Raw genomic sequence first — 106,623 nt, 5'->3', positions numbered from 1 at the left:
GCCAACGGATTAACGGACAACCTACATGACTGTTTTCTGTTACATGGTTTCAAGAGTTAGAACCAGCAGTGCAGAAAGGGCAGAACACACTGTTTTCATTGCAATTACTTTTTTCAAGAGGCAAAGTTAGAGTTAAGATCCCCTTTAAATGTGTACATTTTGAGGGGAATGATTGAGGGTATGCATAGTAAGTGGGATCTGTAATTAGCTGCCTATAATACCATACATAGAATACCACATGCTTGAATATGAATGCATTTAGAAGCGTTTGCCCCAGCTGTGAGTTAAAGAAGGATGGAACACTTACACAACCTCAGGATTTCAGCAATGTCAGACCTTATCAGCAGTGATAGAGAAGCAGATCTCCAGGTTCCCTGTTAATATCAGTCACAACAGCTATTTTTTAGTGCTCAGGAGTGGGGTCTGCGAGGAAGGCAAGGAGGTGTGTCTAAACCACACAGGCACCATTCACATACATACACACAAAGCTTGCTTTTCTTACCACAATGGACAATTTGGCACAGTAAAAAAAAAAAAAAGTTTGCTCTATGTGGGTGATAAAACACACACACAAATCTTGACAAATTGTTTAAGTATTCCATAAAGCAGGTATGGGTTTAACAAGGCACAGGGCTTTCAGGTGTCCATCATTCCTTTTAACTAATTCAGCAGTGTTCCCAAATGTCAAAACAATTTGATTTAATGCTGCTACTGTTAAATGAGAAGTACACTACACAGTAACAAACTTCACTACATTAATGTTTTTTATTGTAATATTCTGAAAAGCAAAATAACTTTTTTAAAGTGACAGTTTTATGTTAGAAAAACTAAGGAAAAAATATAAATACAGTATGCTTCTGCATACATATTCAAGCCCTGTGTTGTGAAACTTAGGGCAGAGAACAGACAGTACTGGTACTTTCCTAGCAGTCAGTGGGAGATGGAAGAGCAGTTTTGGAAGAATCTACAAAGTTTACCCTATTGCAAACGAATTGTCCTTAACAAGTAGGCAATTGCCTTACAATCGGCCTCCACCGGTGAATTATACCAATAACTGCCACATGTGCTGAATAAACTCTTCCTATTAAATTTGGGCATCTGAAGTAGAGCAGAGAGAAAATAAGTCAATGTTGTTTTCTATGTGTTTAAAAATGTATATACTAAGGGGCACATTTACTTAGTTCGAGCGAAGGCATAGAATAAAAAAAAAACTTCAAATTTCGAATGATTTTTTTTGGCTACTTCGACCTTCGACTTCGAATCGAACGATCCAAACTAAAAATTGTTCGACTATTCGATAGTCGAAGTACTGTCTCTTTAAAAAAAACTTCGACCCCCTACTTCAGCAAGTAAAACCTACTGAGGTGCAATGTTAGCCTATGGGGAAGGTCCCCATAGGCTTCCTGGCAATTATTTGGTCGAAGAAAAATCCTTCGATCGATAGATTAAAATCCTTCGAATCGTTCGATTCGAAGGATTTAATCGTTCGATCGATTTTTCGTTCCATCGTTCGAACGAATTGCGGTAAATCCTTGGACTTCAATATTCGAAGTCGAAGGATTTAACTTCGACAGTCGAATATCGAGGGTTAATTAACCCTCGATATTCGACCCTACGTAAATGTGCCTCCTTGTGTGTAAAGACTAATATATTGTGTTTATATGCATTTTTTAAACCCACCAAAGTGCATTTTTTGTAGGTTGTTCCAAATGTCACTCGCCACCTTAAACCTACCGAGGTGCAATGTTAGCCTATGGGGAAGGTCCCCATAGGCTTCCTGGCAATTATTTGTTCGAAGAAAAATAGTTCAATCGATGGATTAAAATCCTTTGAATCGAACGATTCGAAGGATTTAATCGTTCAATCAAACTATTTGCGGTAAATCCTTCGACTTCGATATTCGAAGGATTTACATTCGGCAGTCGAATATCGAGGGTTAATTAACCCTCGATATTCGACCATATGTAAATCTGCCCCTTAGCATTCATCATTTAGAGAGCGATCACCATCATAGAGAGCCCCACAGGAGGCAAACTGTAATCTCACATTTTGATAAATCTGACCCTATGAACTGACAGGTACAAGGAAAAATTCAATAATTTTATGAATAATACACTCAATAGTCAATATACAGTTTAATAGAAAGAGAGTTTATTGTAAAGAGAAATAAACTAGTAGAAAACTATGCATGTAAATAAACGCAACACAGTAGCTCTTGGAACAGTCACAACATTTGTAAAAACCATGACACAGTAGTAAACGTATTTGTAGATACAGATGTAAAAATATAAATGGTCCATTATGTCTTTTAATGCATTACTCTTTCTGATTTAACGATGGCTGTGCGTCTGAAGCTATTGTAAACAATCAGCATCCAAGATCTGTTGTAGTTCACAATAGCTGCAGATTATGGTTTCACAGCATTTAAACAACAACAAATAAAAAAAGCAAAGAGAAATCCCTACATGTTGGTATAAGGGAAAGCAAAAAAAACAACGCATTTACAAGTAAACAGAGCTCATTATATAATAATTTATAATTATATTTGGTATTTAGTTTGAAACTATGTTGTGTAAATTGCCAAGTTGCCTATTGAAATATTATATTATGAAATTGTCATACTTCTCTGTGGGAAGGGGCAGAGACAAAATGCCTTCAGATGCTAAAAGCATTATGAGCGGCACATACTGTATACTTAAGTAAGGTAGCCTCTACCATACAACTTCTCTTAGGCAGGGTATACACATTGTATGAGCTCAGTAGTGACCCCAACAAACCATACTATAGTAATCATAATCAGATGTTAGGTAATACCATGGATGATGTAAGTAATATAGTACTGCACACTCATATCTGATAATTATTTACTATTCTATGAATGCACTAAGTTATACCCTCTAAATTTTGCTGCCAGATTTAAGTAAATAATTTTTTTCCCTATACAAAATGATGCAAGCAATAGAGATGTCCCCAAATTAACTAATGGATGACTTCCCAGGGAGTAAAGGAAACATCACAGGCTACTTCCCTTTCAAATAGGAAATGCTGTAGGTTACCCTGCAGCTGCCATTAAATCTGCCTAGTGAGATGAAGCCATTCATTCAAAGACTTACTGGGAGGCACATTTATCAAGGGTCAATTTCGAATTCATGTGAGTTTTTAAACTCCCTTAAATTCGACTTGGGGAGATTTATTAAAAAAAAAAAAAATCTAATTTGTAAAAGTCAGACGAATTTAAACGACCCAAAAACACAAACTAATTTGATCAAACTCAATTTGAGTTTTTTCTCCAAAAAAAACCCTCAAAATTTCAGGAAGGCTACAAAAAATTCCAAATTGACCTCCGGACATCTCCCATTGACTTATACAGAAATTCGGCAAGTTTTAGGTGGCAAATAGTCTAATTCAAATTCTTAAAGGGCCAGAGTATGATAAATCTCAAAATATTTAATTACATTTTTTTAAAAAAAAAAACGTGTACAGAGTTTGGATAATTCCCTAGTCAAATTTAAAAGTTTTGCCCATAAAAAAAATTTGAATTAGAATTTTCAATTTGACCCTTAATAAATCTGCCCCTTAGTGTTATTCAGAGCAATTTGGAAATGTTCTCTTTCTTTAAAGCTATTAGCAGTATGCAGGGTCGGACTGGGCCGGTGGGACACCTGGAAAAAAACCCGATAGGCCTCCGGGTCTTGTGGGCCCTGCCGGGCCAGATCCAAGATCCGATGGCTTCTTTCCTGCCGCGACCACCTTTTTTGGCCGGTCACGGCAAAAACATAGTGCGAGCGTGCGCGCACGCACTAGGGATGCACCGAATCCACTATTTTGGATTCGGCCAAACCCCCCGAATCCTTCTCGAAAGATTCGGCCGAATACCGAACCGAATCCTAATTTGCATATGCAAATTAGTGGTGGGAAGGGGAAAATATTTTTTACTTCCTTGTTTTGTGAAAAAAAATCAAGTGATTTCCCTCCCTGCCCCTAATTTGCATATGCAAATTAGGATTCAGTTCGGCCTGGCAGAAGGATTTGGCCGAATCCGAATCCTGCTGAAAAAGGCCGAATCCTGTCCGAATCCCGGACTGAATCCTGGATTCGGTGCATTCCTAGCACGCACACACATGCTGCGGCAGATCGACGCCTGGCAGTATCTTCTGCTAAAATTTGGCTCAGCTGCTCTGTCCAAGAGATGATGCGCCAGTGAGGTAAATAAGAGCATCGGCCCCATATTAATTGTAAATATAAAAATACTACTGCAGAAAAAACAGGTACCGGTAATGCAAAGACAACCCATTCCCTCACCCCTGCACATTGTAGTGGAAAATATTTCCCAAAAGAAACAGGACAAGATATATTTATCCTTCCAAAATAGTGTGGAATGTTTCATTTCAATGCCAGTCTAATGGCAGACTTTGGTACTGTACTACACATATCTGAGGTAATGTGTTTGGGAGTCACGTTAATAAGTAGGTTATTATAATCTATTATATAAAAAAAATGACAAATGTAAACGTAATATGAAAGCAGAATGCCCAAAACTGCAAAGAGAAATCGGGTAAATATTCAATAAACTACAAATCAGAGTCACACGGAATGTGTACAGAAAGCTGCTTGCATAAAATGTTTAAAGGGGAAGTACACCTCCATTTTCACGGAGCTGAATGAATAAGACTTGTGATCAGCATACTTATTGCCTGTTATTTTTTAATACACAACATCTATGGTTTTCATTTCTTTCATGTAACAGGACAAGCTCTGAAACCAAAAGAAATATATTGTTCCTGTAACCTTCTTCTTGAGGACAGTTGTGGGAGGAGAATAAGTAGTAAGTTTATCAGTATTCTATAAATTTGTTTAACCCCCCTTTTATAATGAACTCTTCTTTATTTCTTATGCTGAGCTATAGCTGGGGGTGGGAGGATTCTTATAATATAAGGCTACTACCACAGACACACAAAGCCAATTTTGGCTCGTAAATTCACTTGTGTTTTCTGCTCCATGTGTCTGCACTTAGGTCAACACATTGTCTCTCCATGCAGAAACGGATCGTCTGTATAAACACACACCAAGAATCCGATTCATTCTAAGAATAGGCTGAATAAATGTTCAGCAGAAGATAAAGAAGCAGGGCTGACCGGCACTCAAACAGATCCACAAGACCAGAGATGCTCAGTTAAAAGATAAATTTATTGGTAGAAAAATTAAAATATAGCTTCATCTCCAGCCCATGACTAAGCACCCTGAAGGTGTTTTCTACCAATAAATTTACCTTTTAACGGAGCATCTCTGGTCTTGTAGATCCGTTTGATTGCCGGTCAGCCCTGCTTCTTTATCTTCTGCTGTACCACTCCCCGAAACTGGGGGTCTGGGGCTGGTGCACCCGGACCACTTTCACTCTTTGGTGAGTAACCTTACAACTAATTCTGGAGCACCTTGTCGTCCTCTAACCATTTGAATTGAATACATGTTCAACACAAGTATAATTCTTTTGCTAATGTTAAACAAAGGTCTGTCTAGCACAGGGGTCTCCAACCTTTTTCAGCCGTGAGCAACATTCAGATATAAAAAGACCTGGGGAACAACCCAAGCATGAAAATTTTTCCTGGGTGATGCCAAGTAAGATATGTGATTGGCTATTGGTAGCCCCTATATGGACTGGCAGCCTACATGAGGCTCTGCTTGGCAGTACACCTGGTTTTTATACAACCAAAACTTGCCTCCAAGCCAGTAATTGAAAAATAAGCACCTGCTTTGAGACCACTGAGAGCAACATCCAAGGGGAGCAACATGTTACTGAGGAGCTACTGATTGGGAATCACTGGTCTAGCTGGATACCATAAGGTAAGACCTCCTCCAATATGAGGATGCAGACTGCAGTGTTAATTAAGGTGCAGGGTTTGCTAATGCTCCAAAAGAGAATACCATTCCTAATTCATTAGCAGCAAAGGTTAAAGATTTTGAAGGTGAAGTAACTGCATAAGGGTACAAATATAGTAAAAATGAAAGTTAAAAAAACCCATAACACTCTCAAAGCAAAAATGCCAAGGAGTAATTTAGCCCAATAAAAGGTTAATGTTAGATATTATACACTAGTGTTTTTATAATTATTAAGGCTAAAAGCAATTTACAGTAAGTTTTTAAAGCTTTGTCCAATACATAGCCCTGCCATTCTGCACTAATACCTATGGACTTACTGGTTAATAATAAATGAAAACACACAAAAAGAACAGCCCTATAAGAAATGGGTTACTTCACAGCTCTCGAAGAAAATTGTGCATAAGAGCAATGAAGAGATAAAGGGTTATATTTAATAAAGAGTGACGTCAGAGATTGCCACAGTGAAATTCTGTCACTCTCCATTCATTTCTATGGGATTTTGAAAGGCACATTTATGAAAGTGTGAACTTTCACCCATTGATAAATACTCTTTTAGAGTGGCAGAATTTCACTCTAGAGGGCTGTGGTGATCTCTGACTTCAATCTTTGATAAATTTGCCCCGAAAAGGGCAGATTCTCTTGCACTTCTCATTTTAGACTGTTGAGTTTAGGAATATGAAGCACAATAACTATACACTTGGCCTGGGCCAAGGATGAATACCCGCTGTATATGTGAAACTACAACTTTGTCCATCAGTTTGGGAAGAGGTGAGGTTTATGAATGCTGCAGGGACCCACCGTTGGTTTAGACCAGAACCCTTCTATCAGTGCAGAGAGGTATTATGTTACTCAAATATTGCAAGCTATCAACAGTAACCAGCACTACTTGGGAACAATGAGTATAGTGCTTAGACAGTTGCGCGGTTTGGTCACTTAAGGCGGCTATAGACACAGAGAGCCGCTAGTTTTGGCGATATTGGCAAACGAGCGGATCTCTCCCCAATGTGCTCGCATTGAAGTGGGCGATATTGGGCTGATCTGACCGTGGGCCCAATGATCGGATCAGAATAAATCCAATACGGGCGGTCGGATTGCAGGACCGCATAGACGCACAAATGCGGCCGTGATCCAACGAGATTTTTTAATCCGCCCGATTGAGATCAGGCCGACTTCCGGCCACATATCGATTGGGGAAGCCCATTGGATGGCCCACACATGGGCCAATAAGCTGCCGACTCGGGTCTGTTGGCAGCTTTTATCGGCCCGTGTATGGGGGGCCTTTAGACACGAATGAAAATTTTAAAAAAAACAAACAATGTTTTTGGTACACTATTTGGCTTTCCCTGAAATGTACAAAATGGTTACTATACAATAAATGTAATAAGTACAGGCAGGGATACTTGTTCAAAAAGAGCTGCTGGTCTCGTTTCATATGGATTAACCAACTTTGTCACAATTCTACCAATAAAATAAAGAATTTTCATTAGACTCACTTAAAGGGCCAGGCCACATACAAATGCACCGTATACTTACATAACAGCACATATGTCAGTCACCCAGACATTCTTTCTCATTTAGCCAACTGCACCAGGGGCACAGGGTCAAATTTCCACCTCTGTTAACAAACAAAGGCCAAATCATCTGCAGAAAGTCTGAATTACTGTCCACAATTATGGGTTTAAATATAAAGTATTTCCAGAATATTCAGTTATCAAACTATATTTTGTATTAGTATGTATACTCATACTCTGTACAAGCATTACTTATCTTAGTAAGGTACTTTTCTCTATATAAAAGCATCATATACTGGACCAATTGGCACAACTCCATCACTACTGCAATAACCAGCATTACACAGTGAGGAGGTCTTGTCAGGCAGACAGCTCTGCCAAAAAGTCACATAGCAAAACAAATGAACCTGCAACTGGCTGCTACAGTCTCTTTCTAGGAGCTGTTTAGTAATACCAAACAATGATATATCTATTATATGGATATAATATGGTTGCCTTTTCTACACTTAAGAAATTATATTTCCCTAAAGTAAGTCACTTGTTACAAACTAACTAGTAAATCAAAGCATGGATTATATGAGTTTCTTTAGAAAAATATATGTAAATAGTACAAAAAAAGAAAATGGTATTCATCCTTATTTTTTCAGACAAAAATGAAAGTCATATTCCACAAGAGCAGTCTTACTTAAGTGGTAATATTATATTTCAGTACTTTAAGGCACTAGTATAACTTGCTCTAGTAAGGAGCAAGCTAAAATAAAGTGTTGTTGTGGTGGCTGAAAGAACGGAGGGGGGAATGATATAGAACCACAAGGGCAGAGCAGCGTGACATGTTGTCTATAACGTATACAGAAAGATCTGCAGTGCTGATCTAGGCCAGCAATGTAGAGCAGAAACAAAAAGAAGCTCACCCTGATCAAAGTATTTTTCTACTGCAAAAAATCAGTTTGAATATAATACTTCTTATTAAGACTTCTAAGGCAGTTTGCCAATTTAGTAGAAACAGCTCAGACAATGTATGAAATGTAAGATATGGCTATTTATGCACATAATAAAATAGAGTCTGAACATATATTTACAAATTGTTTAAAGATCAAGACATCTGGATATAAAACTAGCCAAATGATCTTTCTCTAGCTCCATAGAAAGTAATGTAGCCTGCTTCACGGCTTTAATGAAATGCATGGTTGGCACTGAATGTGCAAAAAAGTGCTGTTTCACTATCTGTGCCCTCCATATTTGGACAGCCAGTCTGTTCTTCCATGAATCGGTAGCACAGGAGGTGCTGGTTTGGATGTCAGCCTTGGTGTGCCTTTGGTAGGTGAACTGAAAGAAGATGGTCCTATGAACGATCCAACAGAGTTCAGGGATCCAAAATCTAAACAGGAAGATGACAGTATGCATACATTAGTGTACTGATAATACACACATCTGTGAGCACTCACATTCAACACTTAGGGACAGATTTAGCAAGGGTTGAGTGGTGTTTTCCCTAAAAATTTAAGTTTTTCGGGGTTGGTTTTCAGTCATGTAAATTTTCAGGTTAAAAACACTTACTTTTTCGAGATTTATTATACCCAGAAGCTAGAAATAGCCCAAATCCAAAAATACTCTAAAAATCTGGCGAGGTCACGTAGAAGTCAATGGCAGAGGTTTCTTGAAGCATATGAAGATAGTTTTTTTTTTACTAAAAATAAGGGTTATTGGTCAAAAAATCTCTCACATTTTATAACCTTCGTGATGTTCAGGTTTTTTTTCCGGTGAGTTTCGCTCAAAAACTCAATTAATTCGAGCAATTCGAGTTTTTTTTTTTCTGCAGAAAACCATTAATTGGAGTTTTGGGTTTTTAACCCCAAATTCACTGATTCGAGTTTTTTCTAAAATTAGGTATAAAAAAAACCTAATAACCAATAACCCCAGAAATAAAAATGATTGACATCAACATTGTAATTTATAGTATGTAGAGATATCTATGGTACACAGCTGGAAGGGACCCAGTAGGGGCCTAGAAAGATATTTGTGTGAGTCTGAAAATCTTCCCCAGGTTTTGGAAAGTGGGAGCATCAGGGAACATGTCTGAGCTTTTGCATACATCAGAGAAGACAAAGCTGAAGTTAACAGTGCAGCCACAGTGTAAATTGTCTTTAAATGAATATTTTTGTTTACTCACTGGGAGCTGGATCTGGAAGTGGAGCTAAATGCACCTTCTGCCCAATGCCCATATCTTTTTTCAAAAAGGCGGGCAGATAACTAGAAACTGGGTCGTTACCTTAAAGACAGAAAAGAAAATGCATGAGTTGTTAGACAGCAACCTATGACATGCTGGAGATGTACAGATTGCCTATGTTTATAATTGCTGTATTATAGCATTGGCATAACACAAAATGTATTTTGTAATGAAACTTTTTGATGTTGTATTAACAACTGAATAATCATGTGGTACATAGTATGTGTTGAACGCTTGGTAAATAAGAAGCTAAGTGTTAGAAGGCGAGAATAAAAAACAGTTTTATGAGTGTGTAAAACTTAAATTGGAATTTATAAAAGGTAATTGTGTGAGGACACACACAGGGCCGCAATCAGGGGGGGGGGACAGGGGGGAGAGTTGCAGGGGCCCCCGAGGGTAAGGTGGGCCCTGCCACACTTACTTGATTAGCCGGGTCCCCCATCTTTCTGAGAGCTGCTGACTTCGGGAAAGCATGTGGGAACCCGAGTCACCAATATTTTTTTTGTTTTTTTTACTGTGTGGTGGGGGCGGACCTGTGGGTGGGGCTTGCGGTGGGCACAGTCCAGGAAATTTTGTCGTATGGGGCCCTGCGATTTCTGATGGTGGACACACACACACACACACACACATATATATATATATATATCTAAATACACGTACATTATCTTTTCATTTAAATGAAGGCATACAAGTCATATTCTCTATTGAGTCCCTTTGGATGTAGTGGTTGTGTATATATAAATAAGAACTTTGGGGGAGCCGGCTCTCTCGTCACTAAATTCAACTTGCCTGGGTGCAGTGTCCAAAATTTTGAAATAATTATTCAGTAAAGAAGGTACACACTCTCAGGACTTAAAAATTAGATAATGTTTTATTAACAAGAGGCCTTTCTCAAAGTAACAACAGAAAATTAAAAATTCAATAAATACCCATGATGGCGGGAAAAGTTAATTGGCTGACATGTCATCCTTGTCACCTTGTCATCATCACAATGCATCCAATATCATAACTCAAAATACATCAATACTAAATATTAAGAAATACAGGTATTGGACCTATTATCCGGAATCATCGGGACCTGGGGCTTTCCGGATAATGGGTCTTTCCGTAATTTGGATCTTCATACCTTAAGTCTACTAGAAAATCATATAAACATTAAATAAACCCAATAGGCTGGTTTTACTTCCAATAAGGATTAATTATATCTTAGTTGGGATCAACTACAAGCAACTGTTTTCTTACTACAGAGAAAAAGGAAATCATTTTTAAAATTTTGGATTATTTGATTATAATGGAGTCTATGGGAGACGGCCTTTCCGTAATTCGGAACTTTCTGGATAACGGGTTTCCGGATAACGGATCCCATACCTGTACTAAGAAATACAGATAATCATATTCCTGTTAAAACACCCCTTGTTTACGAGAGGATCCTTAAAAACAAACTTTGTAACAGTTGTTAATCTCACTCGCAACTATTTAAATGTATCAAAATACTAGGTAATACTGGTAATTTTACAAAGTAACAAATATGAGTCTAGGTAGATGGTCTGGTTTCATGCTCTTTCCATAGCGGTAGATAAAATGCTGTCTATATTGTATTGCAGTGTGATCAGTGCACAGCTCTAAACAGGACCACATAATCAAATAGCTATTGTTGCCAAGTACCTCCCCCTTAGCAACCTAACCATTAATGTCATTATTGACCAAAAAATATTAATCGGTGCATCACCCCACACGGGGTTACAGAGACATCCCAAGATAAACATATAATATATGTGTGTAAATAAACATATTTCCCTCAAACTATTAACCCCAAATGTGTCAGTTGCTACCTGTTCCTATATCATGACATTAAGGTATAGCAGCATAATGTTACAGTCATGTGTATACAGTATAACGAATTTAGCATCAAAAAATGCCCAATTAAACACTATCAGTGTATGCAAAATTATCAAAAAGTTTTACAAAAAATTATTACAAAAAATTTCAAAAATTATAGTATAAAAAATGAAGAAAAAGAAAACAACATAAAAGACAAATAAAATTATTATTAAGTGCTTTGAAGAAAATCACCTAGTATTAGTAAGAAATGTCAATGTCGTCATCGGTTAAAGCCATCAAACAAAACAATTGGCTGGAAGCATCGGGCTCAGGGGTATGGGTTACTTAACCTCTAACACTCTGTAACACTTCATGAAGGGCTTACATAATCGCAATCCATCCTTCATCTTCCTATACTTTAGAGCAGTGATCCCCAACCAGTAGCTCGTGAGCAGCATGTTGCTCTCCAACCCCTTGTATGTTGCTCCCAGTGACCTCAAAGCAGGAGCTTATTTTTTAATTCCAGGCTTGGGGACAAGTTTTGGTTGTATAAAAAACAGGTGTACTGCCAAACAGAGCCTCAATGTAGGTGACAATCCACATAGGGGCTACTAAATGCCCAATCACAGCCCTTATTTGGCACCCAAGAACATTTTTCATGCTAGTGTTGCTCCCCAACTCCTTTTACTTCTGAATGTTGCTCACGGGTTCAAAAGGTTGGGGATCCCTGCTTTAGAGTGTACATCACCCGCAATGCAGGGACCACACTATCCCCCTCCCACCCGTCTAAGGAGTTTGGCATGTAATAATGTTTGGGTGTGAGAGTACGGTATGCAGTGTGGGAGCCCAACGATGCTAAAAGTGTGTTAGTAAAATCAGCACACCGAGACCAGCACGCCGACACCCGCGGTGCCCAAACCTCCCAAGCTCCAGAAGGATGGATTGCGATTATCACAGTCCAGTGAGTATCCGCACTACAAGGCAATTTTGAGTATATATAGCCAGGGTGCACGGTTAAAATATATATAATCATTTACTCAAGGAACCAGCACACCCATGTAAAAGGAGATTTTGTGTACTCACCGTTAAATCTTTTTCTCTTCAGTCGCTTGGGGGACACAGGGACCATGGGGTATAGCTGGTACATCCAGGAGGGCAGGACACAACAGTAGAACAAAAAACTAGCCCCTCCCCTACTGGCTATACCCCCAGCAGGCGGAGCTTAATCCAGTTTGTTCCAAAGTCAACAGGAAATTAATAACTTTAACTAAACCTAAAATCGGTTAACAATCACCGTAATATGTCAGACGGAAAAAATGAAGGCCTCAGTCCAGGGAGGGAAGCCCTGTGTCCCCCAAGCGACTGAAGAGAAAAAGATGAGTACACAAAATCTCCTTTTCTCTAAGTCTGCTTGGGGGACACAGGGACCATGGGGACATACCAAAGCAGTCCCCTAAAAACTCCGGGTGGGAGAGTGAGGCCTAAATGGAAGATGCCACTGCGGCCTGAAGCACCTTTCTGCCAAAGCGGGTGTCAGGGACCGCAAAAGTATCGAAATGGTAGAATTTTGAGAAAGAGTGGACAGAGGTCCACGTAGCTGCCTTGCACAGCTGTTCCGCTGATGCTTGGTTTCTGAACGCCCAGGACGTGCTCATCCCCCTAGTGGAATGAGCAGTGATTCTATCTGGAGGAGTTTTACCTCTTGCTATGTAGGCTCTCTGAATAGTCTGTTTGATCCAGCAGGAAATGTTTGACTTTTTGGCTGCTCCCCCTTGGTGGGGGCCAGAAGGAATGACTAGTAAGGAGTCCGCTTTGCGAATGTCTTGAACCCTGTGCAAGTAGAACTTTAGAGCTCTCACGGGGTCCAGAGAGTGTAGAGCTTTCTCCTTAGGATTAGACGGTGCCGGACAGAAGGTTGGTATGGTGATTTCTTGGTTCAAGTGAAAATCTGAGACCACTTTTGGTAAAAAGGATGGAATTGTGCGGAGAACCGCTCTATCATGGTGGAAAATGAGGAAAGGCGTTTACATGACAATGCACTGAGCTCTGAAACACGTCTTGCCGATGAGATAGCCAGCAGAAAAACTGTTTTCCAGGTAAGCCAGGATAGTGGTATCGAACCTAGGGGTTCGAAAGGAGGCTCCTGAAGAGCACGTAGAACTAACGTGAGGTCCCATTGGGGAGCCGGTGCTCGTACAGGGGGAGCTATATGTGCTACTCCTTGCATAAACGTCTTGACATCAGGCAAAAAAGCGAGTCGTTCTTGAAAAAGAATTGATAGAGCTGAGATCTGAGACTTCAGGGAACCTAAGGATAGGCCCATGGATAGCCCTTCTTGTAGGAACTCTAGGATATTTGGAATGGAGAAACGCTTGAACTGCGTCTTGTGTCGTATGCACCACTGTTGGTAAGTAGACCAAACTCTATGGCAGCGTACATGGTGTGTGCTACAGCCTTGGAGAACCCCTTCTGAGTTAAAATCTTGATCTCAAGAGCCACGCCGTCAAATTTAGATTCTTTGGATTTGGGTGTCGAATGGGGCCCTGAGTTAGCAGGTCCGGAAGTAGAGGTAGAGTCCAGGGGTCTGTCACGGACAGATTGAGAAGGTCTGTGAACGAGGATCGTCGGGGCCACCTTGGTGCGATTAGGATGAGAGTGGTCTGTTCTTGTTGAAGCTTCCTGAGGATCCTGGGAATGAGGGGGAAAGGTGGGAAGGCGTAAACCAGATGGAAGTGCTATCTTGCCGTTAGATTGGCTGGGCGTTAACGAAGACTTCTCCAAATTTAGGATCCAGCCCAGTCTCTGAAGTGTGTCCATGGATGTCTGAAGAGATCTCTGAGCTTCTATGAAGGAGGGTGCTTTGATAAGCAAATCGTCCAGATAGGGAGTGATGGAAACTCCCATATTGCGAATCACTGCTGTCGATGCTGCCATAATCTTGGTGAAGATCCTCGGAGCAGACATTAGCCCGAAGGGGAGACTTGTAAACTGGTAGTGGCAATTCTGGAAAGCAAATCTCAAGAATCTCTGATGTGGAGGGAAAATGGGAACATGAAGGTAGGCGTCCCTTATGTCTAGAGAGATCATGAACTGCCCTGGGGTCATTGCTGCAATGACTGATCTGAGCGACTCCATTTTGAACCTTCGTTTCCGAAGGAATTTGTTTAGATCCTTGAGATCCAGAATAGGTCGTACTGACCCGTCCTTCTTGGGAACTACAAACAGGTTTGAGTAATGTCCCTTGAACCGTTCTCCGGCTGGTACAGGTATGATTACCTCGGAAAGTAGAAGATTGGAGATGGCGCCTAGGAAAGCTGACCTCTTTGTTGAGTTCTGTGGCAGTCTGGACATAAAGAACCGATGAGGGGGGTTTGAGGCGAATTCTAGATGATATCCACGATTTACCACCTCTTGAATCCAGGAATCTTGAATGATTGTGGCCCAGACTTCGGCAAAACGACCGAGCCTGCCCCCTATTGCCCTTGAGACTGCCGGTGTGAGGTCGCCGTCATGCCGAGGGAGTTTTGTCTCCAGTCTTGGAAACCTGCTTTCTGTTCTGCCAAGAAGATCTCTGTTTTCCGCTGAAACGTCCTCGATTGGTGAAGGACTGTCTTGGTGGTGAAGATCTCGAGTGTTTTGTTTGGGAGCCACGAAAAAACTTACCCCTGCAAAAGGAGGGGCGTGCCTTAGGTTGAGGTAGTAATGTGCTCTTGCCCCCTGTTGCTTGACTAATAATCTTGTCCAGATCGGGCCCGAAGAGAAGTTTGCCCTTGAAGGGAATGGAGGTTAGAGATTTCTTGGAGGACAGGTCCGCGGACCATAGTTTCATCTACAGGGACCTGCGAGCTGCAACAGAAAGTGCCGATGATCTACTGATGACTTGAGTAGCATCAAGTGAAGCCTCACACATGTAGTCATTTGCTTCCTTGATCTGGGAAGCTAGTTGAGAAAGTTCATGACGAGGAGTCCCGTCACTAATTGCAGTCAAAAGGGATTCCGACCAGGACTGCACCGCTCTGCTCACCCATGCCATAGCTAGAACAGGACGTAAGGCGGTTCCAGAGGCTGAGAATGCGGATCTTAGAAGACTTTCTAGTTTTTTATCCATTGAATCCCTGAAAGAAGAGGAATCGGGAACAGGGAGAGCAGTGTTCCTGGAAAGCCGAGATACTGGTGGATCGACTGAAGGTGGCATTGACCACTTTTCTGTAAGATCTTTTGGGAATGGATAGAGTTTTTGGAACTTGCGATTGGTTTGAAAACGCTTCTCTGGAACATCCCACTCTTGTTGAATGATTTGGTCAAGCTGTGAGTGAGAAGGGAAAACAGGTGAAGATTTGTTGTTACGTTTGAACAAACTCTTAGTAGTGTCAGCTGAGACTTCCGGTTCTAGATGAAGAGTCTCGAGTACTGAGGCAATTAAGGTGTCCACCGATTCTGAAGAATGTCTGTGTGAGCCATCACCCTCTTTGTCTGAATCAGATGAAAGTTCGCCATCTGAGCGATCTAACTCATCACCGGAATCTGGTAGGAGTGGTGAAAGATGTCCAGGGGGAGAAATACTCTCCTCATCAGATGGAGAAGGAGCTCTACGTTTAGATGCCTTTGCCTTAGGATTGTCAAGGCGAGAGAGAAGCTTGTCTAAGGATTGTGCTAATCTTGGTATTCCGGATGCCAATTGTGATGCCCACTCTGGCGTGGAGGGTCTTTGAGGCTCCCTGCTTGTCGCTGGGGATTCCTCCTGACAGACCTGGTCCACCAGAGGGGGAGCAGGTTCTGGGGGTTCAGGTGCAACCTCAGTTGGCTTGCACTTGGCACATAATGGGTCTTTATGCCCAGAGGTTAAACGTTTGCGGCACCTGGCACAGGCTAGGTATCTCACTTGGGCAGTAGGTGCCCCCCTGGAAAAGAGCCCCTCACTAGGTCCCTCTGACATGGTAGCAGTGAGCAGAATACTGTCCTAAGCTGTGTCTGCTGAGGGTATATAATACAGGTATCTTGTGAGGCAAAAAATCTGGAGCTGAAACTTCCCAGCGTTTCTACTGCAAAGGTGAAAACGCAGGGCCACTATTACTTGCCCCCTGACTGAAGGAAAACAGACCGCTAAGCGTACGGCTCTGTTTCCGACTTAGGAGGTTCTTATATGCGCCCGTGATAAACTTCGGTGCAAAAAACAAAATGGCGGCCGTGACTTGGAGCGCGCCTAATAGCGCGAGATTTGAGGGAAATGGCGTCCAGCGACGCATCCAGCCTCTGCGTTAGGCTCCTTCCCTCAAGTCTGTGTCTACCGTGGCCGCAACACTTAATGCTGCCTAACTTTCCAGCGTAGCTGCAGGTAGAAGTACCTTGCACAGCTGTGACAAGCACGCTGTGTCAGAGTAGGACACGGGAAGGCAGCCTGCGCAGCACAATGCCTCAGTGAGCGCTCTCGTCAAAGAATAGGACAGAGAGGTGGATAATGGCGGAGAGAAGGGAAACACAGGTAATATACCTACCGTGTCCCTTGGCGCTCTCCTCTGTCTTCCGGCCAGTCCGTCTTCGCCTGTGGGAAGGGAGACTAGAATGAGACTGGGTGGTCTTGGATAACCAGGGACCCCGGAGACAGGTCCCACGTTGGGGGATGCCTATGGGATTACTCTAACACAGTGTAGAGGTCCTGGGCATCCCCTAGTGTCAATAACTGACAGAAATGGAAAAATAATAAACAGAGTAGATTTCAATGTCCTATCCTCCTGAGGACACAACAAAAACTGGATTAAGCTCCGCCTGCTGGGGGTATAGCCAGTAGGGGAGGGGCTAGTTTTTTGTTCTACTGTTGTGTCCTGCCCTCCTGGATGTACCAGCTATACCCCATGGTCCCTGTGTCCCCCAAGCAGACTTAGAGAAAACTTAAATTATTTATTGTGTTGTACCAATGTCTAACGTTTCGGTCCTTGTTAGGACCTCTCTCTTGAGATAATATATAAATAAATAAACATATATATATATATATATATATATAAATAAATAAACATATATATATATATATATATATATATATATATATATATATATATATATATATTTTGTTGCAGGACTACAGTACTCAGGATGGCACTTCCATAAGGAGTTTTAGTTTTGCACTAGTAGCAGTGTCAATGAGAACTGCCTATTCCTGTTGTAACCTTGATCTATAATGTCCCAATGTACCCTTACTGTAATTTCCTACTGTATTATACTCTTCCCAAAATGCCAATGAAATAGTCATGTTTACTTTCTCATTGTGTACAAAAAAGTTACCTGAAAGCCTGCTATTGGTCTCAGATGCCAAGACCAGTGGCTTAAGCGGCTGGAGAGGATTTGACCAGGGATTAGAAAAGTTGGTAGACTCTTTGCTTGAGGATTTTCCTGCACTGTTCTTGATAGCGAGTCCTGCAAATTAAAGAGACGCTGTTTGTTACCAGAAACCATTTTAATGACAGGAATTCAGCAGGGCCCTTGTAAATGAATTTTTCTTTTCTACAAAACACACACGCTGTCGGTATGATGTAGAAATGTGTATGGACAACACATTACTAGTAAACTGAAAAACTAGACAGTGTAACATAATAAGCAAAAAAAAAAAACCAAAACAAAACAGGGGTTAGCTTCCTGTGAAGACTGATAAGAACATTTGTTTGTAAGTCTGAGTTGTGCAATGGGGTTGGCAGCTCTGCCTTTGTCTAGTAGAAGCATGCAAATCAGAATCTGATTCTATGCGCATGCACAATAGCGGGGTTTAGGTGCCTGATGCACATAAACCCAATAATGTTATATAAAAAAGGGGAATACTCTGCTCCTTTAATGGGGCTGTTCACCATCCAACACTTTTTTTGGTTCTGTTGGTTTCAGACAGTTCAATAGAAATAAAGACTTTTTCCAATTACCTTCTTTTTTCTATGTGTTACCATTTTTTATAATATTGAAGTGTAGTGTGTAATTTTTGAACTTTCTAAAGCAGCTCTGGGATGGGGGGGGTCGCCGACTCTCTAAACGGTTTTAAATTAAAACCTTTAGTTGATAAATTTCTTATCTTTGTCCCCGCTGAGCAGAATCTCTGGGTTTCATGAAAAGCAGCTGTAAGAATTGATACAATAGTTGCTGATATTCCAGAGAAGCTCCTGAGAAATGTATCAACTAAATGTTGCAAAATTGTAACAGTTCAGAATCTGCGCCTGATTTACTGAGCTGCCAAACTGAAACACCAGAGGCAGGAAAATTCAACTTTAGGACAAGGCCAGACATGTCGGTTTTACGTTGTGTTTTTACGTTGCATAAATACGCCACTAAAACCAAATGCAACCATCAACATGTGTTTTTCAGCACATAGGTTTCTTTTCCCAACATGCACTTCTCATCGTTCTTGTTCCCCATAATTCTGCTGGCTGGAAATAGAAAAGCTATTTAGCAATAGATAAACTATTTACATGCCAAATGGAGCAGGAATGATCGTCAATACACAACGTAATTATGTCACCAGCCGTAAAAAAGTATATGCATCTTTTATCTTGCGAGAGTTTGGATGCCATATTTAAAATACGCTGCGTATTTCCGTAAAGTGTGGTTTCAAACTTGCAGATCCCATAGTCTACTGATTTGGTAGTTTGACGTATTGGCGTTTCTGCTAAAAAAACACCAATACTGGTGTCCTGTGGCGGATTTCAGCTTGCAAGCGCCCTGTGAGAATTGCCATTGTGCGTTTTCCATTAGTTTCAGTGGTAGTGCAATTTATGCATATTTACACCCGACTAAGCTTTTTTAAAAACGCAACATAAAAACACCACATTTGGCCTTGCAATTAAACTTAGATTTTGGAAAAACGGTAAATTAAAAATGGAAATGTAACTGAAAAAAGTCTATTTCTGGAGAACAGCCGGAAAACAACTCAACTAACCTTTCCTGTCAGCGTAGGAGCACCAACTTTAAAGCAGCCGGCTTGAAGGGATCTGCTACCAGCCGCATCCACACTGACATTGAATTACACACTAATCTTACAGCAATACCAGGTAAGCGCATTATCGGCAAAATCTCCAAAACGTACTGTGAGGTATTACACTATTCTGCACTCTTAACCTAACAGGCACACGAACGACGGCAACAGATCCGACGTACTTTTACTTTCTGCGATACGATCTCTTTCTAAATGTGAGTAGAACTGCCATTCAACAGCAGCCTTGCATACAAAGGATAATACACCATAGAGGCTTTGTCTATTCTTGTTCCTATAGGATTCCCCCGTGTATCTTCAGCGCACCTCCATCACCCCTATGAACTTGAAAAAGTGTTTGCAAGGTGACCAACCCCTTTAAAGGAGAATTCAAACCCCCATTTAATAAAACTGACTACCCCCCTACCATACATAGTCCCCCCTCCCAGGTGATAACTACAGTAATTGCCCCTAATCCTGTAATTACGCCTTGTTGCAGAGTAAGCACAGTGGAGCTCACGGGCGCCATCTTCTTCTCTTCTGTAATCTTCAGAAAGTAAGCATCATATCCACACATGTGCAGTTGGTTCCGGACAACTGCGCATGCGCCGAAAGTATCAGAAATAGCCGAAGGGAAGGAAGAAGACCCGAAGATTACCGAAGAGAAGAAGATGGCGCCCATGAACTCCGCTGCATTTACTCTTTAACGGGGGGCAATTACAAGATATGGGGCAATTACTGGAGTGATCACCTGTGTGGGCAGGAGCAGGGACTATGTAGAGTAAGGGGGTAGTTGGTGTTATATTATTTTTCTCCTTTAAAAAAAGGTTAAAATAAATTTCAGTAAACCCTATTCTAGCCTTTAGTATAGATGACCCAGAAGAATGAATAATGTGCAAATGACAAAAGTTGCGGATTTAAGATTGAATTGACCGCAAACCTCCCTAAAAGTGAGAGACCGTTGGGAGGCAGATCTCTCACCATTTACTGATGAGCAATGGGTACAGGTACTCCATACACCTCTTCGGATTTCTCCTATTTATAAGTATAGGATATTACAACTGTACTTTGTGCATAGGGCCTATTACTCCAGAACAGTACTACATAAAATTAATCCAGAGATCTCGCCAGCTTGCTTGAGATGTGGTGAGGCTGAAGTCACAATTTTACATACTTTCTGGGCCTGCTCGGAAATTGTTCCCTTTTGGGTAGCGTTACAGAGCCGCATCACTGGGATGCTAGGGTTTGAGATACCGTTGGATCCCAAGTGGTATTTACTAGGTATGGACCCACCAACTCCTCTAACGAGCCCAGCCCACACTATGGTTCACAAATTACTCTTCTTAGCACGTAAAATCATAGCCCAACACTGGAAAGCCCCAGACCCTCATTCCTATCAGATGTGGTTGAAGTCGGTTCAGGACTTACAAAAAGTGGAGGATCTGATTGCCAAGAGAAAGGGTTCTACTAAGGCTAACACCGCTATTTGGCAGCTATGGATCCTGGAGCATATTTGAATAAGCCTAGGGAGTCGGTAGTAATTACCTAACGCTTGATTAAGTTACAGCCCACTAATCCTACGCTACAAGGTAGCGCACAACTTTTTCAGATGCGAACAGCCTTAAGGTCAAATCATAGGATGCAGTTCGTTTCAGGGAACTGCTATTTGTTTATGTCATTGCTGTCAATAACGATGTGAGTTTACAGTGTTCAGAAGATCCATTTACTAGCGAAAACTCTTATTTTTTCTGTAAGTTGAGATACAACGCTTATGATTGTCATGTATTTATCTATTTGGTCAAAATTCTGTGCTTGCAGGATGTCTAAACCCAATCTGCGTATTGGGTCATGTTCCTTTTTATGTGCACTGAGCTGTGATATTGTTTGTACAATTATCCTGTTTTTTTTTTCTCAATAAATCTCACTTGAACCAAAAAAAAAAAAAAGATAAAACAGTAGCTTGTGCTTGATCCAAACTAAAATATAATTAACCCTTATTGAAAGCAAAAAAAAAAAAGATTGAATTGACCATTCCTTTCTGCACAAGGGACTGTACCATTTCATCCAGGTCTAAAAAAACCATACTGCTTTAATTTTAAGGGTCACTTTGTTTTTTATATTAACTTATCTATCTGGAATGTTCTATTACGATCCCTTTCCTGTTCAGTGTGACAGAAGTGACAGGGCCATTTCAACTTTGCTTCCGACTTCCTCGGTGAATATAAGCAACTGTTGGAAAGTCAAGAAATAAATAAATCTGTTTCCAGGAATAGGAAGGGGAGTAGTAAGAGTAAAAACCATTACTAAGAAAAAGAAAAGTCATTTAGATCATATCCATTTATTTGGATCTTGTTAAACATAAATGCATTTTGCATTTTTCAAGAGCACTGCTCTATGTTTTGCGTTGTGCCCCTGGTTCTCCTTCTTTCACAAAAAATGAAAAGATGGTTATACAGTGTCTCTACATATACATTTTAATTAGTGGTGCCACATTTAGAATAAGGCTGTTTTATTCTATAAATGTATTTAACTTAGAGCTATTGTATATAGCATGGTGAAGAAGATAATTCTTACCAGGCAAATAGCGGGAATGCTTCAAGTAATGCTGTTTTGCTGCTGAGGTTCTTCTGGAAGGTGCAGAGTCCTGCTGAGAGAACGAGTTGTGTACTGACCCAGCAGTATTACTGTCTGCATTCTTTAAATCCATTATACTCTCAAGGCTGTTAAAAAAAAAAAAAAAAAGTTTTTATTAAAGAAAAACTAAACCCCAAAATGAATAGTAAAGCAACAGTTTATATGAAACTAAGTGGCTTATTAAACACTCACCAAGCTGGTGTGTGTATATATATATATATATATATATATATATATTTATATATTTAAGTAAATATTGCCTACATCTCTTGCTTTTAACCACCATTTCATGATTATCTCTGTGCTGCCTCAGAGATAACCTGACCAGCTAACTGTAACAGGGAGAAGTGTGGAAGCAAAAGACAGAACTTAATTGGCTCATGTGACCTACCATGTACGGTTTGTTTGTGTGCACCATTAATCCTACGATACCAGGGGGAGGCCCTTATTTTTTTAAAATGGAAGTTTTCTATATATGATTACCCAATGGGACATACTACTAAAAAAGTATATTATTATGAAAATGGTTTATTTACATGAAGCAGTGATTTATTTATGAGCTGTTTTATGTGATATATTTTTAGAGACCTACATTTTTTGACCTATAGTTTTCCTTTAACACTTCTAGTAACTTAATTTTAACAAGTAAAATTAAAAATAAATGAAAAATAAAAACTGCTTACAAACAAGGCCCTTTTCAGAAGTTATTCTCAAAATATTACAGCTAGCGTTTACTACAAGCTAGCATAAAGACTATGCATATAGACTATGGTGGTCATACATTGCCCCTTATATAAAATATTAACAAAGCGATTGTAGTTTAAAGTTGCACTGTTTACACTTGCCTTGCAAAATTTCTCTGTGCTGTGTTTCAGAGTGGTGGTCAGTACAGGGCTGGCCTGCACCCTTTCATAACTCGGCTGGATTTTTATTTCATCTGGTGCAAGGTGCATGGCAATCTCCCCCCGGGGCAGAAGTACTGTATAAATGAGCCTTAAGGGTCACACTCTTGTGCCCCTTAGTGCTCTTGTACCCCTGCCCAGGGGATATGTAACCGACCCATACAGTGTTCACATATAAAAAGCAAGAGGACAGTAGCCCCGATGGTCCTATATGTACCAGAAGGCAAGCGATATGCAAAGAAAAGTGCATCCTGCACATGCCTGATCATTTACCATTGGCATATCTTCACTGTCTAATAGCTGCATCACTTTGAATTGGTACAAAAGCCCCGAGTGTAAGGTATACCCTTTCCAATTTAATTCTTAGTGGAGGAATTCATTGCACCAATAAATTACATTACCTGTGGATTGTATCCTCACTTTTTTTCTCATTCTGTTTAATCCCAGTTCTAGAATGTGGAAAATGGACATCATCATCAAAGTCATCCCATTCATCAGATCCCTTCATTGTTTTAGTGACATGTCCCCATCTCCTCCTGGTCTTCATATTCAGCTCCCCATTGGCACAATCTGTATCAGAAGCTTCTTTCTGGAATGACATAAAAGTTAACAATTTTTGTCGTGGGAGAATTGATGCTGCAGAATAGTGGTGCGTGGGCCAGTGGGTTGCAGGCCAATCATTTAAATTCTGGGTGCATTGTAAGTCAAGCACCATGTGTACCAGTTATGTAGTGATCCACTCCAGCCCCCTGCAGTGTGCAACCACCAGCTGCTAGATTAATTTATATACCCGCGTCCATAGATGCCCGGCCTCTTTGGTGAGGGTATATACTAGATATCAAGACAAGGGCATGTTAGGGTTTACACAGTTCAAAATGTTTACAATCTGCATATCACTACAGTAAAGGGAATCTCTGAATCTTGATAGAACATTCTGATTGACATTTGCAAATGTTTTTGCAACAGAAAATGAGGCCCTACAAAAATATTCAGACCTCTTAATGTTTTCATAGATTACTAGATTACAAACAGACAAATTTGCCAGCAGATATAGCATTGAAAACTGTTATTCTGTGCCCATAAGCGATGATTTAAATGTGTTACTGTAGCAAACAGTGAATCTTCTAGATAAAATGCGTGTGATTGTTTTTTCTGCATAGAGACACATTATCGTTTTATAAATTGATATATGTATTTAGGCATGATGTTACAAATTTGTAATAAATTCATAAAATATTAGAATAACACGAATATTTAGCAAACACTCTCAGAGAATAAATGATTGAAAACGGACAAAGAATGGTGTGATGTAAATATGCTTAAATAGAAAATGTCGCTATTATAAAAAAAATTCCAATAAACTGTGGTGAAAATTTGTTTCACAAATAGTCACATTTTTTCTTTCAGTTGATGTGTATACCAATTTATCTGCAAGTTCCTTAACCATACACTTACCCCAAATGCTAGTAGATTTAACCTGCTCTCACAGTTTCATTCCAGCATAAATGTGTTTGTCACTACTGACACAGAGCATCTTTAAAGTCCAGTAATAATCAGAGCTGTAGTTCAGGCAGTGCTGTGTACAGTATGTGTAGAAGGATCATTTCCCAAATAAATTGTAGAATACTTATATGGTCTCTGAACATTGTGGAAAGAAATGGTGGCATGTTATGCTAAATATTGCTCCCCTCTCTTAGGTAATATTAGGTTGATGGCAAACAGAGTGCTTTGTTGCCCAGAGGAAGTCTACAACACCCTCAGCTACAAATTACCTTTGCACCTTCCTATATTCCTTGAATATTTAAAAAAGGGGGGGGGGCAGGGATGGAAAATTTAGGTTCCTCTCAGTTCAGCCTCAGACCAGAATGTTAACTTTGTAAATTAAATGGATCTTCTGTTCGTCTATGTGCAGTTTGGTTTAGCCTGTTTTTAACTATTGTTGCCACAAAATTTGAGCTACCAGCGAGCAACACATCACTCGAATTATCATGCCACCTAGAACAATTTAAATCACTGTGGGTAAAACACATCAATCAGGCAAAATTACCTTGGAAGGAAAATGTTCATCTTACCCACAGTTATTTTCATGGCAAGATATTTCAGGTGACTGGCTGATGGTTATTATATCCCTTAGGCAATAAATCAGCCCATGTAGTTAAATGGCAGTGCAGCTCATGTAGCTGGACATTCTAGACATGTCCCTGAATTTCCAAGTCATCTGGTAATACAAACTGAATAGGTATGTGTTTAAGATCACATGTAGCCAATAGTGAGCGTTCCCCATATATAGATAGTTCTACAGTTCTTATCAAACACATACTTTAGACAACTATAAATTTTCATTTACATATAACAGGATTTAGTAGCAATCACCGCCATAAGATCAAAATCATTGTATTCTGACCTGTGGTGCTCGAGCACTTAATGCAGGCAGATGTGGTTGACCCACTTTGTCCTTCTCTTGAGAACGAGTGGATGGCTCAGTCCAGGATGGGCTTAGTTTAAAAGGATTGGCATATGGCTGGCTTGGCTGGAAAGCTCGTGATGGCAGTCGATGCTTTGGTGGTGGCTGCGAAGGAGGTACAGGTTTGATATGAAGAGAGATTTGTTTTTCATGAAGTTCTTTTTGCTGTTTGGACAACTCATGTATTCGTGGCGATGTTCCTAGCGGTTGTCCTACTTGAAAGTAAGAGTACCGGAGGGCCTGAAATCAATAAAGAAAAAAAGAAAAAACACCAAGCATTTTTCCTTTTAGTAGTGCAGAAAAACCATACAAATTCCAAACATTTAAAGGCATTCCATTCCATGGATTCCAGTTTGCAACTAGCGGTTTAGGTTAGACCAGGGATCCTGGGGGTGCCAAATAAAGGATATGATTGGATATTCAGTTGTCCTATGTGGATTGTTAGCCTACATGATACTTTGTTTGGCTATAAACCTGGTTGTTATGCAACCAAAACGTATTTCCAAGCCAGGAATTCAAAAATAAGCCCCTGCTTTAAGGCCACTTGGAGCAACACCCAAGGGATTAGTGAGCAACATGTTGCTCATGAGCCACTGGTTGGGGATCACTGGGTTAGACTCAAAGACAAGGCTATAAAAGTTTTAGAATAGTCTTTTTTTATGCCCATTAAACTCTACAGTTAGCTTTCAATTTATATAGTTACTCAATGCTGGTTTTTCTTAAAAATAACAGTCCATACAGGGAGATTTGAGGGGTTTCAATTTGATTAAAAGGGAAACAACTAGAAGCAGCCCCTTACTCCAACAGTAGTCTATGGGAGACGGTGTAAGGGGAACAATAATACAGAAACATTCTCCACACCCACATTCAACACTGATTAAAGGAATAATATGGGCTCTGAATTCAGTGACTAAAGAAGGGGCACTGTGAGGTAGGCATTAAGGCCTGGCAAACTTGGAGCTGGTGCATTCAATTCTAACAGCAGCACAACAGCTGTCTAGAGGAATACACAGTGATGCAAAAACATGTGCATCTTCTTTAAAATAAAACAGCACTCGAAGAGCAATTCTTAAATGCATACACAATCAAGGTTACAACGGACAAATGATCTCCAGTTTGTTGGTTCCACAATAAGAGCCAGTCTTCTGGGTAATATTTTTGGCAGTCAAAACATGATAAGAATATGCTGTTCCTGCATAAATAAGTTTAAGAATGTTACATCAAAGATCTGGCTTACAAGCTGCAGAAAAAGAGTCGAGGCTCCTAACAGTTCTGAAACAGAGCCAGAAGATCAGGAGACTTCACTACAGGCACCTATTGCTCACTTGGCTTGCATTTGGCCTCTTCTTGGGATCCCACTGGAGCATGTCTCGCATGACCTGGATCCCTTCTGCAGAAGCATTTGGCATCAAGGTTTTTAGGTTGCTGGGTACACACTGGGGCCATCGAAAATTCATTACAGAAGCAAGCTGGAAGCCGTCAACCCAGTCACTCTACAAAAGAATTTAATGAATTTATTTTAACAACATACCATGGAATATGTCATAATCCCATGTTATCCATGTCTCATGCATCAGTTTCCATAAAATTACACATTTTAAAAAACTAAATTTATGCCCCTGTGCCTATGCTTAGTATTATTTTTTATAGCCCCTTGTTTTTGTTTTAATATTAATAGGATAATAACATATTGAGTGTTCTAAATACGATCTACTACTGACAAACTTTTGTGGGTAGCATGGCAAGAAGTTCACAACAAAGGTAGAATTGGTAACACGTGAGATTGTGTTAAAGACTGCAGGGTACTAGCAGGTATAATTGAATCAAATTCAATTCGAGTTTTCGGGTCCTTCAATAAATCAGAGTTTTAAAATTAGATTGGTTGATTCGATTTATTAATGAATTTGGACTGGTTGAATTTCTAATTTATGGGAGTTTAGTTTTTAAAAACCTGCATGAATTAAAATTTTGAACTTTGATAAATGTTCCTCTTAATATACACATTTTGCCTTTGCAGGTGCTGTTGTACTGCAATTGTCAGAATTACTTGCAGTCAGCTCTTATACAAGCTGGATTAGCTATGCCAAGTTAAAGTTACCTCAAACTTAATTCAAAACAAAACTTCAAGGGTAGCAGTGAAACAATGTTCAAGCAGCTAGGACAGACCTGATACCATCTACAGACCAGTAGCAATCTAATCAAGTAATTGCTTCATTAGAAAATGGTGTGTAACATAAGATAAGAGCAAGAGAAATAGTTGATAGAGCAGCAGAATAGTAATTGTCATATGTACAGAAAATCCATACGTAACTTGTAGTTTTTAAGTAGGACTCAATGCTTTCTGTGTAAGGCTGGCCAGAGACGCAAAGATAAAATATCAGTTTATAAGTACACATCATACCTTCTTGGGAGTTCCTAGTACTTGACAGATTTTGAAAATGGTATCAACTTCACTGGAGCCTGGAAAAAGCGGCCTGAGTGTGTAAATTTCAGCCATAATACAGCCAACTGCCCACATATCTATAGGTGAGTTATAATTGGTGGATCTAAGGAGAACCTCGGGAGCTCTATACCTGTAGGGGCAGAAAGATTCATATGTTATTTAACTTGTTATACTAGAAAAAGTGCATGGACAGATGTGAATACACCATGGGGCAGATTTAAGTGTGAAATTCTAGCTCACCTCAGTAAAATTCCACCACTCTCTAGTCAATCCTATGTCATTTTTAAAGAAGTATTTATCAAATGGTGAAATCTAACTTTCACCTACTGATAAATATACATATAAAAAAACCCATAGGAATGACTATAGTGGTGGGATTTCACTGTGGCAAGCTCTAATTTCACACTTTGATTAATCCAATTAATATAATGTTGCTAAATAAAAGATAATTTCAAAGTAAGTACTAATAATTGTAATCCATTTTAATTTTCTTTCAATCTCTAATTTATATAAAATATATAAAAACACACATGGAAAACATCATATGCTTAACCTGTTATTTTAGCAATGGCTTGTTCAAGTGCCAGGAGGATAACTAATGCTTGTCAGATAGATTCTTTTACCTTTATGTTAATAAAAACTAGCTTTTTAACTTAATTACAGAGTTTTTGGTATATCCTTTTGTGTTTGAGACAAACTGGTCAGCCAAAATTGTAAACTGAAAAGCAGAGCCAAGCACACAAATTGGTTGATTTCAGGTAATCGGATGAGCAACTAAAAATTAATGGGCACCAAAGTGACAGGAAATTCCCAGTGTGTCATAGTTTAAATGAACACATATATAGCTGTCTAGTTTTCAGTTTAGATCAAAAGTAATTTTACCATCTGGTTGACACATAATCAGTGTACGGTGGCCTTGATCTAGTTTCTCGAGCTAATCCAAAATCTGCAATTTTCACAAGTTCTGGTCCCATGCAAAGGAGGTTTTCAGGTTTTAAGTCTCTGTGGAAAAACCCTGAAATAAAGAGAAAAAGGTTTTAGTACAGCACTGGAACAATAAGGAATTACCCCTCCCTCCAAAAAAAAATCAAAAGCACCTTGTTTGTTTTGTAGTGCAAATATGCAAGCAAAAAACAACATTGTCATCCTGCAATGCTAAGAGAGAGTTATAAGCCCAGTCAGTCTTCACTAAGAACCACTTATGCGTCACAAGTACCTTAAGTGTTTCTATATGTTATAGAACATATCATGTGCTCCAAAAGAATTGCGCATTATATGTCAAAACCGGCCCCCAATATGACATACATGTCCAGACAGCTGGGATTATAGTCAAAATTAGCCAAACTACCCAACCAATCTTGACATGCATAGCCAAATTTAGAGAACCTATCATTCTTTGTGTAAGACTTAGAGAACACCTTAAAATCATACTCTGGTGCTTTAAAGGATAGTATTGCCTTTAGACTGTATTTACCATATAGATCAAAGAGGTTTAGGCCTCAGATTGTTGTAAACAGTGTATATTTATAGATAAAGTGTTTTATAGTTCCAACACACTATGCTATTGTAATTATTTTAGAAGTTCCATAATTCAGGGTACAATTAGAAAGTGTGAGAAAATCATTTGGCTCGTTCTGTATTCTGGTATTGTGATGTTTATCAGTGCCATTCATGTTTTACAATGATTTCATACAAAGGTCTATGGAGATCTTGTGCATGTTGGGTGTCATAACAATCCACAATCCTTTCCTAGTATATATATCACATCATCTTGTACAGGACTAAATTATATGGGTGATGCCCAAAATCATAAATGATTGCCAAACATGCCGTATTTATTATTATTTGTGTTTTGAGTTATTTAGCCTTTTTTTCTCTATTTTTTTAAACCAACAGCAGTTTACAGTATCATATGATATTTGCGTACAGTGATTCTGACAACATTTCTGTTTACATGTATAGATATGTAACAATATTTAGTGTCAATATCAGAGCACGTTGTTGTTCACTCTAAACGTGATTTTAGAAAACCAGTTTCCTTTGCAAACATATGTAGTATTAACATAAAATAGAATTTAAAAAAAAAACTGAATTAAAAACATTTTACAAAACGAAAATAAAAAAAAAGAACCTAACCACAAGAAATAGATCTAGAAAGTCACTATTTTTTTTTTTCCTTACAGTTATAGTAATAATAGTTGAGGGGGCAAACATACCGTATTTGTGAATATATGCAAGCCCTTGAAGAATCTGGAACATGATATTCCTGATAGTGGATTCTGGAAATAATTTGTTCCTGTAGAGAAAAGAAAGAAGCTAAACCACTATCAATCTACAGGAGGCACCATGAAAACATCTGGAAGGTTTTAAGAAAAGGTAAGTGCAATCTTTTTAAAGAAATTAGAAAAAGAGGTAGCATTTAGAATGCAGCTTGGCGGCACACCCCATCTCATCAGCAAATGAAGCTTTTAACATGGAGAATTCTGAATAAAACAAAAGATTGGTCAATCAAAGCAGGCCTGAAAAGTCCCTCAAGCCTCTTACAAATGGATGAGTTGTTAGAGCATCCGTTCAGGTAAAAATCCCAAAAAGCAATACAACACAAACGCACACATAAATTATATATAAATACAGCAGTCTCTGTGATAATTTCTGATTGATGGCTTGGAAAGTTATCAAGGTAGATTGCTGGAAAATTATGTGGATGCAGCAATCGTCTAGTAAGTATGTACATTGCCAGACATCATCCGATATGCATGAAACTGGATAAAATTCCATTCATTTGACTACCCAAATGAGCAGATCTTAATGTTTTGTAAATACCAAAAGACTGGGTAGCATAGCAAACACCAATAAAAAAAAAAGTATTGTTAAGATATTAAGATACACCCTAAGGCTACCAATGGTTGTTTATGAAGACTGTAATATTCTATTTTCAGAAGCAGACATGATTTTATGCTAAAAGGGTGATAGATATACAAGAATAGGTGATACAGTAAAAGAAAAGTTAATTACCAAAAAATAAAATCCCAAAGGTTACATCCCTCTACCTTAAAACATTATTTAAATTAGAGAAATGAAAAGAGGGTACTAACACAAAGTGAAACGGATTATACATGATTACATATTATCTAGTTTCATATAGTTAAATTCTGCCTTGACTAATCGGCTCAAAATTAAGACTGCAGTGTATGATTAATGGCCTGTAGCACTAGAAAATACCACAACGCAGAAATCACACTTACCGATCTTTCATTAGCTGGTAGAGATTTTCCTTCATATACTCAAAAACAAAATAGAGGTGGTTATTTTCTCTTATGACTTCCTTTAGCTTTATGACATTTGCATGATTCAGTTTCTTCAGTGACTAAAAAATAAATAACAAATACAGATAGATAAAGCAAAAGAAAATAGGACAAATAGCTTGTTTACATTGTAGTAATTTTCAAGCTGGCACTAAGCTATTAACAAGTATAACTGTGTTTTTTTAAAAGAAGAAAAGTCAAATAACAATAGCAGCAACCACCAATACTGTAAGGGGTTTAGGAGTTGTATTTTACAGTAGCTGGAAACAAATAGGGTTCCATTTTATGGCTGAACAGTAAACACAAACGTATGAGAAAAACAAAAGTTTTAGTAAATAACCCCCCCCCTTAGCAAAGCCAATAATCACTGTTTTGGAACTGTGACAAGTAGCTGCTACTTGTAGCTCTGTGTGTCTTCACCCTTAAACAAAGCCAAAAAGGATTTTTTTGCTCAAATAAAGATTAATTATATCTTGTTTAGGATTGAGAACAGGGTTTGGTATTATTATTACAGAGAAAAAAAAAATGTTTTTAAACATTTCAATTATTTGATTAAAATGGAGCCTAAAGGAGAAGGCCATGCCAAAATTTTCTGAATAATGTGTTTCCGGATCTTATACCTGTATTTTATAAATTAAGCGCAGCATAGGATGTTTTCTTTACAGTATCAATAGTTTTTAAACTTGGAGTAAATTGCCTGAAAAGACTATACAATTATAATTTCAGATAGTTACTTCTTGGTTAAGAACTTCACAGACACTTTAGGATTTTCCTTGCTTAAATGATTTGTTGGACCAAGGATTCGGACTGGAGATATTACAATCAGGAATGTTATGAAAAGGTTTAAAATAGATCCAACTGCTTAGAATGCTTCTAGATTCCCATGTTTTTTGTGATGTCTGCCATCTAGTATTCCCATATTTAATATTTGAAAGGGAAAAAAAATGTAATTTTCAAGAACAAAATTTACCTTTACTTCACGAAGATTCATGCATTCATCCCAGGAGTAGAATTTTCTTTTCATTCTAATATAAGCAAAAACACATATTAACAACAAGATAGTATAAACTGAATAAATATCATATCAAAAGTAAATGCCAAATGCAATACTAAAGGCATAGTAGACCCCCTTCATGAGTGCAATGAATAGGGATTTTTCTGTCTATTGTATTTAGTCCTATTCATTTAATTCATGTTTAAGAAAAGGGTAATACATCCATATGCATAGTGTATCTGCCATTGAACCCCTTCATCAGGAATCAGGAGGGTGTTCCCCCTCCAAACGTTGAATGTTTGGTGGCTAAATAAAAGGGGATACTCCCCGACTGCATAAACTTGAGTGTGTGCGGATCCGTTTCTATACGTTTGTGTTGCTAGGGGACCCTGCCGGGTCAATGGAAGAACGCACCACCATTGCCGGACTGGTGAACTACAGGTGTGCGGTAGGAAAAATTACTTACTTTTTAATGGCCACCAGCTCTCCTGACTCCACACTTCTCCCAAGAATGACAGAGCCATACGTTCCATCCCCAAGTTGTTTGAGTGTTGTATAACGATTCATGTTGACTAAGCTGTAGATGGTGGACCATTTCAAGAAGGTGTGGCTGACCTTCTGTCAACCCATTTAACACCTGGGATATGGTGTATATGGTATGGTACACACTTCAATTGTTCAGGAAAGCTGAGGATGGTGTTGTAGACAGTCTCACCAAAATGGCTCAACCTGGAAACATGAATATTTCAGGCAATATTAAAAAAAAATTAAAAAAAGATAACACAAAAACAAATAAATACTGTATAATGAGTGCCTGTGGAAAGTGTTTATCCCTTCAGTATCCTGACTGACAAATATCAAGTGTCAGTCAGGATTAATTGCTTTAATATCAAATGTAATTCAATGCAATTATCCAATATACATTCATTAAAAATATCCAGTCAGTGGTTTAAATTAAGTGGATAGTTGCAGTTGAAATAAGTATTTGTTTATCCCTTTTTAGTTCTCTGGTTCTGATTTAAAACAATGAAGTGGAAGTAAATTTCTGGTATGTTGCAAGAGTCAGAACTAGCAGTGCAGAGATTTTAAAGAACGAGACAGATACCACTTTCAACAGCAGTAATAACTTAAAAACCTTTGAACATTTTCAGTGTACATTTGAAAGTTGCTAAGAATGGGATTTTTTGTTTCATTACTCATCATTGAAGTTCGGTATCAAAAAGCTTGGTACACCTTTAGCAGGTCGTGGACAGCGTCCCGTTTCCGGTATAAATGGCGCATGCCCATCCCTTTTGTGATGTCACCGACAGGGCAGGTCTATAAATAGAGGGGCAAAGGCAAGTGGGTTTGGGTTCTTCTCAACCCTGCACATCACTATCTTGCAAGAAGCATAAAGTTGGAAAAATTGAGTTGCTGCAACTGTCCTGTATTCACAACAACTAAAAACTTTTTTTGTCTGAATAAAAATAATAGACAAATTATGTTCAACGCAATCCCTACTGATTTAACCCATGATGAAAAAGGGGGTATACTACCTCTTTAAGATATACTGTTATTACTGCTTTTTTTTTTTAAACAGTGTTCTACTTCTTGTTACATTAGTTTGGAGTTAAGATTTCACATATTTATGTACTTTTAATAACCACAATGCAACCGTTCGCATTGTCTCAGCTGAGCCAGGGCAGTAACTGCAAGCAATCTGTATGTTGTTGCTGTGCTTTCTTAACACATCTCAAACAAACAAACAATATGGTCAGTGTTATTAGGCAACGATAAATCTTCCTCTTTGTTTAACACTCACCATGGAAAACAGAGGGATTTCGTCAAATATTAAACAAGCTGAGGGAAGGGTTGAATGATCTTGCCAGCCTTTTGGGGTTGGGGAAATAGTCCCTCCAAGTAAGAGGTAGACTATCAAGGTTCCTTCCCAGTTTAAAGGGGCCCATAAATGCACTGATAATATTGTACAAAACGATTTTCATACGATATTCGGTGTGTATGGTAGGAGACGAGCAGACCAATATCAGCAGAAGACTTGGTACGCAGATCAGGAGCCTTTGAAGGTACCCGAACATCTGCCATTGTTAGTGCTGAATCGTCAGATACAGGTAGAATTCTATTGTTTTTACCTGTTTATCTGATGATTCAGCTCTACATGTGTGTATTAAAACAAATGGTCTTTCCAGGAAAGATTGTAATTGTATCATCTATAGCCACCTTAAGGAATTATGTATGTTTGTGTAAAAAATGTGTGATGGAGTTTTTATCACACGAGACAAATAACTTGAAAGATGGGAGGGGGACTGTCTACATGCCTATACCTGCCCCTCATGAATACAGTGCTGCCGAAAGCAGTAGAGACCTGGGTGCAAAGTGCAAAAACATGGTGGGTTGCACTTATTTATTCATTAGGGATGCACCGAATCCATGATTCGGTTCGGCCTTTTCCAGCAGGATGTGGATTCAGCCAAAACCTTGTGCCTGGCTGAACCAAATCCGAATCCTAATTTAGTGTGAAGGGAAATCACATGATTTTTACTCACAAAAAAAAACGGTTTCCTTTGCCGGACCTAATTTGCAGATGTAAATTATGATTCAGATTCGGTTCGGTATACGTCCAAATCTTTCAAAGGATTCAGGGATTCGCCTGAATCAAAATAATGGATTCAGTCTATCCCTTATATTTATTTATAGTCATTAAGAACAAGAAATAAAATAGGCTGGCCATGTGATCACACATATGCTGTTCAGTAATTTAAAAAAAATCTAAACCTTTAAAACAAATATGGCTAGAAGTGCCATATTTTATATACGGAGCTCAATGCACCAGCCTAAAGTTTCAGCATCATTAAAACAGTAATGATACAGGCCTACAAAGTTGTCACAGGATGTCATCATCTTGCATTTTCTTAGGAATGTCAGTGACACATACACGTGAAGTCTGCTTTGAGCAGCTGTTGAGAAGCTAAGTTTAGTTAAGTTTATCGGTTGTTACTCATTTTGACATACAGTTAGGCCCATAAATATTTGGACTGAAACAACTCAGATGCAGTTGAACTGCAGACTTTCAGCTTTAATTCAGTGGGTTGATCAAATAGATTGCTTAAAAATGTGAGGAACTAAAGCCTTTTTTTTTTTTTTAACACAATCGCTTCATTTCAGGGGCTCAAAAGTAATTGGACAATTGACTCAAAGGCTATTTGATGGGCAGGTGTGGGCAATTCCTTTGTTTTGTCATTATAAATGAAGCAGATAAAAGCTCTGGAGTTGATTTGGGGGGGGGTGCTTGTATGTGGAAGGTTTCGCTGTGAACAGATAACATGCAGCAAAGGAGCTCTCCATGCAGGTGAAACAAGCCATCCTTAAGCTGCAAAAACCCATCTGAGAAAATTGCTACAATATTAGGAGTGGACAAATCTACAGTTAGGTACGTCCTGAGAAAGAAAGAAAGCACTGGTGAACTCAGCAACGCAAAAAGACCTGGACGTCCACGGAAGACAACAGTGGTGGATGATTGCAGAATCTTTTCCATGGTGAAGAGAAAACCCTTCACAACAGCCAAACAAGTGAACAACACTCTCCAGGAGGTAGGCATATCGATATCCAAGTCTACCATAAAGAGAAGACTGCATGAAAGTAAATACAGAGGGTGCACTGCAAGGTGCAAGACACTCCTAAGCATCAAGAATAGAAAGGTAATAGAAATCGAAAATAGTATGGAGAAGTGCAGTCAAGGCCTGGCAGATCATTAAAAAGCAGGAAACCCAGAATATGGTGATGTCCATGAATTCAAGACTTCAGGCTGTCATTGCCAGCAAAGGGGTTTCAACCAAGTATTAGAAATTAACATTTTATTTTCAGTTTTTTAATTTGTCCAATTACTTTTGAGCCCCTGAAATGAAGTGATTGTGTTAAAAACAGGCTTTAGTTCCTCACATTTTTATGCAATCTTTTTGTTCAACCCACTGAATTAAAGCTGAAAGTCTGCAGGTCAACTGTATCTGAGTTGTTTCATTTTAAATTCATTGTGGTAATGCACAGAACCAAAATTAGAAAAAAAAAGTTGTCTCTGTCCAAATATTTATGGGCTTAACTGTATATTCCATTCTGATGCAAATTGTGCTGGTTTCTGAGCTGCAATGTAATGGAATCTGATTTAATTGTGAATCGGTCCTGTATGCAGTATATGTTAAAGCAGTGCTGTCCAACTTCTGTGCTACCGAGGGCCGGAATTTTTCTAGTCTACATAGTGGAGGGCTGATAATGGAAGCCAGTGTTAGCCACTCACTCCCTGTTTTAGACCACACCCACGTTACTACAAAACCATGTCCACATTAATAGCACACCAAAAAAACCAAAATGGTTGGTGCTCACTGCACGGATATCACTCATATGTGAAAGAAGTTGTCATATTAAGACATACCATTAAATCCATATACCTCCTCCTCCCCTGTGGATAACACAGTCCCTCCAGAACAAATACTGTGTTATGTTTCACAGGCAAAGCAGGGCACAAACAGGGAGTATAGGGAAGGCAGAGTATGACACACCCAAGGAGAATAGGGCAGGCAGATTATGGCACACCCAGGGAGCATGGGGCAAGCAGAGCATGGCGCACACCCAGGGAGCATAGGACAGGCAGAGCATGGCACACACATGGAGAATAGGGCAGGCAGATTATGGCACACTCAGGGAGCATGTAGAGTATAGCACACACAGGGAGCATAGGATAGGCAGAGTATGGCACATAGAGTGAGCATAGAGCAGGCAAAGTATGGCACACAGGGAGCATAGGTCAGAACAGAGCAGGGAAACCCATCAGGACCACTCTAAGATGTACATACAGTGACACATTTCTGGTGCCTATTAGCATTTTAAATAAGGTGTAAACAATCTGCGCAGTTATGACCCATGTGCCCCCCTCAAGTCACTGATTGGTTACTGCCTGGTAACCAATCAGTGGAAACCAAGAGAGCTGCAAAGTAGTGTTCTGTTCTATTATGTTAAACAACCAGTCACTCCAGCCTTTATACATTACATTTTTGGCAAACTGACTATATTAGAAACATGATTTATTTTGCACCGGCGATTATGTACCCAGTTTTTTTTTTTACATTGACCAATTCCTTTAATGTCCTGGCATGTCATCAGCCTTCATGTTAATGGTTCATTTGTATTTTACAGTCTCTTTGTGTGGCAACGTTTCCCTGATTCAAATCTGTTTGTTATGCACACTCTCGCTAAGCAACAATTTCATTTACAATATATACAATCAATAAAAAGGGATTACCAAAACCAACAAAGTAGCGTAAACTTGCCAACTACACAAATTACTGCAAAGCTGTAAACAAAGGCATGCATTATGAGCCGATCATTGGCCAGGGACCAAACAATTGATCAGCCTGATTTAGCATAGCATGTCTGGCCTCCCAAAAAATGATCTTAATAAACAAGCAAATTTCAGATTTAAGGGAAGTCTAATGGTGGAAGACACCACAAATTCAAAGGATTTTCACTAATTGGTTAGTCAGAGGTCTTCATAGTGGTAGCACAGAGGCACAGCAAAACTGCAGCATTTTGTGCAAGGCAACTTTTCTATAGGGTATGACCCTAACTTCACAGTTTAAATGCAAAACTGACAATTTTTTTTTAAAGCTATGGAGATGTTCTCACATTACGTTGTTTGCAAAACTCACCTTGCACAAATTTTAGGTATTTAAAACATAATAATTCATCAAAAGGTTAAACCGAAGCACACAGACAATGGAAAATAAATCACTTTAGAAAAATCATATTTTATACACCTTTAAAAAACAAAGGATTTCCAACAAAAAAATTTTATAAGGTGTGATGTGTTTGTGTCCCTATAAACCAGACCTCTAATGCCCAAACCTAGGTCCAATAACATAGGGTAAACTACTGACGTGTAACTGTTCAGACGTAAAGCAAAAGAAAAAAAGTGTTTACCTTTGCTACAAACATGGAAAATATTTTTAGCACAACCAGTCACTATCTCTCCCACCACTGCAATTTGCCATTAGTCAGGCTAGAACATTAGATGCCTAGTGGGCAGTCTTACCCTTACAAAATGCTTAGAGGCTAAAGCAGTCTCTACACAAACCCATTCACGTTGTGCAGACTTACATGCGAGCCACGAATGATATGATCCAGGGAAAACTCTCACTGGGGTTCAGCCGAACAAAACTCAGGTTTTATAATTGAGGGATATGGAAAGGAAGTGATGGAGCAATCAATGTGTGCGGTGCATCTGTTTGACTCTTTTTAATGGCCACCTGATCCAGCCAGGAGACGTCAATGCCACCATCTCTCTCAGCTGCCTGGAGTCTTGTTAGCTGAGCTCATCTCTTGTATCTGTAGCAAATGAGTTTTCCTTCTGTGTCAGTCTCTCTTGTTCCGGTGTTTCACTTTCCTTCCTGTTGTTCAATCTCTCTGGTTACTCTTCTCGTCTCCCGCCTCCTTCCGCTGCCCCAGCATGCAATTGCCTTCTTGCTACCTGCGCCTCTCTTGAACGTCCATTCTCCTCTCTCTGGTTCCGGTATCCCTACCATCTTTGCATCTGGTGCTGTGATCTGTGTAATTCTTGGCGGCTCCTCCAGTTTGGAGCCCGTGTCTCGCCGCTCAGCTATGGCCGCCGTCCGCAGGTCCCGCTCTGACTCCCGCTGTGTCCTGCGTTTCTCCGACCGAGAACTGTGTTGAGCCCCGAGAAGACGAGACCCGCCCAGCATGGTAACCCCTCCCACTGCTCTGTCAGATGTGTGTAGTATGTACATAGTAGCTTTCACTTGTAACACACTGCGATTTGTTATTGCGCGGTTGGCCGAAGGGAAATATATGTATAAATATGCTATAAATAAAAGGTCACGTGAGCCTGACCCTCCAATCGCCGCAGCGAAAACAAGCTCACGTGTTTGTACAACCTGTTAAGCACACCCACCAAAATCTTCTTACATTTCCCTGAAACTGCTACTCTAGTCTCCAGCACGCCAATGCTACGTAATGTTTTTTTCATTCCTCCAGCAGTTTAGAGGGGGGGGGTTTGTTTTAGGATGGTGGAACAAGGGGCTTAAACATTTCTTCCAGTCAGTGGCGAAAAGGCATTGTTCAGTGTAAAAACTGGGTAAATAGATAGGCTGTGCAAAATAAAAAATGTTTCTAATATAGTTAGTTAGCCAAAAATGTAATGTATAAAGGCTGAAGTGACTGGATGTCCAATGTAATAACCAGAACACTACTTCCTGCTTTCTTAGTTTACACTGTCTGGTTACCCTGGTTACCAGGCAGTATCCAGAGACTTGAGGGGGGCCACATGGGTCATAACTGTTGCTTTTGAATCTGAGCTGCATGCTGATGATCAATTGCAAACTCACTGAACAGATATGTCCCATGTGGCCCCCCTTTAAGTCGCTGACTAACTCAGAGTTATAGAGCTGAAAAGCAGGAAGTAGTGTTCTGGCTATTATGTTAGACATCCAGTCACTCAAGCCATTATACATTACATTTTTGCCTAACTAACTATATTAGAAACATTTACCCAGTTTTTATTTTTACACTGAACTGTTCCTTTAAAAAGAAATATATAAAAAGAATTAATATAGAGAAGTGCGTTATACAGGTGGGAAATACGTTAACTGCTGCATATTTCCTTCTAGGTTCTTTTTTTTAAACTTTTTTGGATATCAGACCTAGCACCCAATTGTTAGTCATGCTATATAAGAACAGGGACCATAAAGAAGTCACCTTATGTGTATGCATTACATTGCTCATTAACATGGTGACAGTATTTGATTAGTGCTTGTAAACCTGGACAACATGATAAAGATTTACATCTAGCTGTCCTTCTGTCATTTAAGACATGTTAATTTGTTTCTCCTTGATAGAGTGGTGTCCAGACTTGTAACATTAAATACTATTGTTGTTTTCAACAAGGTTATTCATATAATTATGCTTTAATTGTATAAAGAATTATCTTTCAGATGGTAATACCTCAAGACATTTATCTACCACTTGATAAAGGGTATTGAACCTGAAACATGTTGTGTTTACCACTGCCCGGAATAAAAAATTGTTTGCAGTAACACTGCTGGAGCTCCTTTTCCTTCCTCTATACTTGGGACATTTATCTACCCCAGCATCACCATTCAGATATGAAAATAGCAAAGACGCATAAATAATCATTTAGGCTTATGTCACTCTGTTGACTGATGATTTAAACCATATGGGCATTTTTTAAAAGCAGATGAGCCCCCCTACTTTATATGGCTTTAAGGTTCTGGGAGTTTGAGCTTTTTCAGACAGCTCTTTAACAGAATGGTTAATAATCGAGACCGCAGTCCTCAGTGTCCTGCCTTTCTCCCCGTGTGGTGTCCCAGGGCCTAGAAAAAACATAGGTAGTAGATTTTGGGACAACTTCACCTCTACTCTATTTTCATTTTCAAACTTTTAACTCATGAAATGCTAGCTATTTAATATTTTATACAAAAATTTGTTTTTAAAAACAACACTTGATTTGTATCTAATAATTTAATCAATTTATGGATGAATTTATATTCTAATTGATATTGTTGCACGCACTGGCACTTTAATTAATGAATTGATAATTCTGGTTATTAATTGGAATACAAGTATTAAGTGGTTTAGATGAATTCATAAATCAATTGAAACTACTAAAGATTGATTACATTGTGTATTAGCAATTAATTAAGTATATAATTTTTGCACTTAAATTAAGCACTAAGCACTTTACTCATTCCACTTAATTTATTAATCTTTGTTTATAGTAATTGTGACAAATAAAGTAAACAGTGTGGGGTTACTACTTTCTTTATTTCGGTTTAATTTCTTGAGTTTTCTCAGCTTGAAAACAGATGTTTTCTGGCCATGCACAAGACTCCCATGAATTTAAAGGTAAAGCAAGTGGAGACTTCTTGACAAAGTGTAGCAATAGACTTGCATTAAAAAAATGCAAGTCTTCAGTAAAGTGAAAAATGGCAGCAAAAATCTAAGGGGATTATTTACTAATTTTTCGAGATTTATGATAGCTTCGAAAATCCTGCCGAGGTCATGTAGAAGTCAATGGGAGATGTTCCTTTTACAATTTGAAGATATCATGGTTGCTCTGGGTAAAAATCGAACGAATTTTGGGCGTCAAATGTGAGAAATTGATATAATTCGGGTTTTGGCTCGGTTTTGTCTATTATTTTTTTCCAACCCCAACTTTTTGGAGTTATTTTATTGATAAATAAGATAAAATCTTGAATGGGCGTCTGGTTGAGCTTGGTTTAATAAAGTAAAATAAGCAGTAAAATAGTAAATAAGCTCCCAACTATCTTGATTTGTGTGAGAATCCCTATAATATCATTTAAATTAAGGATTTAATCTTGAGCTTTGATAAATCAGCCCCATGGTGATTCTGGGCACTAGTGTTGGGTGTTTAAACTTTGACTGAGTCCGCATTATATTCCATTTTAAAGACAAGCTCTGCCACTCTAATAACACTAGTATGTACCTGTGTTTGTGCATAGGGGCAAATAATACAAGGAGATGATTAAATAGTTTTAAAGCTCTGTTGGCAGCAGCAGGTTCCCTTTAACTCAGCACATCTTTCGAAGTCTCTCATTGGCAAATTATAAAGTTCAGTCAGGAACCTGACAAAGAGCGGATGTTCTGACTCTCCTTCAAGTTGCTCATCCAAACGGATAATATTGACCATAGTAAAAGGCTAATACCTCCGATATGAATACAAATAATGTAAATTGCAAAAGTGCTCAGAAGAATAGTATTCTCCAAAAAACTGTAATAATGGGTGGGATGAAAAATTAACTGGGTGTGGCAAAATTATATTGCCCTTCAAATCCCTAAAATTTAAAATAGATCTACAAAGAGGGAAGAGGCTGGGCATGGGCAGGCTTTGAGGCTGGAGCTAATCTGGGCATTTTACAAAAAATGCTGGGCTATGCACCCAGCTAAAAGATGACTATATGGAGGTAGTTGGACTGCATTGTCATAAGCTTATTATGGTTTTCTAGTTACCTACTGTATTAGTTTCCACTGCATGTTAGATTGATTCATGTAAAGTTTCTTGTAGTTATGAAATTTCCATGCAGTAAAACACATTTTTTCAATGTAAAATAATGTCTATAGCATTTTTTTTCCTTTGTTGTAATTTTTTTTTTTTAGGCGGAAGGTGATGAGGATTCTTATACTGACAGCCTGATGTCTAATGAAAATGGGAGACCTGGAGAAACAAATCTTCAGGTAAATGATATTGGAATGGTAAACTTAAATTCTTACTATTTTGACTATTGTGCTTTGCAGTATTCGGTTTTTACATTTTTCAAGTTGTAGGTAGAGCGCATGTAATCTGTAAACATTGTACAAATTGTGTTCACATTTGCATACAGTATTACTCAACAGGAGCTTGTATGTTACAGGCATCACCTTGTGTAGTTTGCTTTAAAAAAAGATACAAACACAATTTAGGGGCACATTTACTAAGCTCGAGTGAAGGTTTAGAATAAAAAATACTTTGAATTTCAAAGTATTTTTTTGGCTACTTCGACCATCGATTTGGCTTCTTCAACTACGACTTTGAATCGAAGGATTCAAACTAAAAATTGTTCGACTATTCGACCATTCGATATTCAAAGTCGAAGGATTTAACCTCGATGGTCGAATATCGAGGGTTAATTAACCCTCGATATTCGACCCATAGTAAATGTGCCCCATAGTGTAAAAAGGTGTAGTATATGATTTTTGTTTTTTGCAATTCCACTATGTTCATTAAAGACTCGACTGTGTGGTTCAGGGATCCCCAACCTTTTGAAACCATGAGCAACAATCAGAAGTAAAAGGAGTTGGGGAGCAACGCAAGCATAAAAAATGTTCTTGGGCTGCCAAATAAACGCTGTGATTGGCCATTTGGTAGCCCCTATGTGTATTGTCAACCTACATTAAGACTCTGTTTGACAGTACACCTGGTTTTTATGCAAGCAGAACTTGCCTCCAAGCCTGGAATTCAAAAATGAGCACCTGCTTTGAGGCCACTGGAAACAACATCCAAGGGGTTGGAGAGCAACATGTTGCTCACAAACTACTGGTTGGGGATCACTGGCTGTGGTTGTTGTTTATTGCCTGCTTGTTTGAGTTAATTAAATTAAGCAGTAAAGTAAATACATTAAATACATTAAAGTAAATACATTATATACATGGGTAAAGTTACACATGGGGATTCGTGAGCATTTTACGAGGAAGGGTCTTGGCAACAAAGTAATTAACTGCTGCAGATTATGTCCCGTAATAGTCAGTAGGCATTGTTTGTGAGTATGTCACAAAGCATTCTTGTAGTCAGTTGCATTGTACATTGCATACACATCATAAAACTATGGGAAAACTGCATTCAGAGCCACTACACACATTTGGATGGGAGAAAACCAGGGAACAAAAAAAAAAATGTTAACCATTTTTACTACTTATTTATTTGTTAGCCATTCTCATGCCTCTATCACTGCCACAGTCCTTCCTGTGTTTCAATAAAAATACTATTATATTTAATTATCTTACTTGGCTATGTTATGGGATGGTTTGTTGGAATGGTTCATTTGTAGACCTCTGGAAATAATGGTATGGTCCCTAACCACAATGGCCTGATGTGGTTGTTAGTAGGCAACTGTTATTGCATATGCACCATTAATTAGTGTCAAAAATGGGTTTCTCCTTATTGCGAGCATGTCTGTGCTGATATAAAGTAACAGCTTTTGGGGATTTGTAATTTACTTTTCTGCAGTCACTTTATACTGTAATAGCAATATAAAAAAAATGTGAAGGCCTATTAAATGTGCGCTGAGCAACACTACTTCTGAAATTCCAGTGTATCAGCCAAATTAAAATTAGGTGTTAATTCTGCAGTATGGTCGGCTACAATATATTTGTTCTCTGTGCCGTGAGTAAACACAATTTTCCAGGTAATTCATAATGAATATACTATCTTTCAGGAAGAGCTACAGATGTTCAGAGCTCGTTGGATGTCTGAACTCACACCAGGATTGAGCTCTGGAGGGCTTGAAAATCGACCTATTAATGCAGCAGCTAGAGGGTCAGTGGGAAAAGTATCAGAAACCAGAGCAAAGCAAGAATTAGCTAAAGAGGAGAAGGTAAATTAATATATTATGATCATAGATGGGTTTAAACTTTTAAGCTATAATTATAAACTAAATGATAAGACAAATTGGTAAATGCATATGGGTATAGGACATGTATGGCCTCATTTGCAAAATAGTGGGTTTAGTGCTAGGAGCAAAAAGTAATGAAGATATTCCCCTGAATAAATTCAATTCTTAACTTCTTCATAGTCTCAGCAGTATCTATTACCTGCACCTTTGCATCTATGAACTGACATTTGTGTACTCTACTTAATACTATGTTACACTGTGCAATGGTAATCTGCAAATTAGTTTCCTTTTTGTGATTTTTTTTGGCTTTACCTTTCAAATTAAAGTATTCGTTCTTTTCTTAACCTTTTCAGGCGAAAGAACTTTTTCTTAAGGCAGCAGAGGAGGAACAAAATGGAGCTCTTTACGAAGGTACTGGCTACTTTTTACATTTTTGGGTAGTGGGGTTTTTTTTTTTTACATTTTACTATTTCATGCCTTGGCTTAAAGGGTAGTCCAACTTTTAATAAACTTTCAGTGTGTTATAGATGGACTGATTCTAAGACACTTAGGGGCACATTAGGGTCGAAGTGAATTTGAAGTGAATATTCGAATTCAAAAACTACCAATTTCGAAGTAATTTTTGTGTACTTCAACCATCGAATAGACCAAATTCGACTTCGATTCAAAGTGAAAATGCTTTGACTACTCGACCATTCGATAATCGATGTGCTGTCTCTTTAAAAAACCTGGACTTCGCCACCTTAAACCTGCCGAATTGCTATGTTAGCCTATGGGTAAATATTTACGGTAGAGGTTTTGTTCAAAAACACCTGACCTCCTACTCCTATCTTGGTCAATTATTTATTAAAAGGGACATGTACTTTATAGACAGAGTGCAAGACTTGGGCCTTAGTGCCCCCTGCTTAGGGCAATAAGCATTTGCATTACTCTTTTACCTGACACTGTCTAAGTATTGTGTCTTTATAGCTCGCATTGCACCCACATTACACATTTTCCAATTGAAAAAATCAGTCAATTCCTTATCATTTGGTCTACCACCAACCCACTTTGTCACACTGCCAAGGTTGTTAACATAAATATATTAACCCCCAGTAGGGGTCATTTTATTATGTATTATGACTTAGTAATAATAATAATTTGGGAATCAATTGAGCACAGGTAATTCGTACCCCCACCCCAGGTAGACCTCCTCCCCCCAGGCTAACTACCCCCCTCCCCCGGGTAAATGCCCCATACTCCATACTTACCCCTCGCCGCAGATTCTTCCAATGGGGTTGCACGCATCCATCTTAAGGCTCCTCGGTAAGCTGACTGGGAGATCGGTATTTCTTTGCATGCGCAGTTGGAGCAGTTTGCGACAACTACGCATGCTCAGAATTACACGGAAATTGCCGATCTCTTAGTCAGCTTATTTTGTTTGCATAAAAAACTCCCATTGACTCAAATGCTTTTGGTGACTTTGTCATTTTGCAGATTTTTGGTGAAGTGAATGGGTCATATTCATCCATCACTAATCCGCATCACAACTAAAAATCTCTGACACAACAGACTAGGCTGGCAGCAGGCTTTATGCTTCGTTAATGAGCTAATCTGTATTTTAGTTAATAATGTGCAATACCTAAAATCTTTACCTTTTTTGGTATTTTTACAGCTATCAAGTTTTACCGTCAAGCAATGCAGCTTGTGCCAGACATTGAATTCAAAATTAACTACACCTGGTCTCCTGATGGTGACGGGAAAAATTTGTATGTACCAAGGCTAAATGAAACATTACCGTTTTTGAATTCTAAATTGGCTTTATTTTCAATTACATGGGTACTTTTAAAAATAAAATGTTATATTTTAAATTCCATAGCCTGCAAATAAATGTAATTTTACTTTGACCTCTCAAACTAATACTACAGACAAGCAAACGGCAGCAGATTTCATTTCAAAGACCCCATCACTTTACTGTTCATTTGGAATGGATTCCTCTGTTCTTCACTATTCCTAACCTGAACTATTTTCTATTACTATTTTATATTGTTAAGAATAATATGTATCAAAAATATAATACCTTCTTTATGGCATTGCCTTTATAAAATTGTGGGGTTTGGTGCTTTGCAGGTTTATGCAGTGGATTAATTTCCTTTCTAGTATATCCCACATATTTGTTTATAAATGATTTACTATTTGTTTGCAAGCTTGTACAAGTTCAGGGATATAAAAAACATATAGCAGCTTGCCATGTTGCAGAATATGTCCATAGTATTGATCCACGCATTTCTTCTGTATAGGCAACACCATCAGTCAACTCATCACTAAAGAGTGCCATGCCTAAATTTGATAAAGAGGCCCACATTACACAGAAACCCATAATATACCCATGACAGTTACCTGTTTCTTCAAAAAGTATGAATAAATGCCATTTTCTATGCTGAAGTCCAGCTGTTTAACAGTTTTTCTCTTTCTGCATCATTTGAATGGAATTGAATCCTGGCAGGGAAGGAGGGACTAAACACTGATGTTACAAATTGTAACAACTTCTCCACAGTTTACAGACAGCATGCAGGAACTACATAACCCACTGTGATGATCCGTTCCTTATTGAAATCACACGTGCAGGGAATTGTGGGGTTTGGAGGATGCAGGACAGATGGCTGCTGATACAAAGAAAACACTGCCAGCACTTAAGTTCAGCTTGTTTAAATCCCTTTTTTTACAAAAAATGTACACCTCAGTTTTGTAAAATGTATTTAAAGGGATTTACACCGGCTGAATGTAAGTTTTTTCCTCTCTAAACTTCAATTTGTTGGTTAGTCTGAATGCTGCAAAAAATAGCAGCTGGTCAACAACACAGCGTGGGATAGGCTGGGCTCTCACAATCTTATATATATTTAAATTCTGCAAAGTAAGCAAACTATGAGTAATGCACAGACAAGCTAAGGTGTGTTGCAGTGCATACCCTTCCTAAATGTAATATTAAGAAAATGGCATTGCGCTAGAGGAAATAATATATAAATAAAAAAGAAAGATAATACTAGCAAAAGGAATTTTCAAAGGAATGATGTGCATTTACTTTGCAACTGTGTATAAAATATTCCTATAATCTGATTTTTTTTTTTTTATATGCAGCATGGATGATGCTAATAATGACAGCAAAATGGCTGACCTTTTATCTTACTTCCAGCAGCAACTAACATTCCAACAGTCTAAACTTTGTCAGTCAGACATTGATGTCACTCAAACTCATATTTCAGGTAAAAGGCACGTGCTTTACAGCGTTAATCATTCTCATCTGCCTGTCCCCATTGAGCTTATAGTATATAAAGTCCCTACCATACTCGCAAGCACAGAGAGAACACATAAACCCCATGCAACTATTCCTTGTTTAGCATCCAACCTAATACCCCAGCCAGCTGCAGGACAGCAATTGCAACTACTGCACCACTTTTTTTTGTTTTTATGTGAGTGTTTAAGTAAGTAATCTTATGTAATTGTTTAACTGCTAAGAAGGACCTTAGTGCTGGCAGAAAAAATGTAAATCCCCCAGTAACATAGGTCCTACACTGGAGTTACCTAGGGGCAACCAGAGTGTACCATTCATCTCCCAGGTGCCCTAGATCAGGACTGCCCATACTTAACTAATGTAACCTTAACATAATACAGTATATATCTGAATGAAACAGGAGGGTGATTTAGACAAGCGGTTGACAGTGTTTTGAGATCTACTGATCACCAGCTAAAGGTCTAATGGTAGATCCTGATCTACCTTTTTGGCACCCCTGCCCTAGATTCCCCATAATTTTTCTTAGATATTAAGAGATCCTGAGTTTGGGGCTCATATATATATATATATATATATATATATATATATATATATATATATATATATATATATATATATATATATATATATATATATATATATATATATATATATATATATATATATATATATATATATATATAATTCTTATTAATGTGACATTGCTGGGAACGAAACCTTAAGTGACGACACATTCTGACTGTCATAGCTAAGGCTGTAACATTGGCAAGAATAGTGTAATCATACATATTTACTCTTGGCGTTCCTTAATTTTAGAAGTACAATGGAACTCCCATTTTAATTTTTTTTTAGGGGACCAGAAAAAACTGGTGTAAAATTTGGGAAAATTTAAATGCAGGGATATTTATTATTTAATTAGTTGGTGGGACCACAAATCGATTAAAACTCAAGGGATGTAAAATTGAAGGTTCACTGTATTTAGGACATATAAATTAAGCTCAGTGTGATTTGTTTGCATCATGAGCCAGAATTTTATATGTGCACTTTTGGGATCTAGTTTCTGCATTTTCATATAAAACAAACAGTGGCTTTATATAAGTTTACACACTAGGCATTTTGTATTTAAAATATTCTTCACTCAACACAGGTTGCTTCCCATTTGGCACACCCTATATGTGCAACAGATATTTGATTATATCTTAACCGACTGTGTGCATACTACATCCAAGTTGACAGAATTAACGAATTAAACGTGAGCATGTTAAAAACGTTAGTACCAGTGAAATATTTTTCTCTGGAGAGTGTAGTAACTTATATTAGTGCTGTGTATGCAGGCTACTTTGGGACATTTATTTTTTTAAAAACTTAGTTCTTGAGATAAATGGAGCGTATAAGATATCTTAAGGTATCTTGGTCAGTATCTTTGTGCATACTGTGTGCTTTACTGGCATTTCTGTAGAGGATTTTGGAACATCTTCATACAGTAGATTTAATTTACCCAGGTCTGCTTTCTTAGAAATAATAATCATGTATTCAACAGCCTTTATATTCTTGAAAAATGTGAAGAGTTAGTGTTTTATTTGCAATATTGTTCTTTTCCTAGTGCTCCCAATGGAGGTGCTGATGTATATTTTTCGCTGGGTGGTATCCAGTGACCTTGATCTCCGAGCACTGGAGCAACTTTCCTTGGTCTGCAAGGGCTTTTATATTTGTGCAAGGTATTCCACTTAAGAGGAATATACCCCTTTCCAAACCAAAATTGTAAATAATCAATACTGTATGTGCTTGCCCACCAGTTTTGCAATAACATGTACACATTTATTATTGTGAATGGTGTTTGTTATAATAATTTCATAGTTTATTGATTTTTATTATGGATAAAAAATAATCGAGTTTTAGTAAATAACCCCCTTAGGATCAGACTTGCTTAACTTAGGTACTGGGTCCCCCCCCCCCCAAGCAGTACACTACCACTGAGCACTAACACCCCATAGTACAGAATAGCTTTCAAGTGCGTAAGGAGGAACTTCTGTATAAATGAAAATTTTGTATAAACTTTATCTAATAGAGAGAAGAAACATTCTGATGTGATCATTTACAAATCATGTACCATTTCTGGTTATTCTTCTCTATGCCCATCTCAGTAATATGTCCCTTTACATGCAGCTTAGTATCGAAGTCACTTCTTTTCATACATTCTATAGGCAAAAAGAGTATACACCAATGTATTTGACCAATTATATGTCAAATTATGGCCTCAAATCTTGCATAGAGAGACCGATTGTTGAGAGATGAGTATTGAAGAGTAACTTAACTTTTTCAGAAACTGATTATTATTGATTATATTTGTAAGGTTTCTTCTTTCCATGAGATGAAGCTTTATTTTCATTTTCTATATAATTCCCCATTTAAAGAGATGTGCGGACTACAAATTCGTAAACCACTTTAGTGAGCCAGGAAATAATATATATAATATATATTTAAATGGGGAAATATATAATTCCCCATTTAAAGAGATGTGCTGACTACAAATGTCAATTCGTAAACCACTTTAGTGAGCCAGGAAAGTGTTTAATATAAGCTCATTTGTGCTGCTTATGTTCTATTGAGACATGCATTCTACACAACTGATTTCAGTATACAGGCAATGATTTACCTCTGTATGTAAAATATAAGGCCATTAAAAGTCACAAGGCCACAAGCACTGTGCTTTTGTACAGGTCTTGAGAATCATACAGAGCGTACAGTTAGTCAGTCATGTAACACAAATTACATCATTAAACACCAATTACAACTGTTGGTATTTATAGGGTATTCTATAAGAGATGCTGTATACTGTTCCTAACATTCTATGCAGTTTTTGTTAAAAGAACATTTTCATGTGGAATCACACGCTATAAGCTCTGTAATATAGGTGTCTATTTTGGTGTATTGGAAACACATTCTACTTTTTTCAGAGACCCAGAGATCTGGCGCCTGGCATGCCTGAAAGTATGGGGCCGAAACTGTGTAAAAATTCTCCCCTATACCACCTGGAGGCAGATGTTCCTGGAAAGACCACGAGTTCGATTTGATGGTATGTTGTTTAAGAAAATTAAATAATAAAGAGTTTACTTAAAAAGTCTTTCAATATGTACTACGCTAGAAAAAATAAATATTTAACTTTTTCTTTTCTGGCTTATATACAGCTAGACCTGTAACAGTTCTAGGCACTATGGGCTAAATCGGAGACATTAGTGGTTCTACCACAATATTTCTATATCTGAAGCTGGCCATAGACACAAAGATCCGATCAATTGAATCATCGATCGTTTGGACGTCCCCATCTCCCGACCTGCCACTAACCTTCAGTTAAAAAAGAACAGATCATGACAAGTTACCGGCCGATCCATCTCCCTGCTGACGGCTTCTCGTCTGACTGGCACTGGGGAGACTTTCTCTGCATACCGGGGCGTGTGACTTCTACCGGAGGCCTAGTGAGGGGGTTTGTTAGAGGGCAGGATGGAGGATCTCCCAGAGGGGAGCCTGCCACTGTCCTTTCTATAAAATGAGCACAATCGCAGTCATGGTATTCGCCATTTTTTATTTCTAACTTCCACACAGGGCTGCAGGTAGGGATGGGGAGAGACGGGGGACCCCACAGGGATGCAAGTGCGGCACCCCCTATAGACTTGGACCTAATCCTCGCCTCCTTCACTGCACTTCAGCTTCCGCAGGCAGTCTCCCACTGAAGATCGGCAATACACGCAGAGATATTATCGGCAGCCGACAGAAATTTTCTAACCTGTTTGATCGACTAAACGACCGATCGGCATGGCACGACAGATGTCGGGACACTCCACACACGATGCGAAAATCGTATGAATCGAGGATTCGTACGATCGGATCTTTACGTCTATGACCAGCTTTAGAATGAATAATATAGTATAAAATGATTTTATGGACCTGACCATGTAGTTACTGGTTTTCTATGTATTCATTAAGGGCAGATTTATTAAGGGTTGAATTGAGAATTCGAATTTTCCAAAAAACAATTATGGTCAGATTCGATTAGGTAATTATCCAAACTCGATTCGAGTTTTTTTAAATTTCTAATTTGATTTTTGAGATTTATCATACCTGTGGCCCTTCGACTATTCGCCACTTAAAACCTGCCAAATTACTGTATACTGTAATTCAAAGGGAGAGGTGCAGTGACCAATTTTGACTTGTTTATAACCTTCCTGACATTTTTTTTTTTTTTTTCGGAGATTCGAGTTCCGAGTCGGTAAAATTCATCCGAGTTTTACATATTCAATTTTATTCATAAATATTAGAATTTCGAGTATAATTGAATTCAAATGAGTTAAAAAAAAAACTCACATAAATTCGAAAATCGACCCTTGATAAATGTGCCTCTAACTTGGCCAACATGGCCTGTTTCCCTTATTATAGGGGAACAATTGAGAATTTTAAAATGTAATATAAGCTTTATCATACAGAAATAAGACATTTTCTAAATACATTCAATTAAATATTCTGCATTGTCTCTGAAATAATCAAGTTTATCTTCACTATTCCTCTCTCCGCATCTGTTTCTCTTCATTCTGTCTTCATGCAGCAGTTGGGTGTCAGATGAATGATCCAATATATCTTATAGGTAGGTTTCCTTTCCTAGCAGATGTATTAGAGCTCACTCTAATAACAGATTCAGTACAAACAAAATCTAACAATATAACTGCCTTTTGCACAAATCCTGCTTGTAGAGAGACATGATGTCTGGTGATTATAATAGAGTGAGCTCTAATATATCTTCTAGGCAAAAGGAGTCCCCCAATAAGATATATTGGATCTAACTATCAATTATTATCTGACACCCAACTGCTGCATGAAGACAGAATGAAGAGAAACAGATGCTGAGAGAGGGATAGTGAAGATTAACTTGATTATTTCAGAAACAATGCAGAATTTTTAATTGATTGTATCTAGAAAACTTCTTATTTCAGTATGATAAACTTTATATAAAATTGTCATTCTCGCGATAGTTCCCCTTTAAGGATGGAACATACAGCAAGCAAAAAAAGCAAGGGTTTTTAAATTTAGTGGTTAGCACTGCATATTCGTAAGGTGGCCATGCACACACAGATATTATCATAGAAAAATAAGTTTTGTACAATATTCCATGTGTGTATGGCGAGAAACGAGCCAACCAATATTGGCTAAAGACTTGGATATCGGTTGGCTTGTCGATTGGTCGCCCTAACATCAGCCAGTGTTTACTGCTGAATCGTCAGATACAAGTAGAAATCTATTGTTTCTACCTGAATATCTGCCGCTTCAGCTCTAAATGTCTGTATTGAAAACAAACTCTTTCCTGTTACCAATGGTCCCAGGAATGATCGTTACTGTAACGTGCATGGCCACCTTAAAGGAGAATTCAACTTGTGGGCAAAAAACCCTGTACCCCCCACCCCACGTAGACCCTCCTCCCCCATGCTAACTACCTCACCGGGGAAATGCCCCATACTCCATACTTGCCCCTCGTCACAGATTCTTCCAGCAAAGTTCCACGCATCCATCTTCTGCATCCTCGGTAAGCTGACTGGGTGATCAGCAATTTCCGTGTTATTCCCCGCATGCGCAGTTGTCGCAAACTGTCAAACTGCTCCAGTGGGGGTACGGGGTTTTTTGCCCACAGGTTGAATTCTCCTTTAAGCTAGATATTGTGATTTGGACACATATGCCAGTAAAACTATGCATGTTATCTTATTAAGTGATTTGTTAATTTGTTGTAGGGGTATATATCAGTAAGACCACATATATACGTCAGGGAGAGCAGTCTTTGGATGGATTTTATCGTGCATGGCATCAAGTGGAATATTATAGGTGGGTATGCTTGCCATTTACATTAAAAGGTGTATATGTACACTATCTGTCATTTCTTATTACACCTGGTTTTTAAACAGCTTTATGCTAAAGAATTGTGGAGTTTAAAAAATGCTTATCACTACAATTATTACAGTTTTCAAAATACACTGCACCCATCTCACAGTGTTGAACATTGATGGTAAGGCAAGGGCAAAAAAAGGCTTGATTTAGTGTGGATGCCAATATATTAGGCACTTTTCAGTGAATTCAGTCACCAGGCTTACATGCTTGATTGTGCAGTAAAGTAAAAATTTCTAGTTCTGCTCTAGGGACCCTGGGAAAGGTAAGAAACATGGCAGCATTTTTTTCTTAAAGGAGAATTCAACCTGTAATAAAAAAACCCTCCCCCCTACCCTGGGTAGAACTCACTCCTCCCCCCAGCCTGCCCCCCCCCCCCCCCCGGGCAAATGCCCCTAATTTTTTCCGTGCAGATTCTGGCTTGAGAGTTCACAGCAGCCATCTTCTTCTTCTCCGGGAATCTTTGTGTCTTGCCGAAAGTTTTGGTGCATGCGCAGTTGGAGTAAATGTCTGGTCCCGAACTTCTTTTTTTGAAGTGTTGGAGCAAATTTACGGTCCTGAACCACTGCGTATGCACCGAACATTTTTAGGAAATTTTCGTGACGTTCAGCGCATGCGCAGTTGTTCGGGACCAGAAATTTACTCCAACTGCGCATGTGCCGAAACTTTTGTCAAGACACAAAGATTCCTGGAGAAGAAGAAGATGGCTGCCGTGAACTCTGAGGCCAGAATCTGCACGGAGGGGTGAGTAAAAAATTAGGGGCATTTGCCCCGGGGGGGCAGGTAGACTGGGGGAGGAGGGAGGGGGATCTACCCAGGGGAGGGTTTTTTTTATTACAGGTTGAATTCTCCTTTAAAATCAGTACTGGCCTGGGGAAAAAACATTAGTGATTTCATTTGTGCTATAGACAGAACCAAACCATTGTTTATCTTCCACTAAACATTTCAGTTAGCATTACATATTTAGAAAGGTAGCTCTCCAAACCCAGACTTGTCTGTCAGATTTTTCAGATGGTGAGGTGTGGTTACCTCACTCTAGGAAACGTTTCCATTGCTCCAGAAACCACAGGTGTTTGAACAGTGAACAACAATTTATATTGCTCTTTCCATTTAGATATTTGAGATTTTTCCCTGATGGGCATGTTATTATGCTGACTACACCTGAAGATCCCCAAACAATTGTTCCTCGTTTGCGGACAAGAAATGCAAGGTTTTATTATTTTTCCTGTAATATTCTCTTGTTATTAATGTCTTGAATACAAGATCATTTGGGTATAGATTTCTGTCTAACACTGCATTATAGGCTCTCTAACTTGGTAATGTTCTGTCTCTTTACATATCTGACTTTGTGACTTCTCTTTTTAAAATGTCATCCAAAAAAACTCCTTTAATGTCTGCTTCATCTGTGTACACACTCTCGCCCACTTACTCTTCTGAGGCTGAGATTCTCTGAACTCTGCCGTATAGGGATACTTCTATGGGAAAACTTGTTTTTTTTTTTCAAAACACATCATTTAATACTGTTGCTCCTGCAGAATTCTGCACTAAAGTCTGTTTCTCTGTTTCCCAGCTGCCCCAGTCATGTGACTTGTGCTCTGATAAACCTTACTGCTGTACTGCAAGTTGGAGTGATATCACCCCCCTCCCTTTCCCCCCCAGCAGCCTAAGGGTCAGGCCACACTGAGCGTTTTTGGGAGATTTGGTCGCCTAGCAACTAATCGCCTCATTTTTGCAGCGACCAATCTCCCCTTCCCTAACTCTGCGCCGGCTTAAAATGAAAAAACCGTTGGCGCTAATCACACGCGGCGATTCGTTTCCCAAAGTCGCCCGAAGTTTCCTCGTGAGGCAACTTCAGACGACTACTCCAAGTCCATTTTAAGGCGTTTAGGGAGATTGGTCGCTGCAAAGACGAGGCGATTAGTCGTCAGGCGACCAAATCGCACCCAAAACGCCCGGTGTGGACTTAGCTTGACAGAACAATGGGAAGGTAATCCCGTAACCGCTCTCTAACACAAGATAACAGCTGCCTGTTATATCTAAGAACAGCACTCATTAGTAAAATCCAGGTCCTACTACGACACATTCAGTTACATTGAGTAGGAGAAACAACAGCCTGCCAGAAAGCAGTTCCATCCTAAAGTGCTGGCTCTTTCTGAAAGCACATGACAAGGCAAAATAACCTGAAATGGCTGCCTACACACCAATATTGTAAGTTAAAAAAAAAATACACTTGCTGGTTCACGAATGAAATGTTATATAGTATAGTGAATTATTTGTAGTTTAAACAGTGAAATTTAGAAATAAAATCTACACCATTAAAATCGTGACCGAATCCCTTTAAAATAAGCAATGCACACAATTCAGCTTGAACTAAGTTTATATAGATAGTCACATGGAGAAATCCACCTCTCCCTAAAACACTGTGTGCTGACTAATATCTAATTATACTTTTCACATGCTGAACTAAGTGTGTGTAAGGACCGTCCTGTGATTCAAGCAGTCATTATAAATTGACACTGTGATAATTATTATGAAGAAAGAGCACAGTTCCACAATCCTTCATTTGTACATATAGTCGTAAAATAGCTCTTTAGCTGTCCTAGAAATATTTTTTTTCCTGCCACTTATTACCTCTAAAGAGCTTTAGAAAATTACTTGAATCCACGACTTGTCAAAACATTATAAAGTAACATATAGAGGCACATTTGTCAAGGGTCGAATTTCGAATTCATGGGAGTTTTTTTTTTTTTTTTTAAACTCCCTTTAATTCGAAATTCGACTTGGGGAGATTTATTTAAAAAATCTAAATAAAGTCGATGGATTTAAACGACTCGAAAACTCGAATCGAATTCGATCAAAATTGCTTTGTTTTTCTTCTCCAAAAAAAAAAAAATGTCAGGCTGCAAACATCTCCAAATTGATCCCTGGACCTCTCCCATTGACATTAACAGTAATTCGGCAGGTTTTAGGTGGCGAATATTTAGATTCTTAAAGGGTCAGGGTATGATAAATTTCAAAAATCTAATTTGAATGTTTTTTAAAAGAAACTCGAATAAAGTATGAATAATTCCCTAGTCGAATTTTACAGTTTGACCATAAAAAAAATTTCATTTGAATTTTCAATTCGACTCTTAATAAATCTGCCCCTTAAAGCCAGTTTAGCTGCACTTGAATGGCCTTATTACATACAATCTTAACATTCTGGGAACCGCTCTGATAAGTTTTTAAAAGCAAAACGCAGCCACATCTGGCAAAATGCAAAAACTGAGTTTGCATTTGAAAAGTTACTTACTGAAACCACTTGTGAAATATTTTATGTAACGTAGAATTATACATTTATTCCATTCTATTTTTCTGTTTTTCTGTATTGTTAAAGGAACACTAATGCCAAGAAAAATTAATTTTTTTTTAAGTAATTCTCTTAATAATGTGCTGTTGCCCTGCACTGTTAAAATGTTGTGTTGCTTCAGAAAGACTGCTATAGTTTATATAAACAAGCTGCTGTGTAGCCATGAGGGCAGCCATACAAGCTGGAAAAGGAGAAAAGGTTTACATAGTAGATACATGGTAGAATACAATGGTAACTTTTCTGTTATCGACTATGTAACCTGTGCCTTCTCTCCTTCTGTTAAAGTGAATGCTACACAGCAGCTTGTTTTTATGAACTATAGTAGCATTTCTGAACCAAACACACCAGTTTTACCAGTGCATGCATTTTTTAATTACTTTAAAATACTTTTTTTTTTTAGTGTTACTGTTCCTTTAAATACAATCAAGTCTGTACATAAAATCTCATACTACGTTTCACAATCTACAGAACTGACGCAATGCTGTTTGGCCACTACCGCCTTTCTCAAGAAACAGACAACCAAACCAAAGTATTTGCTGTAATAACCAACAAGAAAGAGGAGGTTGGTACAATGGAGTGCAAATTAAAAGCAAGCAGCTTCTGTGACTGCTGGTGTGCATATTAATATGCACAGTATATGTGTATGAAAAATCTCTTAGTCTCATTGTTTAGCAGTGCCCATCATTTACCAGGGTTATAAGACTAGCAACACAAAAAGATGAAATAGGACAATATGGCTCATTTTAGTACTTAAAGGGGTTGTTCACCGTTGAGTTAACTTTTAGTATGATGTAGAGAGTGATATTCTGAGACCATATGCAATTGGCTTTTTATTCAGCAGCTCTTCAATTTGCATCTTAACCCATCAGGTAACTTGGGTCCAAATTACCCTAGCAACCATGCACTGATTTAAATAAGAGACTGGAATATGAATAGGAGAGGCCTGAATAGAAGGATCAGTATTTAAAATTAACAATAACAATAAATGTGTAGCCTTAAAGAGCATTTGGTTTTTTAGAAGGGAGTCAGCAACGCCCATTTGAAAGCTGCAAAGAGTCAGAATTAAAAGGCAAATACCTATAAAACTATAAAAAATAAATAATGAAAAATTTGCTTAGAATTGGCCATTCTAGAACATACCTTAAAGGTGAACCACCCCTTTAAAGGTTTTATATTTTGCACCTACAAGAAAACTATTTATTGACAACAAATGCCTTTTGTAGAGAGCAATTCAAGACATTTAGCCTTTTTCAGTTTCCTGTGTAAGAATTAAAACCATTGTATTCTATACAGTATATCTTTTATCAGCCACGTAAATATGTACCGTACCTTTTTGTCCTATTTAGTTCAATGATTGTCCCCATGGCTGCCCAGTAGCTTATTTATATTAACTGTAGTGCTGTTTCTGAAACAAGCATACCATTTTTACCAGTTCAGGGTAGCCTTACATCATATTTAAATGCATAGAAAAACAACATTTTGGTGTTACTGTTCCATTAATTAGTGAGATAAACATTGGTCAGGTGTCATTTAATAAAATGACTTTGAAATATGTAGTGTGCTGCACTGGCAGCATAGCTGTTCTCTGGCCCTCATTACTTTTTTGCTTTAGGTTTGATAATTAGGTGTCCGTTTTTAGACCTGTAACTGAGAACCATATAACTGAATAACTTTCTCATGTAAACAGGACATTTGTCAACAGAGCTAAACTTCAAATGGAAATAGGATTTTCAGTTCACCGGTGTTACTAGTTCTTTAAGCATGTTCTTCCTTTGCTTAGATACTGTATATCCATTTTTTAGTAATACTGCCACTGCTATAGAGCTGTTATATAGGTAATGGCCTTCTAATACAGTTAGAAAAGGCGTCCTCTGACAACTCTTGGCGTTTATATTATTAGCCACATGATAAAACAAAACACATATGGAGTTGAGCAAAAGAAAATATCTGTTATTTCCCCAGTCACCCATGATGGATGTCTGATCAATCGGACCTCCCCAAACAGTTTAAATTGTTCATTCCCCGCTACTGCTTATTCATCTGTTTCTGTCTGTGACAGTGAATGAAAACAAGATGGTGTTTGAAAGCTCACTTGTCTGATCCACTTGTTGGCTAAGGAGCGGGCCACAAGATGGTCAGAGATTTCCTAGCTTTTACCTCCCGTTTATAAGTATAGGTTTCCTGTGAAATGCTATTTCATTAATTTTCATTCAATTTAGATATGTCCTCTATGTTTGTTTCAAGAAGTTCAGGCCTGAAAGTGTCTTGTGGGATGTGGCTTGGAGGTCCCCACTTGTCCATCTGACTTCAGTGCAGAGGTTATTCAGGAAGCGCAGCCATGTTTTGTTAAGCAAACGTGAACATGCTGGAAGGTTTTCTCAATTGTGCCCTTTACCATACAGGTGTGCTATATGATAAAGCTTACACAAGTGCTGTAAAGTTAAATACATGGTGGTCAGCTAGACTGGTCATTTACATTCATTAAAAAAGAAAAGTGGAACAGGAAGAATAAATAGATATTAGAGGCAGATTAGCCTCTTTTTTGCAAATCTGAGCTAGCTCAATTCCAGATCATTGGATTTGCTAAACACTTATTGCCTTAGAATTGTTTGAAATTCCAAACTGTCTTTTTATAATGTTTGCTTTCAAAGACACAAAAAAGAACAGAAATAGAATTCCGTAGAAACTCTTTCTGTCGAAGGCAATAGAGTTAAGGTCCCCATAGACGCAAAGATTTTTCTTGCCGAACAACCGATATTAGCGAAGTCCGACCAATACGTCAAATTATTGTGAAGTTAGTGGGGTTCGAACCATCGTACATCTTGCGATTTTTCGTCCGACATCTGTCAAAAAATTGATCGGCAAGGTTAAGAAATCTTTATCAGTCCCAGTGCAATCTATCTATGTTTGCAGGGCCAAGCAGGCAGCTACCCTTCATTTTTGCTGGCAATATCGCCTAAAATTGTCTTTTTAGTTGATGGATAAGGATGGGCGAATTTGACACATTTTGTCGGGTGGCGAAATTTTTTTTTTTTTGATGCACCCCGCCATACATGTCTATGGGCGTCATTTTTCCGGCGAAACGAGGCGAAAAAATTCGCCCATCCCTATTGATGGACACATCATACATTTAAACAATAATTTCGAGATAATCGTGGTCTCACGATAACGATTGGATCTTTTAAAAATCTTTACATCTATGGCCAGCTTAAGTGTCAATTCAAGAGAGATACAAAGGAGCAAATTTACTAACCTCCGAAAATTTGCCAGCGACGGCTTCACTCGCAGTGCAACACTTCGCCAGTCGTAGATTCGCCAGGACAACCCTAAATCACTAAAATCTGAATTTGCGCTGAATGCAGGCAAAGTAGCACTATCGTTTTTACGTTCTTTTGCAGCCGATCACCCTGAAAAAAGCAAGAGACGCCAGAGTTTTTTGGGATTTAGAAATTTTTTCAACTAAATTTTGAGGAACTCCTATCTACTACTTCGCCTGGTCTGAGGTGGCGAAGGCAAGTCTGGTGCAAGAGGTAACGTTCAGTAAAATCCGCATCTTAGTGAACCTTACTTACTATGTTACTATGTAATTTGCGCAGTTACTTCCCTTCGCCAGATCACAACTTCACCTAGCGATTGAGTGCGAATGAGCGCCAGCGGATCATTCTCCTTCCCTAATGAAGTTACGACTGTGCCCGTTAGTAAATCGGCCAAGTACCAAAATGACATCACGCTGTCGAATTTTTGCCAACATTAGTCACTTTGCCCTCTAGTAAATCTAGTAAAACATCCAGAGCACTCATGCCCCTGATCAATTTAACAAACCTAAACGAATACCTGTGTTTGAAGAAGTTCATGATAGAAACTTTGACTTCAATAAATCAAGCTGTATTGTTAGGAGGCTGGTTTATAAAAACAGATTTAAAGGACACCTATCAGATTTGCAGTAGACAATCTGCAATATCTTATTTTATACCACAGACACTGTAAACCCAATATTCAGAAAGCTATGAATTGTAGGAAGGGAGTGTCACACACAGTCCATTTTAAGCAAATATGTTTTTTATAGCATTATTTTTACTTTGCATACATTTATACTGGTGACAAAGCAATCGTATTTGCTTTATTGAATGTGAAACGGTATGGTGATCCAAATCCGATTATCCAAGTCCCAGGCATTCTTGATAATAGGTCCCATAATTGCATAACAATACTATAAACTGTTTGACTTAATAAGGAAGGTTGTGGCCAGCCATCTTGAGAACAGTGAACTTTGTGGCATGACTAAAACTGTAAGCTCTGCCAGTATCTAGTAGTTAAATGGATCTAAAAGCAAACCCTAAAAAAATGAACTGATATAAGTTACTATGAACACTTTTGCAGTTTACATTAGTATTTTTATTTTTAGTGGTTTTTAAGATCAGGAAAAGTATTTTTTTCATTTACTGTTATTTTAAATAAAGGTTTGTGTAGCTAAACTACTTTGGTTTAATTTTTGAAAGCTTCTTCAGTCTTGTGTGCTAAATAGCAAAGTATGGTGTGTGCTGGTATGTTTATAGCAAGTTTGCCAGAATATGCTTTACTTTGCAGTTACATTTCCCTCAGTTTGAGGTGGGTATGGTTTCATTAGTGCACCTGAACAGACTGTATAAATAGAACCCCTGGAGCTTGCTCTAGTGTATAGCTGCTCTTAAGTCAGCTCTTTTGTAGTGGGGACTCTGTAAGTGGAGTTACAAACAGAACTTTCAAACTAAAGGAGTTCAAACAAGGTAAAAATTGTTAGATATTCAATTTTTTTTATTATTCTTGTTTGTTGATCTGTAACTGGGATTATGAGTGTTCGCAAGATTAAAGGTCTGACCCAGTGCACATTCTGCTATATGTATGCAGATTTGGAGCAAGAGTTCTAAACTGCTTACCTCTGGCGGTTGTGAGAAAATTGACACTTTAGAAACTTGTGTTAGAGCACTAGAGAAATAAATTGCAGCACTGCAGTCAATTGACAATCTTGAGAGGAGTCTCTTGCTCACTGAGCAGGACTTAACTGGGTCAGATACCTTGGGGGGAACAGAACAGCAGCAGAATTATGAGGCAGTTAGCTGGGTGACAGTTAGAAAATCTATTGTAAGGAAAAGGGAGGCTGCTCTGGGGTTTATAGATCCCAACAGATTTGCCTGATTGTGTGAAGAAGATGGGAGCGTGAACTCAGAGGGATCAGCCCCATCTAGAACTGCCAATCCTAACAGCTGGGAGACCAGTTTCTCTATTAGCGGTGAGGAGGAGAGCAGATATAAAACTATTTGCTGGTTTTCGTAGAATGCAGAAATAATAATTCTTTGTTTACTAATGGTAGGCGCTTGTGCTAAATTCTAGAGCTTATCTGCACTTATTTTTTATGTTAAGTTCTTTTTGGGTTATTTAGTGGTAAGCACTTAATCATAGAACGTAAAGAATGCAGTATGTGCATTACAAAGAGGAGACACTTATTACCAAGAAAAATCCAAGCTGTATTTAAATATGTAAGTGAAAGCTTAGTATAAAAGTAAATGGACAAAGCTTTTAGGCTTCCTGTTAAACATACCTGAACTTGTCATTTCTGTTCTTGCAGAAACCAAGTGACTATCAGAAATATCGTTATTTCCGTCGACCCCAAGTTCCGGAAACAGAACGCAGCTTTCACATGGGTCTACAGCTTTGTTCCAGCGGACGTCACAGATTTAACAAGCTTGCCTGGATCCACCATTCTTGTCACATTACTTACAAGTAAGTTTCACAAGGAAATAATGATGTTGTCTGTCCTGTCTACAAACCCTTTTGTAAAAACGTATGTACACCGTGCCCTCAAAAAGAATTCCGTTACCAGTATGAGATAGTAGCATTACGCTGTAAGGTTGATTTTCATCATCAGGGCTGGTCATCTTTCTTGAATTAGAAAAACAGATTGTGCAAAATACAATACCCGTACACTGCAAGACCACATGTCTCAGTCAGCTTAAAAATAAAGCTTTTGATGTTTAGCTTTCAGCAGGATAGTGATCCTAACACAAGGCCAAAGTATCACTGACGTGTAGAAGAATGTCTTACAATGGTTCAGTCAGAGCCCTGATCTAGAGCTAATTTGTCTGAAAAAATGATCTAAAATCAACCCCAAACTCTGTGGAACTCTGAGAGATACATAGCCATTTTCTATCTTGCCAATAACAACGATTCATTAATATATTGAGAGGCATAAACATCTTATAGCTCCTAGACTTGCATTGCAGTAAACAGAACAAAAAGTATTGGATTATTTTAATATAGAAAGGTAAGAAACAGTGGGGGTCATTGATAAACACTGACCAAATTTGCACCTGGGCAATAGTTCATGACAACCAAGCAGATGTTTTTATTGTTCTACCTACAACTGACTGAGAAAAACTAACTAGGACAAATATAGAGCAGGCACTCAAATGAAGGTAGTCTTCCACCAAATAGTCAAAACTATGTGAAAATTTGTGTCCTATACCTTACGCGTTTCGTGTCTTTAACACTTAATCATAGGCTATAATTGGCATCCTTGAAGGTACATCATAATGTTAATCATTAGAAATGTATTTCACTAAATAAATGGCACCCAACTCGGATTAAAGGTGCATTAAAATGGCATCCAACTAAAACTGGGTGTAGCTCTTCATTAGTACCTATATCTGAGACACCGGAGACAATTGGACATGAGGTTGGTCTATGTGGAGAACTCAGGGATTGGATCACTAGATAATTTATGGTGTGTTGTTATTGGTGCACATATATTTAAATACTGGTGTTTAAGCTCTGTAAATTCAGCCTATGATTAAGTGTTGAAGACACAAATGGGTAAGGCGTAGGACACAATAAATGTTCAAATTTTTTGACTATTTGGTGGAAGACTGCCGTCATTTGAGTGTCTGCTCCAGATTTATCCTTTTGGTTGTTCGCTTCCTATGCTGAGGGCTCAGGGCAGTGCACCTAATGTGGTGAGTAATCACTTTTACTGTGTGGAGACCCTCTCTATGTTTTACTGAGAAAAACTAACTGCACATTTGCACAGTGTCTATAAATGAGCCCCACTACATTTTTATTCCAGCATTTATGATTTGGGTAGCGTCAAAAGCTCTACACAATGAGTATGTATTAACTGAAGTGCAGTTAAAGGTGTGGTAGTCTGAATCTTTTGTGTGTACATTGCTTTTTTTTAACACTTTATCTGCCATTGATGGTAAAATCGACAGTGACTGTAGTCAGTTCCATGCTGTGTAGATTTTAAAGGGGTTGTTCACTTTTTTAAAGGAAAATTCAACCCTTAACTAAAAAAAACCCTACCCTACATAGACCCCCCTCCCTCTTCCCCCCAGCCTTCCTGCTACCCCAGGGAAATGCCCCTAACTTTTCACTTACCCTACAGTGCAGATTCAGGGATCGCAGTTCACAGCAGTCATTTTCTGGGTCAGAAGAAGAAGGCAAATAGTTGAAAAAAAATGAGAAAAAAACAGCCATTTGGAAAGTTGATTAGAATTGGCCATTCTATAACATATTAAAAGGCAGGCCCGGATTTGTGGAGAGGCCACCAAGGTCCGGGCTTAGGGTAGCAAGATTTTAGCGGGCGGCATGCTGCTTAACCAAACCCACTTTGTTCAGAAACACTGGGGATGCACAGGAGATACAATGTTTTTTAAATTTCCTGTGCGCCAATCCCCATTGCTCCAGTCTCAATGATGAAAATTTGAGTGAATAAAAGCGAAGGGGACAGGGGTGACGAACAACAGTGGGCCTAGGGGTGCGCATTATGTAAATCCGGCCCTGCTAAAAGGTGAACCACCCCATTAAGGTACAGGATCGTATGTTAAGCTTTGGGGATCGTGTGTTGCTAAATAATATGTGGCTTTCATAGATCACTTCCTCTTACTGATTCAGATGTTTTTATTTTCCAGATCAACTGGAGAGACAGCTGTTACAGCATTTGAAATTGACAAGATGTACACGCCACTGTTTTTTGCTCGTGTGAAAAGCTTCACTGCTGTGTCAGAAAGGCCTCTTTAAAAAAGTACAATTCTCGCATGTGTATTGATATTAATGAGCATTGAATTTGGGGGTTTCATAACATTTGGGGTGTTTTAACTGAATGAAATAACGACGCAAAGTTTTATTTGACTGGAAACAGCCGTTTCTCTATCGCTACAGTTATGTTTAGAGTGTGCTTATTTTGCAACAATGTTCATTTATGTTGATTGAGCCAACAAACTGTTCTTTTCATGTGTATTGGCCCTTCAGATATGATTGAAAAAAATGATAGCATAAAAGAATGTTTTACGAATAGATTGTTAAATTATTTTTGCTGCCGTTTAGCTGTACCTTTCACTTAAACTGGATATGTGAAACAAAATAAAATCCTTAAATTAATCTGAACTGTTGTCATGGAATATATGAATGTGTCGCTCAATCAGCAAGCTGAGCTTTCAGGCAGTTTCCAAAATCCATATCTATCATCTGTGGCAATAACATCTGGTGGATTCTGGCTGCAGGCAAATAAAAAACACTGGCAATGAATAATGGTGATTGTTATTATGTAAACAAAATAATTCTTATGTTGCCATTTTGTTGTTGATTGTTAAGGGCAAAAGGGCAAGGTTCTACAATGGTTCTTTAATATCCACCTCTTTATCTGCTGTTGAATTAACACCCCTAGTACAACTCAAGTTACTCAACTGCAGATATTTCACACTTCTGCTTAACTACCACTATGAGATTAGACATTAATGCCAAATGAAACGTTTTTATGCAACAGCTGTGCAGACTTACCATACTACATGGGATCTGATATTCCACTAGTTTTGTATATATAGGTATAGGATCTGTTATCAGGAAACCCATTATCGAAAAAGCTCTGCATTACGAGAAGGCAGTCTCCCATAGACTCCATTTTATCCAAATAATCCAAATTTTTAAAAATGATTTCCATTTTCTCTGTAATAATAAAACAGTACCTGAGGCCAGAGGCAGTACCAGAGGCAAAACTAGCTTAACAGGTTTGTTTTATTTATTTTTTAAATGATTTAAGATGCTTGACAAAGGGGTTACACCCCGAAACGTTGCATCCGCAATAAACAAGCAAGGGTTCTCCCTGCTAGAAATACCCACGTTGTGCCGGTGATTCTTTTTCCTTTCACACTAAACTCGAGGTTGCCAACGCCTCCTTCACTGAGCACCGGGGATTCGTTTAGGACAGGACAGCCAGGGTGTGCGAGGGTAATTCCTCCTTTCTTCCTTTCCTTTCACCCATATATTAAGAGAATTAAAGGAGTACAAGGGTACAAGTTTGTTAGACTTTCTCCAGTCAAATAAATGACTATATTTTTGCTGGAGCTAGTGCTCAGAAAAACCTTACCAGACTGGATCTTTCTCAGAACCACATCACAACCATCTGTTTCATGGATCCCTTGCGCCTTTAAAACTTGCACAGAACTGTAAACTTCTCTGACATTACAAAGCTGGAGCATTGTTTGTGGGGAAAAAAGTTGAATTCAGGTGTCACCCAGGCTCTTGGATTCTCCCAAATCCTGTTGATAAAGGCAAAAATCCCAAACCAAATCCTGGATTTGGTGCATCCCTGCTCTTAACGACCCCCTCTCTGTTTCTATACCTACAGGCGGTGGTGTATTTAAGTCCAGTGCCACTCTTCTGCTATACGTGGCATCACGGCTTAAAGAAATCACCAACTGACACTGGCCGAGGCATGTAATGTCACTGGTAACAATCTAATGTAAAAATACACTGTATTAGATTTATGGAACAGACCATAAAATACAGAATGAAATTATCTTTCCCTGCCATATTTAGACACCAATGGTATATGGTTATAAAATGGTTCAGCAGTCCAGTTCAGATAAGAGAAATGCACCTACTGTTCTCAATTCAATTGACACACAAGTAACCTCTCGCTTGCACAAATAAATGCACAAACTCCCCACTTCCCAACAATTGAATAATTGTATGGTTAGTACTAACACAGACACGGTAGAGTAAGGAATCCCTGGCAGGGTGATTTTATTCTCTAGCCCTTTCATTTAGTTCAAAGAAAGAAATACAAGCTTAAACAACCCACCTATCCCAAAACATTATATTTAAAGTGTAATTTTCTTATATAATAGGAACAAAAGAAAAGCCCATTCAAACTATTTTGTGAAATAACATCTTTATTATTGTTTGTCAAAAACTGGAAGTAATTGCTGCAAGACATGTGTCCCCATAAATCCACCAGTGCCTCTTGTGGTGTTATTGTGTAAAAATGTCAGTAGGGGACTGTGTGTGTGTGTGTGTGTGTATATTGAGGGTCCTTATACATGGACATATGTGAGTGGCCATGCACAATTTGATCCATGTTCAGCATTTGAGTACAGTTTTATCTGTTTTCAACATTTACATTTGCTCCCATCAGTACAGTTCCCATTTAGAAAATGAGTTATGCAGCAGGTGTTGCTGCATATAAATATCAAAATATGTTGTGGTGCCCACTGCAAACTCGCCAAATCTGTGCACATAGAATAAGAATCAAAGCAGAGCACTCACCAGGAACAAGTTCATGACTTTATTTATAGCTACTTTAGGACAAAGCCCAGTGCATTTTGACTCCATAGACAATAACAGGGGTCTTCTTTAGGCGCACAAGCAGTAATGAAAACAATTAGGAGAGTCCATTACAGAAACATACAAGAACTGAAGAGACTCCAATGAACTGGATCGTCTTCCAAAAATATTGTCACAAATGGATGTCACCGTCTCATGGCCACTATAGGTAGTTAAACCAATCATATATACACAAATATAATGAAAAAGCTAAAGGTAGGGAGAATTAATTGACCCTCAAATATATCAATAATAAATCTGCCCCCAATTATGAATCTTGTTTGGATTAATCTTGAACCAAATCCTGGATATAGTGCATATCTAATACAGCTGTTTTGATAAATGATTCTGGAGCAGCTCACACTCTCTCCCATCAGTTTATGAACATTTTTATAACAAAAATTGCCATGTGTATTGTTCTGCTCCTTTCATTTGTACAATGTGTGGCCATAATACAACTCTATTGTGTGACATTGTAAGCGAGGTTGTTCAGTGTGGATTCTTGCACCTAAGTATTTTTTATAAATACCAAATAAAACAAGATTTTTTTTTTTTGAGTCGTGATGATGGAAAAGTTGTGTTTTCAAATAGTCTTATAAGTTTCATTGACAAAAATAAAATGCGGTGTGACTCAAAGTTATTTCTGATGCAGAGATTTTAGATGGTTAATGTTTGTACATTTTCAGAAACATTGGAAAAGTGCATGAACAGAAAAGCATCATAGATCTTTTTTTATTGAATAATTACTGCACATAAAACAAGCCTGTGCCGACGGTATAAAAACAAATGGGTGATAAAAAGGAAATTATTTAGAAAACCCACTCAATATTACAGGCAATCTGAGAATTCTGTCAGATGGTGTCAATAGAAAAATGAATGAGGACCTTTTTTCACTTCTTGAGCTCAGTTGCCTTCATAAGATTGGAGAAAAATGATTGGGATTGTACCTAAGTAGATAGGAGTCCTCCTGGCAGAGCCGGTAGACCGCTGATGTAGATGCACTATTGTTATGGTTCACATGCAACATCCCATCGTGTACATTATCTACATTAGATTTAAAGTTTAGAAGGCCATCCATTATTGAAGGTTCCACGTTAGCAATTTGTTGGTTATATAAGGCCTGGCAGCTATGCAGAGGTGATTTTTCCCAACATAGGTTTTCTAGTGGTTGTGCATGTGGATTTTTGGCAAAGAAAACTTTGCTCCACATTTGCTGATCTTCACTGTAAAAATCAAATTCCATAGTTGAATTAATAATCTCCCCACCGATGCATTGATTGCTGTCATTCTGTGTGTCTCTGCTCAAATGTTTGCTCCATACTGGGTCACAATTTTCCAAGGGACTGGAACCTTTCCCAAAATTATAATTGTTAAGGCAATTGTTCAGGGTGTTCTCCGTTTCCGAGTGATCCATGTCCGTGTCATTGAAATCATACAGCAGAGCTTGAGAGTCCTGGTCAACGACTGTGCTAGGGAGGTTTTCCTGATCAGGTTTTTTACCTGTGAGGGTCTGAGACAGAAATACAATTGAGAAACAGAGAACAATCATAACCCCACCATCAAAATAACTACTCACACAAAGGAGTCTATTTATCATGCCGTGTAAAAAGTGGAGTGAGACATCACTGGTGATGTTGCTCATATCAACAAATCGGATCTTTGCTTTTGTTTTCTAACTATTGAAATCTAATTTCTGATTGGTTGCTCTGGGCAGCATCACTGGTAGTGCTTCACTCCACTTTTTACATGGCATGATAAATAGGGCTCAAAATGTACTGTGAACCTTAGACGTAACAATTATGATCTTTCTTGGAAAAGATCTTTCCAAGAAAGATCGTTTGTTTCAGCTGAATCGTCAGATATACAGGTAGAAACAATAGAATTCTACCTGTATCTGACGATTCAGCACTAACAATGGCTGATGTTCAATTGCCTTCAAAGGCACCCGATCAAAATTTTCCATCCAGTCTGATTGACGAGCCGACTGATATCCAAGTCTTTTGCCAATATCGGTCGGCTCTTTTCCCACCATACATACACTGAATATTGTATGAAAATTAGTTTTGTACGATATTATCTGTGAGTCTATGGCCACCTTTAGAGTCACACTGCGAGAAATTTAAAAGTAACCATGCACATTCCTTAACTTAACGTAAGACAGGTAGGTCACTGAGTTTTCATTGTTAGGTACCTTTACATATGATATAAATACTAATTTTTTTAAAAAAATAGAAAGAAATAACACTTTTCCTGTGATTAAAAATCTTTAAAATATGAGTGTGCAACAAATATACAGGGACAGATTCATCAAATATCAGGATGTTGATATTCTGGCCATTTGTAGTAGGAGGGGTGTGGTTGGGCTGCCTTATGATGCAACCGAAAAGGGGGGGAGATGAAAGTGAAATGTAGGTCAAATATATCAGATATGTTGGGAAAGTTGGATGAGGCCTAGGGAAAATCACATCAAGTTGTGTTATGTAGTTATAGCCAGTCAGCAATTGCTTAAATACATGTTTATGACTTATGTCCAGTGATCCCCAACCAGTGACTCGTGAGCAACATGTTGCCTACAAACCCCTTGGATGTTGCTCCCAGTGGCCTCAAAGCAGGTGTTTATTTTTGAATTCCTGACTTGGAGGCAAGTTTTGGTTGCATAAAAAACAGATGTACTGCCAATAAAGACTCCTGTAGGCTGCCAGTCCATGTAGGGCCTACCAAATAGCCGATCACAGGCTTTTTCTGGCACCCCCAGGAACTTTTTCATGTTTGTGTTGCTCCCCAACACTTTCTACATTTGAATGTGGTTCACAGATATAAAACTTTGGGGTCCTCCAACTAGCGCCTTTTCTGGTAACAGCAGCCCCAATCCCAACCCCTTCTTCCACTCTGTGGTTAAAACTTTAGCAACAGAGCGGGTCAAATGTGGCCACATCAAAAATGCAGAGAGCGATATTGCCGCCACCTATAAATATCCGCTTGCTGCTGCCTGAGGCAAGGTTCTTAGTCAAAGCTCAGGAAGTATCATTATGGCTGGTAAATAATATGCATGTTTGTGGGTTTGTTGTTATTTAAAAATATTTCTAATAAATCAACTGTGGCCTTTCCACCCAAAGCATTTGGCGTCAATGTGAATTATTGGGCAAGGGGTAAGCGATGGAAACAGAACTCACTCTGCACTATGTTAATTGACCAAGTGTGAAACTACTATGATCAGAGCTACCTACCTACTACTGCTATGTATAGTAAACACTTTTATATCATATTCCTTTGCAGCGTGATGCTGACTTGGGTGTTTTATTCAATCTAGAGAATGATATCAGGACAACTCACATTCTTGATAAATAAGATTGAATAAGGATAACGGTAATATGGATAGTCACAATTATACATTACTTCATTACAACATTTCTATAAACAGGTTGAGACAACTGGAATTATTTTAAGCAAAATTAAAGGTTACTATAGATGCATCAGTAAATGGAACATAGTACAAATGTATCAAAGTGGTATAGGACTGTACAGAGTAGCTTGGCCTTTACAAATATGTATTCACTACTATGAGATTTTAACCATAGTCCCGGGGAAGGATTATTTGGTAGGAGGGAAAATAGAAAATGTATTAATACTTAAAAGAGACATATTGGGCCAGATTCAGTTCACTGACACACTCCCTACAGCACGTACCTCCTCTCCCTGGCTGCCCCTGATTCCTAGCTCCTGAAGGTGAGAGGACGCCCGCTGCAGGTAACATACGGGAGTTACATAGTTACATAGTTACATAGTTAAATCGGGTTGGAAAAAGACAAAGTCCATCAAGTCCAACCCCTCCAAATGAAAACCCAACATCCATACACACACCCCTCCCTACTTTCACATAAATTATATATACCCATATCTATACTAACTATAGAATTTAGTATCACAATAGCCTTTCATATTATGTCTGTCCAAAAAATCATCCAAGCCATTAACTGAATCAGCCATCACAACATCACCCGGCAGTGCATTCCACAACCTCACTGTCCTGACTGTGAAGAACCACCTACGTTGCTTCAAATGAAAGTTCTTTTCTTCTAGTCTAAAGGGGTGGCCTCTGGTACGGTGATCCACTTTATGGGTAAAAAGGTCCCCTGCTATTTGTCTATAATGTCCTCTAATGTACTTGTAAAGTGTAATCATGTCCCCTCGCAAGCGCCTTTTTTCCAGAGAAAACAACCCCAACCTTCACAGTCTCCCCTCATAATTGAAGTCTTCCTTCCCTCTAACCAATTTAGTTGCACGTCTCTGCACTCTCTCCAGCTCATTTATATCCCTCTTAAGGACTGGAGTCCAAAACTGCACTGCATACTCCAGATGAGGCCTTACCAGGGACCTATAAAGAGGCATAATTATGTTTTCATCCCTTGAGTTAATGCCCTTTTTTATACAAGACAGAACTTTATTTGCTTTAGTAGCCACAGACTGACACTGCCCAGTATTAGACAACGTGTTATCTACAAAAAAACCCTAGATCCTTCTCATTTAAGGAAACTCCCAACACACTGCCATTTAGTGTATAACTTGCATTTATATTATTTTTGCCAAAGTGCATAACCTTGCATTTATCAACATTGAACCTCATTTCCCAGTTTGCTGCCCAGTTTTCCAATTTAGACAAATCACTCTGCAAAGTGGCAGCATCCTGCATGGAACCTATAGTTCTGCACAATTTAGTATCTGCAAACAGTACTTTCAATGCCCACCTCCAGGTCATTAATAAACAAGTTGAAAAGCAAGGGACCTAGTACAGAGCCCTGCGGTACTCCACTAACAACACTGGTCCAATTAGAAAATGTTCCATTTACCACCACTCTTTGTAGTCTATCTTTTAGCCACTTTGTGCTCCTGCCTCCGACACACGAGAGCGTGTGCGTAAAAGTACGTGCGCACGGGAGGGGGGCAGGTGATGTGTGCGCCCTGCCTTGGGCGCTCCAGCAGTTTGGCCCAGCCCTGTCAAATAGTTTTCATTATTGGGGTTTTTCATTTATCCTATATGTCTCCTTTAAGTTCCAGTGAAATGGAAACCCTGAAGTAAAAAATAACTTTTCCCCCACACATCATAGAAACAGTAACATGCATGAGTATATGAGAAAGCTGTGTTAAGAAATATATATTTGTAAGGTCACAAAGCAAATAGAAACTCCCCTTAGTGCTCCTGGGTCTACTGATTACTACATAATAGCAAGGCTATGGGCACATAAGCTGTGTATTTTTGCACAATAGTGAAGCTGAAGCTGAGGTCAACCTGGAGACACCTCCTTTCATGTATTTGGGTTGACCTCAGCTTCAGCTCCACTGTATGTGAGCACACACAGGCTGATCAGATTCAAATCAATGGAGAAGGGGCACTGAGCAGATCTGCTTCTCTCGGCCTGCAAAAATACAACAGCCTGCGAGTGACCTATATATTTTTAGGTGTTTCTGTATTCCAAGAAGTGTGTTTGTTCACTCTTCATATCTTATCTAGCTCAAAAGTTGTGTCATTGAAGAAAGGATGAACTCCCACCCCCCATCACCGAACCTTTATGATAAGTTCTGGAACATACAGTACTGAGTGCATGCCTACTTCTTTCATACCGTAAAGAAATAAGTGTGTTCTTTATGGAAACATCTGTTATGTCACTAGACATGCTTCAGAACCTGTGTAGCTGCATTCCAAGGTAGACTGGAAGAGTTCTAAAGTCAAAATTCAGCCCTTACACTTTTAGTTACATTTTCATGCAGCATATACATTTGTGACTCTACATATGGACATAGTATGCACTTTAGTATTTCTTTGCCTATGGAGTGTATTCAATTATCTCTGGACTTCTGCTGTAAAAAAATTTAACTGGAAAAAACACAGGTCCGATAGCTTAAACTTGCTGGCTGAGATGGAAACACAAACATGAAAGCATGCTACATTCCATAGATAAGATTCTTTGCTCTCTCACATTCTTTGAAGATACACTAGGAAGGTAGGTTAACTTACTTTGGGCTGCTCCTTAATGGTACATTATAATCTGACATTGCAAAAATGTGTTTTAAAACAGTAAAATAGTAACACCAAAAAAAGTGTATAAAAGTAATTAAAATACAGGTATAGGATCCGTTATCCTGAAACCCGTTATCCAGGAAGCTCTGAATTACAGAAAGGCCATCTCCCATAGACTCCATTTTATCCAAATAATCCAAATTTTTAAAAATGATTTCCTTTTTCTCTGTAATAATAAAACAGTACCTTGTACTCAATCCAAACTAAGATATAATTAATCCTTATTCGAAGCAAAACCAGCCTATTAGGTATATGTAATGTTTACATGATTTTCTAGCAGACTTAAAGGAGCAGTACCATTAAAAAAAAAATGTAAAAAAAATTTGTTAGTATACATCAAAAGAAAAACACCAAGTCAAATTAAACTTTAAAATCGGAAAAGTCTTTATTAGGAAATAACTTACCGAATCTCTGATTGCGCTCCTCTTCAGAAAAGGCGACACAACAACGATCCATCGTGCTGCGCTCGATTTCTCCTAAGGAAGGCAGGGAGGAGAAATCGAGTGCCGCACAATGGATTGCCCGATCGCTTTCTGAAGAGGAACTCAAGCGGAGTTTCAGTAAGTTATTTCTTAATAAAGACTTTGTAATTTTAAAGTTTAATTTGTCTTGGTGGGTTTTTTTTCGATGTATACTAAAGAATTTTTTTTTTACATTTTTTCGATGTTACTGGTCCTTTAAGTTATGTAAAAGATCCATTAAACCATTCAAGGCTCAGGTTACATAGGAAATAACAGATACAGACTGTAGAATACCATTGTATTCTATTACAAAGCTTATATGCTGTGTATCCTGTGCCTTTTCTCCTTTTCAGCTTCAATGGCTGCCCCCATGGCTACACAGCAGCTTGTTTATATATACTATAGTAGTATTTCTGAAGCAAAAACACCAGTGCAGGGTAACAGTACATTAGGCTTTTATTTTTTATACAAGGTGTAAATAAAGCTTTTTTGTACTACTTTACAAATATTTAGAGACTCCTGGACTTCACTTAATTTTATCATATTTTTGGGGTGTCGGAATAGTGCCAGCTCTATTTTTCAGGTTTTGTAACAGTACATTATAATTTAATTACTTTAGAACACTTTTCTTTTTTGGCATTACTCTTCCTTTAAATCTTGGTGGTTCCAGCAGTAAAATAAAATGAAAAGGAGACTAATGTATTAAGGGGTTATAGCAACAAAATGTTTTGTAGTCATGTTGCTAGGACTAGGTCCAATCAGAAAAAATATACAGTATCAGGGCCGCCATCAGGGGGGACAGAGTTTGTGTCCCTGTTGCGCTGCTCAGGAATTGGATAGCTGAGGTTTGAACTTCCCCTCCAGCTCATCCAATCACCATGCAGCTTTACCGGGACTTGAAATTCTGTGACCAATAAGGGAAGAAAATGCTGTCACTGGAAGAAGATGCAGCCACCTGTGCTCCCCTCCTCCCTTCTGTAGTTGGCAGCTCACTTACAGCAGGTGGGCTCTGCTAATAAAGTAAGTGTAACATGGCAGGGCCCCCCTAAAGGTAACCCTTTTTGGTCTCTGTTGTGTGTTGGGCCCTGGGCACCAACTTTTTTTTTTTTTTTAAACTTCTGGGGGGGAAAGATTTTTTACATGGACGTTTAAGGGGAGCTCTGGCCACCAATTTTCTTATAACGTGTGTGGGGGGGGGGCTGGCCACCAATTTTATTTTTTACCATGTGGGGTCCTAGTCACCAATATTTTTTAATGAGGGGCCCTGACCAACAATATTTTTTTATTAAAATGTGGGAACCTAGCCACCAATGTTTTGTTTTTTTGTTTTTTTGACTGTGTGGGGGATGGACCTATGGGGTGGGGAGGGCGGACCTGTAGGTGGGGCCTGTGGGGGCCCAAGAAGTTTTGTCGTATGGGGCCCTGCGATTTCTGATGGCGGCCCTGTACAGTATACAGGAAGCCCACTAAAGGCTGCTTTATTAATGAACATACAATAAGATCAGAACGGAGAATTTGTGCACGTGGTCCTAAAAATGAAAAACTATTGTTACTACCCACAAAAAACATGACTGTGCTGAAATGTTGCGGATCCTGTTCATACTATGTAACTAAGGGCAGATCACTTTACAGCACAGTGTGATGTATGAGCTTCACTGGAACATAGGCAAGAGGACTATTGGTGTTGAGGAAAGAGTACACTGTCAGGAATGCTGTTAAGTGAATTTACATTGCCCTAGGGATAAGATCACAAATAAGATATATTCTACATTCTATTCTAACTGCTGTCACCGGTGGGAGATGATGCGCTGGTTTACCAAGTTTCTGGTAACAGTACTTTGTTTATGTGAGTCATTCTACATTATAATAATTCATAAATGGGTTATCTTTACTATTTATATATCTGTATATATATATATATATATATATATATTACTGCCACTGCTTCACTGCTTATGATACTAATTCTAGGGGTGAAAGTTATGAAATAAGAATGTATTTCAGGTACTTATGTCCAATGGGGTTGTAAATCAATAATGAGAATTTGGTGCAAGGTTTGAATATACTAAAAGTGAAAGGAGCTGTATTGCAGTGGGTGGGCAGGGAAGAATATAAAGGCCTTATAAGCACCAAATGAACAGCTGCAGCAATACTTTAGTACCTTGGATTTTAGGGAAAAGTTTTCTCACCACCAAGTTATTGCACTGGAATTTTTTTAAGGGAAGTGAATGCACAGCTTTTTTTTCTGTAAAAGTTATGTTATGGTTCTCATTTGAATTATACATCTTGCTTGCTTTATGAAGCATTAATATTGTAAAGTTTAAAGCCAACTGCGAGGGATTAACCTACAACTTGTGTGCACTGTCAGGAAAGAGATTCACAGTCTGTCTGTTCCTATCTCTCACACTTATTCACTTCACTCTGTACTGTTGCCCTTAGGGTGGTTATTTATTAAAAGTCAAATTGTGTTTTCTTGAAAAATTCTAGTTTTTCATGGGTAGTTTCATTAAAAAACTAAATATATAAAAATGTATTATGTCCTGAAGCTGCTAAAAGTCTGAATTCGAAAATACTCCAGAAAAAAACTGTCAAATTCATTTAGGAGTCAATGGCAGTGGTCCCTATAACCATTTGAAGATTTTTTTTTTTGCTTTCATGATTTTTGGGTGTTTTACTCTGGTTTGCGCTCTAGGTATTCAAGGTTTTTTTAGCCTATAAACTTTTTATAAATTCAAGGTATTCAGTTTTCTCCAATTGCATTCAATCTATTTTTTTACATACAGATTTTTTCATAAATAAGCATTCAAGTTTATTTAAATTGTGAGTTTATTCGAGGTAGAAAAACATGAAAAACCTCAAACCTCACAAACTTGACCTTTAAAGGAATTGTTCAGTGTAAAAATAAAAACGAGATAAATCGATAGGCTGTACAAAATAAAAAATGTTTGTAATATAGTTAGTTGGCTAAAAATGTAATGTATAAAGGCTGGAGTGACTGATTGTGTAACATAATAGCCAGAACACTACTTCCTGCTTTTCAGCTCTCTTGGGTTCCACTCATTGGTAACCAGGCAGTAACCAATCAGAGACTTGAGGGGGGCCACATGGGTCATAAGTGTTGCTTTTGAATCTGAGCTGAATGCTGAGGATCAATTGCAAAGTCACTGAACAATTATTTCCCATGTGAAAGTCGCTGACTAACCCAGAGTTAGAGAGCTGAAAAGCAGGAAGTTCTGTTCTGTTATGTTAGACATCCAGTCACTCCGGCCTTTATACATTACATTTTTGGCTAACTAACTATATTAGAAATATTTCTTTATTTTGCACAGCCTATCTATTTACCCTGTTTATAATTTTACACTGAACTGTTCCTTTAATAAATAACCCCATAGGTGAAGAATACAGCTATGCTGTCATGCTGGCTTTCCTGCCACCTCCTTGCATTTAGATTTCTAAAAGAAAAATGTATTATTCCCCTCCTCCAGTCTTGTTCTTTTTTCTGAAAGATTGAGAGCACTATGTTTTAGTCAGTTGTTTCCAGATTTAGATTTCAGTGAAATAAGAACATGGTGTTCTTTGTTGTTACAGTTGTTAGTATTTTTAAGCTGTACCTTGATAAGATCTTATTTTTTTTAAATGTGCCATTTTTTACATGTTTTCCAAAGGCATTGGCTGCCTCCAGCAACTACTCATATCAAATGTAAAGTGTATAATCTTTAAAAAAATGGGGACATCCCATAGTTTATCTGTATTCAATATAAAATCTGTATTCAATCTAAACTTCATGAAATTAAAAAACAAAACAGTATCAGGCTGTTTTTTTCTTAGTGACTCTTTATGGAATAAATGCCTGATAATAATGTGATGTAGCATCACTTTGAGATACCATAGAGTGTTCCATGCTTAATGCAGTAAGAATACAGACAAAAGTGCAAAAGCAGCAGTAACCACCAAAAAATGCAGTTATGTCACTAAACACTGCCCATCCATTAATAGTTTATAAAATGGTCAGAAAATTAAAATTAAATTGTCATGCATGCAAATCATATTGGCATCTTATAGTGTCACTGTTTGGATCCTCTAAGAAAATCGAGTTAGTCATGCACTTTTCCAATAAAAAATAAAAGTAGAAAGCAGACAATGTTTTCCTATAGGTAAATACACACACAGGTACTTGTACTCATGGTAAGTATTTTTCTCATCCATTTATCCATGAAATGATAAAAAGGCATTTCTAGCTTCTAATACACATTTTTCTGGTATGATAGACTCTTATAAATGTAATATGAGCCACGAGTTTGTGCTCATTGACTAACCCTGGAAAATATGCACGTGGACAGTAATTAATAGCAACCAATCAGTCTTTAGCTTCATGCAAATGAGGAAAAATATTGAAAACATTTGGTTGGTTACTGCACAAGAATATGAAGCAAATGTGAATCTATCTAAAGGTCCCCATAGACGCAAAGATTTCTCTTGCCGAACGACCGATTTTAGAGAAATCCGACCAATCCTTCGCAATTATCGTGTGGTTAGTGGGATTCGAACGATCAAACATCTCACGATTTTTCGGCCAACATCTGTCAGGAAATTGATCGCCCAGTTTAAAAAATCTTTATCGGTCCCAGTGCAATCTATCTATGTTTGCAGAGCCAAGCAGGCAGCTCCCCTTTGTTTTCCTGACAAATTGGTCTTTTTAGTTGATGGTCAAGTCGTACAATCGTACGATCATTCCGAGATAATCGTGGTCTCACGATGATAATCGGATCTTTTAAAAATCTCAACATCTATGGCCAGCTTAAGGCAATTTGATGTTAAACAAGGTGGGAGAGAGGTTATAGTAGGGAGTAATTCTATTGTTTGTCAGGTGGTCCCTCACTCCAAAGGCATCAAGGCTCAATCAAACAGAGTCAGTGGCACCGTCCAAGCCACACAATATCCAAGGTATAAGCAAAGTTCACTCTGGAGAGCCAAATTGAATTCATTGTACTTTATTCAAACACAACATGTTTCGGACAGACATGTCCTTCATCAGGTGCTAATTAGCACCTGATGTTAAGTCTCAAGGTCAGAAACTTGACTGACAGGATCTGTTACTAGTTCTAGCCCCATCCAGATGGAAGACTCTGGGTGTGTCACTTATAAAATGTGGACAATGGGCTGGTAAAATTGTGCCGGTGTCTACACAGTTGTTTTCCCATGGCTATGCCCCTTTAAATTGGCTTTTGTGAGAATCAATGGTAAATAGGTACACATTTAACAGCATTGTAGTTATAAATAACCTATTAGTTCAAATCTCTATAGGCATCTTGTTTTTTGAGGGGTTGCCTTACCTCATCATTCCTGCTTCTTTTTAGTCCAAGGGTGGTCGTTACAATTGCAGTCCGCTTCTTATGCCCAACCTTTCTACTTTCTGATTCAAGTTTTGTTTCCGGCTTTGGGTGGTCGTGAACTCCCTTTGTCTTTAAAAAAACGGAAATAAAAAAATAGCTGTACGTTAATTAGCAAACATACTAAGTACTACAGGCACTTGAACAAATTCTAGATGTGCAATAAAGAACAGGTCCACCCATTAAAAATGTGTTTTTAGAAAACTGGTTTGTTACTCACCCTTAGGTAATATTTCATTGCAACTGAAAGTGATAAATGGCTATGAAGTACCATATGAGGGGCACTTCACTTATGACCCTGCAGCAAAGCAGGAACACTTAGGGGCAAAAATAGTGGTCATTCTAAAAGAAAACATCTGCTCTTTGCACTCTCTGGGCAGCCACTACACAGCCCTGTACTTATTGCCTGCAGTGTCGGACTGGTCCACGGGGATACCAGGAAAACTCCCGGTGGGCCCAGTCGTCACGGGGCCCTTGTGCTGCTAAAGATTTGGCATATTTCATGGCCATTTCCTATTTCTTTGAGAACAAAGATGCTAAATAGATGGAATAATAAAATTATAGTATGTAAAGAATAGAGACTAGGAGAATAGAGGTGAGGAAGAATAATAAAAGTACTGGTTCTTTGGTGGGCCCCTGGTCTAAGTTTTTTAGGTGGGCCCCTTGTGTCCCAGTCCAACACTGATTGCCTGCAAATGCCCACACTTGGGTCATTGGTTTGCCTTGTTTAGCTGCTCCACTTTACAACTAAATTGTTTGCCAGGGGGGCACAACACACTCCAACAATTATACAGCTCTTCCACATAGGCATTTATACTGTGATACTGTGTGGTGGCTTATCTTTGTTTTCCACCTCTTTCCCTTATATGAAATGCTGAAAACAGAATAAACACTGCATGTAGCTAGGGTCTGTTTTTTACCCTGCAGTCCAGTCACAGGTATGTCGGTGTGAATGTGGGCCCTTGCTTAAACAATGAATAAATAACACATATCTGTAATTGGCATTACATTTAACTAAAATTTAAATACAATTTCAACCAAACATTGATCTGAATAAGAGACTGGACAATAAATAGAGGCCTGAATAGAAAGATGAGTAATAAAAAGTAGCAATAACAATACATGTGCAGCCTTACAGAGCATTTGTTTTTTTAGATGGAATTTGAAAGCTGGAAAGAGTCAGAAGAAGAAGGCAAATAATTAAAATACTATAGAAAATAAACAATGAAGCGCAATTGAAAAGTTGCTTATAATTTGCCATTCTATAAAATACTAAAATTTTACCTAAATCTGAACCATCCCTTTAAAGAAAGAGGGCATCATTTAGCACATTGCTCTAACCAATAGTATAGACAATTTTAGCTGCATTGATCTCAGCACAGCCCTACAGATTGGATTTTTCATTATATTCCTTGTTAAAAGTTTTTGTCGGTAATATGTAATGTTGCTCCATATTTCAGTGTTTTGCAGCATTAAATTTAATGTCAGGATGTATTTCACTATATTTTAAATGTACACATGCCCACATTTTCTGTGTAAATTGGGACAACTGGCCAAGACAAAAGTTCAACTGAGGAAAGGCATTTTTGGAAATGTTATACAAGTAACAAAGCTTGCACCAGATCTGGCAATATTTAGTAAGCCATAGCTATTAATCAGTAGTGTTCTCAAACAGGTGTTCAGAAATTGCCATCTTCTAGGATGGGGCAGAATATACAAAGGTTGCATTACGTGAAATCAAAGAAAGTTTTTGGTGTTAAAATGTTGCAGAAGACATGCTGCTATTTAGGGAGATTAGTCGGCCACGACAAATCAATTCTTTTTTAGGCGACTAATCTCCCCGAAGGATGGCACTCGGATCACATCGGCTTTCTGAAGTCACCCAAAGTTTCCTCGTGAGGCAACTTCGTGTGACTTCGGAAAATAAAGCGTTCCGAGTGCCATCACACCGGCGATTTACATTCTAGCCAGCCAGAAGGCAGTTCATGGAGATTAGTCGCCCGAAGAAGAATCAATTTGTCGCTGGGCGACTAATCTCCCGAAATAGCAATGTGTGTCTCTGCCCTAAAAGTACATAGAATCCACCAAAGTCTTACTCCTTTTCATGAATATCTCACTCTTTTTGCTGAGTGCCTCATTAAAGAATTAGGCAAAATTTTATATATTTTTTTTTTTTTTTTTTACATAGTTTACATTTATATTACATATATAAATATAAAAGATACATAGAGCAAAAGATAAGATATATAAAAGATAATATAAATGTAAACTATGTGTTTAGAACTCACAGTGTATATTCAATTCACAACAGGCTTACATTCCAGTTCCCAAGCTCCAACCTACCTGAAAATATATGTATGGCCCTTCATGCCTCCAGAAATTGGTAACTGGAAATCCACCATGACCCCGGCAAGAAATTAGTTTCAAAGGCCCACTGCAATTTGGGCAATATTTACCTAGAAGAGATCAAAGGTCAGTGTATATACACCCGTAGTCACTTAGGAATTTATGTAATGCAGGTGCTATTTGACCTACTTTGTCTATTTTCCAGAGCTTTTCAAAGTTCAGCTGTCTAACTAGAGTCTGATTTTGACAGGGGTATGTTAAACATCAGTTTATTAGACAATTTAATCTTCCATTTGCCCACAGTCAGCAAATATGACTTGGAGCACAATCCAGATCTGGAGTCTTGATTTCCATTGCAGCATTAATGTACAAAACAGGAGAGGGACTTTTAAGATGATCTTTTTTGTTATTCTGAAACAGTGATTCACAACCAGTGGCTCCCAATGGCCTCAAAGCAGGTGCTTATTTTTCAATTCCTGGATTGTAGGCAAGTTTTGGTTGCGCAAAAAACAGGTGTACTGGCAAATATAAGCTGCCAGTCTACATAGGAGCTACCAATAGCCAATTACAGCCCATAATTGGCACCCCAGGAACTTTTTGCATGTTTGTGTTGCTGTTCAACTTGTTTTACATTTGAATGTGGCAGACAAGAAAAAAAAAATTGGGAACCCTGTTCTAAACTATCTGTTTTTATACTGTATAAAAGCACCTGTGTAGCATCTGTTGAGTATCTATAATTATAAAACTTTTATCTAATCAACAAATGAGGTAAGGGGCACATAATAATCAGATGATGAATTTTGACAAATTGACAAATCACTGTCTTCAACATACTTTTCTCTTAAACTACTGCTCCCAGCTTTCTAACCAGCAAACAAAATAAGTAAATACAATGAACCATGCGTTTGGTCCCCATCTGCTTTAACGATACAGCTATTGTTGATTAGTAGACACTTGGAAGTAACAGGAAATAGTTTGAATAGTACTTAATTGACAGAGAGGGACCCAGGTGAGTAGTAAGCTGATAATCTGGCCCCATAAAGAGGAAAGACCTACGAAGTTGGTAGTACTGGTTCCTGATGGCAAACCTGGTTTTCAGAGGCACTAGTGCATTAGTGGACGCAGGATCAAGTTTTCCATACAGATGAGAAAGACAGGATTGCAAGTCCATTAGTTGATTTAAGTGATAGTTTCTCAAACTCCCTATGGGGAGTCAAAGCAGTGGATAATAGTGTCCAGCTAGACTGTGATTATTTTTTGAGTGAAGGCCAATTTTCTGTTTTTAAGAAGCAGGGTGATTATTAGAAAACCCCTATAAAACATAGGCCTCTTTTTTTGAACTGATAACTTGCCAGACTTGTCAATTAAGGAGGCAATTGCAATGTAGCTGTTTTATTAAGAGTGTAGTGGATAGGAGGAGTTATCCCCTGTTATTCTATGACTCCCTTATCAAAGTATCTGGTCCTCTGCCTTTAAGGTAAGACTTTTTAAATGTATATACCCAATACTGGAAAAGTGTTACCAGTTGAGGAAAAGCAGTTCTTTAGACTTATGATGTAGTGACTCAAATCCTCTAGAAGAAAGTCTTCCCCATAACAGTAGAGCAACTGATGGGGCTTAACTGGATAAGGTCTCTTATGTGAGTATAGTATATTATATTGTTTTGTAATATCTGATGTAGTATTACTGGGATTGCAACATTTTGGTCCCACTTGGGGGCCATTATCAAGGATGTTTGATGAACAAAACCATTTCAACTTTATTAATTATGAGGTGCTGGTTCTTCATCACATGTAATACTAATACTTGACTACACTGATATGATACATTAGAGGTGGCAGATACATTAGATAGCTTCAAGAAGGGATTGGATAGCTTTTCAGCAAGTGAGAAAATACAGGGTTACTGAAATTCTTAGAACATTTGATCCAGGGACTCATCTGATTGCCATCTTGGAGCCCATTCTGATGCAAATGGGAGAGACTTCCTTGGGATTTTTAGCAGTTAGGCAGGTTTTATATAGACATACAATTTTGAAGTTGATGGACTGTTACCTGAGCAAGTTTGCAGTCAGTGTAGAGACTTTATGAGAGTTTATATATTTGATAATTATAATGAGTCTTTAACACAATATTTTTTTCAGGTACAGATCTTAGATCCATGTTATGATTGAAATGTTGGTCCTTTTTGTGGAGATTCCACTTTTTTGACTGAACTTTATGACTCGACCTCTTTAATTACAGTATTGGTGATCTGGGGCACTATTTATTTAATTACAGCAAAGAATAACATGTCTATATTATGTTGTACATTTAGCAAACAAATACTTACTTTGCTGCTTTTGCCGTGCCTTGTCACATATAGCAGGCCTCAGATATACCTTTCTTCCTTCTGGGGCAGTACAGTCATTGCTACACACAAGAACACCAAGGCATGACTTCTTCAGAATACGTGAGTTGTGATTATTGGTGTTCCGCATTGCCCAACCACTTAAATGTCTCTGTGCATTTCTATTGGATGAGCTGTAAATGTGCTTTACATACGAATCAGGCCACTCCTGGAACCAGTCAGTTTGTTCTGGATCCTAAAACAAGAAGGCCAGATAGTTAAGAGTGCTAGACTTCTAAAAAATGTCTTAAATACAGAAGGAGGTATATACTCAAGTTGTTAATCTTACCAAAAGTGCTAATATTTTGACTTGCAAACACTGGCAAAATGTTCAACAAAGGCTCCCCAAAAGGTAAAACATTAACATTTTTAGATTGTTTTAATAAGCAATACATTATGATGAAGCCTTTGGAGGGCGCCCCTAGGCCCGCTGTCATTCATCTCCCCTGTCCCCTCCATTTTATTCGCTTAAATTTTCATCATCAGAGCAATGGGAACTGGCACACGGGAAATTTAAAAAATGATTGTATCTCCTGCGCATCTCCAGTGTTTCTGAACCAATGTGGATGTGGTTGGGCAGCATGCCGCCCCCTAAAATCCTGCCACCCTAGGCCCGGGCCTTGGTGGCCTCTCCACAAATCTGGGCCTGGCCTTTGGGGTGGTTCCATTCCTAAGGGTTCCCATCAGTGCTTGAGATACTCAGTTTCAAGACAACTTGTGAAACAGTTCATGTTCCTCGAGGTTTGGGAACCCTAAAACTAGGTTGTTCTGATGCCTTTTAAATTCTAGCTATGCCATTGACTCATGGCTACCAATCAGCAATCAGATCAGAGCAGCTAGGATGATTCAAGCAAAGGTTTTCTCTGGGTTATTTCAATGGAACAGTATGTCAGTATAAAAGGACCCCTAGTGCATAAGGAAATTGCTGTTCATTAAAAGTGTTTTCAACCAAGTTTTTAAAGGTGGTACATACAACCAATTCCATGGGAAATAATTAGCAAAAAAAACCTCTGGTGGAAAAATACAAATGTTTTGCACTGGGGTTTTGGGTTTAATTGTATTTATGTGTTAATTATTTCCGACCACACTCCATAAACATACAGGCAGGTTAATTGGCTTCAGATAAAATTGGCCCTAATGTGTGTGAACGTGATAGGGACCTTAATAAGCACCACTGGGGCAGGGGCTGATGTGAATGAGCTCTGTACAGCTCTGTGGAATTTGTTAGCGCTATATAAACAACTAATATTAAAATTGAAAGGTTTTGATCACAACACGTTTAGGCTAACCATAAAACTAGTCCCCCCTGATAAATATAGGAAGTAACATGATTGTAAAAAATTTTGAGCGGGGCCCTATTAATCTTCCATTTCAGTATTTTGAATGCTTGATATTTATTGTATGGTAAATGTTGCCAATTTATAAATACATGTTATTATTATACTAATAATAATAGCAGTACTAATACTTAGCATGGACAATATGTATATAGGTAATACAAGCCTATGCCACAGGAAGTATTCAGCTGAACCCACAGCTGTTTTTTAAGGTCATAAATTACATTTCCTTCCTGTCAAATATACTAATACTTCCGTGACCAGGGTAAATATATTATAAACGAATACTTCTTGTTTTGTGTGGGATAAAACCAAGTTCAAGAAGTGCAGCAAAACCAGATGGGGAATTGCTTTATTAAGATACTAAAGTGTCACTTAAGAATCTTGACAGAATCTTCTCATACAATATTTATGTAACGTGTTTCCTTGTAAAAGCCTTAAAACACACCAGTCACTTTCTTTTCAAGTCTTTGGCACAGAATAGAATTTAGAACTAGGGTAATTTCTTTTTTTATGATACAGATAAATCATACAAGTTGTACATCCGTTATTAGGCACTGCATTGGCACCTTTTATGGGAAGCAGCTGATAAGTTTGGAGATTTAAAGGAGACATATAGAATAAATGAAAAAACACTCATTTTGTAGGCAATTATAAGTAATATATGGTGTTTTACATGGTGCTAAAAATTAACATTGTCTTTAAAATAGCCCCTTTATTGGAGCTCCCTATAGATGTTCTTTGGTCCCTGTCTGTGTTTCAAATGAGGGGTGGGCATGTCCTAATGGTCCCTGCCAGAAGCACAGTAGGAGGGGGACAGCCAATCACAGCCCTGCAATCACACAAGCACAGACAGGCTTCAGTTCCCTATCAGGTTCTGCTAGCTGCTGATTGGTTCCTGTCCTACAGTGCAGTGAGCTGAGAGCCGCCGGCTCCCCTGCACAGTCTGGGAATTCAGGGAGCAAGAAGTGGAAGTAAAGGGAGGGATTTTTTAGGGGTTTTGCATAAATATTCAATAAATCAGCCAGAAACACTACTTTTTTAAGCACAATTGTTCTATATCTAAATGAGTATAATGCACTGGTACATTCTTATTTTTTACACAATATGTCTCCTTTAAACCATGCACTTTTTTAACTTTGCACCTTGCCATAAGAAAATACAGTCAGGAATTACACACACACACAAAAAGAAGTGCTTTTGCATGATAAGTGCCATTTAAATGAGACAAAACACCAGATATTAAAGTGTAATACATAATTTGGCTTTATATAAATGGAAACATTTTTGTGCCTGTGTTGTTTATTAAAAATGTGTGTCTGTATATCTTTTTAGTATTATTCAGCACATTGATATCTGGGCAGGGGTTATAATTGCTGCCTTGAAGTTCTCGTATGTTCTCTTCATGTCCACGTGGGTCTCCTCCTGTTACTCTAGTTTCTACACTACAAAAATGCAGCTAGTTCAACTGGCTTCTAAACTGACCCTATGGTATATGAATATTTTAGGTACCTCAGATTGTAAACTCCACTAGGACAGGGCAGTGTTGAATCAAATCATGGATATCACGGATATCTGTGATGTTAATACATCCAAGATGCTACTTTATTCTAAGGTGCTAATACCCAGATTTTATTCATTTTGATTCACTCATCTATGCTGTTATTATAATCTTTATAATCTTAGCATCTACAGCAGTCTACGTTGATGTTTCATAAACACTCTCCTTAACTCCCGCATTCATTTAAAGTTATAGGGAACTTAGATTGTAAGCTGCACTGCAGAAGAATCTTATGGGAGCGGTAAGGAATCCCTGTAAAGCACTATGTAACATATTGTAACTATGTATAATATAGTATAAAACTCATAAAAAGAACAGAACATTTGCTATCAATGAGATGAAACAAAACACACAAATGTGAAAAGAAGACTTGTTTTTAGCCCAAAATAGAGGTATTTTTCTTTAATTAGTGAGTCGTTTGAAAGCGAGCATTCCACCCTCCTACTGCACAAACATCTAGCCAACATTTTTCTGTATTTTTCTTCTGAGAAATCCCTGAAGTTGGGAGACTTTGGAGTGAAACAGATAAAAGCTTCAACATCTTTTTATTTGCAGCCTACTATACCTGTGGAAGCTTCATGTCATTTATGTCCCAGTTAATGCCTTTGCTTTCTGAGCTTGTCGGTTCTGGTTCCATAGCAGAATTAAAATAATGGCTTAGCATTCCGTGATAACGTGAGTGTTTCTGGGCTAGAAGAACTTGCCAACAACTAGCTCTGACCACCTCCAAGCAGTTGTGACAAGGAAGTTTCTTTCTGAAACTTAAGTGACACAAACAAGGAGGTTTAAAGGCAAAAATCCTTCTTGTTTTGCCAGAAAAACTTGTTTGATCAATTGTTTTTAAAATGTGCAGATAAAACCTGAAGAAAAGGACAACACCGAAGCAAGTGTCAGAGAGATATAAGAATTGTTCAACAACAAGGACATTAATCATTGAGTCTTCAGGGTTGATATAATAAGTGGGATGCACAGACAGATAACCAATCAAAAGCACACATTTATTTAAAGGAAAAGCTGAACAATTTTTAAAGATCACGATAGAATTTCTAAAACAACATTTACAGGCATAATCCTATGTTTCTTTCCCAGTAGGTTCATTTTCCTAAGCATCTGTGCTTCTAGGTGCATTGGATTTGGTTCACTCAAGGGCTATATGATACTGAGGAAACAGAAAGCACTAGCTTCTATCAATACAGTCACAGCAAAATAAATTTTTGTTTTTTTTTGTATTGAAGGGAAATGAGTTTTGTTAGTAAGACTATTTATAGATTTTTCTTTGCAGAGGAAAATAACATGATTTTCTATATCAGCTTTTTCCACGTTTCTTTTTTTGTAGCATTGCTGCCATGAAGTGCTGTGCTGGGATCTTTAGTTCGCTTCTAACCAGGGAACCTTCGCCATGGTGTTATGTATATTATCTCCATCTCTTGGTAGATTTGCCTTACATGATCCATTTTCCACCCACACTTAAAAGCATACAGGTAGGCTATGAAACATCAGGATGGGCTGCTGTTATACAATCAAGTCATTCATTTGTTAGAAGTGTCCCAGACACCAGTAACCTTATCCTAGTGTATAATCTAGCAGTAGGGAGATAGGGCTGATTTACTAACATATTCTAACATAGGTGTTGTCGTACTGGCAAACTCAGCCATAGCAACCAATCCAATTTATCAGCTGTCAGTTTCTGGGTCTGTTTATTAATGTAGATGCTCAGTTGCACCATTGCATGTGGTTATACCAATCAATGAATCATATCTTTGATTTTATTTTCAATAATGTAGTAAACGGACCAAAACAAATGGCTGATTTGTAGCTTTTGGCAGCTGCACTTCAGCAATTTAGTAGCTGGCTTAGAAGATCAGCCTTTATTATAGGAAAGGAAATTTAAAAATTTTAACCCCAGGGATATGTATTGCCTTGCCTGCACTGCTATTACGAGCCTAGAGGCAATTAAAAATAGTTCTCCTGAGGTGTTTAGCTACCATGGGTAATTTATTTCAAAGGTAATGAATTGCTTGTGCTACTACTGTATTCTCTGACCAAAAGGTGTTGCATGGGCCCTTGAGCAGCTAAAATATTGGAAACATTGCAGATAAGAAAAGGTTTCTACTTAGTAGGTTTCCTACTCAGTACAATGTCAGCTTTCATTTTCTGTACCAGTTTACTAATTTAGATGCTCAGTTGCACTATTGCATTTGCTCAACTATATCAATCAACCAACCAACCCACCAGATCTTTGCTTTTATTTTCAAGCATGTAACAGAGTGATCAAAACAAATTGCTTATTATTTGCTATTGGCAACTGCACCTGCGCAATTGAGCACCTGTAAGTAAACAATCCCTAATATGTTATGATAATATTACTGTTCCCATACTGTTACTGTTTTTATGGCAGTGGTATATTTGATTACACATACATACATGTAGCTTTACTATGCTTAGGAATAATCTGCTGCACTGGCTCTGCCTTTTCTGATTTAGTTTGTGGTTCCCTTTTGCAATTCAGAATTGTGTTTATTTTAAGAGTTCTTGTTTTTTTTTTAATCTGTGAGAGGTTATATTTCTTCCATTCTCATAGTTAGATTAGACAAAGATCAGCAGTGTAATAAATGGAAATGAACCTCCCAAAATAAAGGATAAATGATATGCTCTTTGTTTTGCAAAACAGGTGCTCCATCTTGAGGGTATATCTGGGAGCTCTGCCATAAAGTAAGACCAGACTGCTGTTATTCTGCTAGATAGGAAATATGTCCATTAATTTGGTAAATATTTTGTTTGTTTGGTCGTTAGAGAGGAAGATCTTATTTTATCTTGTTTTATATAATTTTATTTTTCCTTGGTGAATTTTGTTAAATTTAATATTTGATGTTTTATTATTATTGAATTACTAGATAATAATTATTTTCTGTTATTATGGAAATTGACAAATGTTAAGGTGAACTATTGCTTTACTGTTTTTGCTCCTATTGTCTATTCAAAATGCCAATAAATATAATTGAAAAGAAAAAGGAAATATGGGAAGGGTTGGGTGAAGGGGTTGTAGCCGGAGATTAAAACAATTCTGGATTTGTATGGCTAATGGCACACAATGCATTTGACCACTGCTGTAATGATTCCTAAAACCAGCTGTCAAATTCCTTTATCTGGCTTTCACCACTTCCCTCATATATGGGAAATACACTGCTTGATTAAGACATAGGAAAGATGCACATTCAGTAGCAAATCATTACTTTACTTTGGTTAGCAGTGAATACATACATACATACATGCTTAGAGCAAAGAAGCAGAAGCCATTATTGCTGTTTATTTTGTACAGTTATTTAAAAGCACAATGGTGTTTTCACTGCTAGGCAAAGTGTGTAACATGGAACCATACATCTTTTCAGTTTTGTCAAGCACACGTTTCATCCACTTGTTCTGAAAAAAGAAGTTTATTAAATGTAGGTTTGTTTTAAATAGAATACATGGGAAGCAAGCTCTGCTTAGTTTACAATATACTTTCATTATTTTGGCAGGAACTGAAAGCATTTGGTCCTTGGATTCAGACAATAATGGTTTCATTGAGAAAACTGGCCCTGAACTATAATATTCTCATGTCTGCACAGTGCAAAGAATTATACAAAATACCAAATAGCCAATTCTTTCAATCTCTGCACTTTGTGGAGTCTGAACTGGACAGGGTAAGGGCAAACCAGTAAACATACTATGAAAAGTTATGTATGATTTTTCCTGCAATAATTCCTTGTTGTATACCTTACATGAGCAAATAAAATCAAGACTTGGTTAATGATAACAGCTGGAGGACAATTTGAGAAAACCTCTGTATGCACCACACTAAAGAACATACAAGTGAATCCACATTTTGTAAACTGGCCCAGGATTTCTCCTACTCCTACTCCTAACTCACTTTTCTTGGACTAATAATTCACTTTATAAAGGTTTAAAGCTATTATGAACTACCAACTGATATGCTCACCGCAAACTGGAAAAAGACAAACGTTCCTAGGAAATAGTCCCTGAGAGCTAAGGTACAAAGGATTGCAGCAAAGACATAGATATGGGACTAACTTAAAGGGAAACTCCACACAACACTTAAGCTTTTGGAAAAGTAAACATATTTTCAAGCAACTTTGCAATATGCATCATTTAAAAAATATGCAGACTTTTCATGATTTTTTAATGGTTTGGAACAGTTCCCTAAACTTAGTTCCCTGCTCTCCTGATGATTTGTCTGACTACTTTGCTGAGCTGGCTGACTACTGTTACTTTGTATCAACAGCCAGCTGTCCTTAGATTGCATCCTCCAAATCCCACAATTCCCTGCACACATGATTTCAATAAAGAATGGATCATCACAGTGCAATGCATTGTGGGTTATGTAGTTCCTGCATGCTGTCTGTAAGCTGTGGAGAAGTTGCTACAATTTGTAACATCAGTGTTTGGTCCCTCCTCCCCGTCAGGATTTTAAATGATGCAGAAAGAGATGAACTGTTAAACAGCTGGATTTCAGCATAGAAAATGGCATTCATTCATACTTTTTGAAGAAATAGGTTACTGTGATGAGTATATTAGGGGTTTCTGTGTTATGTGGGCCTCTTTATCAAATTTTGGTTTGGAAGCCAGATTCCTCTTTAAGGACAGATCTTATGATGAGAGCTTGAATGGCACCCCTGGACAGAATACATGTCACCCCATACAAATTAGCTATTTCATAGACTGATATCCTAAAAGAAGACTCTATTATTTCCTCTTCTTAAACCGTTTTATTTTTTTTTTTACTGAAAATATGGCCACCAGAGGTCAATGTTTCACCAGGGTGACTTAAAGTTACAGTAACACCAAAAAATTTAAGTGTTTTAAAGGAAATACAATATAACGTACTTTTGCCTTGCACTGGTAAAACTGGTGTATTTGCTTCAGAAACTCTACATCTATATATATATATATATATATATATATATATATATATATATATATATATATATATATATATATATATATATATATATATATAACTTTTCAAAATGGACCAGCACTCCAGTTTGTTCAATCAAACGTGAATATTTATTTGAATAGTCACTCTCGTGTCCAACGTTTCGGCCCACATCTGGGCCTTTATCAAGGATGTGTGAGAGTGATAGTGAAAACATTTAAATACTTAAAATGTGGGCGTGTACATGACATCATTACCAATCAAATTATTCCACATTTTAAGTATTTAAATGTTTTCACTATCACTCTCACACATCCTTGATAAAGGCCCAGATGTGGGCCGAAACGTTGGACACGAGAGTGACTATTCAAATAAATATTCACGTTTGATTGAACAAACTGGAGTGCTGGTCCATTTTGAAAAGTTGCATAATACTATTTGACCGAGCACCCACTACGAACTGAGAGGGTTAAAGTGCAGGTACTTTCTGAACTTATATATATATATATATATATATATATATATATATATATATATATATATATATATATATATATATATTAACTGAACTATAGCAGTGTTTCTGAAGCAAATACACAATATGGAACAGTATGGAAATATTTAATTAAAGTCAAATTGTGATTCTGCGTTTTACAGCAGACTGGGAAAAAAACATAAAATGCTGGAAAATGTAATATTGAATTTAACTACAATCGCGACTTGACTGTAGAGTTAGTGTGGACTGTGAAAAACAAAGCCAGATACAAGAAAATGAACATTCCCAGGGGACAAATAGTTTTTAAGGAAAATGGCACACAAGATTCCATTTCTAAAGGTTTTAACTCTGTGGATGCATGGTCAATTACTAATACATACATCTGCGGATATTCGGTTATTTCATAGGCATTGAACGTTTTGCTTCCTTGGCACATTAACCATACATATGATATTAATAAACAAATCTAAATGGTAATTAGGGGATGTGACCACATAAATGGGCATGGTCAAAAAAAATTTCACTGCGCTAACTGCTGCAACTTTTTTTTTCCAAAATGTTGGGAGGTATGCTCCCCCTTTTACTATTTCTACTTATTTCTACTTATGGAAGCTCATGAACCCTGTCAGCCAGGGCCGGAACTAGGGGTAGGCAGAAAAGGCACCTGCCTAGGGCACAACACTAGGGGGGCATTGTGCAGGTACCTATCTTCTGCCTACTCCTAGTTTGTTTCTTTCAATATTTTTTATTAGCATTTCACAAAACAGATACACAGGCAGCCATATGCAATCAGAGAAAAAACAGTACAATGATGTAAAGGTCACATGTGCAAAAACAGGTTCAGGATTAGGAGATCATGTACCTGTAACAAGTATAGTCAGATATAGGAAAAACATAAATTGGAGACAGTCGGTACTGTTATCTGTCACATCCCAAGCTATGACCAATCCTGCGTAATGTATATCAAATGTTAAAACAGATGAAACTTTATAATCAAAAAAAAAAACAAATATAAAATAAATAAAAAGACAACCCAAACTCTGGCCCCATCGAATCATACACCTAAGTATGAGAAATCCCATATCCACAGAGCTTAAATGCTAAGTAATGCCACATGACCATCCGTCCCATATCTATATTCCAGCCATGGTGTCCACGCCAACACAAACTTACCATGTGAGTCTAAAAGAATACTAGTCAATTTCTCTTGTGACATTATCCAGTCTATTTTTCGTTTAGTTATGTCAATAGATAATTGTTTAGTCTTCCAAGCCCCCGCTATAGTTTTCTTAGCCGCAGTCATAATCGCAGTAAACAATTGGAATTGAATCTTTGAAAGTACCTCAGGTTGTTTACCTAATAGAGCTGTTACTGGACGTTTCGGGATCACCACCTGGAATATAGAATGTAACATGGTGAAGATACGAATCCAAAACCTTTGAGCGCATGGACACTCCCACCAGATGTGGAACATGGAACCCACTTGCCCACAACCCCTAAAACAAGCAGGGTCCGCTGCCGGAGCAAACTTGGCAAAACGAGCTGGGACCAAATACCATCTAAGTAAAACTTTGTAATTAACCTCCAATAAAGAAACATTTTTGGAAGATTTCATAGTGTTGAACCAAATTGATTGCCATTCTTCCCTATCCATTTGACATTGGAAGTCCTTCTGCCAGGAGCCAGTGTATACTAAGTTGGAGGGTTCAACATCATCGTAGAAATTGTTATACAACATTGAGATCGCTTTCTTTGCTTGGGGGTATTTCAGACACCATTGTTCAAAGAAAGTAGGTGACTTACTAGCCAACTGGCACTTGTCCCACTGTGAATGAGCAAAGTGCAATAATTGCCTCAAATGAAAATGCTCCGCCAGCGGAACCGAGTACTTACTTATAAGGTCCTGGGGGGTATAACGTTTTGTTAAGGTATATAGGTGTCCCAAGTTCTGTATATTAGCAAGAGACCACCATGCAAAGGCCGTATTCTGCACACCAGGGTTAAATAAAGGGTTACCCAATAACGGCATGGCAGGGGAATGGGGTGCTTGTAACTTAAATTTTTTACTAACCGAGTCCCACAATTTTAACGTATGACGTAAACAGACGCTCCCTGTAGGTGGACGAAATTTAGGAGGGCACCAAATCAAAGCGGCCGGGGAATATGGAGCAGAATAAGCCTCTTCTAGAGAAACCCAAAGGGGGGTATCAGTATTAGAATGAAGTGCAAGAATCTGGGATACTTGGGCCGCTTTATAATAAAATAACCAGTTAGGGAGACCAAGTCCCCCTCTATTCCTAGGGCACATCAGTATCGACTGGCGAACTCTGGATGGCTTCTGAGCCCAAACAAATCGGAGAATTTTAGCGTTAAAACGGGATAAGTCATCCAAAGAGATTTGTACAGGAAGCGTCCGGAAAAAGTACAACATTTTTGGCAGAATCGTCATCTTAATCGAATGGATTCTGCCTATCCACGAAATATGGTGGTGTTTCCATTTATCAAGTAGAGCGAACAGAGTTTTAAATAATGGGGGGTAATTATATTTGTACAATGTATCATGCGTAGCCGTCAATTTAACTCCCAAAATCGAAATAAAGTGCGGATGCCAAGTAAATTCAAAGTTAAGCTGCAATAATTTAACAGCTCCAGGGGACAGATTGATATTTAGAGCTTCAGTCTTATTATGATTAACTTGGAGACCCGATATGGCACCAAAAATATCCAACAGTCTAAACAAGTTTGGGAGGGAGGTGAGTGGGTTAGAGATCGCCAGGGTTAAGTCGTCTGCAAATAAGCTAACTTTGTGCTGAACACCAGCTACCTCCACACCTTTTATATCTGTATTAGCCCTAATCGCTGCAGCCAATGGCTCTATAGCCAAATTAAACAGGATCGGGGAGAGGGGGCATCCCTGGCGTGTTCCCCGGTAGATTGGAAAGACAGGTGAAGCAAATCCCATAATATTGACTATCGCTGACGGATTGTGATATAAGGACTTGACCCAAGTCATAAAATTCCCCCCGAAAACCCCATCTCCCTAGTGTATAATACAAATAGTCCCAATGGATGGAGTCGAAAGCCTTACGAATATCCAATTTTAGCAGCATTGTTTTAAGACCAGATAATTTAGCATGATGAGCCAACAAGATAAGGCGCCTAATTGCATCAGCTGCCTGACGACCAGGAACGAAGCCCACTTGATCCTTATGGACTATCTGGGGGAGAAAGGAATTAATTCTAACACTAGGATTTTCCCCAAAAGCTTAACGTCAGTGTTTAAAACCGAAATAGGCCGGTAGTTTTTGCAATCAGACAAATCCGAATCAGGCTTAGGGATAGCAGAGATTTTAGCTTTCAATGTTTCCTTTTGTAATTCCCCTCTTACTTTAAGCTCATTCAGCATGGTAGTTAAATGAGGGCCTAACTCAGTGAGGAATTTTTTATAGTAAACATGGGGGAGGCCGTCAAGTCCTGGAGCTTTACAAGAGTCTAATTGTTTTACGGCCTGTTGGACTTCCTCCAACGTAATATCGTCTTCCATGAACTGGACTTGATCAGGAGTCAAAGATGGAATTGTAAATCCCCTAAAGAATTTGTCATATTTCTCTACAGACACATGTCCAGGGTCAGAATACAATCTCCGGTAAAAATTAGCAAATTCAGTGGCTATCCCGTCAAGGGACCTTGAGAGGACCTGATCCTATGAATCTGAGGGGGGGTATTACGCTCATTCAACTTGCGGGCCAGCATCCTACCCGGTTTGTCAATACAACAATACATTTTATTTTTAGCCCATCTTAATTTTTTCTCAGCATTAGTTGTCATCAGTAAATCCAAATCTTTCTGGAGCTGTCTAATTTGCACGGAGTAGTCTAACAAGGGGGAGTCGGTCTGCTGGGAGATCAATTTATCTAATTCCTGTGTCAAGGATTTTAGTTTGGATTCTCTGTCCCTCTTTCGCCTAGAACTAAGCTGGATAAATTTACCCCGGATGACTGGCCTACTCCTAGTCAATCAATCCCATCTGCTGCTCTGCCCTATCACCTTCCCCTCCTTGTTTGATGTTTTCTGCACCAGTCCACCTCTCAGCCATTATCCCCTCCCCGTGCGAAGCTCTCTCCATTCTGATCCTCCCCTCTGCCCTCCCTTGAACTGACGGCACGAATGTTTCAGCATGCGCGCCTTTGCATGCGAGTTCCCGTTCGTGCATGCATTCCCCTTCACGTGCACGTGTTCCCGTCTGCAAGCGTTCCTACAGGGGGGTGAGTTGGGCGGCCTGGTTGCCTAGGGCGCCCTGTTGGCTTGGCCCGGCCCTGCTGTCAGCTCAACACAATATTGGGGTATATTTATCAAAGAGTGAAGTTAGAGATCACCACAGTCCTCTAGAGTGAAATTCCGCCACTTTCCATTCATTTCTATGGGATTTTGAAAGGCATATTTATGAAACGTGAACATTCAATTTCACCCATTGATAAATATTCTTTTAAAAATCCCATAGAAATTCTTGGAGAGTGGCGGAATTTCACTCTAGAGGACTGTGGTGATCTCTAACTTCACTCTTTGATAAATATACCCTAATGCAGTGGTCCCCAAACAGTAGCTCGCGAGCAACATGTTGCTCTCCAACCCCTTGGATGTTGCTCTCAGGGTCCTGAAAGCAGGTGCTTATTTTTGAATTTCAAGCTTGAAAGCAAGTTTTAATTGCATAAAAACTAAGTATAGTGCCAAGTAGAGCCCCTTGTTGGCTGCCTGTCAACATAGGGGCTACCAAATAGCCAATCACAGCCCTTATTTGGCACCCTAAGGGACTTTTTCATGTTTGTGTTGCTCCCCAACTCTTTTTACATTTGAATGTGTCTCGCAGGTAAAAAAGGTTGGGGACCACTGCCCTAATGACTACAGTCTTTGTTACATGCTTCTGTCAGAATGCTCCTTTCATCCAAGACAGAACAGGCCTGTGATATTAATAGCACCTACTGGGCTATAGTGTGTGTTGAAATAACTTGGGAGGCAGCATTTCAAATTAAATATTTCAGTAGTTTTAGGCCCCAAAACTCCAGGAAGATAGCCTGCTTTGTAATGATATATTGAAACTTCCCACTGTGCCCTTTATATTCACGGGGCCACTCAAAAGTTACAGAGTCTGCTTCCCAGACTCCTCAAGGGCATGGGGAACCTCAAGGAGAACTGTAAAGAAGGCACCATTCCTCAACTATGTGTCCTTTAACTCTGCTAAGTCAGCTTAGAGATGGTCCAAGACTGCACAAGAAACAACTTTAGGCAGTGGGCTGACAAGTTGTGGCCAGGAATGTAGGCAGACTGCTTTGTGATTTAAAAAGTGTTATGAATATAGTGCTGCAGCAAACACAGGCTGGCCTGATATTTCACCTCTCTGAGCCCAAGATGACCTTTAGGCACAGTTCTTCATGAACTCACCTGAGTGTGCAGCCCTGAGTGTCTCTACACTTAATTAAACACAACTTATATTTGATGTATGGGTCTGGAATAGCAGTACATCTGATTCTAAACACAGTCATGGAAGTTTGTCATGTTTTTACCATGCCAGTAGCTATGCACTCTGCGTCATGAAACATAAATGACAAAAATCTAACTATTGCAATATAAGTGTTTTTACAGCTCCTATCTTTTTATCTTTAGGGAAAAAGAGAAATAACTGTTGCACTTCTAAATAAACATTCTACATTTTTTTGTCGTGTCAAGAGATTAGATCAGTTGGAAATCATGCAGAATGAGCATTTCATATAGTACATTTGTCTCTTCTCCCACATTCACACGCTGTACATTCAGCATTTGAATAAAAAAAAGTTAAAACTTTCAGCTTCCAACGATTTCAGTCAGACACAATCTCCTGAGGCCCCCACAAACCACCTGATAGGCTACTGACTTGGTCCGGAGGGGGTTCCTATCTGCCCATGTATGGCCAGCTTTATATACTGTAAATTTAGGGAATAATAGGAAATGCACAGGTATGTCAAAATAGTGGGTAGTGTGGATCCTGTACACAAAGGCTTACAATCTTTGATTAATGAGGGCATTTTGCATGCTACCAATTTCTAGCATTATGATTGAACTTTTCAGGGCTTATTTACCAATCACAAGTGCTGAATTATAAGGGCAGAGACACATGCTCAGATTCAGGGAGATTTATTTACCTAAATCGCCTCTTCGGCTATCGACTAATCTCCCCGAACTGCCTCCCCCCGGCTAGAATCTAAATCGCTGACAGGATGGCACTCGGAGCTCTTTGTTTTCCGAAGTCGCCTGAAGTGTCCTCGTGAGGCAACTTCTGCTGGCTTCAGAAAACCAAGTGCAACGATTGCCATCCCACCGGTGATTTACATTCTAGCCGGAGGGAGGCAGTTCGAGGAGATTTATCGCCTCGAAGAAGAGGAGATTTGTCGCTGGGCGACTAATCTCCACGAATATGAGCGGCCCATACAAAGAGGAATTTAGTCTATATCTTTGTTGCAATTAAACCCTCTGCTTAAAGGACCAGTAATACTATTAACTAAAAATGTAGATTTTTAAAAAATTGTATCTGTTAATTCAGTACCTACAAGTAAATTGTTTCTTGGCAATAATGACATCTTACACCAATTTATCTTCCTGTGAAGAACTAAATCCATTTTATTCTACACAGCTATTCTGTTATGTAAACATAGATCCTACAACTAGTGTAGCCACCACATTGGCTTATATGACATAAACAATTGTGCTAGTATTACTGAAGCAAACACACATTTTTTACTATTGCAGGGTAACCGTGTGTTATATTATTATACTAAATGTGGTTGCTGAAAAATATAAATTCCGCCAACGTGGACAGCGTAATTTGTAGCAGCTTTGAGAGAGCTGGTTGTTACCTGTGAGTTTGGGAATCTAACAGATGAAATGCTAAGAGACCAAATAGGGGAAAAAACAAACTCAGCTCACATTAGAGAGAGACTGCTCCTAGAGCAGGATTTAACCCTTGCAAAGGCTATTACAGTTGCTAGCCAAATTGAAACAGCAGTGGCAGAGGCTAAAACTCTCAGTCAGGGAACTGCTGGGAATGTACAGATTGTGAATTCAACACTGTGGCCTAATAATGTACAGTCACAGGCAAAATACAGTGCTAAGGAAAGGGATTCACTGCAAAACCATAAAGCAAATACAAATAGAAAATACTGCTTTCGCTGTGGTTCAACACAACACACTGCAAATCATGTTACAAAAAAGCTAAACTGTGTCACAAATGCACAAAAGTAGGACATTTTGCTAAGATCTGCCGTAGTTCTGCTAAAGATGTTCATGAAGTCACTACTACTACAAATGTTACAGTATTAAGTGTGGATAAAGCTGGTACATTTATTTCAGATAAGTTTATATGCACTGTGTCAGTGTCAATACTGCTTCTGCTGACAAGGGACACTACATTAACCTGATGCTTGATACAGGTTCAGCTGTTTCTATAGTACCAAAGGATATTTTCTTGAAATACTTTGTAAAAGATCCGCTTGTTGCACCTGCCCTGAAACTGGTCAGTTACTTAAAGGATCCAATCCCTGTGTTGGGTTGCTTGCCAGTGACTGTACAATTTGAATCAAATACTGCAAAATGTGACTTTTACATTGTGAATAAGAGTACTGCTATACTTGGAAGGGATCTCTTTGCTGCATTAAACCTACAATTAGTTGATGGTCTCATTACTACGGCACCAGTGCCTGCCACACAGCCGGTGTCTAAAATGTCACACAAAGCAACACTTCACTGGGTTGTGCAAAGAACCTTGTACACAAGAGACCAGATGTAAAACCAGTACCATTCCCTGATTCAGCATGGGAAAAACTTGCTATTGATATTGTTGGTCCTTTTACAGATGCTCCTATAGACTGTAGATTTGCTATAACCTTGATAGACTATTACAGTAAGTGGCCTGAAATTGCATTTTTTTCTCATATAACATCAGCTACAGTAATAACATTTCTGTCTACAGTCTTCAGCAGAGAAGGTAATCCAAAGGAGTTAATATCAGACAACAGACCACAGTTTGTCTCATATGAGTCTGAATCTTTTCTGAGACAGAGGAATATTGTGCATAGGAAATCTTCAGTGTATTACCCACAAGCAAATGGAGAAATCGAACGATTCAACAGAAGTCTGAAAGAAGCACTACAGACAGCAAATCTTACTGGGAAATCTTGGAGAGTATTTACAACAGATTTCCTACATAACTACAGAGCAACGTGCCATGCAACAACCCAATCATCTCCTGCTGAATTATTACATGCCAAACAGATGCGCACTAAGTTACATGTTGCAGACATCAAACTTCCACAAAATACTGTGCCTACAAAATCATCTACTGCTGACATTGTGAAACGTCAACAAGCCAAATGCAAGGCTTATACTGACAGAAAACGTGGTACCAGAGAAGTACACTTTCAGCCTGGATCTTTAGTCAGAATTAAGAAACCAGGAATACTGAAACAAGGACAATCTAAATTTACTACACCACTTGAAGTGAGATGCTAGCGAGGACCATACACATATAAACTGTCTGGTGGACGCATATGGAATGCAAGTCGTCTTGCTCCTGTTAGATATGACTTTGGAGAAGCTCCATTTGATGAAGGACATTTTCCTACGCCTGATGTCAACTGCAATAGGCCTGAAGAAAGTGAACCTATAAGGCGTACTGAGAGAATCAGAAAACTACCTGCATGGACCAAGGACTACGTGATGTGAATAATGTATATTATTGCTTTAAGATGTAATGTTGTTGTTTATTACATTTGCCCAAATGTTTTCCTACTATAGGGGGAATATGCGGTGTTTATACAAATGGCCTGTAGATGTCACTGTGCCCAGACTTATACTGTGCATACTTACTGACAGGTTTAAAGTGAAATTGATAGTTACTGTTGTGTAATGCCTGCGTGAGAGCCTGCTAATACTTTACTCATCCTCAGCTTTCCAAAACATAATGTTGTATTATTATCTGAAGACAACAAGTAGGTCACTTTGCAGTGTTGTAAACGAGACCCGTTTGAAGGCTAACATTTAGTTGTCCCAGCCATTAGAAATATGAAATCTTGCCTGTGACAGTCCTTCTGAAATAATTAAGAGATATTAAAAACAGAAAAGAAGCATTCACATTAAACTTCACCTAAGCTGGTTTCAGGCTGTGTCCCATCCAATTTATTGGGCCCTCCTAGGGTGGGCAGTCATGCACTAATGGTGTATCATGTTGCTATTAATACGGTTTACCTTCTAAGACAGGACTGAATTGCAAAGGACAGATTTGCAAGTGTATCAAGGCTTCTGTGTAGTATGAAGCACAAGTTGGAGGCTTGCAAAATCATGGAACTAATTGGTGTCTTGCCTGGATTTGCGAAAAGGCCACAAAGACCTGGGCCTAGGGTGGCAGAATTTTAGGGGCGGCATGCCACCAAGGTGCATTGCAACGGGTTTGGAAGCACTGGGGACATGCGGGAAATTTGCAAGCTCTCAAAATATCCTGTGCCAATCCCCGTGCTCCAACCTAGGGTCACCCTATGTAAACATCCAGCCCTGTTTGGTATACCTATAGAGGAAGAGAGGAAGGAAACACTGTGACTTTTTTGGGGGTGCAATTAGGAAAAGGGTGGCCAGTGGGGTGCTGACTAATAAGCACTTTCATTATATATCTGTGAAAATGTTCCTATTTACACAGTTTATGGGAGCCCTAAAGTGATGCCACAGAGCCAGAGAAACACTATTATATAATTGGGGTATAGTACTACATATAAGGGGCACCCCCTCCAAGAGTGATTTTAATAGCTTGGTTGAGACTTTGGCCCAGTGCTAGTTTGCTGAAACTGCACCAGCCCAGGGTACATCTATAGGAGTGCATGTAGTGACCTGTGTGTCCTTTCAGCGATAGCACAACTGACACAGGACAGTCACTGTGGGAAACTTGGACCTACCACCTGGTTCGGAAGTGGCAGTAGCTTCAGGGTTCCCTGGCATCAATAGATGTAACTGCACAAAAACTAGTAACAGGAGGCAGTATGGACTAACCTGCGCAGAGCAGAACAATACAAATTTGAAAGGTCCGCAAGGTCTTGACACAAGTAACTTTAATGAAAGGGATTTGTACACGCAACAACTGCTAGGAAATTATTGATTGCAACCGGAAGTCACCCCTCTTGCCTGTTACACCATGATGACCTGTTTAAGCTTTTTCTTGTATTTCATTTATCCTTCAGTATAAATAGACAAATAGTTTTTTATATTTTATGCAGAGAAATATAAGATAGTTTGTCAGGAATGGATTTTTGACCTGCAGCCCAAAGCTAATTATAGAAGACTATATGACAGCAAGAAAGGCAATTGGCCCAGGCAATAAAAAAAAAGTCAATAAATACACGTATGCTTTTCTGCTTCAATGGCAAAAACATATCAGCTGCAAACTATACATTTATTTTAAATGTTAACTGTTTACATGAACTTGTATTGCTTTGTAAAGACAGCATTTTCAAATACACTTTAATTTTTTAAATGCGTCTTTGAAATAAGTCGACTTTTGTTTCCACAGGTTTCTGTGAGAAATCTGGCCCCTAGTGGAAAAAAAGAGGCAGCTGTGGAGCTAATATACCAGAATAATAAAAAAAATAAATAAAACCATTACATTAAGAAGCATTATCAGGGTGGTATAAAACATAAACACAGACAATATATATATATAAGACTTTAGGAGTCATTTACAACTGCAAGTGGTGTTGTGATAGTCGGTAACGTTGTTGTGAGAAAAAAATGCCATTTAATGCAGATACTTATGTCTAATCGCCTGTTTGGTCAGTCTGAAAATTAGCACCAATTACCGCATTGCATTTGCTCCTAAAGAATCTATGAACAGATCCAGAATCAGAATATTTTCAGTGCAATTGTGTCTTGTGTTGAAGAATACATCAGTCTCAGATGCAATTACTCTGCAATTATAGGGAGAAAAAGTATGGTAAAAAATGCTACATTGTGGGTAAAAAACTGCATCTGCAATTATAGGAAAAAATGCTGTATCGTGGTTAAAAAACATGGCAATAGCATTCTAAATTGCACTTTGCACACTGGAATTGCAGTATATAAATGACCTCTTTTATCTTTTGTATCTGCTCAAATCCTGAAGTACCAAGGACATAATGTTCTTGTGCAGAACTTGACTCTGTATTGCAGTGATACTCTACACAAGTTTGTGAGCTGCTTCTCTCAGCAGATGCTTCTACTACTCTATTCTTGTCTGTAGGCAATATACATTTGCACAGTCAGCTCCCACTTCATATTGCAAAATCAGGGTTCTGCTATATATGGGGACATCTTTTTTAGATACTGAAACTTCCGCATCTAAGGGTCATGTAGTAGTCAATGGGAGCCATTTATTAAGCAAACTTTATTTATTCAATGTGAGTTTGAATGAAACACAAATTTGAGGTATTCTAGTTTTATTTCTTTGTTTTTATTCATTTTAACATTAAAGCAACCCTGTTATGTTAGTTTTATTTCCATGATTGCATTCATTGACTTTTTTAAATTTGGATTTTTAAATAAATAAGCAAACATTTGAGTTTTTAAAGGGATTTGTTAACCTTTAAATTAACTTTTCATATGATTTAGAGCAGTGGTCCCCAACCAGTAGCTCGTGAGCAACATGTTGCTCTCCAACCCCTTGGATGTTGCTCTCAGTGGCCTCAAAGCAGGAGCTTATTTTTGAATTCCAGGCTTGGAGACAAGTTTTGGTTGTATAAAAACCAGGTGCACTGTCAAACAAAGCCTCAATGTAGGCTGACAATCCACATAAGGGCTACTAAATGGCCAATCACAGCACTTATTTGGCACCCCAAGAACATTTTTCATGCTAGTGTTGCTCCCCAACTCCAAAAGGTTGGGGATCCCTGATTTAGAGTGATATTCTGAGACAATTTGCAATTGGTTTTCATTTTTTATTATTTGCGCTTTTTTGAGTTATTTAGCTTTGTATTCAGCAGCCCTCCAGTTTGCAACGTCAGCAATCTGGTTGCTAGGGCCCAAATTACCCTAGCAGCTATACACTGGTTTGAATAAGAAACTGGAATATGAATAGCAGAGGCCTGAATAGAAAGATGAGTAATAAAAAGTAACAATAACAATATATTTGTAGCCTTACAGAGCATTTGTTTTTTAGATTTGTCAGTGACCCCCATTTGAAAGCTGGAAAGAGTCAGAAGGCAAATATTTAAAAAACTATAAAAAAAAATTGAAAATTGTCTAGAATTGGCAATTCTATAACATACTAAAAGTTAACTTGAAAGTGGACCACCCCTTTAAAGTGTGGGTTTATTCAAAGTACAAAAAAAACCTCTAAAATGACACAAATTCAAATTTTGATATATAGGCCTCCCCATGTGATGTTCTATTGATGCACATGAAAATTAGGGATGCACTAAATCCAGTATTTAGTTTAGAACTCCGCTTAATCCCAACACTTTTTACAGGATTCTGATTTAAAAAAATTAATAAATAGCTAATTAATAATGAAGGCAGTACATTTTTGTGCATTTTGGTACATCTATAAGTATAAGTTACATTACAGTAACAAAACAGGACATTGCTCTGAACATTCCCAATCATTGTAGCGTAGGTACATCATCTATTTCTGTTCCTTCAAAGATAAGCTTTTTTTTTAGATTTATGTTAGGATTTTTACTATTTGATTTGCAACACAGTACTTACGTATCGGTGCAGAGTAAGAACAGCGGAGCTCATGGGCGCCATCTTCTGGCTCTTCTTTGGGTCCTCTTCTTTCCCTTTCAGCAATTCCCGGGAACTTTGGCACATGCGCAGTTGGTACGAACTGGAAGACTTCAACAGCGCATGCGCCAATATGGTGTTTACTTAAAGGGGTGGTTCACCTTTATGGTAACATTTAGTATGTAATTGAATGGTCAATTAAGTTGGTTTTCATTATTTATTTTTAATAGATTTATAATTATCTGCCTTTTTCTTCTGACTGTTTGCAGCTTTCAAATGGGCGTTGCTGACCCCTAAAAATCAAATGCTCTGTAAGGCTTCAAAGGTATTGTTATTGCCAATTTTCATTACTCATCTTCCTATTCATATGCCAGTCTCCTATTCAAATCAATCCATGGTTGCTAAGGTAATTTGGATCCTAGTTACCAGACTGCTTAAAATGCAAATTGAAGAGCTGCGTAATAAAAAGCTAAATAACTCAAAAACCTTAATAAAAAAATGAAAACCAATTGTAAATTTTCTCAAAATATCCCTCTCTACATCATACTAAAAGTTATCTCAATGGTGAACAACCCCTTTAAGGAAGAATACTGAAGAACCAGAAAATGGCGCCCATGAGCTCCGCTGCGGTTACTCTGCACAAATACGTGAGTACTGTGTTAGGTGCTTGTTCAGGGTTAATCAACTATGCAGGGGGGTGGTAGTAGGTAGGGTTTAGTTTTCCTTTAGTGCTGCCGTGGGCCCTGGAGAGGGGGAAAGTTTTATTAAGCAATGCTGCTTTAAGAATACAATCCTGATGTTCCTGGACTACAGCTCTCAGCATGCTTTAACCTTGATAATATGTTAAAAGTTGCTGGAATTTGTAGTCCAGCAACAAAAGTTTGGTTGAGCAGTGCCGTGCAGCAGGGTTTAGTGTCCCTTTGAGAAGGTTGTGTAAATGATATGGTAAAAACCCCAGTGAAATCTATTTTAATTCCAGGTTGTAACACAAGGTGTAGAAGACTAAGGATTAAAATATATGCTACTGTAGGGATGTATTCAGAAGTTCAATGTAATCTCAATAACTGTGCATTCGGTCTTAATTTGGATACTTTGTGTTATATTGGAATAATTTGCCTTTCTATTCCACCCCTTTCCAACCTGCTATTTTAGTGGGTGCTGTTAGTGACATCACATTATATAAAGGAAAATACATATGATAAAAATATTTATTCAAATTCTCATAATTTTCTCTCTTTTTACTACCACCCTGTACCATGTCTTCCTTCCATTTAGCTGTTTTCATTTATTCTAGTTTTCTTTTCTACCATCTACACTTATGTTCCTTGATTACTAGCTCTCTCTGCTCTGTTATTTTAAAAGCTATTCCATTT

At 38.4% G+C, this 106,623-nt stretch overlaps 3 protein-coding genes across 7 annotated transcripts; 1 reads left to right on the top strand and 2 right to left on the bottom strand.

The window, feature by feature from the left end:
* Positions 1-5,461: 5,461 nt before the first annotated feature.
* On the bottom strand, positions 5,462-38,406 carry cilk1.L (ciliogenesis associated kinase 1 L homeolog). The gene is made up of 14 exons (XM_018263457.2): positions 38,268-38,406; positions 32,590-32,852; positions 32,100-32,154; positions 31,070-31,191; positions 30,041-30,120; positions 28,707-28,839; positions 27,783-27,954; positions 26,707-26,874; positions 25,322-25,621; positions 23,319-23,506; positions 21,956-22,101; positions 17,716-17,847; positions 9,559-9,657; positions 5,462-8,766 (listed from the first exon to the last, which is right to left on the bottom strand). Exons 2-14 carry the CDS (start codon positions 32,688-32,690, stop codon positions 8,609-8,611), a joined length of 1,854 nt encoding a protein of 617 aa, XP_018118946.1. The 5' UTR covers positions 32,691-32,852; positions 38,268-38,406; the 3' UTR covers positions 5,462-8,608.
* Positions 38,407-38,610: 204 nt separating this feature from the next.
* Positions 38,611-65,274, top strand: fbxo9.L (F-box protein 9 L homeolog). 5 transcript variants are annotated; one of them, NM_001087129.1, is made up of 13 exons: positions 38,611-38,870; positions 42,321-42,398; positions 44,135-44,293; positions 44,665-44,722; positions 45,966-46,059; positions 47,429-47,553; positions 49,186-49,300; positions 50,540-50,658; positions 53,357-53,447; positions 54,622-54,717; positions 57,325-57,418; positions 62,462-62,616; positions 64,800-65,274. In NM_001087129.1, the coding sequence occupies exons 1-13, from the start codon at positions 38,868-38,870 to the stop codon at positions 64,906-64,908; spliced, it is 1,296 nt and encodes a 431-aa protein (NP_001080598.1). In that variant the 5' UTR covers positions 38,611-38,867; the 3' UTR covers positions 64,909-65,274. The 5 variants fall into 5 exon arrangements, with proteins under 5 accessions (NP_001080598.1, XP_018117159.1, XP_018117161.1 ...); XM_041562087.1 differs by lacking the exon at positions 38,611-38,870 and adding an exon at positions 39,119-39,137 and having other exon boundaries at positions 64,800-65,268; XM_018261670.2 differs by lacking the exon at positions 57,325-57,418 and having other exon boundaries at positions 38,732-38,870; positions 64,800-65,268.
* Positions 65,275-67,043: 1,769 nt separating this feature from the next.
* gcm1.L (glial cells missing transcription factor 1 L homeolog) lies at positions 67,044-87,796 on the bottom strand. Its single transcript, XM_018263459.2, has 5 exons — positions 87,616-87,796; positions 84,096-84,348; positions 81,762-81,874; positions 79,362-79,490; positions 67,044-69,001 (listed from the first exon to the last, which is right to left on the bottom strand). Exons 1-5 carry the CDS (start codon positions 87,712-87,714, stop codon positions 68,405-68,407), a joined length of 1,191 nt encoding a protein of 396 aa, XP_018118948.1. The 5' UTR covers positions 87,715-87,796; the 3' UTR covers positions 67,044-68,404.
* Positions 87,797-106,623: the final 18,827 nt, after the last annotated feature.

The sequence above is a fragment of the Xenopus laevis genome, chromosome 5L (genome assembly GCF_017654675.1).
Source record: "Xenopus laevis strain J_2021 chromosome 5L, Xenopus_laevis_v10.1, whole genome shotgun sequence".
NCBI lineage: Eukaryota > Metazoa > Chordata > Amphibia > Anura > Pipidae > Xenopus > Xenopus laevis.
This window is presented reverse-complemented; position numbering and strand designations above follow the sequence as displayed.

Excerpts from the sequence above, each read along its gene's own strand:
- fbxo9.L (NM_001087129.1), top strand. Across the intron at positions 54,718-57,324 it reads TTGCGGACAAGAAATGCAAG|AACTGACGCAATGCTGTTTG; the intron begins GTTTTATTATTT and ends CACAATCTACAG. Across the intron at positions 62,617-64,799 it reads TCTTGTCACATTACTTACAA|ATCAACTGGAGAGACAGCTG; the intron begins GTAAGTTTCACA and ends TTTATTTTCCAG.
- gcm1.L (XM_018263459.2), bottom strand. The coding sequence starts at position 87,714 with ATGCTAAGCCATTATTTTAATTCTGCTATGGAACCAGAACCGACAAGC. Across the intron at positions 84,349-87,615 it reads ATGACATGAAGCTTCCACAG|GATCCAGAACAAACTGACTG; the intron begins GTATAGTAGGCT and ends TTCTTGTTTTAG. Across the intron at positions 69,002-79,361 it reads AAAGAAGCAGGAATGATGAG|ACCCTCACAGGTAAAAAACC; the intron begins GTAAGGCAACCC and ends TTTCTGTCTCAG.
- cilk1.L (XM_018263457.2), bottom strand. The coding sequence starts at position 32,690 with ATGAATCGTTATACAACACTCAAACAACTTGGGGATGGAACGTATGGC. Across the intron at positions 30,121-31,069 it reads TACCAGCTAATGAAAGATCG|GAACAAATTATTTCCAGAAT; the intron begins GTAAGTGTGATT and ends TTTTCTCTACAG. Across the intron at positions 9,658-17,715 it reads GACCAATAGCAGGCTTTCAG|GTAACGACCCAGTTTCTAGT; the intron begins GTAACTTTTTTG and ends TCTGTCTTTAAG.